Source organism: Bubalus kerabau, chromosome 8 (assembly GCF_029407905.1).
Source record: "Bubalus kerabau isolate K-KA32 ecotype Philippines breed swamp buffalo chromosome 8, PCC_UOA_SB_1v2, whole genome shotgun sequence".
Classification (NCBI taxonomy): domain Eukaryota; kingdom Metazoa; phylum Chordata; class Mammalia; order Artiodactyla; family Bovidae; genus Bubalus; species Bubalus kerabau.
In genome coordinates this window covers 85793223-85937401 of record NC_073631.1, presented here as the reverse complement: position 1 = coordinate 85937401, position 144179 = coordinate 85793223, and the positions used below count along the sequence as shown (strand labels likewise).

Here is a 144179-nt window from a genome sequence, read left to right as displayed (position 1 = left end):
GGCTTGACTTGTTTAATGCAGAACAGTTCTGGTTGTGGACTGACTGAATTCAAAAGAAAGTGGAAGAAGAGTACAATGGTTGACATTGTTACAGAAATCACTGTTTTCCTACACTTTCACTACGTGTAGTGAAACTCACTACTCAAACTTCGCCCCCCTCTCTTACTGGCACCCCACTCTGTCCCAGCCGAGAGCACAAACATATAACCATGCCCTGATTGGTTATATGAGGAAAATATCAGTTTGTCCAAGAGAAATATGGTACTAGCTTGAGGTTCAGGAAGTCCAAGTTTTCATTTTCCTCTTTTCTTACTCTTCATACTCCTGAATATTGAAGATGCTTCATTCCCAGCCATTTTCTCTGGATAATGATCAGATAAATGATTCAGTATAGCTAAGCTGTTCATTATTTTTTATGTTTGTGATTTTTGTTATTTTTTGATAACTTATTTACTTTCTGCATCAGGTCTTAGTTGCGACATGCAGGATCTCTGTTGCATTGTGTGGGGTCTTCCCTTGTGGCACAGGAACTTCTAGTTGTGGAACAGGGTCTTCAAAACATGCAGGTTTTGTTGCTCCAGAACACTAGCAGCCTGCATTCCAAGGCAGATTCTTAAACACTGACCACAGTGAGGTTCCCAAACTTTCCATGCTCTCCTAAATATTTCCCTTAACAGATGAATCCTAGGTGCCCTGTCTACTAAAGAGGAGGTTGAATAGACTCCAGCAGCTCCTAGGCGAGTTAAAAGAAGATGAAGCCTGACAGTTGCTTGTCTGAGGTGTGAAGATGGAAGACTGCTTTTAGAAAAAACTGTGGCTTTGGTGGGGAGGGGTGAGTGACAATTGAATATTAAAGGTGGGGGATGGGCGATGAGCTCAGGATTTCACTTTGTTCAGAGTAAAGAGAATTGGCATTGACAGCAGGAAGTGAGGCAGGGGTTGGTCTATCCTGTGTATCTGGGCTGTTTTTTGGCAGTGACAAGCAAAATTTCAGTGCAGTGTAAAGGAGGGCTGAACCAATGTGCTTCTCCAGACAGCGCAGCGGTACACGCCAGAATCACTTTCTTGAAGATTTGAGATTACAAATTTATACATCTTGTCTGTGCCTTCATAGCCGTGGTATTTCCCTGGACTGATTCCTGATTCCAGCACAACCTTTGAGTAGTAGACATCGTAATAGAGAAGGCGTCGGGGTGTTCCCTCCTGGAATTTGTACCAGTGGATATATTGAATGTTTTGTGTAGGAAGATCACAAGGGATTACAGCAGGGGACCCAGTTGCCCTGGTGATTGACATCCTGTCGCCTTCCATGTCGGAAGATCCCTGAGTGACTGCAATGGGAAAAGCAACAAAAAATCTTGAGGAAGAGGAAACAGTATTTCTTAGTATGACCCCCGCACACACACACCACACACACATATACACACCATTGCCAAAAAAATACAGAAAAATCCCAGGAGCATCCAGGCAACACACTCACCAAGAGCCAGGAACACCAGAAGCAGCACTGGGGCCCGCAGCATGGCTGGGACAATAGTGAGACTGGGGTTCCCAGCAGATGTGACGGGCAGGGGAGTTAGTGAGGATCTCTCTTAAAGACCACCAGGCTGAGCCCAGAAGGGGTGGGTGCTGGGGGAGGCCCACGGAGGATCCCCGCCTCTTCACACCAACCCCTTTCTTGAGGGCCCCCTGTGGCAGGCTGGGAGCAGCCACCTCCCCGACAGAAGAAGAGAAGCCTGAGCTCTGAAAGCTCAGAACTGCAAGCAGAGGGATCAGGTGAGGGGTGTATGGAAAAACACAGACAAAACTTGCCTGTTGCCTAGTGGAGTGAGCAGACCTGAATCAGGCTAAGTTCCCTGCAGTTCAAGGTTTCAGTATTAATGCTGCTGCCATGGTCTTCTCCAGTGATGAAACATCTATAGTCCTTCCCCGAGCTACCTTTCCTCTTATACCTATAAGCAAACTTTGAGACAACAAACAGCAAATCCAATAAGAACTGAACCTGCTTTATTAAAATTAAGTTTATAATGTTGGTCTGCATTTGACTCTCAGAGTCAGACACAACTGAAATGACTTAGCAGTAGCAGTAGTAGCAGTAAAGGGATATATGCGTGTGTGTCTGCGTTACAAATCATTTTGATAGTGTATGTTCATCCCTAAGTAAAAAGCCACCTCACATTGGGTTTCCACGTTTCTCAAAAAAACAAAAATAAATAAATCAAGGAGCTTTGCAATATTTGGAACAAACTTAAACTAAAAATATATATTTTGTTTATCTGAAATTCAGGGAAATGCAAATCAAAACAACGAGATTTCATCTCACTCCTGTCAGAATGGCTAATATCAACAAGGCTGGAAATAACAAGTGTTAAAGATGTGGAGAAAAGAGAAGCCTTGTGCACCGTTATTGGGAATGTAAACTGGTGTAGTCACTATGGAAACCAGTATGGAGCTTCCTCCACAAGTTAGAAATAGAACTACCACATGATCCAGCAATTTCACTTCTGAGAGTTTATCCATAGGAAAAAAAATACTAAGAGATACCAGCACCTCTATGTTCATTGTTTATAACAACCAAGACACAAAAACGACCTAAGTGCCCAAAACCAGATGGACAGATAAACTAGGTGTGGTATATATGTGTGTGTATATATATATACATATGGTATATATGTGTGTTGTATGTGTGTATATATATATATATATATATATAGAGAGAGAGAGAGAGAGAGAGAGAGATAACTACCATTTTGTGCTCTAATTATGTGGTGGATTTACAGCACTCTACTGGAGTGTTTTGCAGCTTCTTAGATGACAGATGTGGTCCAGTTACAGAAGATGGAATCCATGTGCATCCAGGTCAGATAATATTGTTCAGTCCCTTCCAAACATCAACAAAAATATTTCAGTCTCACAAACATGAGCATATAAACATACAGTCAATTATAAAAACAGTTCAATTCAGTTTAGTTGCTCAGTCGTGTCTGACTCTTTGCAACCCCATGAATCACAGCACGCCAGGCCTCCCTGTCCATCACCAACTCCCAGAGTTCACTCAGACTCACGTCCATCGAGTCAGTGATGCCATCCAGCCATCTCATCCTCTGTCGTCCCCTTCTCCTCCTGCCCCCAATCCCTCCCACCATCAGAGTCTTTTCCAATGAGTCAACTCTTCGCATGAGGTGGCCAAAGTACTGGAGTTTCAGCTTTAGCATCATTCCTTCCAAAGAAATCCCAGGGCTGATCTCCTTCAGAATGGACTGGTTGGATCTCCTTGCAGTCCAAGGGACTCTCAAGAGGCTTCTCCAACAACACAGTTCAAAAGCATCAATTCTTCGGCGCTCAGCTTTCTTCACAGTCCAACTCTCACATCCATACATGACCACTGGAAAACCATAGCCTTGACTAGATGGACCTTTGTTGGCAAAATAATGTCTCTGCTTTTCAATATGCTATCTAGGTTGGTCATAAATTTTCTTCCAAGGAGTAAACGTAAATCTGCTTAAATATTTAACCAAGAAGGGAAAGAGTAGATCTTACAATTTTACCTTATAAGAAAAAAATAATCTGTAACTATATACAGTGAAGGATATTGACTTAATGTGATGACCATTTCAATATATATAAAATATCAAATTTCTATCTTGTATAACTGAGAATAATATAATATTTTATTTTTAAAATATGTTTTTAAAAAAGAGAGAAAAGTAGTGGGTTGAATGGAATATCTGAGCAGCAGGCATAGGAGCAAGCAAGCCGGCAGAAGCAGCCAGTTGCAGCAAACAGGAGCCCTGCCCTGAATGCATGGTTCTCAAGACACTCTGGCCTCTTTTCCAAAACAGTGTTCAGACATAAAGCAAAAATGTGGGCATGTGAAGAGTATGATCCTGTTTTAAAACACTTTAAATTCTTGGGTGACTTCATCCTTGATCTCTTCAGTGTCTATCTCATGCCTCATGTTTGATACATAAACTGCTATTAAAATACAGAGTAAAATGTAGCTTTTTGCTTTTCACATTGCATCTCAAATTTTTTGGGGTTCTGTCTTTTTAAGCATGAAAAAAAACCATAATTGAGGGAATTCCAAAAGGGAGTGATTATATGTATACCTGTGGCTGATTCATGTTGAGGTTTAACAGAAAAGAGCAAAATTCTGTAAAGCAATTATCCTTCAATAAAAAATTAATTAATTAATTTTAAAAACGTAATTGAAAGTCAGCAGAAGGGAAAAAACTGAAGATGGTGTCTTCTTTTTGAAAGTTGAAATGAGGACACCCACTGCTGATATTAATGAATGGCTAGTAAAGAATTTATTGATTCACAGACATGGTATAATATCCACACATATATACATACACCTGACTGTGGCTGGTAAGATAATGTTAAGATCCATCCTATATTCAGTGTGACTGAGTGATCTCTTAATGAAAAGTTGGAGAAAAGTTTTGTGTTGTTTTCCTGATCAAAAAACCTCTTAGTAAATTCGAGTAGCATTTATTTGTAAGCAAAATCTCTTTCTGTTTTGATTTGCAGAAGGTAATTCTTATTTCATGTCTCAGATTTCTTTTTATGTTTTTCAACACCTTACATTTCTTCTCAGGTTTTTAATTCATGCACATGCACTATTTGTACTATTGTGAAAAGTAGTAATATTGAAATATCAAAATGATTAGTTTTGTTTTTCTTATTTTTTGCATTATCTATTTGGCCTGAAGGACTGGGATCACAACAAGAAGACATGATGGGTTTTGAATATATATAAAAGGTACCAGGCATTCTGTATTGTGTATCATGAAATAATAGTTTTCTTACAGATGTAGCCCCTAAGGTAGTCTGAGTACTCTTATTTTGAACCCACACTATGAAGTCATTTTCCCTTGTGTTTAGCTAGTTTGAATTCAAATGAACTCAATTATATTTTGAGTTGCCTTTGTAAAACAGAAATATTCAATGCAATGCTTCATGGGAAGGCAGCGTGTCTGTCAGTTTCCTTTCATTACGTACCATCATTCAAGTAATGAAGGAAATGGTCTGGTTGGCTGGAAACTGGTGATTTATGTGGATCTAATCAACTCCATCCACGCTTGGTCTAAGAATGGGCCACATGACAGAAATGCAGACAGAGGCTCCCTGGGAGGATGGGGTCTAGGCAGGGAGAGCTCCTTACATGGAGAACATGCCGAGTCTGGCCTTGGACTCAAACCTCAAGAACTCAGTAGTGTCAGCACAATGATTCGTCCTGAGTCAGGAGTGGACTCGTGTCCACAGCACCACCACAGATGGGGCCTGAGCTGGGCGTCAGGATGTGACTTTAACCTGAGAAGGGACTCCACTCCTGACACTAGGAGCGGAGTCCTCCTAGGAGGGCAAGGCTCCCTAGATGTTGACTCTCAGAGCAGAGACCAAGAGGAATGAAGGATGTGACTTGAATGCGCCCTGAGGTCAGAATGTGAGAGCTGAAGCCATGACCTCAGCAGTGGAGCCCTGCTTCCCTCTGAGACTGGACAGATGGAATCCAGGACATGGACTTCCATCCTGGGCCTGCTGGGTGGGGAGGGGGTGGGACACCTGCTCTTCATGCCTGTGTCTGAGCAGCCCTCTGTCATTCACCCGTTACATTGTCACCTGATGTTAGTGTCCCTAGTAAGCCTTGCTCAGATTGACTATGAAATCATTTTTTCCCTTTTAGAGAATTTACATGACTTAGTACATGACAGACTCAATTGCACAGGTCAGATCGGGCCTCCAAATCTCTGTTGTTGTGAGGAACCAAGCATGTCACATCTGTCCATGAAGCTTGGTTCAAAGATTGGGTCTTGTGTCACCTAGTCTACACAGAGAAAAATGAAACCAAGAAGTAGCAGCCTCAGAAAATCACAAATCATGGAAGATCCTAGGTGGCTCGTGGAAAGTCAGGGATGATCTTAGTGCTGCAAGGAGTCCTGTCTGCTCCTTTCTTCAGGGTCATGAGCATAGACAAATATGCAGATATGAACATCCTGAGCGTAAAGTTCCCAACTCATGTAGGAGCTCATCAGAGGAACTATACAAAGAAATAATGAGGAATTCGGGTCACACAGTCTAGAGTGTGTTTGATAACAATCACATGTGCTTGCAGAAGGATCTTTTCTTCCATTAGCTGTGACCCTTTGAAAATGAGCAAAGTTGGCTGTGGTTTAACTGTTCTCGTTTCCTTGCACAGTCCCAACCAGTAGAGGCCAGTTTGAGCATTTTCCATGAATCAACCACATTCAACAGAGCAGGTGAACAACGAAGCCTGAGAAAATGAAACCCGATCAACACATCAGCATATCAACCCCCCGCTGCTGCCACGCAGACTGTCACCCCCAGCCCCACTACCCTTCCCTCTCTGCCCCTCCCAGGCCAGGGCCGTCCAGGGCAAGTTGGGGCAGGAGGTTGCTGAGAAGTTGGAAACCACAGGAGACATGCCCAGCAGGGCCCTCACTGTGACATCAGCTGCATAAAACTTTCAGTGATTTGCACGTTTCCGTTTCTTGCCTTCTACACTTAAATACACTGTTTTTTTCACAGTGAATAAATAGTTCCAAATCTCTAAGACCAGGGCCACATATTTTGTCTAAAGAAGTCTGATAAAATTCCTAAGAACCAAGGATTTGATCTGGACTTCCCAAGTGGCTCAGCGGTAAAGAATCCATCTGCCAGTGCAGGAGACCCCAAGTTCCATCCTTGGGTTGGGAAGATCCCCTGGAGGAGAAAATAGCAACCCACTCCAATATTCTTGCCAGGATAATCCCATGGGCAGAGGAGCCTGGAGGGCTACAGTCCATAGGGTCCCAAAAGTGTCAGACACACCTCAGCGACTAAAGGGCAAGGAATTGAGTAGATTAGGTTTTATCTATTTTCACTTGTCCAATTAGCAAAATCCCACATTTCACAACACTCTCCCGACATTCATATACTTTGTGAATGGAGAAAAAAAAGTGAAGTGAAAGTTGGTTGCTAAGTCATGGCTGACTTTTTGCGACCCCATGGACTGCAGTCCAACAGACTCCTCTGTTCACGGGATTTCCCAGGCAAGAATACTGGAGTGGGTTGCCATATCCTTCTCCAGGAGATTTTCCCTACCCAGGGATTGAACCTGAGTCTCCTGCTTTGGCAGGCAGATTCTTTCCACTGAACTTTCACTTTTTTTCCCCATGAAAATGACAAATACACACAGTCTTCATGATATAAAACACTTATGATTTCAGCATTTTAAAAATAATAACAAAATGTGTAAGATAATGGTGTATTATGAGGGGAAATTTTTTATAAATTATTATATATTAACCTAGCTATTCAAGCATCTCTGTACATTTGCAGAAAAAGAGCTCTAGGTTGTGTAAGTACAGAGAAGTTCAAAACAATATATGCTGAATACTACCTTTGAGTACAAAGAGGGAAGTTAGAGTATGTATACATGCATATATATTCATACGTACACTCATATTTGCTATAAAAGATTGAGAGAAAGCAAAAGCATAATGTTAAAGGGGAAGAAAGGTAAATACAGTGGCTCAAGCAAGGTTAGTTGGTGTATTTTTTAGAGTTTTTTGATTGATTTTAGATCCATGCAAAGATATTATCCAAAATTTTTGATGGATACTGTAATGAAGATTGGTGAAAGGTTGTTGTTGAATCACTCGAAGACACCGGGATTCTTGGCCCCCGGAGGAGAAGAATTCAATCCGGGGCCAGAGACGAGGCTTGATCACTCAGAGCTTTTGTGTAATAAAGTTTTATTAAAGTATAAAGGAGATAGAGAAAGCTTCTGACATAGGCATCAGAAGGGGGCAGAAAGAGTACCCGCTTGCTAGTGTTAACAATGAGGTTATATAATCCAAAGAATGTCTGGAGGTTGTAAAGACCTCATCAGACCTACTCCCATAATTTACATTTTAAGATAACACTGTCCTCAGGCAAGATACATCCTTGTAAAGACCAGGTCCACTCCCATACTTAACATTTTAAGATAACAGAAGGTTGAATCCAAAGACTGTCCTTAGGCAGGATACATTATTATTATATAATCCTAAGGAATGTGGAGAAAGAAAAAAAGTTTGTCCTTTCTTCCTCCTTGAGAATTCCAGACCCCTTTCTCCTTGGGGACCCCTAGACTCCCTATTAACCTGCCTAGGAAATGACTCTCTCATTGGCTTCCCTGATAGCTCAGTTGGTAAAGAATCTGCCTACAATGCAGGAGAGCCTGTTCAATTTTTCGGTCAGGGAGATCCACTGGAGAAGGGATAGGCTACCCACTACAGTATTCTTGGCCTTCCCTTGTGGCTTAACTGGTAAAGAATCCATCTGCAATGCACGAGACCTGGGTTCGATCCCTGGGTTAGGAAGATTCCCTGGAGAAGGGAAAGGCTACCCACTCCAGTATTCTGGCCTGGAGAATTCCATGGACTGTATAATCCATGGGGTCACAAAGAGTCAGACACGACTGAGTGACTTTCACTTTCATAATGCAGAAATTATTTTTTCAATGACACTTCCTGATTGATGTTCCATTTCTAAGAATAATCTACATTTTTTAAAGATGCAAAGTAGTCTGTCACATGACATCATTTATTTTCAGTTTCTTGTTGCTGATTATGGTTCATGATGGGCGGCAGTAAATGGTACTACAACGAATGAACATCCAGGCACATAAATTTAGTATGTACCTTTTGTTTCCTTGTGAAATTGATAAGTGGATGGTAAGTCACTTTCAGAGTAAAGCACATTGTACTCTTGTATAATGAGTTCTCTGATGGCTCCTTGTGCCTGAGATCCAAGCTGGCAACCTTGGAAACATTTCAGTCACTTGATACCTCAACCTGGCTGCACGTTAGAGTTATTTAATATTGAAGGAGAGACAGGGATCAAGACCATTCCCATAGAAAAGAAATGCAAAAAAGCAAAATGGCTGTGTGGGGAGGCCTTACAAATAGCTGTGAAAAGAAGAGAAGCGAAAAGGAAAGGAGAAAAGGAAAGATATAAACATCTGAATGCAGAGTTCCAAAGAATAGCAAGGAGAGATAAGAAAGCCTTCTTCAACAATCAATGCAAAGAAATAGAGGAAAACAACAGAATGGGAAAGACTAGGGATCTCTTCAAGAAAATCAAAGATGCCAAAGGAACATTTTATGCAAAGATGAGCTCGATAAAGGACAGAAATGGTATGGACCTAACAGAAACAGAAGATATTAAGAAGAGATGGCAAGAATACACAGAAGAACTTCTGTGTATACCAAAAAGATCTTCACGACCCAGATAATCACGATGGTGTGATCACTGACCTAGAGCCAGACATCCTGGAATGTGAAGTCAAGTGGGCCTTTGAAAGCATCACTACGAACAAAGCTAGTGGGGGTGATGGAATTCTAGTGGAGCTATTTCAAATCCTGAAAGATGATGCTGTGAAAGTGCTGCACTCAATATGCCAGCAAATTTGGAAAACTCAGCAGTGACCCACTGGAAAAGGTCAGTTTTCATTCCAATCCCAAAGAAAGACAATAACAAAGAATGCTCAAACTACCACACAATTGCACTCATCTCAAATGCTAGTAAAGTAATGCTCAAAATTCTCCAAGCCAGGCTTTAGCAATACGTGAACCGTGAACTTCCTGATGTTCAAGCTGGTTTTAGAAAAGGCAGAGGAACCAGAGATCAAATTGCCAACATCCGCTGGATCATCGAAAAAGCAAGAGAGTTCCAGAAAAACATCTATTTCTGCTTGACTATGCCAAAGCCTTTGACTGTGTGGATCACAATAAACTGTGGAAAATTCTGAAAGAGATGGGAATACCAGACCCCCTGATCTGCTTCTTGAGAAATTTGTATGCAGATCAGGAAGCAACAGTTAGAACTGGACATGGAACAACAGGCTGGTTCCAAATAGGAAAAGGAGTACATCAAGGCTCTATATTGTCACCCTGCTTATTTAACTTATATGCAGAGTACATCATGAGAAACGCTGGACTGGAAGAAACACAAGCTGGAATCAAGATTGCCAGGAGAAATCTCAATCACCTCAGATATGCAGATGACACCACCCTTATGGCAGAAATTGAGGAGGAACTCAAAAGCCTCTTGATGAAAGTGAAACAGGAGAGTGAAAAAGTTGGCTTAAAGCTCAACATTCAGAAAACTAAGTGATGGCATCTGGTCCCATCGCTTCACGGGAAATAGATGGGGAAACAGTGGAAACAGTGTCAGACTTTATTTTTCTGGGCTCCAAAATCACTACAGATGGTGACTGCAGCCATGAAATTAAAAGACGCTTACTCCTTGGAAGGAAAGTTATGACCAACCTAGATAGCATATTCAAAAGCAGAGACATTACTTTGCCAACAAAGGTTCATCTGCTCAAGGCTATGGTTTTTCCTATGGTCATGTATGGATGTGAGAGTTGGACTGTGAAGAAGGCTGAGCGCCGAAGAACTGATGCTTTTGAACTGTGGTGTTGGAGAAGACTCTTGAGAGTACCCTTGACTGCAAAGAGATTCAATCAGTCCATTCTGAAGATCAGCCCTGGGATTTCTTTGGAAGGAATGATGCTAAAGCTGAAACTCCAGTAGTTTGGCCACCTCGTGCAAAGAGTTGACTCATTGGAAAAGACTGATGCTGGGAGGGATTGGGGGCAGGAGGAGAAGGGGACGACAGAGGATAAGATGGCTGGATGGCATCACTGACTCGATGGATATGATCTGAGTGAACTCCGGGAGATGGTGATGGACAGGGAGGCCTGGCGTGCTGCGATTCATAGGGTCACAAAGAGTCTGACACGAATGAGCGACTGATCTGATCTGATCTGATCTGAAGAGACTAACTGACTCCTTGAGTAGAGAAACTTCAAATAGAAAGAGAACAGGAGACATCCTTACTTAATAGTTATTTTTTAAGAAGTAGGAATGTGAGCAATTTTTACAGCTTTTTCAAATATATATTTTTAGAAAATTGAATGATGAGGAGATACTGACGGTGATAGGCAGGAAAGTGATTTGATCAGATCTGTGCTTTAGAAAGAAAAATAGCAGGAAGGTTGGTTTTCAGGGGAGCAATCCCGGGGAAGCAGACGCGTTTCAGAGATGGTCGCCATGAGCCACTGAGAGGCCTCTGAGGACCCAGGTCACTGTAGTGACAGTGGGGATGCATAGAAGGGCTGGTGCAATAAATATTAGCGGGTTTGTCAGAGCTTCTAAGGAATTCACGAGATAAATAAAATGACCATTAGCAAGGTTGAAAGTAAAGAAAAAGATGTTTTAACATCCTGGGACACCTGTGTGGTGAAGCTTCATGTCAAGGTTGTGGGGCAGCCACACACATCCTTGTCCTTCAGGAAAATTCCTACCCGTCTCACAGCAATCAGGGGCAAGTTAGGAGCTGGGTGTAAATATTCTATTTTTCCTGTGCCAACCCGATAGAGGATGATCAAAAATTCAGGCTGCTATTTTACAAATATTTGTCCCTTCAGTATAGAAAACTTAACTACAGAAGCTATTTACTGATCCTTCTTATTGGTTCAACCATGCAAAGTATGACATATATAGACCCTCTCACTTTTCAGCTACATATTGACTTAGATCTTCTGGCTCCACAAAGCATTCTCAATGGTCCATTAATTTCTGACTAGAGGAAATAAACAAATCATTAGTTTAATTTGATATTTCCTTTGAGGTACATAGTAAATATCACAGTGCATTTCCTATCATTATTTTCTAAATATATGAGCTGTTATATTTCTTTATCATGTTTTATCCAAAAGATGGTAATTCTTTCTGTTCCAACCATTTTCATCAGAGGATCAATTTCCTACCTGGATATATTTGCAAGAACACATGCTGCATCTCTGTGAATATACAGATCACCCTGACTCCACCACTTCTCTTCTTTATTCTTTCATTACTTCTTATTGGTTCTGGGTAGAGTGTAGGGAAAAGCATAAGTTTAAATGACATTTATACTTGGCTTCCAACTGTGTCTCTTCTGATATCAATGCCTTTGTGATCTTGGGTGCTACAGAGTTTCTCTAAATCCCAAGTTCACCATGCCTTAGTGGTTGGGGAGGATATGATAGTACCTAAGTCATAAAAATGAGGTCAAGTTCAGGTTTGGGAACTACTTGGTGCTCAGCCATTGCCAAGTATTCCCAGTAGCCACAGAGGAAGCACAGGGTAATGGGGCCATCTCAGCCAAGGCTGCAGTTTTGTCTTCAACTGTCTGGACTGCAAGTGGCTCCTGGGAGGAAGACTCCTGTCTGCTTCATCTGTATATTCTTTACATAGAGGCCAGGCCACAGATAACAGTTACAAGCACTAACAGTTATTGAACTCGTACTGTGTGACAAGCATGGGTCTAAGTTCTTTACATGGATTGACCCAATGAATTGTCCACAAACCCTCCAAGGTGGGAACACTTATTACAACCCTTTAATTGAGGGAGATATTGAATCTGAGACTGTTGAACAGGGTAACTGTGTGTCCTGTGTGGGGGCACCAGTGCATATTAGAAAAAAATGGGCATTTGATGTGGAAAGGGACATGCTTCATCACAATTTTTGAACTGCACACAATAAGTCCATAAGACTTTGTACAGATGCCTCCAAAAATCCTTGATTCACTTTTGAATTTTTTTTCAATATGGCGGCCACTTCCTCCATGAACCTCTCGTCTCCCAGCTCGGGCAAAATTACCTCCTTGCCATCATACACCCTAAACTTCAGGTTCTCACCACTAAAGGTTTTTCATTTATGAGCATCTCTCAGGCTGCTAACAGTGAGGTCTGGAGTGTGTCCAGAAGAATTCCAGTGAAGAACTCCAGTCAAACCAGCCTCTCATTTCAGTCCCCATGATTGAGCAGGAAATCATTTACCCTTTTCCATGACCTGTGAAGAATATTTCTGTCTTTCCCAAGAGGGTAGATGGGGCAGTGCAACCCCAAATGCAGTAATCAAAGGGCATCTTAGTGTTTCATCTTGATGATTTTCTGTTGCTCAAGAGATTTGTCATGTCTTTTTGCCTTGAAAAACAATTCCTAGAACTCAGAAGTCAGGAAAAATTCATTGCATAAAAAAATCCCTCTGCAGACAATTCTCTACATTTTCCCAATACACAAAATTTCAATGTAAAGTAGATCAGGGAAATAAATATGCAGAACAAAACCTACACAATATTAGAAAAATATAAATGACAAGAAGTTTACGCTTCAGTCTTTTTTAAAGTCATAAAATAGTTAAAACGCATGGTCCCTGATACAAGAGACCAAGTTAAAGTTGGTTTGTTTACTATCCAATTCCTTCTTCCCTGCAATTACAGAAATAAGAAGAACCTGAAACTTGACCTGTGGTTGTGGGATTCTCAAGCAAAAATATGATGACCTGGGAAAGCAGGAGTATCCAGGGTGCAACAAGACAGGAAGGTTTTGGGTTAGGAACAAGCCCATGAGTACCATTCAGGAATGCATTTCTGTGTCAGGCTGGGAACCTGTCCATTTCAGAGAGAAGTGTGTCACTTTATCTGTTACCACCAGGACAGCAGTCCTTAAAAACCAACTTGAATAGAATCAGCTATGGAGTTTATTGAAAAATGCACATTTTCAGCCTTCATTCCTATGTTTGTATTCATGGTGTTGGGTGCCACCTAGAATTAGCACTATTATCCCAACTCACGTGCTTCTGCTGCAAGTGGTCAACGGACCACAGTTTAAGAAACACTCCTCTGATAGAAATTTGGAGGATCCAACACACAGGAGATCACATACATGTGAATCTAACATTTCTGTTCGTGCTAAGTTGCTTCAGTTGTGTCCGACTCTTTGTGACCCAATGGATTGAAGCCCACCAAGCTTCTCTGTCCACGGGATTCTCCAGGCAAAAACACTGGAGTGAGTTGCCGTGCTCTCCTTCAGGGGATCTTCCCGACCCAGGGATGGAACCCAGGTCTCCTGAAGCTCCTTAATGACAGGTGAATTCTTTACCGCTGAGCCACCAGGAATTTCACGTCCTTAAATCTAGCCCAATAAGAAAGCCATACTCCTTTCATGTGTGACTTTTCAGCTGAAAGAGATACTATTCATTGTCTAATTGTTCACCCAAAGCATTCTTTACAATGAATTATTGAGAAAAAAATAATCTGATAAATCTCATTCCAGTTTGGGACTTGGCCATGTTAATGTAGAGGGTAGGGGTGGAAAGAACCCCTGGCTTGACTTGTTTAATGCAGAACAGTTCTGGTTGTGGGCTGAATTCAAAAGAAAGTGGAAGAAGAGTACAATGGTTGACATTGTTACAGAAATCACTGTTTTCCTACACTTTCACTATGTCAGCCATGCCCTGATTGGTTATATGAGGAAAATATCAGTTTGTCCAAGAGAAATATGATACTAGCTTGAGGTTCAGGAAGTCCAAGTTCTCATTTTCATCTTTTCTTACTCTTCATACTCCTGAATATTGAAGATGCTTCATTCCCAGCCATTTTCTCTGGATAATGATTAGATAAATGATTCAATATAGCTAAGCTTTTCATTATTTTTTATGTTTGTGATTTTTGTTATTTTTTGATAACTTATTTACTTTGTGCATCAGGTCTTAGTTGCAACATGCAGGATCTCTGTTGCATTGTGTGGGGTCTTCCCTTGTGGCACAGGAACTTCTAGTTGTGGAACAGGGTCTTAAAATATGCAGGTGTAATTGCTCCAGAACACAAGTACCCTGCATTCCAAGGCAGATTCTTAAACACTGAACCACAGTGAGGTTCCCAACCTTTCCATGCTCTCCTAAATATTTCCCTTAACAGATGAATCCTAGGTGCCCTGTCTACTAAAGAGGAGGTTGAATAGGCTCCAGCAGCTCCTAGGTGAGCTAAAAGAAGATGAAGCCTGACAGTTGCTTGTCTGAGGCATGAAGATGGAAGCCTGCTTTTAGAAAAAACTGTGGCTTTGGTGGGGAGGGGTGAGTGACAATTGAATATTAAAGGTGGGGGATGGGCGATGAGCTCAGGATTTCACTTTGTTCAGAGTAAAGAGAATTGGCATTGACAGCAGGAAGTGAGGCAGGGGTTGGTCTATCCTGTGTATCCGGGCTGTTTTTTGGCAGTGACAAGCAAAATTTCAGTGCAGTGTAAAGGAGGGCTGAACCAATGTGCTTCTCCCAGACAGCGCAGCGGTACACGCCAGAATCACTTTCTTGAAGATTTGAGATTACAAATGTATACATCTTGTCTGTGTCTTCATAGCCATGGTATTTCCCTGGACTGATTCCTGGTTCCAGCACAACCTTTGAGTAGTAGACATCGTAGTAGAGAAAGCGTCGGGGTACTGTTCCCTCCTGGAATTTGTACCAGTGGATATATTGCTTGTTTTGTGTAGGAAGATCACAAGGGATTTCAGCAGAGGACCCAGTTGCCCTGGTGATTGACATCCTGTCGCCTTCCATGTTGGAAGATACCTGAGTGACTGCAATGGGAAAAGCAACAAATCTTGAGGAAGAGGAAACAGCATTTCTTAGTATGACCCCCCACACACACACACCACACACATACACATATACACACCATTGCCAAAAAATACAGAAAAATCCCAGGAGCATCCAGGTAACACACTCACCAAGAGCCAGGAACACCAGAAGCAGCACTGGGGCCCGCAGCATGGCTGGGACAATAGTGAGACTGGGGTTCCCAGCAGATGCGATGGGCAGGGGAGTTAGCGAGGATCTCTCTTAAAGACCACCAGGCTGAGCCCAGAAGGGGTGGGTGCTGGGGGAGGCCCACGGAGGATCCCCGCCTCTTCACACCAACCCCTTTCTTGAGGGCCCCCTGTGGCAGGCTGGGAGCAGCCACCTCCCCGACAGAAGAAGAGAAGCCTGAGCTCTGAAAGCTCAGAACTGCAAGCAGAGGGATCAGGTGAGGGGTGTATGGAAAAACACGGACAAAACTTGCCTGTTGCCTAGTGGAGTGAGCAGACCTGAATCAGGCTAAGTTCCCTGCAGTTCAAGGTTTCAGTATTAATGCTGCTGCCATGGTCTTCTCCAGTGATGAAACATCTATAGTCCTTCCCCGAGCTACCTTTCCTCTTATACCTATAAGCAAACTTTGAGACAACAAACAGCAAATCCAATAAGAACTGAACCTGCTTTATTAAAATTAAGGTTATAATGTTGGTCTGCATTTGACTCTCAGAGTCAGACACAACTGAAATGACTTAGCAGTAGCAGTAGCAGCAGTAAAGGGATATATGCGTGTGTGTCTGCGTTACGAATCATTTTGATAGTGTATGTTCATCCCTAAGTAAAAAGCCACCTCACATTGGGTTTCCACGTTTCTCAAAAAAACAAAAATAAATAAATCAAGGAGCTTTGCAATATTTGGAACAAACTTAAACTAAAAATATATATTTTGTTTATCTGAAATTCAGGGAAATGCAAATCAAAACAACAATGAGATTTCACCTCACTCCTGTCAGAATGGCTAATATCAACAAGGCTGGAAATAACAAGTACACTGTTGGTGGGAATGTAAACTGGTGTAGTCACTATGGAAACCAGTATGGAGCTTCCTCCACAAGTTAGAAATAGAACTACCACATGATCCAGCAATTTCACTTCTGAGTGTTTATCCATAGGAAAAAAAATACTAAGAGATACCAGCACCTCTATGTTCATTGTTTATAACAACCAAGACACAAAAACGACCTAAGTGCCCTAAACCAGATGGACAGATAAACTAGGTGTGGTATGTGTATATATATATATATATATATATATATATATATATATATATGTTATATATGTGTGTTGTATGTATATATATATATATATATATAGAGAGAGAGAGAGAGAGAGAGAGATAACTACCATTTTGTGCCCTAATTATGTGGTGGATTTATAGCACTCTACTGGAGTGTTTTGGAGCTTCTTAGATGACAGATGTGGTCCAGCTACAGAAGATGGAATCCATGTGCATCCAGGTCAGATAATATTGTTCAGTCCCTTCCAAACATCAACGAAAATATTTCAGTCTCACAAATATGAGCATATAAACATACAGCCAATTATAAAAACAGGTAAAGAATCTGCCTACAATGCAGGAGAGCCTGTTCAATTACTCGGGCAGGAAGATCCACTGGAGAAGGGACAGGCTACCCACTACAGTATTCCTGGGCTTCCCTTGTGCCTTAGCTGGTAAAGAAATTACCTGCAATACATGAGACCTGGGTTCGATTCCTGGGTTAGGAAGATCCCCTGGAGAAGGGAAAGGCTACCCACTCCAGTATTCTGGCCTGGAGAATTCCATGGACTGTATAATCCATGGGGTCACAAAGAGTCAGACACGACTGAGTGACTTTCACTTTCATAATGCAGATTATTTTTTCAATGACACTTCCTGGTTGATGTTCCATTTCTAAAAATAATCTACATTTTTTAAAGACGCAAAGTAGTCTGTCACATGACATCATTTATTTTCAGTTTCTTATTGCTGATTATGGTTCACGACGGGCTGCAGTAAATGGTACTACAATGAATGAACATCCAGGCACATAAATTTAGTATGTACGTTTTGTTTCCTTGTGAAATTGATAAGTGGATGGTAAGTCACTTTCAGAGTAAAGCACATTGTACTCTTGTATAATGAGTTCAGTGATGGCTCCTTGTGCCTGAGATCTGAGCTGGCAACGCTGGAACTATTTCAGTCACTTGATGCCTCAACCTGGCTGCACGTTAGAGTTATTTAATATTGAAGGAGATTTTAAAAGTCTGATATCTGGGCTATGATGAACTCGGACTCTGGAAACTTTTTTTTCTTATATGATTAATTACTTTTTATTTATTTATCTATTTACTATTATTATCTATGTATTACTTCAGCTTCTCTGGTGATTCAATGGTTAAGAAGCCACCTGCCAATGCAGGAGACATGGGTTTGATCCCTGGGTTAGGAAGACCCCCTGGAGAAGGAAATGGCAACCCACTCCAGTATTTTTGCATGGAGAATCCCATGGACAGAGGACCCGCAGGTTACAGTCCATGTGGTTGCAAAGAGTCAAACATGACCTAGCAACTGAGCGTGCAGGCATGTATTATTTATTTATTTATCAATGTAATCATTTATTTACAGTTATAATAAGAAAGCCACTGATACAGTGAAAAAAGCAGCAGGATTTAAGTCAGGCAGATCTGGCCCATGTGGACTCTGCCACTGCTCTGTGCTTAACCTGGGGTATTTCCTAGCCTCTCTGGGACCTCCTTCTTATGAATGAATTAGAGATATGAGGCAACAAAATACAGGCACAGATTTTCTTTTCTTTTTAATCAGAGAAACTCTGCTCTAAATAATTATTACTTACAAAATGGTTGTAGTGAGCAGATAACTCCACCTCTTCCATCTTTAAACTGTGGACTATAACTGTACCTTCCTTCAAGGGCTCTTAGAGGATTAATGAAATTGCCTGGTGAAAGATAGTAACTGAATCCCTGTTTTAGGGATGTTAGATGTTAATCCACATTTTTAGATGTTTTATCTAACATGTTAATGTTAGATGTTAATGTTAGATTAACATCTAACATGTTAGATGTTAATCCAACATGTTAAATGTTTTATCCACATCTAACCTGTGTGTGAAGGAAATTAAATTAGAGATGATTCTTAGTGGTTCCATGTTTGTGTGGAACCTACTGATTCTACAGTAGAGCTACGAACAGTAGAAACTAGTTGCTGTTGAGGACTTGCATGGATCAAGCATCACTGACTCATCTATTCCACATGCCCCAGGAGACAGGCTCTGTAACTTCATTACACAGATGAGGGAATGATGGCACAAAGAGTTCAAATTGCTGCTGAGGCCACACGGATCCTAATACAGGTCCAGGGTTCACATGCAGGCCTTCAAAGGTCATAGTCTGCATGCTTTACCCTCCACCTGATGCTCTTTTGGTGATGGAGCAGTTCTCATGGGGTTAATGTGAGGATCAGGAGGCAGTGTTTGTGAGACTCCAGTACAATCTGAGCACAAACAGTGCAAAGAATGCTGGGTGTCACAGTATCACCATACAAATATCCCAAACCAATGAGTCTGGTGACTTTGAAAGAGAAGTCACCAGATGGCTACCTTCCTTTATCTGTGGCTCCTCTTGGAACCAATGCCCCAAAGAAAGACCATAATCACTCAGACATAGAAATGTGGTATTGACCATTATTACAACCATGCTGAATTTGATAGCTCAGTTGTCATGCTGTGTCTTATCTTGATTAGATTTTATGAAATTAAAATACACACAGACAAAAATGGACTTTTTATGTATTTTTATATTTTATGCCTATGATGAAAATTTAAGTTCAGAGTTCAAGCAACAAAGCTGGAGGCTCCAGGGTGTGGGGCAGAGAGGGGCAGGGTCATGGCCTGGGTGGCTGCGCTGAGGGAGGAGACGGGGAGCTGCCTGCTGTGTGTGCTCAGGAGGCCTGTGGATTCGGGGGTGGGAGGAGCTGCTGAGGTTGTGGGGACAGTGGTGGGAGGGGCTCCCCGGACCAGCCCTGGGCCCTGCCCCAAGTAATGGCAGAATTCCTTGTTACAGAGTCAAACTCTCTGTTTGCCCAGTGGCTTGAAAAATTGTTACCTAAAAACGACATAATAGATAAATACACCTATGAACTGAGACAGTCCAAACCCAGCAAGAAAGTAGAGAATTTTAGGGATAGATGATGAAGGAAAATTGACCCTTTTGTGGTCCCCTCTGTCATGAGCTCTTTCCATCACAGCAGATGCCTCTTCTAAACACACAGAGAAGGTGATGATGATGATGATGACATCATAGATGTCATCATTTTGATGATGACGAAATAGACCACACTCTTGAGGATGAGGAGGAAGTAGGTGTAATAGGCAGAGGTGTTCATGAGCTGTAGTTGCAGGGTAGCTAGGAGAAGTCATTTTGGTTAGTTTCAAGTGTTCTTTTGAGAGAATAGGATATATTAATGGAAGCAGTGGTCACAGCTATTTATTTCTAGTAACCTAGTGACACCTCTGCACCATCAAACCCCAAAGAAAACAAGTACAACCACCACGAACACTGTCACACCAGTACAACGCAGAACCCACTGGACAGTTCAAGTCAATCAACAGCCTCAGCTGAATTCACTAGATCCTCCCAAAATATTAAAAAGCAAGGTTATGTTTTTAATGAATGAGTCCAATAGAAAAAAGTATTTTTGATAAATAGCATTTAGCCTGTTTTTGCCCCTACCACATCTCTGAGTAATAATAATAGGTAATGATCATTAACCACTAATCACATGTCAAACACCTATTCTGTGAGCTTTGTATGTAAAATTCTACTCTTATATAAGTTTTAAAATAAATGATGAGATTATTAGTTTCAATCCCATCTTACCAGTAAACTGAACACAGAAATAATTTGCCCAATGCCTTATATTTAAAAAGTACCAGAAGCCACATTTCAATTGCAGCAACATGACTTTGAAGAACGCAGTCTTAGCTGCTCTGTAATCCTGCATCTCCATGTGCAATAAATACTCGAGACATCAGAGTTAAGTATAAATATGAAGTTAAACTGCTGATTTGGCATCTGAGCCATTATATACTGTGCATCAATGAGATTCCTAAGAAGAATACAAGCCATGGAAATCAGGTGGGGTTCACAGTCGTGTGGGCAGGGGCTTTTAGTAAAGAGGATACTGTAAATAATGGATCGAAGTCTTGATCCCAGGTTCCTGAAACTTCAGGAGCTCAAGCCTCACTCACCTGTTTTCCTTCGATCTCTAACATCACAGCTGTCACGTTATAGGAAAATTGCCCTTACTCTCCTCTGAAGTTTTGCAAGAAATATATGATGTCAAAAACTAACAACAATGATGATGGACCTGACTTGTCTACTCAATTAACTATAAAGCTGAGTTTCTTCCTGTGGAAATTTTCCTTTTCCACACTTTATTTCAATAGAGTCAGAACTCCAGAATCACTAGCATTTGGTATGGAAAGGATCTCAGAAGGTGACATGCTCTTAACTCACTGTCCTTGGTTAGGTCAGATGTTAGATGAATTCCGGGTCCCCTGATACTGGGAATGGAGGAGGGGTCAGCAGGACCAGAGCCAGAGCATCTAAATTCACTAAGAACCTTCATGTAGGGAGAAAGGGCCACCAACTAGTTCTGATTCTGTGCTAGCTAAATGGATTCCTTGTGGAAGACTTTCCACATATGTGATTTTATCTCTCTAATAACTGAGTTGGTGTGATTGTTCCCTATTGTTGTTCAGTCGCTAAGTCATGACCGACTCTTTGCAGCGCCATGGACTGCAGCATGCCAGGCTTCCCTGTCCCTCACTGTTTCTTGGAGTTTGCTCAAACTCATGTCATTGAGTTGGTGCTATCCAACCATCTCTTCCTCCATCACCCCCTTCTCCTCCTGCCCTCAATCTTTTCCAGCATCAGGGACTTTTCCAATGAGTTGACTATCCCAAAATGACAGAGTAGAAGGATGTACACTTTTCTCCTGAAATAACACTAAAATCACAACTAGCTGCTGAACAACCACAGACAGGAGGATGTTGGAATGCACAAAAAATATACCCCAGGTTCCAGGGACAAAGGAGACGCTGCAATGAGATGGTAGGAGGGGTGCAATCACGTTAAAATCAAATCCCATACCCCCTGGGTAGGTGACCCACAAACTGGAGAACAATACCATCAAAGAAGTTCTCACACTGTTGCGAAGGTTCTAGGCCCCACATCAGTCTTCCCAATCTGGGGATCTGACAAAGGGATTGAGAATCTCCAAGGAATCTGTTCCCTAATAGCAAAAGAGGAACATATTGCTCAGAAAACATAAGGAATTTACCCATTTTTCATATAGCTAATAAAGAAAAGAACTGGTGTTTAAATTTCAGTCTGTGATACTGAGAAGCCCATGCACTCACACCCTTCTCAGGGCCTGGGCTTTGGGATTCTTGCTCTATATCTATATCATAAAGGAGGAATAGAGAATCGAGTAAGTGTATAAACCATTTATTCATATGGCCTGGGTTGAATCCCCAGATCTAGCTGTGTGGCTTCGTTCAAGGGACTTAATTTTAATAGCTTGCTCCCTTCAATAAAGTGGGTGCAGGGGAAATATTATACCACCTCCTGGGAGTTTAATGAGGATTAAGCAGAAAATACATGCATGCAAGAGACAGCACAACACCTTGTGCATAAGAAGCTTTCAGTTAGTGTCAGATTTCATGTGTTAGCTACTAGCATTGAATACAGATGAAAAATATCTAGAAGCAAAGAGAAATCAGGTTTCCCTGGTCATTAGAAGCAAAGTCACACTCTTCTTAGATACACTCATAATTTAAAAGTAGACATTTAATTTCCAAACCCATGGGGTTTCAAAAGTATCTTGGATATTAATCTTTCATTTTGATATTAATTTCTCATTTAAATGCTTTCTTCTCTGGTGGCTCAGACGGTGAAAGTCTACCTGCAATGCAGGAGACCCGGGTTCGATCCCTGGGTCAGGAAGATCCCCTGGAGAAGGAAATGGCAACCCACTCCAGTATTCTTGCCTAGAAAATTCTATGGATGGAGGAGCTTGGTGGGCTACAGTCCATGGGGTCACAAAGAGTCGGACACGACTGAGTGACTTCACTTTATTTCTTTCTTTCAACTTTCTCTACAATCACCTTCTGTGTTTTTTCATTCTTTCAACTTTATTGAGGCTTTCGATGGCTTAATCAAAGATCTCTCTTGGTAAACATCATGTTGCCCTTGAAAATGAGGCTTCCCAAGTGGTGCTAGTGGTAAAGAATCCACCTGCCAATGCAGGAGACAAAAGAGACACGATTCAATCACTGGGTCAGGAAAATACCCTGGCAAAGGGCATGGCAACCCACTCCAGTGTTCTTGCCTGGAAAAGCCCATGGACAAAGGAAGCTGGTGAGTCCATAGGGTCACAAAGAGTTGAACACAACTTAGCTTGCACTAGAAAATATGTAGGCTGTTTTCAAATATCTTTTGATATTGATTTATAACATAATTCCACAGTGATAAGAGAACAGGCTGTATGATTTCAGTACAAAACTATGAAATTTTTGCACCTTGCTTTATGTCCCCAGACTTGTTGCAGTGTCTCCTGGTTTATAGTCTATGGGAACTTAAATAGAATTTGTATCCTGCTGCTGTTTGAAAATTATATAAATCTTAATTATGTTGAGTTGGTTCATAATGATTTTTCATATCTACTATATCGTCCTACTTTTCTATATATTCATTCTATTAATTTTTCAGAGTTTGGTATTGAAATTCCAACTAAAATCTTAATTTATCTACTTAAAAAATAACTGTAATATATAGTGGAACTATATGTAAGTTTTTTCTGTATTTTCCAAGTCTCCTGTTAATGTATTATTGTACTTTCATAATTTAAAAAATAAAAAAGAAAGAGAAAAACATTTTAAATAATTTTTAAAAAGAAACAAAGCCACACTAATGAATGAAGCCCATTGTTTAGATAATTCAGGGCCTATCACTATACCCTCTAATTTACAGTCCACTCATACCAAAACCAGCATTTACCATATTAAGATGGGTCCTAGGAAATGATTGGAGAAGGCAATGGCACCCCACTCCAATACTCTTGCCTGGAAAATCCTGTGGACGGAGGAGCCTGGTAGGCTGCAGTCCATGGGGTCGCTAAGAGTTGGACACGAATGGCAACCCATTCCAGTGTTTTTGCCTGGAGAATCCCAGGGATGGAGGAGCCTGGTCTACGGGGTCACACAGAGTCGGACACGACTGAGGTGACTTAGCAGCTGGAAATGATAGTATATTGAATTAAAATATCACCCAGTCTATTTCTGCAAATCCAGTCTGATTTTTATACCTTAAACCAAGAAAGTTCAAAACTTAAGTTTATCCTGAGGAAAAAAATGTGCTGTAGCCTGATATAAAGGCAAACATAGACAAAACGTACTGTTTTCATTGTTCAGACGTGCTTTTGTAGAGTGAACATCAGTGACTTCTGGAAGAAAGGAGACCAAGTATTAGTTTATTGTTCATACCTAGTTTTTGACACTGTGATATGAATGTATGTGTGTGTGTCTATATACACACTCATAATCTACATATTTTATCATGTATAATCTATGTATTTAAATATATATATATATATATAAAATATATACTTTGCCAATAAAGAGTCAGGAGAGACACTGATTAAAAATATCAGCCCCACAAATCCACTATAGTCTTTCCCACTATAGACCAGGGAAGTTAAAAAGATAATTTGATTAGGAGGGGGAAAAACTAGAGGATGAAACGAATGCATATATATTCAAAAATTTACCATTTTCCTGTGTTGGACAGCTTTTGTAGAATAAATATCAGTGCCTTCTAACAGAAATGAATCAAATATTATCAGTTAACCTTGCCTATTATTTTAGTCTGTCCATATGCCTGTACATACACATGTGTGTTTGTGTGCATATATCTGTACATATGTATGTATATTCTCCTGACAGAGAGACAAAAGAGGAGTCATTAAAAGTTTGATAATGATGAACCCCACAATTGCAGATAATTGGTCTTTTTTACTTTGCTCAGTTGCTCAGTCCTGTCTGACTCTTTGAGGCCCCATGGACTGTAGCCCGCCAGGCTCCTCTGTCTATGGAATTTTTCAGGCAAGAATACTGGGGTGGGTTGCCTTTTAAGCCACGAAAACTTCAAAAGGAAAAATAATCAGAAGGGAAAAATGACTGAAGCCTGACTTACAGGCAAACATATATAAAAACATATCCCTTTCATCCATCAAACCGCCATTTGGAAGTTCAGTAGTAATGACAATTGAAGTGACAACTACAAGAAATGAGAACAGTTATTAATAAACTCTTCATGCCTGTTATTTGACAGTGTGCACATGGGTTTATACATGTGTTATTGTAACACACACATATAAGTATATACTCTGCTGACAAAGAAACATTCATTAAAAATAGGAGCCCCATAATCCAAGAATAGTTGGTCTGATTCTGTGCAATTCAGTAGGTCAATTCAGCATCAAAATGAACTCATCTGATCCCAGAAACTAAAGTGGAATCTCATGTTTGAAGGGGTCTGGCTCAAGCAAATTTCCAATCCGGGAAAAATAAACAACCAGCCACACCTTTCCATATCACTCATATTCCCATTATCAGCTACTCTTGCACAAGATTCTACAGATGTGGTGTGGGTGGGAATAAAGAAAACAATATTGAGACTCTAACAGTCATTGAGTGATTATTACTGTGCCAGGCACTAATTTAAATACTTCACATGCAATATCTTGTCCCAGTGACACTGGAGTGAACTGTGTTTTGGAAGATTTCATGATATGAAACAGGAATAAGAATTAGAGGGTAACTTGCCGCGAGTCATACCAGAGATGGCAGAGCCAGAGTTCCAAGGATCACCGTGGGGCATTAAATGAGAAAAAACATATGGAAGGTACTTTGTAACAATTAGAAAGGAAATGGCAACCCACTCCAGAACTCTTGCCTGGAAAATCCCATGGATGGAGAAGCCTGTTGGCTACAGTCTATAGTAGGCTACAGTCTATAGGGCCTCAAAGAGTCAGACACGACTGAGCGACTTCACTTCACTTTGTAAAAATAATCCATAGAAATGCAAAAAATTAATCTATAGAGAGAAAACAGAATTCCACCATTGTGGACACTAAAACCATCTTCTCTTCTATATATATCAAGTATTCTTAGCAATGACAGTTTTATTACGGGGGCTTGGCATTTCAGTGGAATTTTTTAAAAGACAGAAAAACAGGTCAAATCACATTTATAATCCCCTGACTATAGAAAACCTGAGGCAAGAATTGTATTTATTTGCAATTTTTAAAAAGGCATAAATTCAGTTCAGTTCAGTTGCTCAGTCATGTCCGACTCTTTGCAACCCCATGAATTGCAGCATGCCAGGCCTCCCTGTCCATCACCAACTCCCGGAGTTCACCCAAACCCACATCCATCGAGTCAGTGATGCCATCCAGCCATCTCATCCTCTGTCATCCCTTTCTCCTCCTGACCCCAATCCCTCCCACCATCAGAGTCTTTTCCAATGAGTCAACTCTTCGCATGAGGTGGCCAAAGTACTGGAGTTTCAGCTTCAGCATCATTCCCTCCAAAGAACACCCAGGACTGATCTCCTTTAGAATGGACTGGTTGGATTTCCTTGCAGTCCATGGGACTCTCAAGAGTCTTCTCCAACACCACAGTTCAAAAGCATCAATTCTTCGGCATTCAGCTTTCTTCACAGTCCAATTCTCACATCCAAACATGACCACTAGAAAAACCATAGCCTTGACTAGACCGACCTTTGTTGGCAAAGTAATGTCTCAGCTTTTGAATATGCTATCTAGGTTGGTCATAACTTTCCTTCCAAGGAGTAGTTCAGTTCAGTTCAGTTCAGTCGTTCAGTCAAGTCCGACTCTTTGCGACCCCATGAATCACAGCACGCCAGGCCTCCCTGTCTATTACCAACTCCCGGAGTTCACTCAGACTCACGTCCATCGAGTCAGTGATGCCATCCAACCATCTCATCCTTTGTCGTCCCCTTCTCCTCCTGCCTACAATCCCTCCCAGCATTACAGTCTTTTCCAATGAGTCAACTCTTCACATGAGGTGGCCAAAGTACTGGAGTTTCAGCTTGAGCATCATTCCTTCCAAAGAAATCTCAGGGCTGATCTCCTTCAGAATGGACTGGTTGGATCTCCTTGCAGTCCAAGGGACTCTCAAGAGTCTTCTCCAACACCACTGTTCAAAAGCATCAATTCTTCGGCGCTCAGCTTTCTTCACAGTCCAACTCTCACATCCATACATGACCACTGGAAAAACCATAGCCTTGACTAGATGGACCTTTGTTGGCAAAGTAATGTCTCTGCTTTTGAATATGCTATCTAGGTTAGTCATAACTTTCCTTCCAAGGAGTAAGCGTCTTTTAATTTCATGGCTGCAGTCACCATCTGCAGTGATTTTTGTTTCCACTGTTTCCCCATCTATTTCCCGTGAAGTGATCAGACCAGATGCCATGATCTTTGTTTTCTGAACGTTGAGCTTTAAGCCCACTTTTTCACTCTCCACTTTCACTTTCATCAAGAGGCTTTTGAGTTCCTCTTCACTTTCTGCCTTAAGGGTGGTGTCCAAGGAGTAAGCATCTTTTAATTTCATGGCTGCAATCACCATCTGCAGTGATTTTAAAGGCATACATATGAGTAAAACATGTCTTGTATAGATAATGATTTGTTGGATAGAGGAAAGCAGAGTCACAGTAGTCAACTGGGTTCCTCCTTAGAAATTTGCTGCAGAATGAAGTTGACAGAAATACCCTTATTAACTTTGATGCCATGAGTAGCCTGTGGGAAATGTTTGTCTGGTCAATTAAGTGCTAAGTGTAACACATTATAACCCAAACCTTCTCTCCTTTATGATAACATCACCATGAAAGTTACTTGAATTCTTATTTTTTTCTGATCACTAGAAAACTTAGAATCTAAGGACAATTAAGTCCGTAGTTATATTAAACCCGCACTTTGTCTGTTTGCTTCCTCTTTATTTCTTAGCCACGGAAATAAAGATTCAGGGCTATTTTGTAATCTTAAAGAGTCTTATAAAAGGTACAAAAAAAACCACAATGAATATATGAATAAATACACCTGTGTTGTTTTTGAAAGCAAGCATTTCCACTGTCATTACTTCACTTACTCTTCATTGCAGTCCCAGAACAAAATGTTCAAAGCAAGTGGTTCAACCTAATTTGATCACTGGACAAACTAAAGATCAGAGAAACTTACTTCAAAAATATGGATGGCTCAGTGCAAAAGTCTCTGTACATTTTATTATATTTTGGGCATGCTTCCCACTGCTTAAAAAGGGTTTTTAACCAAAGAGAAAAAAGTTCAAACTGACCTTTGGGCAGTTGTGTTCATACTCAGGACTTTAACTGATTCAGAACTTTTGAGTGAGTACAGAAAAGCCATATACTCATTACTGTAGGGCATCCTCCTAGAAGAGTAATTCACCCCAGTGTGTTCATCCAGAAATCCCTCCAGGCCCAGCATGTGCTAGGGCTACACTGAGAGTTGTGGGAGGAATTTTCCATTAGCAAGAAATACATTCATTATATAGAATGTAAGTCTCTACACTTTAGCCTCACCCTAATTTTGTCTACAAAATTTTACCTTATGGTGGTATATAAAACACAAATCTTGAAAACATAAGACCATGGACCATGACAAAAGTACAGTAGTTGAGTTATTCCACTTTCTATTGAGCTGCAATCTGACTCTCTCATACAAACACCATTTTGTCAATAATACGCATTTATGGATCTTAGTTTGAGTAAGCAAGATTGAAATGAGATGACTTTGCTTGATAAGCAGAATATTCATAAAAGACACAATTATTCTTCCTTCCTGATCATGTAAGATCAACAACAGTGGCATTTGTCTTTGTGTGCTCATGCTGGCATGCTGCAGTCCATGGGGTCGCAAAGAGTCAGACACGACTGAGAGACTGAACAAGTAAGTATGCTATGAACTCTATAGGTGCTTCCTATATTGTAAAACAATATACATTGTTTTCTTTAAGCCATATAACAATCCTAAAAGGCATCATTATAAACTTAATGTTTTTGCTGATGAAATCAAGATGGGTAATATTTAAGCACATTTATCTCTTTCTTTATTGGTGAGTTGGTGATGGACAGGGAGGCCTGGCGTGCTGCAATTCATGGGGTAGCAAAGGGTCGGACACGACTGAGCGACTGAACTGAACTGATCTCTTTCTTAAGCTTCAAACCCTACACTTTTTCCATTCTGTAAGGAAATAGCTCAACATTTAAAAAAAGATTTATATTTGTTTGTCATTAATGCTTTACAGAAAATATGGGGTTTTACCTTTGAAAAAAATGTTCTGGAAGGCTGCCTTGGGTATATACACATACCTTCATTAACTGAAGGAAAAAAGATCTCCTGATATTTTCATCTTTTATTTTTCTCGTGTTTGATGATACATATGTGTTTCTTCTCCATGGATTTTTCAGTCAGGGTCAACCAGCTGAACTTCAGGTATGTGTCAGTGGTCTTCGTGGTGTTTCCCTGTTGGGATAGCAGAGCTCTGTTGCCATTTTTTTCTCTCCAATAAACTTTAATAACATGAGGGAAAAATTCTCCAGAAGACAAAGGTATGTTCCAGCACTATTGTGGTTGATTTCAGTAATTGAAGGAAGAAACATAGTGGGCTTGGGGGACATGTCTACATCAAGGTCTCTATCTGTAGGGGAAAATAAAGTAGTCATTAAAAAGAGTTGCTAGATAAATACAAACGTGGTGTGGATTGAAACAATCCAGCAAGAGGTAAAAGGAAGAAAAGTTGCCATTGAATTACAGGCTGGCTGTTCATCTGCAGTAGATGGTTAGTGGTCACTGCTGCTCTTATTTTCAATGGGAAGAGAAATTCAAGCCATCATGTAACTTGAAAAAAGTCCCAGCTATTAAGTAACAGAGGATAGATTACACGTTGGCCTTCATTCTTTCTCCACATGTTAAAGTGAGGTGTGACTTTTAAGTGCCCCATATCAAGGCTTCCAACATTCATGAACACATTTTTAAACAATCTCTTTTATTAGGAGAATCGGCATATATACACTACCAAGTGTAATATAGATAACTCGTGAGAAGCTGCTATTTGACACAGCGAGTCCAGTTTGGCGCTCTATGATTACCTAGAAGGGGGGTGAGGAGAGGGGAGGGAGGCTCAAGAGGGAGGTGATATGTGTATAATTATGGCAGAAACCAACATAACATTGTAAAGAAATTTTCCACCAATTATAAAATAAATTTTAAAAACTAGAAAAAAATATATTTAAAAAATCTCTTTTGGTCTATCATCGGGGAGCCTATTTCAGGGAGGATAGGTGGTATGGTCCTGGAGAAGAAAATGGCAACCTACTCCAGTATTCTTGCCGGGAAAATTCCATGGACAAAGGAGCCTCATAGGCTGCAGTCCATGGGGTCGCAGTCGGACACAATTGAGCAACTTCACTTTCACTTTCACTTTCAGGTGGTATGGTGGGAATGAGTATACAAAAGGAGACCAGGTACCTATGATGATCTCTCTACAGGACATACAAAAACATACATTTAAATCTCATTTTTCTCACCAAATGGGATAAAGCATGCTAAAGAGAGACAAGTAACTCAAATTCAATTTTTTGTGGGTGAGTGGACAGTCATGTCTCATCACCAATACCTTACCTGCCTGACCCTCTCTGCAGGGTCACCAAATGAATGACAGTAAATTTTATGATGCTTGTACTATTGATGCACCAAAGGCATGAACTGGCTTTATTTCAAGACTATTTCTTCCATTTTATAGAATAGATGTTGAAGTCAATGATCCCCTTTTTCTTCATTTTCCTTCCAAAGACTTAGCATCGAGGTCCTTTCTAATTTTATGGTAGGAAAAACATAGCTTACTGTAAAATTTGGTGTGTTCCCTTATCACACGAAAGTTAATTATAACTGTTATTCCACTACATTTTTCATCTTTTAAATTTTTTGCTTACTTTTTTTTAATAGAGATAGAGGAGATTGAAATCTTATCCTGTGCTTCCTGCTAGGTCATCACAGGCCTCTTTCCTTCTACTTCCCTGAGTGACTCTGATCTTCTAGTCTTATTTTTTGCCATGGTCTGTACCTATGTATTTTATCTTATGTCTTCTCAAATAGATTTTGGAAACTAGCATTTTAAATTTTAAACTAGCATTTAAACTAGCATTTTAAATAATAGTCTGTGCATTATAGCTTGTTTCCTTTTCTGCCCTGGGGGTTGATAATTTAGTAAGTTCTAACTCCAATATGGCAGGAGGAATCAGATAATACATTTGCAAATCTTAATTCTTTGATAAAGATACAAAATATACAGAATTTTTAAAAATTGTGCCTGTTTTAAAATCGTGTCCATATCGTTTCAATACTTACAGAAATGTAGAGAGAAATTGGCCGGGCTACCATGACACAGAGGTGACTCCCAGCAAATAACATACAGTATGAATGTGTCAGGAACTGAAGAACCGTCCCTTCTCTGCCTGGGCTGCTTAGCTTACGTCTGTTTCCGTCTTACATCAATTGGGAGTAGGGTTTCACCTTTTCTCACCATTTTGCCTGAATGTTTTAAATCTCCTTTCAAAAACTTTCATGTATAAAGTCAATTCTTTGACGAGAGTGTGATGCAGAGTTAATATGTCTCTACTTATCAATGAGGAATATTTATAGGAATAATATACTTGAGCATTTAATAAATGTATGTTCAATATGTTTTACAGGTATTTTTGTGATTTGTATGTGTTGAGGTGTAAGTATATAAAATGATTCTAAAGAAGCTTCATTCCAGAATCGATCCTCATTTAGGAGACCACATGAGTTGTTATGGACATTTTTTGCAGTATAATTATTTTACAACATTGTGTTAGTTTTTGCTGTGCAACACAGTAGCTGTGTGCCTGCTTGCTAAGTTGCTTCAGTCATGTCGGACTCTTTGCGACCCTATGGACAGTAGCCTGCCAGGCTCCTCTATTCATGGGTTTCTCCAGGCAAGAATACTGGAGAGGGTTGCCATGCCCTCCTCCCGGGGATCTTCCCAACCCAGGAATCAAAACCACCTTCCTACATTGGCAGGCAGGTTCTTTACACGAGGACCACCTGGGAAGCCCCATGTATAAATTTATCCTCTTCTTGAACCTCCCTCCCATCCCTCCATCCCACACACCTGTGTCATCACAAAGCTCCAGGCTGAGCAACCTGTGTTATACAGCAGCTTTCCGCTAGCCATCTATTAATGGCACCCCACTCCAGTACTCTTGCCTGGAAAATCCCATGGACAGAGGAGCCTGGTGGGCTGTAGTCCATGGGGTCGCGAAGAGTCAGACACGACTGAGCGACTTCACTTTCACTTTTCACTTTCCTGCATTGGAGAAGGAAATGGCAACCCACTCCAGTACTCTTGCCTGGAGAATCCCAGGGACGGCGGAGCCTGGTGGGGTCGCACAGAGTCAGACACGACTGAAGCGACTTAGCAGCAGCAGCAGCAGTGAATATACGTCCATAGTACTCTTTCAATCCCCATGGGTAGTGGATATATGTCCAACCCTCCCCATCCCCATGGGTCCACAAGTTGGTCCTCTACATCTGTGTCTCTATTCACACCCTACAAATAGGTTCATCTGTACCACTTTTCTGGATTTCATATATATGCATTAATATACAATACTTGTTTTTCTCTTTTTGACGTATTTCACAGACTATAGGTAACAGACTTTGAATTCTGAATGATGAGCTTGTAAGCTATTCATTGCTGAAAGACTGCTCCTTTTGACTTGAAAATTGACTGATATTTTCTAGGGCATTAAATGAATATCATATTGTGCTCAAAAGAGGTTTTTATTGGGTTTGGTATTTTCTGCAGTATTTGGCTGGGTATTTTCTACCTCCATCATGATTGGAAGCAGCCATGGGATATGAAATTAAGTACAATGAACTTTAGTACAAATGCTCCATTTCTTTTAAAGCTTCAATATTTCTGACAAATATGATGCAAAACAGAAAGAAAATTCAATGCAATGGTGTCATTCTGTTGAGATACACTAAGAATCCTATTTTGAATATTTAATAAGTCTATATTCAATATGACTTCTATAAACTTTTTAAGGGGAAGAGAAGTCATTTTAGTGCCATGATTAGAAGCAGAAGCATTGTTTTCACACATGAGTAGTAAAACAACTTATGAGCTAATTGAAAAACAGTGGTTCCTACTGTTAGGAACAGTTAATACTCAGAACATAAAAATATGACTTAAATATTTCTCATATGACTTAATTGTTCAGACCATGCACTTTAGAATAGACAAGTCTCTATTGGATCCTAAACTTTGTAATGTAACCTGTCATATAATTTTAAGCAAGTACCAGAACTTCTCTAAATCTATTTCCTTACCAACAAAGTGGGAATAAGAAGATTACTGTTGAAGAAAGAGATAAGGCACTGAAACCCCCTATCATGGTGTCTGGCCCTCAGAAAATAGTAGCTAATATTAAAATATTCAACAGGATGGTTTAGGAAGATTTCATCAAATGCTTTCATTAAACATAATAACTATTACACCAATTAGGAAGAGAAATAAGCTCGTCAATTCAAGAACTCCTGCCTCTGAGCTACACACCATAGAACATGGGTCCCAACCAAGCCAGAATCTAGAATGCTTTCCTAGAGTAGAAGCTGTTTGAGCATTAGGACTTGTTCTATCTGTGTCTTGTTTACCCTTTTATCTCAGCATCCAGCACAGAAAATGTCCTCAATAAGTATTTGCTGAGACAATAAGTAAATGAGGATGCACAACCATGCAGACCCTTTTCATGGACTTCGGAGCTGAGATGGCTCATTGAGCTCACAAATTCCATGAAACTGGTCCATATCCAGGCAATGTAGCCAGATACGTGACTGCAGGAATTTCAACTGATCTCAGGCTCTCTCCAAGAAGTTAAGTGGAGTTTATCAATATCTATAGTCCCTGGAGAATCCCAGGGACAGGGGAGCCTGGTGGGCTGCCGTCTCAGGGGTCGCACAGAGTCGGACACGACTGAAGTGACTTAACAGCAGCAGCATAGTCATTTACTATATGAATTTTTATGCACAGACTTTAAGGATGAGATGAAAACCAATAATATAAAGATTAAAGATTATTGTGAGATAGGAGCACTGTGCTTTATTTCAAACTCTAGAGGACAAATAATTAAGAAAAGTGTTTCTCACTTAATATACTGTCTATAAGAAAAGGAATTGAACCAATAACTTTTACCAACATAATGATATAGTATATTAAAGGTGTAAGAATATTGAAACATAAATGAAACAATAAAGCATACATGGTCCTCAAAATGTTTTACTATCTAATTTTAGTCTATTGTGTGTGTGTGTGTGTGTGTGTGTTTTAAAAGGAGAATTTTAGTCTACATCCAAGCAGAGAATATATTAGTTGCAAAGTAATTTAGTTTCCCTACACAATGTCCAGTAGCTGCAGAATTGCTATTCTTATGTTGAGGCCAAGAATGTGACAGTCAGATAAAAGGAATATTAATTTTTAAAAATCTGCCAGTCTTTTATAACCAAGGTAAAAGTAGAAAAAAAGTTACTGACAAGGGGGAGCTACTATGAGCTCAATCACTTTTCCAAATATTTTCTTCATTCCTGGACTGTCACACTGATTAAAGCTCCTACAAAAATCTTAGCCTTCTCCTAAGCTTCAGGCCGTGACAGCAGTTTGTCCTGGCAATTTGATCTCGTGGATTGTTTTGGAAGTCCTTGAACATAGGTTAGGGTTAGGGTTACAGCATTTGATGTTTTACAAGTTTTCCTCACCTAAATGGACACAAATGTTTGTTTTCCTTGGAGGAGAAATCATTGAAAATACTGATAATAGATGAAGGAATTAAAAAGAGAAAAAGAAGAGTTTGGCACCAACTGGTTAGCCACCTACTTTTCTACATTTCCAGGAAAAAGATTCAAAGAATTAAAACTTTTTTTTTTAAATTTCCAGATGTTCAACTCTGTTGAAACTGCTCAGAAAATGCATCAGATAAAGTCTCTTCTGTTCTCACAATGACCAGGGCCAGTCTGTTAGCAATTTGGGAATGTATTTCTGAAAGGAGGAATCTCTTCAGTAACTGAAAATGCAAATATACCATCACAAGTGTATTTGTGAAACGTGAGCAAAGTTCTCCATTAATCGGGCAACAAGATTCTTTATCATGCCAACACAAGGTGAGAAAACAAGTCCTGGGATAACTTATTTTTCCTAGGATAAAGAAAGAAATTTGCAGAATTCTTTCTCCTTTGAAATAATAAATTCTTTATTTAAACTAAAACTTGAAAGTAATATCCATTTCTCTGATATGTTGAAGGTAGTCTCTTGGAGCCTGTAGTGTAATCTTAAACCATTCATCCTCAATCATGGGAAAAAGAAGTTGCCAGAAGCAGCTGAGTGCTCCATTGAGCACAGATGAGCTGACCCTCTGCCAGGCCCCAGAGAGGACAGGCCCTGACTATTCCCATAGAATCCCATAGGTGGATCTCGCTAGATCCACCTGCTCCCATCTTTAGTCCAGGAGGCAGTCATTGCTTCTGCCCTGAGGATGAAAGTAAGATGAGGACACGGTGGGCAACTGCTCATTCACAGCAGCCCACATCGCTCAACATCATAGAAGAGGAAGAGAGACCTGAGTGGATATTTTGTTGAAAACATTTTTTTGGTAATTAAAAATTATTAGTGCTTTCAGTTGTCAAATACTCTTTGCACCTATGTAGATTTTTTTTTAATTTAAATTTGTTTATTTTAATTGGAGGCTAATTACTTTACAATATTGTATTGGTTTTGCCATACATCAGCATGAATCCTCCACGGGTGTACACGTGTTCCCCATCCTGAACCCCGCTCCCATCTAGATTTGAATGATACCTAGTTGGTACCTCTCTGATACCTTGTGATCTGTTTTTTCTTATTCTAACACCATGAATTGAATTGTCAGGAGCTTTAGGAGTTGTATACATTTCAAAATTTACAAAAGTTTTGAATAATAAAATGCAAAATATAAGTATGGAGTTATAAAATCATTTATTTAATCATTTATTAACTTTTAAGGAAATACAAGAACTATAAGAAGAAGAGTATTAGATTTTAGTAAAGGGCATTAAAATTAAACCTGAATAAATGAAGACATATCATAGTTGTAAAAGAAAAACTGAAAATCATAAAGATGCTAATCTTTCTAAATTCATGTATATGCTTATAATTCCAATCAGAATTAAGAAAATATTTTGTTTTTGTTCTATGTTACAAGCATTGGGGAGTAAGCTATTTAAGTTATATAAATATGAAATAATTAAAAAATTATTTTTTAAGAATAATAATGAATAGATATTTGGCATAGCAGAACTCATCTGCTATTGCAAATAATATGATAATGGTATAGGAATATTGAGACATAAATGAAACAGAAATCTTCTAGCCAATACTCCAAGTATATACTGAAATAAAACTACTATAAAAGCATGTTTAAATGTTGGAGAAATGATAGATTATTTTAAAACTAGATTTGAACCGTTGGTTATTTGTTGCAAAAACAAAAATAGCTTTCTATCAAACACCATAAGTTAGATTTATATTTTAAAGCATCTAGAGGTGTGAGCTAGAAAGAACAAGTGGAAACTAATTGGGTCCTTGGGCAGAGAAACTTGGAACAGAAAGATGAAAAGAGAACAGGAGACGTACTTAATTTTTAAGAAAGAAGAATGTAGACAATCTTTCCTTTCCACAGCATTTCCAAATCGGTATTTTTTTTTTTTAAAGAATTCATTACGAGAAGATACTGAAGATTGTAGAGAGGAGAGTGACATGATCAGCTCTGAGCTTTACGAAGATAAAGTGCAGGATGGTGAGTTGGTCAAGGGCGCAATCCCAGGGAAGCAGACATGTTTCAGAGATGGTCGTCATAAGCCACTGAGGGGTGTCTGAGGACCCAGGTTACTGCAGTGACAGTGAGGTTGGTACAATAAATATTAACATGTTTGTCAGAATTTCTAAGGTATTCACATGGGGAAATTCAAATTATTAACAATGCTGAAAGTAAAAAGATGTTTTAATATCCCAATACACACTCTGTGTGGTGGAGCTTCATGGTCAAGGTTGTAGGGAGCCATCTTATCCAAGTCCTTCAGGAAGATTTCAATCACTTCACAGCAAACCAGGGTAAAGAGGGAGCTGGGTGCAAATATTCTATTTTTTTCTGTGCCAAGGAGATACAGGAAGTTTGAAACGTTGAGATGTTCTTCTCCAAAGACCTATTCTTTCAGTATAGAAAACGATTCCAGAAGCTGTTATACTGATCCCTCTTACTGGTTCAACCATGCCAAGTGTGACAAAAGTAGACCCTCTCATTTTCTTATTTAGTGAAGTGAAAGTTGCTTAGTTGTATCCGACTTTTTGTGACCCCCATGGACTGCAGTCCATGGGATTCTCCAGGCCAGCCTTTCCCTTTCTTTCCCTTCTTTGGGGGATCTTCCCAACCCAGGGATTTAACCCAAGTCTCCCACATTGCAGGCAGATTCTTTACCAGCTGATCCACCAGGGAAGCCCTTTCTTATTCAGCTACATATTAATTTAAATCTTCTAGCTCCACTAAGACTTCTGACACCTCCTTGGTGCTCAGCCCTTGCCGAATACTTTTGGCAGCAGAGAGGAAGCAAAGAGTAATGGGCCTATCTCAGCCAAGGCTGTGGTTTTGTCTTTCAACCATCTGGACTCCAAGTGGCTCCTGGGAGGAAAGCTCATTGTGGAGGACTCTTGTCTGTCTCACTAATACTCTCTTTACTCAGGCCTGAGGCCACAGATAACATTGACAAGCACTAATGGTTATTAGTGTGTGACAGGCACAGGTCTAAGTTCTCTATATGTATTGACCCAATTATTCTTCCAGCAATCCTACAACGTGGGAACATTCATTACATCCTTTCAATTAATGAAGAGACTGAAGTTGAGAACATTGAACAAGGTTGCTATATGTCTTGTGTGGGTACCTACATATATTAGAAAAAAAGGGTGTCATAGGTGGAAAGGGACATGCTCCAACACAGTTTTTGAACTGAGCACAGTAAGTCAATTAACACTCTGTACAGCTGCTTCCGAAAATCCCTGATTCACTTTTGAATTTTTTCAATGTGGTGGCCACCTCCTCCATGAACTTGTCCTCTCCCAGCTCAGGCACAATGACCTCTTAGTCACACCATACACCCTAATGCTCAGGTTCTTATCACATTTCTAAGCAGCTCTCAGGCTGTTACCAGTGAGGTCAGGAGTGTGTCCAAAAGAATTTCAGTGAAGAATTCCAGAAAAGAAAGTGATCAAACCAACCTATCAATTCAGTGCCCATGACTGAGCTGGAAGTCCTCTGCTCTCTTTTCCTGCCACCTATGGAGAATATTTCTGTACTTCCCAGCAGGGTGAAATGGAGCAGTGCAGCACCAAACATGATCATCAAGAGGCATGTCTTTGTGTTCCATCCTGATACTTTTCTTTGGCTCGATAGAGTTGTTATGCCTATTTTTTCTCATAAAAAATTCTTAGAACTCAGATGTCAGGAAAAATTTGTTGTATAAAATATTCTCTGCGGAGAGTTCTCTACATTACCCCCATACCCAAAATTTGAATTCAAAGCAGATCAAAAAAATAAATGTGCAGAACAGAACCTAAACAACATTGGAAAAATATAAATGACAGTAAGTTTATGCTTCAGGCTTTCTGAAGTTGCAAAATAGTTAAAATACATGGTCCCTGGCCCAGAGAAGCAAGTTCAAATTGGTTCCTTTACTATCCAATCCCTTCTTCTTTGCAGTCACAGAAGTGAGAAGGGCCTGAAACCTTGACTGGTGGTTGTGGGATTCTCATGGAGAAGTGTGGTGACCAGGGAGAGCAGCAGCATCCAGGGTGCAACAGAACAGGAGGGATTTGGGGTTGGGGATAAGCCCATAAGCAATATTCTAGAATGCTTTCCTGTGTCAGGCTGGGAATCAGCCCATTTCAGAGGGAGACATGCCACTTTATCTGTTACTGCTAGCACAGCAGTTCTTATAAATCAACTTGAATAAGAATCAGCTATGGAGCTTAAGAATCCTCCTGCAATGCGGGAGACTGGGTTGGATCCCTGGGTTGAGAAGATCCCCTGGAGAAGGGAAAGGCTACCCACTCCAGTATTCTGACCTGGAGCATTCCATGGACTGTATAGTCCATGGGGTCGCAAAGAGTCAGACATGACTGAGCACTTTACTTTCACGTGGAGCTTATTGAAGCTTCATTTCCAGCTGTCAGTCAAGGATTTGTGTTCATGGTGTTGAATTCCACCCAGAACGTGCACTTTTACTCAAATCCAGATATTTCTGATGCAGGTGGTCCACGGACCACAGTTTAAGAAACACTGTCCTGATAGAAATTTGAAGGATCCAGTATAAAAGAGACATATACATATGAATCTGGCATTTCTGTACTTCAGTATTAATTTATGTTCTTAAACCTAACCCAATAAGAAAGCCTCACCCTTTTCTTAATTGAACTTTCAGTTGAAATAGATACCACTCATTGTCTGGTTGTTGACCCAAATTGTTTTTTCAAATGAATTATTAAGAAAAATATAATCTGATAAGTCTCATTCCAGTTTAGAATTTGGTCATATCAAAGTTGGAGACTGGGTGGAAAGACTCTCTGGCTTTGCTTGTTTAAAACAGAACAGTTCTGGCTGTGGGTTGAACAGAAGCTGTAAGTAGAATACAACGGTTAGCCCAACTACGGCAATCACTTTTTGCCTACACTTTCCCTGTGTCGGCCATGCCCTGGTTGGTGATGTAAGGAAAATATCAGTTTGTTCAAAATATAAGTCAGATACTAGCTTGAGGTTCAGAAAGTCCAAGTTTTCATTTATCTTTTCTCATTCTTCATAATCCTGAATAATGAAAGTGCTTCATTCCCTGTCATCTGCTTTGGATAATGATTAGATAAATGATTCAGTATAGCTAATCATTTCATTCTATTCTCCTAAATATCTCCAGGAACAGATCAATCCTAGGTGCCCTGTCTGTCCTAAAGAGAAGGTGAAATAGACTCCACTAGCTCCTGTTACTGCTGCTGCTGCTGCTAAGTCGCTTCAGTCGTGTCCGACTCTTAGCGACCCCATAGATGGCAGCCCACCGGGCTCCTCCGACCATGGATTTTCCAGGCAAGAGTACTGGAGTGTGGTGCCATTGCCTTCTCCGCCACTAGCTCCTAGGGGAGCTAAAAGAATATGTTGCCTGGCAGCTGCTTGCCTGAGGCCTAAAGGTGGGGATCTAGTTTTAGAAAAAATGTGGCTTCTGAGAGGAGGGGTGAGTAGTAATTGAATATAAATGTTGGGGAATGGGCATTGAACTCAGGATTTCTCTTCCTTCAGAGTAAAGAGAATTGGGGGCAGTAAGTGAGGCAAGGGTTGGTCTATACTGTATACCACGGCTGTGCTTGGCCATGACAAGCAAAATTTCCAGTGCAGTGTAAAGGAAGTCTAAACCAACGTGCTTCTCCCAGGCAGCACAGTAGTACATTCCAGAATCACTTTCTTGCAGGTTTAAGATTGCAAAAGTATAGCTCTTCTCTTTATAAACTTTGTACTTCCCTTCACTGACTCCTGATTCCAACACAACCTTTGAGTAGGAGATGTCGTAGTAAAGAAGGCGTCGGGGAGCTGTGCCCTCCTGGTACTTGTACCAGTGGATATATTTGAGGGTTTGGGTAATAAGATCACAAATGATTTCAACAGACGACCCAGACCCAGTTGCCTTAGTGATTGACATCTTCTCCCCTTCCGTGTTGGAAGACACCTGCGTGACTGAAATTGGAAAAGCAACAAAAAATAATGAGGAAGAGGAAACATCATTTCTTAGTATGACCACCCTGCCCCGCAACACACATACACCATTGCCACAAAGCACAGAACAATCCCCCCAACATCCAGGCAACACACTTACCAGGAGCCAGGAAAACCAGAAGCAGCGCTGGGACCCGCATCATGCCTGGGACAGTGAGCTAGACTAGATTCCCAGTATAAGTGACAGGCAGGTCAGTCAGCGAATATCTCTCTTAAAGACCACCAGGCCGAGCCCAGAGTAGGTGGGGGCTGGTTGAGACCCGGGGAGGAGCCCCACCTCTCTGTACCAACGCCTTTCTGGAGGGCCCCCCTGTGGCAAGCTGAGAGCAGCCACCTCCCCCACAGGAGAAGAGAAGCCTGAGTACTGAGAGCTCAGAACTGCAAGCAGAGGGATCAGATGGAGGGGCAGGCAGAGAAATGTGGACAAGTTTGCCTGTGGCCTAGTGGAGTGAGCAGAGCTGAACTGGGCTAAGTTCCCATCAGTTCAGTGTTTCAGTGTTAGTATTGATGCCATGGTCTTGTCCGGTGATTAAACGAATTTATATTCTTTCCCTGAACTATCATTCTTTTTACACCTGTAAGCAAACTCTGAGGCAACAACTCGCAAGCCTAATAAGAATTGAATCTGCCTTATTATAAAAATTAAGATCAGTTACGTTGGTCTACATTTGACTCTCCTTAAAAGTAAATGGATGGGTGTTTGTGTGCATGTCTTATAAATCAATTTGATGGAGGATTTATGTTCATTCTCAAGTAAAAGGCTGCCTCATATAGAGTTTCCAGATTTCATTTTAAAAAAAGGAGCTTTGCAGTATTTTGAACAAACTGAAACTAAAAAAAAAAAACAGTTTTCATTTATTTGAAATTCAGGGAAATTAAAGCATCAATGAGGTATCACCTCATCCCTGTCAGAATGGCTATTATAAGCAAGGCTGGAAATAACAAGTGTTGAAGATGCGGAGAAAGAGAACCCTTGTGCACTGTTGGTGGGAATGTAAACTGGTGTAGTGCTATGGAAAACAGCATGGAGCTTCCTCCGTAAGTTAGAAGTGGAAGTACCACCTGATCCAGCAATTCCACTTCTGAGTGTTTATCCGTGGAAAACAAGAACACTAAAATATATCTAAATGCCTATGTTCATTGTTTATAACAGCCAAGACTTAGAAACAAGTTGAGTACCCATAGATGGATGAATAAAGTTGCTGTGGTGTATATATATATAATTACCAATATGTGGCCCCTTATTTCCTGACTGCTTTACAGCTCTATCTCTTGACTTGCTCTTTTTCTCTCTCTACTGTTGTGTTTCTCTTCTCCCCCACTGTACTGCTCTTCATATCCCTCTGTCCACATCTTTGTCCACAGATCTTTCCCTTTCTTATTGCAACCCCACCATGGCTCCTTCTCTGTCTTTTTGGTTTTTTCCAGATCTGACTTCTTTGCTTTCCCTCTTTCTTTTTATCTCTCCTCTGTTTTACAATTTCCTTCCTCATGTCTATTTCTGTCACTTTCTCTCCCTCTACTTGTCTGTCTCTAACACCTATCTTTCCTTTTCTATCTCTCCATTTATGATTCTTAGGGATTTTACTTCTCTGTCTCTGCCTCTGTTTTCCATTTCCTCCCATGGTCACCGTAACAATTTTAATTTCTCTGTTGATCCAACATCTGCAATATCCCAGGATTGACATCTGTTAATTTACCTTTCCATATTAAGATGCTGAGATTTTCTGAGTCTCCTGTAAGTTGAGTAATTGGGGATTGTATCCTGCACATTTTGGATATTAGGTTATGGGCTCTAGGAAGTATTTTTAAATACAATGGCAAGTGCTGAGTTTTTCTGTTAGCTGAGAATTGACCTAGTTATGGAATGTGAGTTCCTACCCGCTCTTGAAGGGCAGGTCCAAATACTGCAGTTTTTGAAGACTTTGCAGTGCTATTCACACTGCATTGTGTGTACCACTGAGAGTAGTTTCAAAGTAAAATGTATAGAATATGGTTGTGATATTATAACCATACCTTTCATACAGTAGATTTTTATAAACATTTTTCTTAGAGGTATAAATTTGTGAATATTGAAAATACCTCAGAGTCCCAATAACCTAAATAATGATGACTTAATTCATTTTGTTGACTGAACCAGAATGTCTCTGTGTCAGACATTAACTACAAACCCTAACTTCTGCAGGCAGCAAGGGTAGCAGTCCTGGGAGGACGGTACTGTCCTTGTCTCCATTTACACGGAGACGGATGAGACTGAGGATGAGTGATTGGTCCAGGGTCCCACAGTTGACAGGAGCAGAGCCAGGACTCAGGTTCCCCATCTGGTACCAGGATCTGCTCTGGTCCTGAGCAGCATGGATGTTTCTGGAGTGTACAGGAGCTTCTGAGATGACAGACACGGTTCAGTCACAGCAGATGGGCTCCATGTGCCTCCAGGTCGGAGCACATTGTTCAGTTCCTTCAAATCGTCAAAGGAAACCTTTTATTCTCACAAGTTTGAGCAAATAAATATACAGTTAATTATAAAAGCAGTAACTCTGCTTAAATATTTAACCAAAAAAGGAACGAGTAGATCTTAAAACCTCGTCTTGGAAGAAAAAAAAAATCTGTAACTATATACAGTGAGGAATGTTGACTTAGTATGGTGACCATTTCAGCATATATACAAATATCAAATCACTATGTTGCATGACAGAGACTAATGTAACGTTTTATATCAATTATATCTCCACTGAAAAATAATAAAAAATTTTTTGAAAGAAGGGAAAAGCAGTGGACTGAATGCAGTAGCTGGGCAGCTGGCATAGGAGCAAGTGAACTAGAAGAGGCAGCCAGAGTCACAGCAAACAGAAGCCCTGCCCTGCATCTGTGGTTCTCAACACATTTCAACCTCTCATTTCCACAACAGTGTTCAGACATAAAGCAAAAATGTGGGCATATAAAAAGTAGATCCTCTTATAAAATGTTTTAAAACAAATTCTTGGGTGGCCTCAACCACGGTCTATGCAGTGTCTATGTCACAGTTAATGTTTGGTATATGAACTTTGCTACAAAAATACAGGGTAAAAAACAGATTTTTGCCTTTTCATGTTACATTTCAAGTATATTTTGTGTTCTGTCCTTTTCTGCATGAAAAAAAAAACTTTCATTGAAAGTAATCAGAAGAGAAAAAAATCTTGAAGATGGAGTTTCCTTTTTGAAAGTTGAAATGAGGACACCCACTGCTGATGTTAGTGAATGGCTAGTAAAGAGTTAATTAACTGTAATTACCTCACAAACATGGTACCATATCCACATAAGTACCATATCCACATACATTTAATCACCTGCCTGTGGCTAGTAAGATCCTGTCATGGTCCACCCTATATTCAGAGAGACTGAGTTTGATCTGCTAAAGTTGGAGAAAAGACTTGTATTGTGTTCCTAATCAAAAGATCTCTTAATGTTTGAGTAGCATTTCTTTGTAAGTAAAATCTCTTTTCATTTTGGTTTGCAGAATGGAATTTTTTGTTTCACATCTCAGATTTCTTTGGTATTTTTTTTTTTTTTAAATTTTAATTTATTAATTAATTTGACTGTGCCAGGTCTAAGTTGTGGCGTGCGGGCTCTTCAGTCTTAGTTGCAGCATGTGGGATCTAGTTCCCTGACCAGGAATCGAACCCAGGTCCCCTGCATTGGGAGCTCAGAGTCTTACCCACTGGACTACCAGGGAAGTCCCCCTCTTTGGTATTTTTTAACACCTTACATTTCTCTTCTGTTATTTAGCTCATGAATATTCACTATTTGTACAACTGTAAAAAATAATAGAACTAAACATATCAAAATGATTAGTTTTGTTTTTCTTATTTTGCATTGCATATTTGGCCTAAAGTCTTGGAATCACAACAAGAAGACATGATGGATGGTGAATACCTATAAAAAGTACCAGACATTTTGTATTATGTATCATGAAATAATAGCTTTCTTATAAATGTATTCCCTAAAACAGTCTGAGTACTCTTATTTTGAACCCACTCTATGAAATCATTTTCCCTTGTGTTTAGCTAATTTGAATTCAAATGAACTCAGTTATATTGTGAGTTGTTTTTGTAAAACAGAAATATTCAATGCAATGCTTCATGGGAAGGCAGTGTGTCTGTCAATTTCCTTTCATTATTCACCATCATTCAAGTAAAATCCAACTGTATGATGAAAATGGTCTGGCTTGGGTAGAAACTGGTCATTTATGCAGACCTAAGCAACTCCATCCATGCTTGGTCTAAGAATGGGCCACAGGACAGAAGTGAGACGGAGGCTCTCTGGGAGGCTGGAGTCTAAGTAGGAGGAGCTCCTTACATGGAGAAAATGGGGGAGGGCAAGCGCCAGGGTCTGGCCTTGGACTAAAACCTCAGGAATTCAGTGGTGTCATCACAATAACGTCCTGTGTCAGGAGTGGACCCACATCTACAGCACGACCACAGATGGGGCCTGAGCTGGACGTCAGGGGTGACTTTAACCTGAGAAGGGACTCCACCCCTGACACTGGCTGTACCAGTTAGATGTGGCCAGTCCTCCTAGGAGGGCAAGGCCCCCCAGATGTTGGCTCTCAGAGCAGAGACCAAGAAGAATGAAGGATGTGACTTGAATGTGCCCTGAGGTTAGAACGTGAGAGCTGAAGCCATGACCTCAGCAGTGGAGCCCAGCTTTGCTCTGAGACTGGATGGATGAAATCCAGGGCATGGACCCTCATCCTGGGCCTGCTGGGTGGAGAGGGGGTGGGACACCTGCTCTTCAAGCTCATGTGTCTGTGAAGCCCTCTGCTATTCACCCATCACGTTGTTATCTGATGTTAGTGCCCCAGTAAGCCTTGTTCAAGTTAACTTGTAGTCATTGTCCCTTTTGGGGAATTTACATGACTTAGTATATGACACTCAACTGCACATGTGAGAGAGCAAGGCCTTGGAACCTCTGCTTCTATGAGGAAAAAAGCACTTCGCATCTGTCCATGCAGCTTGGTTCAGGTATCAGGTCTTGTGTCACCCTGCTTACACTGAGAAAACGAAACCAAGAAGTAACAGCCTCAGTAAGTCACAGATCCTGGAAGAGCACAGGTGGTTGGTGGAAAGTCAGGGATGATTTTAGGGCTGCAAAGAAGCCCTGTCTGCTCCTTTCTTCAGGGTCCAGAACATGGCAGAGGAGCAGCATCTGAAAATCCTATGTGTAAGTTTCCCAACTTATATAGGAGCTGATAAGAGGAACTTTGTATGTGTATAATGGGGAAGCTGGACCCATAGCCTACTGTGTTTTGATAACAATCACATGCGAGTGTAGAGGGATATTTTCTTCCATTAGCTGTGACCCTTTGAAAGTGAGCAAAGTTGGCTGGGGTTTAACTGTTATCATTTCTTTGTGACACCCCAGCTACCCCTTGCACAGCCTCAACCAGTAGGGGCCAGTTTGAGCATTTTCCAAGAATCAACCACATTAAACAGGGAGTGTAAACACAAGAAGCCTGAGAAAATGAAACTCCATCAGCATATCAGTCCCCTCCAGCTGCCATTCAGGCTGTCACTCCCACCCCCACTGCCCTCCCCTATCTGCACCTCCCAGGCCAGGGCAGCACAGGGCAAGTTGGGGCAGGAGGTTGCTGAGACCTTGGAAACCACTGGAGACTGCCCAGCAGGGCCCTGGCTGTAAAATCAGCTGCATAAAACTTTCAGTGATTTGCAAGTTTCCCTCTTGCCTGTTACACTTAATATACTGTTTTTTCACAATGAAGAAATAGTTCCAGATCTCTAAGACCAGGGCCACATATTTTGTCTAGAGAGGTCTAATCAAATTCATAACAACCAAGGAATTGATCTAAATTAGATTTCATCCATCTTGTATCTGACTGGTCTTTTGTGTTTTGCAATGGGAACCTCTACGTGGTTTTCCACGGATTTATTTCACACTGAAGCTGATTGAATGCAAAGAAACAATGTGATGGCTCCTTGATGCCTGAAATCCGAGCTGGCAGCAATGGGACTGTCACCTGCTGGCTCAACCTGGCTGCACATTAGAATTACTGAAGGAGCGTTTTTAAAGTCTAATGCCCGGCTTGTGATGAAGTCTGGACCTCAGTGACTTTTCTTTGTTATGCATTTATTTACTTAGCAATCTGTTTCTCTAATCATTTATTTACAGTTATAATAAGAGGGCCACTAATATATTGGAAAAAAAAATGCAGCCTGTTTTAAGTCAGGCCGACCTGGCCCATGTGGAACCCAGCACTGCTCTGTGTTTAAATTTGAGCATATTTTTTAGTCTCTCTGGGACCTCATTTTATTGTGAGTGAACTAGACACACTAGGAATCATGAGATTACTTGGTGAATAATAGAAACTGAGTCTCTGTCCCATCCACATCTGTCCCATCTGTGAGGAATGAGGTTAGAGATGGTTTTCAGGGCTTTTGTGTACATATGGAATCTACTGATTTTACAGCAGAGCTATGACAGTAGAAGCTAATGTTGTTCAGGACTTTCACGGATTAAGCATCATTAGCTCATCTATTCCTCATACTCCAGGAAGCAGGGCACTGTAACTTCATTACATAGTTGAAGATTCAATGGCATAGAGCGTTCCAATACTGCCTGAGGTCATGCAGATGCTAATACAGACTCAGGGTTCAAATCCTGGTCCTCAGGGGTCAAAATCTACGTGCTTCACCCTCCACTTGACACGCCTCTGGTGTTGGTGCAGTTTTCATGGGGTTACTGTGAGAATCAGGAGTCGATGCTTTGTGAGACACTGGTACCATCTGAGCACATGCAGGGCAAGTCATGCTGGGTGTCACACTGTCACCATAGGAACGTCTCAAGCCAATGAGTCCAAATCTGGCCACTTTGAAACAGAAGAACCCTGGCATCTTAGTTTGGCTGTGGCAACCCGCTCCAGTATTCTTGTCTGGAAAATCCCATGGACAGAAGAGCCTGGGGGGCTACAGTCCATAGGGTCATAAAGAGTCAGACATGACTGAGCTCACACACACATACACATACACACACACACACACACACACACCCAACTGGAGCCAGTGGCCCCAAAGAAAACACCATAATCATGTTAGACGTAGAAATGTATTAATGACCATTATTACAACCAATGCTGAATTTGATAGCTCAATTGTCATTCTGTTTCTAACCTTCATGATATTTCATGAAATTAAAGTACTCAAAGACAAATGTGAGCTTTTGATATGTTTAATTTTTTTGTGCCTATTATGAAAATCAAGGTGCAGAATTTAAGTACCAAAGCTGGCAGCTCCAGGGTGTATGGCAGTGAAGGTCCCAGCCATGGTCTGTGTGGAAGAGCTGAAGGAGAAGACAGGGAGCTGGCCACTGCATACGCTCAGGAGATGCAAGGACTCAAGGGCTGGAGGAGCTGATGAGGTTGTGGGGATAGTGGTGGGAGAGGTTCCCCTAGACCAGCCCTGGACCCTGCCCCTGATTAATGGCAGAATTCCTTGATACAGAGTCAAACTGTCTGCCCAAAGATTTGAAAACCTCTTACAAAATAAAGATATAATAGAAAAATATTACATGAATAGAAATAACCCAAATGCAGAAAGGAAGCCAGGCTAGATCCTCAGCAGATACTTTTTGAGACAATAGATGATGAACGCACATTGAGCCCTTTGGGGCCCCTCTGTCACGAGCTCTTCCCATTGTTGCTGACACCTGTTCTCTTGCACATGCAGAAGGCAATCATGACAAAGTAGACTGCACTCTTGAGAAGGAGGAGGAGGTAAGTGTAATGCAGAGGTGTTCATGAGCTGCAGCTGCAGGGTATCCAGGAGAAGTCCTTTGATTAGTTACCTGTTCTTTTGAAAGTTCAGGAAATAGAGATAGGAGAAGGTCACAATTAGTTATTGCTGATGACCTACTATAAAGTGACACCCTAGCACCACCAATCCCCAAGGTAAACAAGAACCACCACCAGAACTACCCAAAATCCAACTCAAAATTCAACTGAATCAACAACTGCCAAATTCACTTAGAACCTTCTCAAATATTAGCAAATAATCTGTGTTTTTAATGAATGAGTCCAGAGGGGAAAAAAAATTCTGAAAGATTTTAGTATCTTCTTTGCCCTCACCATGTCTTCTAATAATAATAACACCTAATCTTTATTTAACCACGATCCAAATACCAGGCACTAATTCTGAGAACTTTGCAAGCAAAGCTCTAATCTAACTTCATTATACAATAATCTGAGATTGTTATTTTCATTCCCATTTTACAAATCAACTGAGGATGGACTAATTTGTCTGATGTCACACATTTAGAAAATACCACAAACCATATTTCATTCCCAGCAACCTAACTGGGAAGTAAAGAACACGTTCTTAACTGCTCTGTAACCCTGCATCTCTGTGTGCAACAAATACTTCAGACATGAAAAGGTTTAGCATAAATATCAAGTTGAATCGCTGATTTAGAAGCATGTGAGCCATTACATATTATGCACCAATGAGATTCCTACGAAGGGTAAAACCCATGAAATCTGCTGGCCTTCACAGTGGAATGGAGTGGACGTTATTAAAGAGAACATTGTATAAAATGGAAGAAAGTGGTTAACCCAAACTCTCAGACTCTTTAGGAGCTCATGCCTCATTCACCTCTCTGTCTTGAATGTCTCTCATCGTGGCTATGATGTTATAGAACAATGGTACTTATTCTTCTTTGAAATTTTGCCGGAAATACATGATGTCAAGAAATAATTAACATTAATGATGATGGTTCTGCCTTGGTTACTAAATGAACCACAAGGCTGAGTGTGTTCCTGAGGAAATTTCCCTTTTCCATACTTCATCTTCACAGAGTCAGAACTCCAGAATCACTAGCATTTGGCATGGAAAGACTATCAGGGTCTCACCTGCTCATAACTTACTCCCCTTGGTCAGGTAAGGTGTTATCTGAGTTTCAGGCCCCCTGATATAGGGAGTGAAGGAGGGATCAGACGGCCAGAGCCAGAGCTTCTATTTCACCTCAGAACCTTCATGTAAGAGAAGGGACCACTGACTAATACTGATTCTGTGCCAGCTAAATAGATAACTGGTGGGAGACATTCCATATGTGTGATCTTATCTCTGTAATAACTGAGTTGATTGTAATTACTCCCAAATGGTCATGAGGACAACATAATGAATTTTTGAATTTTCATATAGCTAATAAATAAGAACTGGGGTTTAAAGTTTAATCTGTGATACTCAGAAGCCCATGCACTTACACTCCTGCCCATGAGGCTGTCTTGTCTTAGCACCTTGGTTTGGTATTCTTGTTCTATGTCTGTATTCTAGAGGAGAGATAGAAAATTAACTATGTGAACCATTGATTTGGGTAGTCTGGGTTGAATCGCCAGATAGAGCTGTGTGGCTTCATTTGACGGAACTTAATTTTAACAACTTACAAAAACACATCTATAAAGTAGGGGCAGGGAGAAATATTGTAACACCGCAAGGCGAGTAATGAGGATTAAATAGAAAATGTATGCAAGATGCAGCAGAATATCTTCCACATAAGAAGATTTCAATAAGGGTCAGTTCATGTAATAGCTACTAGCACAACCAAAATTCTAGAAGCTAACAGGTACCATGCTTCCCTGGTCATTAGAAACAAAAGCCACACTAACTTATGAAGTCCACTGTTTAAATTCAGAACCTATAACTACACTTTCTAATTTAGAGTCATCTCACACCAAAACCAGCATTTAATGTGTCAAGATGACTCCTAGGAAATGATAATGTTGTTGTTGTTGTTGTTGTTTTTTAGTCTTTAAGTCATGTCCAACTCTTTCAGATCCCTTTCAGATCCTACCAGGCTTCTCTGTCCATGGAATTCTCAAGGCAAGAATACTGGAGTGGGTCACCATTTCCTTCTCCAGGGGATCTTCCTAAGCCAAGGATGGAACCCACATCTCCTGCATTGGTTGGTGGATTCTTTACCATCTGAGTCACCAAGGAAGCCCCACATAGTGAACAGCATAGTGCTATTCCTGTCATTATTTACACAAATACTTGGGCTGTTTCATTACTTAATCATGCTTTATCCAATAAATAGAAATTCTCTGTGTTTCAAACATTTTGTTCTATATCATGGAACAAAAATAAAATCTTTTCTTAATTCTGATAGGAATTATAGTCAATTTACATACATGAATTTAGGAAAGATCAGCATCTTTATGATATTGATCTTTTCTTTCCTGAATATGTTATGTCTCCCCATTTGTTCAACTCCAATTTTATGCAAAATTTAAATTCAAAGTGGATCAAAGAAATAAATGTGCAGAACAAAGCCTATACAACATTGGAAAAATATAAATGACAAGAAGTTTTTATTTCAATATTTTTTTAAGCTCCAAAATAGTGCATGGTCCCTGGTACTGAGGCCAAGTTAAAGTCAGTGCATTTACTATCCAATTCCTTCTTGCCTGCAGTCACAGGAGTGAGAAGGACCAGAAACTTTGACCTGTGGGATTCTCATGGGGAAATGTAATGACCTGGGAGAGCAGCAGCACCCAGGATGCAACAAGAAAGGAAGGACTTCTGGGTTGGGGATAAGCCATGAACACTGTTCTAGAATCCACTCCTGTTTGAGGCCAGGAACTGGTCCATTTCAGAGGGAGACATGTCACTTTATCTGTTACTGCTAGCACAGCAGTTCATATAAATTGATATAAATCAATTTGAGTAAGGATAAGCTATGGAACTTTTTGAAAAATGCACATTTTCAGGCTTCAAGATTTGTGTTCCCTATATTGGGTGCCATCCACAATGGGGACTTTTATTCCAACCCAATGCTTCTGATGCAGGTGTGGTCCATGGACCACACGTTAAGAAACGCTGTTCTGGTAGAAATCTGGAGGATACTATACACAAAAGGGGCTTCCCTGGTGACTCAGTGGTGAAGAATCTGCCTGCAATGCAGAAGATGCAGGAGACCCGGGTTCAATCCGTGGGTTGGAAAGATCCCCTAGAGGAGGGCATGCAACCCACTCCAGTATTCTTGCCTGGAGAATCCAATGCACAGTACAGACTATCCCTGGCAGGCTACAGTCCATAGGATCTCACAGAATCAGACACAACTGAAGCAACTTAGCCCACAAGAGACCACATACATATGAATATGGCATTTCTGTACTTCAGTATTAATTTTATGTCCTTAAACCTAGCCCAAAAAGAAAGTCACACCCTCTCTTACAAGACTTTTCAGTTGATATAGATACCACTCATTGTCTAATTGCTCACCAGAAATGTTCTTTAACTTGAATTATTGAAAAAAAAAAGTTTCTAAGTCTCATTCTAGTTTGGGACTTGGTCATGTCAATATTGGGGGTAGGAGTGAAAAGAACCTCTGGCTTTACTCGTTTAATACAGAACAGTTCTGGCTGCAGAGTGAACTTCAGCAGGTTTAAGTAGATTACTATGATTGGCATAACTATACCAATTCCCCTTTTCCTATATTCCATGTCCTGGTTAGTTATATGAGAAAAATATCAATTTGTCCAAAAGATAGGTCAGATACCAGGTTGGGCTTCAGGAATCCAAGTTTTGACTCTATCTTTGCTCATATTTCATAATCCTGATAATAATGATGCTTCATTCCTAACCATCTTCGCTGGTAAGTGATTGGATAAATGATTCAAAAAATAACCTTTCATTTTGTTCTCCTAAATATTCCTCTTAATATATCAATCTGAGGTGCCCTGTCTGTCCTCAAGAGAAGGTTGAATAGACTCCACCAGCTCCTAGGGAAGTTAAAAGAATGTGCTGCCTACCAGCTGCTTGTCTGAGGCCTTAAGATGGAGACCCGCTTTTAGGAAAAATCTTTGACCATAACAAACAATGGCTGTTGAGGGGAGGTGGGAGGTGGCAGTGACTGGGGCTGGGCGTTGAGCTCAGGATTTCTCTTCATTCAGAGTAAAAAGAATTGGGGGCAGGAAGTGAGACAGGGGCTGGTCTATCCTGTGTATCAGGGCTGTTTTGACAGCCACAAGCAAAATTTCCAGTGCAGTGTAAAGGAAGTCTAAACCAATGTGCTTCTCCCAGACAGCACAGTAGTAGGTGCCAGAATCACTTTCTTGCAAGTTGGAGACTACAAACGTGCAGCTCTTCCCTGTGCCTTTGTAAACGTGGTATTTCCCTGCACTGATTCCTGAGTCCAGCACAACCTTTGAGTAGTAGACATCGTAGTAGAGAAGGCGTCGGGGTACAGCTCCCTCCTGGAATTTGTACCAGTGGATATAGTTTCCTGTAAGGTCACACTCGATTACAACAGATGACCCAGTCGCCCTCATGACTGACAACTTGTCCTCTTCCATGTTGGAAGATACCTGTGTGACTGCAATGGGGACAGCAACAAAAAATCATGAGAAAGAGGAAACACCATTTCTTAGTATGACCCTCCCCCTCACCATTGCCAAAAAGTACAGAAAAATCCCCAGAGCATCCAGGCAACACACTTACCAGGAGCCAGGAAAACCAGAAGCAGTGCTGGGACCCACAGCATGCCTGGGACAGTGAGCTAGACCGAGTTTCCCAGAAGATGTGACAGGCAGAGGAGTCAGCCAGGATCTCTCTTAAAGCCCACCAGGCTGAGCCCAGAAGGGGTGGGTGCTGGGTGAGACCTGGGGAGGAGCCCTGCCTCTGCACCAACCCCTTTCTGGAGGGCAGGCTGGGAGCAGCCGCCTCCCCCACAGGAGAAGAGAAGCCTGAGCTCTGAGAGCTCAGAACTGCAAGCAGAGGGATCAGATGGAGGGGCAGGCAGAGAAACGTGGACAAGCTTGCCTGTGGCCTAGTGGAGTGAGCAGACCTGAATCAGGCTAAGTTCCCTGCGGCTCAGTATTTCAGTGTTCATGATGCTGCCATAGTCTTTCTCTCAAGGAACCACCTTTCTATCATTTCCCTGCTCTACCTTCCTTTTTACATCTGTAGGTAAACTTGAGACAACCACCCGCAAATCCAATAAGCATTCACCCCTCTTTTATTACAAGAAATTGATACCAGGTGTGTTGATCTACATTTAACTCTCTTCAAAGTTAAATGTGTATGTGTGTGTGCTTACAAATCAATTAAATAAGAGAAATTTTTTCATCATCAAGTAAAAGCCCTTCACCTAGGGTTGCTAGATTTAGTGGAGAAAAATGTCTTACATAGAACTATGTAACATTCGGATATACTTACACTAAAAAATCATGATGTTTATCTGAAATTTAGGAAAATGGATATCAAAATAATGAGATGTCATCTCACCGCTGTCAGAATGGCTGTTATCAACAAGACTTGAACTAACAAGTGTGGGTGAGAATAAGGAGAAAATAGAACCCTTGTGCACTCTTGGTGGAAATGTATATTGGCACAGTCACTGTCAAAATTGTAGGAAGTGTCCTTGAAAATTGAAAATGCAACTACCATGTGATCCAGCAATTCTACTTGTGGGTATTGATCTGAAAAAAAAAAAAACAAATTAAAACACTAACTTGAAAAGGTGTCTGTACTCCCGTGTTCATTGCTGCTTTATTTACAACAGTCTAAACTTGGAAAAACCTAAGTGTCCATCAGCAAACAGATGAATGGGTAAAGAAGCTGTAGTATATGTATGCGATGGAATACTCCTCAGACACTCGCAACAATATGGGTGGAATTTAAGAGCATTGTGCTGAGTGAAAAAGTAAGACAGAGAAAGACAAATATCATAAATCTCTCTTACATGTGGAGAAACAGAGAGAACAGATCAGTGGTTACCAGAGGCAAGTGGCAGGAGATGGGAGACACACTCGAGTGGTTTGTTTGTTTACATAAATTGTGTTTTAAAAGAAAGAAATCATTCAAAATAGGCAAAATAAAAAAAAAAAAAAAGAGTAAAGAACATGAATAGTTCCTGCATATACAGTCAGTTCAGTTCAGTCGCTCATTCGTGTCCTACTCTTTGCAACCCCATGAATTGCAGCACACCGGGCCTCTCTGTCCATCACCAACTGCCGGAGCTCACTCAAAACTCACATCCATCGAGTTGGTGATGCCATCCAGCCATCTCATACTCTGTCGTCCCCTTCTACTCTTGCCTCCAGTCCCTCCCAGCATCAGAGTCTTTTCCAATGAGTCAACTCTTCGCATGAGGTGGCCAAAGTACTGGAGTTTCAGCTTTAGCATCAGTCTTTCCAAAGAACACCCAGGGCTGATCTCCTTCAGAATGGACTGGTTGGATCTCCTTGCAGTCCAAGGGACTCTCAAGAGTCTTCTCCAACACCACAGCTCAAAGCACCAATTCTACGGTGCTCAGCTTTCTTCACAGTCCAACTCTCACATCCATACATGACCACTGGAAAAACCATAGCCTGACTAGATGGACCTTTGTTGGCAAAGTAATGTCTCTGCTTTTGAATATGCTATCTAGGTTGGTCATAACTTTCCTTTCAAGGAGTAAGCGTCTTTTAATTTCATGGCCGCAATCACCACAAGGAACAATAAACCTATTGAAAGGTGTTCAGATACACTGTGCTTCCACTATGAGGCATACATCTAACAGAAATGTTTGTTCATGTCACCAGGACTCAAGGACAAGCATGCTTGTGGTGACATTATTAAAAATTTTCCCCTTTGATTTACTTGGACTCATAGATGGATAGGAGAAGGCAATGGCACCCCACTCCAGTACTCTTGCCTGGAAAAGCCCATGGATGGGGGAGCCTGGTAGGCTGCAGTCCATGGGGTAAGAGTCGGACACGACTGAGCGACTTCACTTTCACTTTTCACTTTCATGCTTTGGAGAAGGAAATGGCAACCCACTCCAGTGTTCTTGCCTGGAGAATCCCAGGGACAGGGGAGTCTGATGGGCTGCCGTCTATGGGGTCGCACAGAGTCGAACACAACTGAAGCAACTTAGCAGCAGCAACAGCAATAGATGGATAAGTAGGAGATTAGACAAGGATAGGGAAACCATAGTGGAACTGAAATGATGTGCACACAGATTTTCACCCACTACTTTTGTAAAAATACTGGGATATATGTTTTTGCCCGGAGAATCCCAAGGACGGGGGAGCCTGGAGGGCTGCCGTCTATGGGGTTGCACAGAGTCGGACACGACTAAAGCGAAGCAAAAGCAGCAGCAGAAAGGGACAGTGAACTCCTACCTGCCTTTGATGGGCAGTTTGAGTCAGTACAGTGCTGTTCACACTGCACTGTGTGTGTCACCCAGTCTAGGCCCTGAAAAGCAAGTGTTGGTCACTCAGTCGGGTCCGACTCTTTGCCACCCCATGGACTGTATGTAGCCTGCCAGGCTCCTCTGTCTATGGGATTTTCCAGGCAAGAATACTGGAGTGGATTGCTGTTCTCTTCTCCAGGGGACTCTTCGTGACCCAGGGCTCAAACCCAGATCTCCTGCATTGCAGGCAGATTCTTTACCATCTAAGCCTCCAGGGAAGCTGAGTATAGGCCCTAGGTGGTTGTTTACACTTCATATCAATTTGCGAAGCCTGTTTTTCCTCACATTTATGCCTCTGCATATGGGCGGGGGTGGGGGGGGCAGGGGAAGGGGTGATCCTAGTTGTCAAACACCAATTATATCAGATTTTTTTTCTTAATCTCCTCTCTGCAATCTCTATACCATTTTCCAACTCACAGGAACTGTCCCTCTGGTTCTTGGACCAGATAAGTGGACTTTAGTATATTTGCTCTGCTGTGCATTTCTGCAACTGTGGCTGCCTTCTGTGCCAAGAAGAGAGATGACAGAGAGAGAACAAAAGCCACTGGGATTCTCCATGTGCTCTTGGGACCACAGGTTGTTGTGTGAGAGAGAAGGTCCCTTCCCTCAGGGTTTAGCCTCCATGACACCAGGATGTGGGTGTGGGGTGGGGGTGTGCGTGTGGGGGCTGAGGGGTGGGTAAGAATGAGAAAGGACAAAAGAAACACAAGCAAAAACAGACAAGCAGGCCTCTCGGCCCATTGAGTGCCCCCTTCCTTCTGTCTGAACCTGATGCACATACAGGCTTCAGGCTCTTTTTGAGTCCAGGCCAGGGAAGACCTGCAGTGAAAAAAAAAAATAAGGGAAACTCACCATTTGTTCAATAACACTCACTTTATGATTTCCTTTTCCTATCTGCTTGCTACCATTTATTTTACAGAGTCCTCAGACTCAGGAGTTATAATTGCGATCAATGAGAGAGAGGGGACTATGTGTGGTCACAGTTATATATCCAGAATTGGAACTCACTCCTTGCCATGTGAATGTCAGCCCCTCAAATGGGAGGTGCCAGTCTTCTCATTAGTTATGGAGCTCTAGTTCCAAATCTAGACCTTGCCAACTAAAGCATGTTGCTCACTAACTGGCTCTACTAGGATTGGGTCATTAACCCATTAACCACTGCAGCTACTGATGTTTAACACACCACGAAAAAACTGCAGGATGAACACCAGGATTGAGGTAATCTGTGCTTAGGGAAGCTGGCAAATCAAGACTTTGGATAGTTAGATATTATCAGGAAAACTTTTATGAATGCAAAATTTTTCACCTTCCCATGCTTAGAAATGAACTAAAATTATTAACTAAGATCTGACTCTCATGGCTAGCAGCAACCTTCTACCCAGATGTGTATTTGGTTGCATGTACTCCTTCATTAATATCATATATACACTGACATCCCCCCTTACTTCTTTTTTTAAAATGAATTTTTTATGCAATATAGTTGATTTACAATGTTATGCTTATTTCTGCTGTACAGCAAAGAGAGCAGTCATGTACAGATAAGAGAGCTTGACCATAAAAAAGGCCGAGTGCTGAAGAATTGATGCCTTTGAACTGTGGTGTTGGAGAAGACTCTTGAGAGTCCCCTGGACTGCAAGGAAACAAAACCAGTCAATCCTAAAGGAAATCAACCCCGAATATTCATCGAAAGACTGATGCTGAAGCTGAAGCTCCAATACTTTGGCCACCTGATGTGAAGAGCTGACTCATTGGAAAAGACCCTGATGCTGGGCAAGATTGAAGGCAGGAGGAGAAGGAGATGACAGAGATGGTTGGATGGCATCACTGACTCAATGGACTTGAGTTTGAGTAAACTCCAGTTATTGGAGATCGACAGGGAGGTCTGGTGCGCTGCAGTCCACAGGGGTCGAAAAGAGTCAGATACAACTGAGAACCTTCATGTAGGAGAAGGGGCCACTGACTAGAACTGATTCTGTGCTGGCTAAATGGATACCCGGTGGGAGACATTCCATATGTGTGATCTTATCACTGTAATAACTGAGTTGGATGTAATTACTCCCAGTTAGTCAATGAGGACAACATAATGAATTTTTGCATTTTCATATAGCTAATAAATAAAAGAACTGGGGTTTAAAGTTTAATCTGTGATACTCAGAAGCCCATGCATTTACATTCCTGCCCATGAGGCTGTCTTGTCTTAGGGCCTTGGCTTTGGTATTCTTGCTCTATGTCTGTATTCTAGGGGAGGGATAGAGAATTAATTATGTGAACCATTGATTCAGGTAGTCTGGGTTGAATCCCCAGATTAGAGCTATGTGGCTTCATTTGAAGGAACTTAATTTTAACAACTTACAAAACATATCTGTAAAGTAGGGGCAGGAGAAATAGTGTAACACCGCAAAGTGAGTAATGAGGATTAAATAGAAAATGCATGCAAGGTACAGCAGAATATCTTCCACATAACACACTTTCTGTAAGGGTCAGTTCATGTATTAGCTACTAGCACAACCGAAATTCTAGAAGCAAAAAGGTATCATGTTTCCCTGGTCATTAGAAACAAACAGCTAAGTCACTTCAGTCGTGTCCGACTCTGTGCGACCCCATAGACTGGAGCCCACCAGGCTCCCCCGTCCCTGGGATTCTCCAGGCAAGAACACTCGAGTGGGTTGCCATTTCCTTCTCCAATGCATGAAAGTGAAAAGTGATAGTGAAGTCACTCAGTCGTGTCCGACCCTCAGCGACCCCATGGACTGCAGCCCACCAGGCTCCTCTGTCCACGGGATTTTCCAGGCAGGAGCACTGGAGTGGGGTGCTGTTACCTTCTTCGTCACAAAACCTAGCCAGGCCTAATACCATGGCCCCAGCCCTTGCCCTTGGCAATGGTTCACGCCCTGAAGAGTGGCTTCTCGCTGGAAACTAACAAATCCACCTCTGATCATTTTGTCTCTCAATGAATTTTTGCAATGGGACATCGAAACAAAAGCCACACTAAATTGTGAAATCCACTGCTTGAATTCGGAAACTATAACTACACTTTCTAATTTATAGTCATCTCACACCAAAACCACCATTTATTGTGTCAAGATGACTCCTAGGAAATGATAATGTTGCTATTATTTAGTCATTAAGTCATGTCCAACTTTTCAGATCCCATGGACTGTAGCCTATGAGGCTACTCTGTCCATCGAATTCTCCAGGCAAGAATACTGGAGTGGGTCACCATTTCTTTCTCCAGGGGATCTTCCTGACCCAAGGATCGAACCCACATCTCCTGCATTGGTAGGTGGATTCTTTACAATCTGAGTCACCAAGGAAGCCTCACATAGTGAATAAGACAGTGCTATTCCTGTCATTATTTATACAAATACTTGAGTTTTTTCATTACTTAATCATGCTTTATCCAATTAATAGAAATTCTCTATGTTTCAAACATTTTGTTCTATATCATAGAACAAAAATAAAATCTTTTCTTAATTCTGATAGGAATTATAGTCAATTTACATACATGAATTTAGGAAAGATCAGCTTCTTTATTATATTGATCTTTTCCTTCATGAATATGTTAAGTCTCTCCATTTGTGCAGGTCCAATTTTATGTAAAATTTAAACTCAAAGTGGATCTAAGAAATAAATGTGCAGAACAAAGCCTATAAAACATTGGAAAAATATAAATAACAAGAGGTTTTTGTTTCAATCTTTTTTAAAGCTCCAAAATAGTGCATGGTCGCTGGTACTGAGGCCCAAATTAAAGTCAGTGCATTTACTATCCAATTCCTTCTTGCCTGCAGTCACAGGAGTGAGAAGGACCAGAAACTTTGACTTGTGGTTGTGGGATTCTCATGGAGAAATGTGATGACCTGAGAGAACAGCAGCACCCAGGATGCAACAAGAAAGGAAGGACTTCTGGGCTGGGGATAAGCCCATGAACACTGTTCTAGAATCTACTTATGTTTGAGGCCAGGAATTGGTCCATTTCAGAGGGAGACATGTCACTTTATCTGATACTGCTTGCACAGCAGTTGATATAAATTGATATAAATCAACTTGAGTAAGAATAAGCTATGGAACTTATTGGAAAATGCATTTTCATGCTTCATTCCAAGATTTGTGTTCCCTATATTGGGTGCCATCCGTAACGGAGACTTTTATTGCAACCCAATGCTTCTGACTCAGGTATGGTCCATGGACCACACGTTAAGAAACACTGTTCTGGTAGAAATTTGGAGGATACTATACCCAAGAGATTAGAGAAGAAAATGGCAGCCCACTCCAGTATTCTTGCCTGGAGAATCCCAGGGACGGGGGAGCCTGGTGGGCTGCCGTCTATGGGGTCCCACAGAGTCGGACACGACTGAAGCGACTTAGCAGCAGCAACAGCAGCATACACAAGAGGGGTTCCCCTGGTGACTCAGTGGTGAAGAATCTGCCTGCAATGCAGAAGATGCAGGAGACCCGGGTTCGATCCCTGGGTTGGAAAGACCCCTTAGAGGAGGGCATGGCCACCCCCTTCAGTATTCTTGCCTGGAAAATCCATGGACAGTACAGCCTATCCGTGGTAGGCTACAGTCCATAGGATCTCACAGAGTCAGGCAAACTGAAGCGACTTAGCCCACATGCATACACAAGAGGCCACATACACAAGAAACCACATACATATAAACATAGCATTTCTGTACTCAAGTATTCATTTTATGTCCTTAAACCTAGCCCAATAAGAAAGTCATTTCTTATATGACTTTTCAGTTGATACAGATACCATTCATTGTTTAATTGTTCCCCCAAATGTTCTTTAACTTGAATTATTGAAAAAAAATCTAAGTCTCATTCCAGTTTGGGACTTGGTCATGTCAATATCGGGGGTTGGAGTGAAAAGAACTTCTGGCCTTACTTGTTTAATACAGAACAGTTCTGGCTGGGGGCTGAACTTCAGCAGAAAGTGTAAGTAGAATACTATGATTGGCATAGCTACATCAATCCCCCTTTTCCTACATTTCATGCCCTCATTGTTTATATAAGAAAAATCTCAATTTGGCCAAAAGATAGATCAGATACCAGCTTGGGCTTCAGGAATCCAAGTTTTCACCTTATCTTTTCTCATATTTCATAATCGTGAATAATGAAGATGCTTCATTCCTAGCCATCTTCTCTGGAAAATGATCAGATAAATGATTCAATATAACTAACCTTTCAATTTGTTCTCCTAAATATTCCCCTTAATAGATCAATACAAGGTGCTCTGTCTGTCCTCAAGAGATGGATGAATGGACTCCACCAGCTCCTAGGGAAGTTAAAAGAATATGCTGCCTACCAGCTGCTTGCCTGAGGCCTTAAGATAGAGACCTGCTTTTAGGAAAAATCTTTGTTAGCTAAACAACAAACAACAGCTGCTGAAGGGAGGTGGGAGGTGGCAGTGACTGGGGCTGGGCGTTGAGCTCAGGATTTCTCTTCATTCAGAGTAAAAAGAATTGGGGGCAGGAAGTGAGACAGGGGTTGGTCTATCCTGTGTATCAGGGCTGTTTTGGTAGCCACAAGCAAAATTTCCAGTGCAGTGTAAAGGAAGTCTAAACCAATGTGCTTCTCCCAGACAGCGCAGTAGTAGGTGCCAGAATCACTTTCTTGCAAGTTGGAGACTACAAACGTGTAGCTCTTCCCTGTGCCTTTGTAAACGTGGTATTTCCCTTCACTGATTCCTGAGTCCAACACAACCTTTGAGTAGTAGACATCGTAGTAGAGAAGGCGTCGGGGTACAGCTCCCTCCTGGAATTTGTACCAGTGGATATAGCTTCCTGTAAGATCACACTCGATTACAACAGATGACCCAGTCGCCCTCATGACTGACAACTTGTCCTCTTCCATGTTGGAAGATACCTGTGTGACTGCAATGGGGAAAGCAACAAAAAATCATGAGGAAGAGGAAACACCATTTCTTAGTATGACCCTCCCCCTCACCATTGCCAAAAAGTACAGAAAAATCCCAGAGCATCCAGGCAACACACTTACAAGGAGCCAGGAAAACCAGAAGCAGTGCTGGGACCCACAGCATGCCTGGGACAGTGAGCTAGACCGAGTTTCCCAGAAGATGTGACAGGCAGAGGAGTCAGCGAGAATCTCTCTTAAAGCCCACCAGGCTGAGCCCAGAAGGGGTGGGTGCTGGGTGAGGCCTGGGGAGGAGCCCTGCCTCTTTGCACCAACCCCTTTTTGGAGGGCAGGCTGGGAGCAGCCGCCTCCCCCACAGGAGAAGAGAAGCCTGAGCTCTGAGAGCTCAGAACTGCAAGCAGAGGGATCAGATGGAGGGGCAGGCAGAGAAACGTGGACAAGCTTGCCTGTGGCCTAGTGGAGTGAGCAGACCTGAATCAGTCTAAGTTCCCTACGGCTCAGTATTTCAGTGTTCATGATGCTGCCATAGTCTTTCTCTCAAGGAACCACCTTTCTATCATTTCCCTGCACTACCTTCTGTTTACATCTGTAGGTAAACTTGAGGCAACCACCCGCAAATCCAATAAGCATTCACCCCTCTTTCATTACAAGAAATTGATACCAGGTGTGTTGATCTACATTTAACTCTCTTCAAAGTTAAATGTGTATGTGTGTGTGCTTACAAATCAATTAAATAAGAGAAATTTTTTCATCATCAAGTAAAAGCCCTTCACCTAGGGTTGCTAGATTTAGTGGAGAAAAATGTCTTACATAGAACTATGTAACATTCGGATATCCTTAACTAAAAAAACATGATGTTTATCTGAAATCTAGGAAAATGGATATCAAACTAATAATGAGATGTCATCTCAGCACTGTCAGAATGGCTGTTATCAACAAGACTTGAACTAACAAGTGTGGGTGAGAATAAGGAGAAAATAGAACCCTTGTGCACTCTTGGTGGAAATGTATATTGGCACAGTCACTGTCAAAATTGTAGGAAGTGTCCTTGAAAATTGAAAATGCAACTGCCATGTGATCCAGAAATTCTACTGTGGGTATTGATCTGAAAACAAAACAAAACAAACACTGACTTGAAAAGGTATCTGTACTCCCATGTTCATTGCTGCTTTGTTTACAACAGTCAAAACTTGGAAACAACCTAAGTGTTCATCAGCAAACAGATGAATGGGTAAAGAAGCTGGAGTATATGTATGCGATGGAATACTCCTCAGACACTCGCAACAATATGGGTGGAACTTAAGAGCATTATGCTGAGTGAAAAAGTAAGACAGAGAAAGACAAATATCATAAATCTCTCTTACATGTGGAGAAACAGAGAACAGATCAGTGGTTAGGAGAGGCAAGTGGCAGGACATGGGAGACACACTCGAGTGGTTTGTTTGTTTAAATAAACTGAGTTTTAAAAGAAAGAAATCATTCAAAATAGGCAAAATGAAAAAAAAAAAAAAGAGTAAAGAACATGAATAGTTCCTGCATATAGTCAGTTCATTCAGTCGCTCAGTCATGTCTGACTCTTTGCAACCCCATGAATTGCAGCATGCCAGGCGTCCCTGTCCATCACCAACTGCAGGAGTTCACTCAAACTCACATCCATCGAGTCAGTGATGCCACCCAGCCATCTCATCCTCTGTCATCCCCTTCTCCTCCTGCCCCCAATCCCTCCCAGCATCAGAGTCTTTTCCAGTGAGTCAACTCTTCGCATGAGGTAGCCAAAGCATTGGTGTTTCAGCTTTAGCATCAGTCCTTCCAAAGAACATCCAGGGATGATCTCCTTCAGAATGGACTGGTTGTATCTGCTTGCAGTCCAAGGGACTCTCAAGAGTCTTCTCCAACACCACAGTTTAAAAGCATCAATTCTTTGGCGCTCAGCTTCCTTCACAGTCCAATTCTCACATCCATGCATGACCACTGGAAAAACCATAGCCTTAATTAGACGGACCTTTGTTGGCAATGTAATGTCTCTGCTTTTGAATATGCTATCTAGGTTGGTCATAACTTTCCTTCCAAGGAGTAAGTGTCTTTTAATTTCATGGCCGCAGTCACCACAAGGAACGATAAACCTATTGAAAGGTGTTCAGATACACTGTGCTTCCACTATGAGGCATACATCTAACAGAAATGTTTGTTCGTGTCACCAGGACTCAAGGACAAGCATGCTTGTGGTGACATTATTAAAATTTTCCACTTTGATTTACTTGGACTCATAGATGGATAGGAGAAGGCAATGGCACCCCACTCCAGTACTCTTGCCTGGAAAAGCCCATGGATGGAGGAGCCTGGTAGGCTGCAGTCCATGGGGTAAGAGTCGGACACGACTGAGCGACTTCACTTTCACTTTTCACTTTCATGCATTGGAGAAGGAAATGGCAACCCACTCCAGTGTTCTTGCCTGGAGAATCCCAGGGACAGGGGAGACTGATGGGCTGCCGTCTATGGGGTCGCACAGAGTCGAACACAACTGAAGCAACTTAGCAGCAGCAACAGCAATAGATGGATAAGTAGGAGATTAGACAAGGATAGGGAAACCATAGTGGAACTGAAATGATGTGCACACAGATTTTCACCCACTACTTTTGTAAAAATACTGGGATATATGTTTTTGCCCGGAGAATCCCAAGGACGGGGGAGCCTGGAGGGCTGCCGTCTATGGGGTTGCACAGAGTCGGACACAACTAAAGCGAAGCAAAAGCAGCAGCAGAAAGGGACAGTAAACTCCTACCTGCCTTTGATGGGCAGTTTGAGTCAGTACCGTGCTGTTCACACTGCACTGTGTGTGTCACCCAAAGACCAGTCTAGGCCCCGAAAAGGAAGTGTTGGTCACTCAGTCGTGTCCGACTCTTTGCCACCCCATGGACTGTATGTAGCCTGCCAGGCTCCTCTGTCTATGGGATTTTCCAGACAAGAATACTGGAGTGGATTGCTGTTCTCTTCTCCAGGGGACCCTTCGTGACCCAGGGCTCAAACCCAGATCTCCTGCATTGCAGGCAGATTCTTTATCATCTGAGCCTCCAGGGAAGCTGAGTATAGGCCCTAGGTGGTTGTTTACACTTCATATCAATTTGCGAAGCCTGTTTTTCCTCACATTTATGCCTCTGCATATGGGCGGGGGGCAGGGGAAGGGGTAATCCTACTTGTCAAACACCAATTATATCAGATTTTTTTCTTAATCTCCTCTCTGCAATCTCTATACCATTTTCCAACTCACAGGAACTGTCCCTCTGGTTCTTGGACCAGATAAGTGGACTTTAGTATATTTGCTCTGCTGTGCATTTCTGCAACCCCGGCTGCCTTCTGTGCTAAGAAGGGAGACGACAGAGAGAGAACAACAGCCACTGGGATTCTCCATGTGCTCTTGGAACCACAGGTTGTTGTGTGAGAGAGAAGGTCCCTTCCCTCAGGGTTTAGCCTCCATGACACCAGGATGTGGGTGTGGGGTGGGGGTGGGGATGTGGGGGGGTGAGGGGTGGGTAAGAATGAGAAAGGACAAAAGAAACACAAGCAAAAACAGACAAGCAGGGCTCCTGGCCCATTGAGTGCCCCCTTCCTTCTGTCTGCACCTGATGCCCATACAGGCTTCAGGCTCTTTTTGAGTCCAGGCCAGGGAAGACCTGCAGTGAAAAAAAAAATTAAGGGAAACTCACCATTTGTTCATTAACACTCACTTTATGATTTCCTTTTCCTATCTGCTTGCTACCATTTATTTTACAGAGTCCTCAGACTCAGGAGTTATAATTGCGATCAATGAGAGAGAGGGGACCAAGTGTGCTCACAGTAGTATTTCCAGAATTGGAACTCACTCCTTGCCATGTGAATGTCAGCCCCTCAAATGAGAGGTGCCAGTCTCCTCATTAGTTATGGAGCTCTAGTTCCAAATCCAGACCTTGCCAACTAAAGCATGTTGCTCACTAACTGGCTCTACTAGGATTGGGTCATTAACCCATTAACCACTGCAGCTACTGATGTTTAACACACCACGAAAAAACTGCAGGATGAACACCAGGATTGAGGTAATCTGTGCTTAGGGAAGCTGGCAAATCAAGACTTTGGGTAGTTAGATATTATCAGGAAAAAATTCATGAATGCAAAATTTTTCACCTTCCCATGCTTAGAAATGAACTAAAATTATTAACTAAGATCTGACTCTCATGGCTAGCAGCAACCTTCTACCCAGATGTGTACTTGGTTGCATGTACTCCTTCATTAATATCATATATACACTGACATCCCCCCTTACTTCTTTTTTTAAAATGAATTTTTTATGCAGTATAGTTGATTTACAATGTTATGCTTATTTCTGCTGTACAGCAAAGAGAGCAGTCATGTACAGATAAGAGAGCTTGACCATAAAAAAGGCCGAGTGCTGAAGAATTGATGCCTTTGAACTGTGGTGTTGGAGAAGACTCTTGAAAGTCCCTTGGACTGCAAGGTGACAAAACCAATCAATCCTAAAAGAAATCAACCCCGAATATTCATCGAAAGACTGATGCTGAAGCTGAAGCTCCAATACTTTGGCCACATGATGTGAAGAGCTGACTCATTGGAAAAGACCCTGATGCTGGGCAAGATTGAAGGCAGGAGGAGAAGGAGATGACAGAGATGGTTGGATGGCATCACTGACTCAATGGACTTGAGTTTGAGTAAACTCCAGTTATTGGAGATGGACAGGGAGGTCTGGCGCGCTGCAGTCCACGGGGGTTGAAAAGAGTCAGATACAACTGAGAACCTTCATGTAGGAGAAGGGGCCACTGACTAGAACTGATTCTGTGCTGGCTAAATGGATACCCGGTGGGAGACATTCCATATGTGTGATCTTATCACTGTAATAACTGAGTTGGATGTAATTACTCCCAGTTGGTCAATGAGGACAACATAATGATTTTTGCATTTTCATATAGCTAATAAATAAAAGAACTGGGGTTTAAAGTTTAATCTGTGATACTTAGAAGCCCATACATTTACATTCCTGCCCATGAAGCTGTCTTGTCTTAGGGCCTTGGCTTTGGTATTCTTGCTCTATGTCTCTATCCTAGGGGAGGGATAGAGATTTAATTATGTGAACCATTGATTCAGGTAGTCTGGGTTGAATCCCTAGATTAGAGCTGTGTGGCTTCATTTGAAGGAACTTAATTTTAACAATTTACAAAAATATATCTGTAAAGTAGGGGCAGGGAGAAATATTGTAACACCTCAAGGCGAATAATGAGGATTAAATAGAAAATGCATGCAAGGTACAGCAGAATATCTTCTATATAACACACTTTCTGTAAGGGTCAGTTCCTGTAATAGCTACTAGCACAACCAAAATTCTAGAAGCTAACAGATACCATGTTTCCCTGGTCATTAGAAAAAAAAGCCACACTAAATTATGAAATCCACTGTTTGAATTCGGAAACTATATCTACACTTTCTAATTTAGAGTCATCTCACACCAAAACCACCATTTATTGTGTCAAGATGACTCCTAGGAAATGATAATGTTGTTGTTATAAGTCATGTCCAACTTTTCAGATCCCATGGACTACAGCCTATGAGGCTACTCTGTCCATGGAATTCTCCAGGCAAGAATACTGGAGTGGGTCACCATTTCTTTCTCCAGGGGATCTTCCTGACCCAAGGATCGAACCCACATTTCCTGCATTGGTAGGTGGATTCTTTACCATCTGAGACACCAAGGAAGCCTCACATAGTGAATAAGACAGTGCTATTCCTGTCATTATTTACACAAATACTTGGGCTGTTTCATTACTTAATCATGCTTTATCCAATTAGTAGAAATTCTCTATGTTTCAAACATTTTGTTCTATATCATGGAACAAAAATAAAATCTTTTCTTAATTCTGATAGGAATTAGAGTTAATTTATATACATGAATTTAGGAAAGATCAGCTTCTTTATGATATTGATCTTTTCCTTCATGAATATGTTATGTCTCTCCATTTGTGCAGGTCCAATTTTACGCAAAATTTAGACTCAAAGTGTATCAAAGAAATAAATGTGCAGAACAAAGCCTATACAACATTGGAAAAATATAAATGACAAGAAGTTTTTGTTTCAATCTTTTTTAAAGCTCCAAAATAGTGCATGGTCCCTGGTACTGAGGCCCAAGTTAAAGTCAGTGCATTTACTAACCAATTCCTTCTTGCCTGCAGTCACAGGAGTGAGAAGAACCAGAAACTTTGACCTGTGGTTGTGGGATTCTCATGGAGAAATGTGATGACCTGAGAGAGCAGCAGCACCCAGGATGCAATAAGAAAGGAAGGACTTCTGGGCTGGGGATAAGCCCATGAACACTGTTCTAGAATCCACTCCTGTTTGAGGCCAGGAACTGGTCCATTTCAGAGGGAGACATGTCACTTTATCTGATACTGCTAGCATAGCAGTTGATTAAATTGATATAAATCAACTTGAATAAGAATAAGCTATGGAACTTATTAGAAAATGCACATTTTCAGGCTTTATTCCAAGATTTGTGTTCCCTATATTGGGTGCCATCCAGAATGGGAACTTTTATTCCAACCCAATGCTTCTGACTCAGGTATGGTCCATGGACCACACATTAAGAAACACTGTTCTGGTAGAAATTTGGAGGATACTATACACAAGAGATTGGAGAAGGAAATAGCAGCCCACTCCAGGATTCTTGCCTGGAGAATCCCAGGGACGGGGGAGCCTGGTGGGCTGCCGTCTATGGGGTCCCACAGAGTCGGACACGACTTAAGCGACTTAGCAGCAGCAGCAGCAGCATACACAAGAGGGGCTCCCCTGGTGACTCAGTGGTGAAGAATCTGCCTGCAATGCAGAAGATGCAGGAGACCCGGGTTCGATCCCTGGGTTGGAAAGACCCCCTAGAGGAGGGCATGGTGACCCCCTTCAGTATTCTTGCCTGGAGAATCCCATGGACAGTACAGCCTATCCCTGGCAGGCTACAGTCCATAGGATCTCACAGAGTCAGGCACAACTGAAGCGACTTAGCCCACACACATACACAAGAGGCCACATACACAAGAAACCACATACATATAAATATAGCATTTCTGTACTTAAGTATTAATTTTATGTCCTTAAATCTAGCCCAATAAGAAAGTGATTTCTTATATGATTTTTCTGTTGATATAGATACCACTCATTGTCTAACTGTTCACCCAATATGTTCTTTAACTTGAATTATTGAAAAAAAATCTAAGTCTCACAGTTTGGGACTTGGTCTTGTCAATATCGTGGGTGGGAGTGAAAAGAACCTCTGGCTTTATTTGCTTAATACAGAACAGTTCTGGCTGTGGGCTGAACTTCAGCAGAAGGTGTAAGTAGAATACTATGATTAGCATAGCTACATCAATCCCCCTTTTCCTACATTTCATGCCCTCGTTGTTTATATAAGAAAAATCTCAATTTGGCCAAAAGATAGATCAGATACCAGCTTGGGCTTCAGGAATCCAAGTTTTCACCTTATCTTTTCTCATATTTCATAATCGTGAATAATGAAGATGCATCATTCCTAGCCATCTTCTCTGGAAAATGATCAGATAAATGATTCAATATAACTAACCTTTCAATTTGTTCTCCTAAATATTCCCCTTAATAGATCAATACAAGGTTCTCTGTCTGTCCTCAAGAGATGGTTGAATGGACTCCACCAGCTCCTAGGGGGTTAAAAGAATATGATGCCTACCAGCTGCTTGCCTGAGGCCTTAAGATAGAGACCTGCTTTTAGGAAAAATCTTTGTTGGCTAAACAACAAACAACAGCTGCTGAGGGGAGGTGGGAGGTGGCAGTGACTGGGGCTGGGCATTGAGCTCAGGATTTCTCTTCATTCAGAGTAAAAAGAATTGGGGGCAGGAAGTGAGACAGGGGTTGGTCTATCCTGTGTATCAGGGCTGTTTTGACAGCCACAAGCAAAATTTCCAGTGCAGTGTAAAGGAAGTCTAAACCAATGTGCTTCTCCCAGACAGCACAGTAGTAGGTGCCAGAATCACTTTCTTGCAAGTTGGAGATTACAAACGTGTAGCTCTTCCCTGTGCCTTTGTAAACATGGTATTTCCCTTCACTGGTTCCTGAGCCCGACACAACCTTTGAGTTGGAGACATCGTAGTAGAGAAGGCGTCGGGGTACAGCTCCCTCCTGGAATTTGTACCAGTGGATATAGCTTCCTGTAAGGTCACACTCAATTACAACAGACGACCCAGTCGCCCTCATGACTGACAACTTGTCCTCTTCCATGTTGGAAGATACCTGTGTGACTGCAATGGGGAAAGCAACAAAAAATCATGAGGAAGAGGAAACACCATTTCTTAGTATGACCCTCCCCCTCACCATTGCCAAAAAGTACAGAAAAATCCCCAGAGCATCCAGGCAACACACTTACCAGGAGCCAGGAAAACCAGAAGCAGTGCTGGGACCCACAGCATGCCTGGGACAGTGAGCTAGACCGAGTTTCCCAGAAGATGTGACAGGCAGAGGAGTCAGCCAGGATCTCTCTTAAAGCCCACCAGGCTGAGCCCAGAAGGGGTGGGTGCTGGGTGAGGCCTGGGGAGGAGCCCTGCCTCTGCACCAACCCCTTTCTGGAGGGCAGGCTGGGAGCAGCCGCCTCCCCCACAGGAGAAAAGAAGCCTGAGCTCTGAGAGCTCAGAACTGCAAGCAGAGGGATCAGATAGGGGGTGCACAGTGAAACATGGACAAAGCTTGCCTGTTGCCTGGTGGAGTGAGCAGACCTGAATCAGGCTAAGTTCCCTACGGCTCAGTATTTCAGTGTTCATGATGCTGCCATAGTCTTTCTCTCAAGGAACCACCTTTCTATCATTTCCCTGCTCTACCTTCCTTTTTACATCTGTAGGTAAACTTGAGACAACCACCCGCAAATCCAATAAGCATTCACCCCTCTTTTATTACAAGAAATTGATACCAGGCGTATTGATCTACATTTAACTCTCCTCAAAGTTAAATGTGTATGTGTGTGTGCTTACAAATCAATTAAATAAGAGAAATTTTTTTTCATCAAGTAAAAGCCCTTCACCTAGAAGTTGCTAGATTTAGTGGAGAAAAATGTCTTACGTAGTACTATGTAACATTCAGATATACTCACACTAAAAAAACATGATGTTTATCTGAAATCCAGGAAAATGGATATCAAAACAACAATGAGATGTCATCTCAGCACTGTCAGAATGGCTGTTATCAACAAGACTTGAACTAACAAGTGTGGGTGAGAATAAGGAGAAAATAGAACCCTTGTGCACTCTTGGTGGAAATGTATATTGGCACAGTCACTATCAAAACAGTATGAAGGGTCCTTGAAAAATTGAAAATGCAACTACCATGTGACCCAGCAATTCTACTTGTGGGTATTGATCTGAAAAATAAAAACACAAACTTGAAAAGGTATCTGTACTCCCGTGTTCATTGCTGCTTTATTTACAACAGTCTAAACTTGGAAAAACCTAAGTGTCCATCAGTATACAGATGAATGGGTAAAGAAGCTGTAGTATATGTATGCAATGGAATACTCCTCAGATATCTGCAACGATATGGGTGGAACTTAAGAGCATTATGCTGAGTGAAAAACTAAGACAGAGAAAGACAAATATCATAAATCTCTCTTACATGTGGAGAAACAGAGAACAGATCAGTGGTTACCAGAGGCAAGTGGCAGGAGATGGGAGAAACACTCAAATGGTTTGTTTAAATAAATTGAGTTTTAAAAGAAAGAAATCATTCAAAATAGGCAAAATGAAAAAAAAAAAAAAAAAGTAAAGAACATGCATGGTTCCTGCATATACAGTCAGTTCAATTCAGTCGCTCAGTCATGTCCTACTCTTTGCAACCCCATGAATTGTAGCATGCCAGGCCTCCCTGTCCATCACCAACTGCAGGAGTTCACTCAAACTCACATCCATCAATTTGGTGATGCCATCCAGCCATCTCATCCTCTGTCATCCCCTTCTGCTTCTGCCCTCAATTCCTCCCAGCATCAGAGTCTTTTCCAATGAGTCAACTCTTCGCATGAGGTGGCCAAAGTACTGGAGTTTCACCTTTAGCATGAGTCCTTCCAAAGAACACCCAGGGCTGATATCCTTTAGAATGGACTGATTGGATCTCTTTGGTGTCCAAGGGTCTCTCAAGAGTCTTCTCCAACACCACAACACCACAGCTCAAAAGCATCAATTCTTTGGTGCTCAGCTTTCTTCACAGTCCAACTCTCACATCCATACATGACCACTGGAAAAACCATAGCCTTGACTAGATGGACCTTTGTTGGCAAAGTAATGTCTCTGCTTTTGAATATGCTATCTAGGTTGGTCATAACTTTCCTTCCAAGGAGTAAACATCTTTTAATTTCATGGCCGCAATCACCACAAGGAACGATAAACCTATTGAAAAGTGTTCAGATACACTGTGCTTCCACTATGAGGCATACATCTAACAGAAATGTTTGTTCATGTCACCAGGACTCAAGGACAAGCATGCTTGTGGTGACATTATTAAAAATTTTCCCCTTTGATTTACTTGGACTCATAGATGGATAGGAGAAGGCAATGGCACCCCACTCCAGTACTCTTGCCTGGAAAAGCCCATGGATGGGGGAGCCTGGTAGGCTGCAGCCCATGGGGTAAGAGTCGGACACGACTGAGCGACTTCATTTTCACTTTTCACTTTCATGCTTTGGAGAAGGAAATGGCAATCCACTGCAGTGTTCTTGCCTGGAGAATCCCAGGGACAGGGGAGTCTGATGGGCTGCCATCTATGGGGTCGCACAGAGTGGAACACAACTGAAGCAACTTAGCAGCAGCAACAGCAATAGATGGATAAGTAGGAGATTAGACAAGGATAGGGAAACCATAGTGGAACTGAAATGATGTGCACACAGATTTTCACCCACTACTTTTGTAAAAATACTGGGATATATGTTTAAAATATGTATAATAAAATGTTTTGGCCACTCTCTCTCAGATGATTCATTTTCTAGGCTCATGACAGACAGCTGGGGAGTGAGGAAGGGACAGGACTAAAGCTGGTCTTCCCTGTGCCACCAGGACCAAAGGTGCAGGGGACAGGAACTAATCTGAGAGCAGAGTGTTTCAGGCTTTTGTATATGAAGCAAGTGCGAGTGCCCTGGAGTTCTAGAAAATCCTTTCGGGAACAGAAGTTTCACGGTTTAAAAATAAAAAAGGAGAGAAACTTCCCTGGCAGTCTAGTGGTTGAGGCTCCATGCTTCCACTGCAGGGCGCCAGTCAGATCCCTGGTCTAGGAACTAAGATCCTACATGTCAAGCTACATGGCCAAAAATAAGTAAATAAATTAAAAAAAAAAAATACGGAAAAAATTTCCGTTAGTCTAGAGTGGAAAGAAAATTCTTCAAACACACACAAAAAAATAGTAAGAGAAAAAACCAGAATGTGAAAGAACTATCAATTATGATGTTGAAAAAATTACAATATATTAGCACTAGAATATATTCATTAGACACAATGTACCCAAAGAAAGAGAGAGATAGGGGTGCAGGGTGAAAACTTGGAAGAAAAAAAGAAAGAAAGGAAAAGAGAAATAAGAAAACACAGCTCTCTTAAGCATTTTTCAGCTGTCTCTTGCACTGGCTCTCGCTCTCTTTCTCTGCTCTTCTGTTTCCCTATCTCTTCATGGCTTTCTCCACCACTTGTCTGGACTGCTCTCTGTCTCTCCATCTCTGTGTCCACAGATCTTCCATATTTACTATCACTGCCCACCCCTCTAAGTCTTTCTCTGCCTTTCTTTCCAGCTCTGTCCCCTTCCCCTTCTCTGTTTCTCTTCATCTCTCTTCTGTCTTTCTCTCTCCTTATCTCTATTTCTCTATCTCTCTGCCTGCCTACTCTACCACCTGTCTTTCCTTTTCTAATTCTCCATTTATATCTCTCTCATCTGTGTGACTTTCTATCTCTATGTCCGTCTCTCCATTTTCTTCCACGGGCATAAAAAAATCCTGTGATACGTCAGGATTGGCCTCTGTTTACTGGCTTTTCCACAGTGTGACGTCGAGATCTTCCTGGTTCTTCATATGTTGGGGAATTGTGGATTGTGTTATGCACATTTCAATACAATGCTATGGCTCTAGATAGTGCTTAAATACTATGGAGAAAGCTGATTTTTTGGGGGGGAGGGGAGGCTGTGGTTTTTGTGCTGTTGTTAACAGAGAATTAATTGACCCGAAAGCAATGGCACCCCACTCCAGTACTTTTGCCTAGAAAATCCCATGGACCGAGGAGCCTGGTAGGCTGCTGTCCATAGGGTCGCTAGAGTTGGACACGACTGAGCGACTTCACTTTCACTTTTCACTTTCATGCATTGGAGAAGGAAATGGCAACCCACTCCAGTGTTCTTGCCTGGAGAATCCCAAGGACGGGGGAGCCTGGAGGGCTGCCGTCTATGGGGTTGCACAGAGTCGGACACGACTAAAGCGAAGCAAAAGCAGCAGCAGAAAGGGACAGTGAACTCCTACCTGCCTTTGATGGGCAGTTTGAGTCAGTACAGTGCTGTTCACACTGCACTGTGTGTGTCACCCAGTCTAGGCCCTGAAAAGCAAGTGTTGGTCACTCAGTCGGGTCCGAGTCTTTGCCACCCCATGGACTGTATGTAGCCTGCCAGGCTCCTCTGTCTATGGGATTTTCCAGGCAAGAATACTGGAGTGGATTGCTGTTCTCTTCTCCAGGGGACTCTTCGTGACCCAGGGCTCAAACCCAGATCTCCTGCATTGCAGGCAGATTCTTTACCATCTAAGCCTCCAGGGAAGCTAAATATAGGCCCTAGGTGGTTGTTTACACTTCATATCAATTTGCGAAGCCTGTTTTTCCTCACATTTATGCCTCTGCATATGGGCGGGGGGGGAGGAGGGGGGCAGGGGAAGGGGTGATCCTACTTGTCAAACACCAATTATATCAGATTTTTTTTCTTAATCTCCTCTCTGCAATCTCTATACCATTTTCCAACTCACAGGAACTGTCCCTCTGGTTCTTGGACCAGATAAGTGGACTTTAGTATATTTGCTCTGCTGTGCATTTCTGCAACTGTGGCTGCCTTCTGTGCCAAGAAGAGAGATGACAGAGAGAGAACAAAAGCCACTGGGATTCTCCATGTGCTCTTGGGACCACAGGTTGTTGTGTGAGAGAGAAGGTCCCTTCCCTCAGGGTTTAGCCTCCATGACACCAGGATGTGGGTGTGGGGTGGGGGTGTGGGTGTGGGGGCTGAGGGGTGGGTAAGAATGAGAAAGGACAAAAGAAACACAAGCAAAAACAGACAAGCAGGCCTCTCGGCCCATTGAGTGCCCCCTTCCTTCTGTCTGAACCTGATGCACATACAGGCTTCAGGCTCTTTTTGAGTCCAGGCCAGGGAAGACCTGCAGTGAAAAAAAAAAAATAAGGGAAACTCACCATTTGTTCAATAACACTCACTTTATGATTTCCTTTTCCTATCTGCTTGCTACCATTTATTTTACAGAGTCCTCAGACTCAGGAGTTATAATTGCGATCAATGAGAGATAGGGGACTATGTGTGGTCACAGTTATATATCCAGAATTGGAACTCACTCCTTGCCATGTGAATGTCAGCCCCTCAAATGGGAGGTGCCAGTCTTCTCATTAGTTATGGAGCTCTAGTTCCAAATCTAGACCTTGCCAACTAAAGCATGTTGCTCACTAACTGGCTCTACTAGGATTGGGTCATTAACCCATTAACCACTGCAGCTACTGATGTTTAACACACCACGAAAAAACTGCAGGATGAACACCAGGATTGAGGTAATCTGTGCTTAGGGAAGCTGGCAAATCAAGACTTTGGATAGTTAGATAGTATCAGGAAAACTTTTATGAATGCAAAATTTTTCACCTTCCCATGCTTAGAAATGAACTAAAATTATTAACTAAGATCTGACTCTCATGGCTAGTAGCAACCTTCTACCCAGATGTGTACTTGGTTGCATGTACTCCTTCATTAATATCATATATACACTGACATCCCCCCTTACTTCTTTTTTTAAAATGAATTTTTTATGCAGTATAGTTGATTTACAATGTTATGCTTATTTCTGCTGTACAGCAAAGAGAGCAGTCATGTACAGATAAGAGAGCTTGACCATAAAAAAGGCCGAGTGCTGAAGAATTGATGCCTTTGAACTGTGGTGTTGGAGAAGACTCTTGAGAGTCCCTTGGACTGCAAGGAAACAAAACCAGTCAATCCTAAAGGAAATCAACCCCGAATATTCATCGAAAGACTGATGCTGAAGCTGAAGCTCCAATACTTTGGCCACATGATGTGAAGAGCTGACTCATTGGAAAAGACCCTGATGCTGGGCAAGATTGAAGGCAGGAGGAGAAGGAGATGACAGAGATGGTTGGATGGCATCACTGACTCAATGGACTTGAGTTTGAGTAAACTCCAGTTATTGGAGATGGACAGGGAGGTCTGGAGCGCTGCAGTCCACAGGGGTCGAAAAGAGTCAGATACAACTGAGAACCTTCATGTAGGAGAAGGGGCCACTGACTAGAACTGATTCTGTGCTGGCTAAATGGATACCGGGTGGGAGACATTCCATATATGTGATCTTATCACTGTAATAACTGAGTTGGATGTAATTACTCCCAGTTGGTCAATGAGGACAACATAATGAATTTTTGCATTTTCATATAGCTAATAAATAAAAGAACTGGGGTTTAAAGTTTAATCTGTGATACTCAGAAGCCCATGCATTTACATTCCTGCCCATGAGGCTGTCTTGTCTTAGGGCCTTGGCTTTGGTATTCTTGCTCTATGTCTGTATTCTAGGGGAGGGATAGAGAATTAATTATGTGAACCATTGATTCAGGTAGTCTGGGTTGAATCCCCAGATTAGAGCTATGTGGCTTCATTTGAAGGAACTTAATTTTAACAACTTACAAAACATATCTGTAAAGTAGGGGCAGGAGAAATAGTGTAACACCGCAAAGTGAGTAATGAGGATTAAATAGAAAATGCATGCAAGGTACAGCAGAATATCTTCCACATAACACACTTTCTGTAAGGGTCAGTTCATGTATTAGCTACTAGCACAACCGAAATTCTAGAAGCAAAAAGGTATCATGTTTCCCTGGTCATTAGAAACAAACAGCTAAGTCACTTCAGTCGTGTCCGACTCTGTGCGACCCCATAGACTGGAGCCCACCAGGCTCCCCCGTCCCTGGGATTCTCCAGGCAAGAACACTCGAGTGGGTTGCCATTTCCTTCTCCAATGCATGAAAGTGAAAAGTGATAGTGAAGTCACTCAGTCGTGTCCGACCCTCAGCGACCCCATGGACTGCAGCCCACCAGGCTCCTCTGTCCACGGGATTTTCCAGGCAGGAGCACTGGAGTGGGGTGCTGTTACCTTCTTCGTCACAAAACCTAGCCAGGCCTAATACCATGGCCCCAGCCCTTGCCCTTGGCAATGGTTCACGCCCTGAAGAGTGGCTTCTCGCTGGAAACTAACAAATCCACCTCTGATCATTTTGTCTCTCAATGAATTTTTGCAATGGGACATCGAAACAAAAGCCACACTAAATTGTGAAATCCACTGCTTGAATTCGGAAACTATAACTACACTTTCTAATTTATAGTCATCTCACACCAAAACCACCATTTATTGTGTCAAGATGACTCCTAGGAAATGATAATGTTGCTATTATTTAGTCATTAAGTCATGTCCAACTTTTCAGATCCCATGGACTGTAGCCTATGAGGCTACTCTGTCCATGGAATTCTCCAGGCAAGAATACTGGAGTGGGTCACCATTTCTTTCTCCAGGGGATCTTCCTGACCCAAGGATCGAACCCACATCTCCTGCATTGGTAGGTGGATTCTTTACCATCTGAGCCACCAAGGAAGCCTCACATAGTGAATAAGACAGTGCTATTCCTGTCATTATTTATACAAATACTTGAGTTTTTTCATTACTTAATCATGCTTTATCCAATTAATAGAAATTCTCTATGTTTCAAACATTTTGTTCTATATCATAGAACAAAAATAAAATCTTTTCTTAATTCTGATAGGAATTATAGTCAATTTACATACATGAATTTAGGAAAGATCAGCTTCTTTATTATATTGATCTTTTCCTTCATGAATATGTTAAGTCTCTCCATTTGTGCAGGTCCAATTTTATGTAAAATTTAAACTCAAAGTGGATCTAAGAAATAAATGTGCAGAACAAAGCCTATAAAACATTGGAAAAATATAAATAACAAGAGGTTTTTGTTTCAATCTTTTTTAAAGCTCCAAAATAGTGCATGGTCGCTGGTACTGAGGCCCAAATTAAAGTCAGTGCATTTACTATCCAATTCCTTCTTGCCTGCAGTCACAGGAGTGAGAAGGACCAGAAACTTTGACTTGTGGTTGTGGGATTCTCATGGAGAAATGTGATGACCTGAGAGAACAGCAGCACCCAGGATGCAACAAGAAAGGAAGGACTTCTGGGCTGGGGATAAGCCCATGAACACTGTTCTAGAATCTACTTATGTTTGAGGCCAGGAATTGGTCCATTTCAGAGGGAGACATGTCACTTTATCTGATACTGCTTGCACAGCAGTTGATATAAATTGATATAAATCAACTTGAGTAAGAATAAGCTATGGAACTTATTGGAAAATGCATTTTCATGCTTCATTCCAAGATTTGTGTTCCCTATATTGGGTGCCATCCGTAATGGAGACTTTTATTGCAACCCAATGCTTCTGACTCAGGTATGGTCCATGGACCACACGTTAAGAAACACTGTTCTGGTAGAAATTTGGAGGATACTATACCCAAGAGATTAGAGAAGAAAATGGCAGCCCACTCCAGTATTCTTGCCTGGAGAATCCCAGGGACGGGGGAGCCTGGTGGGCTGCCGTCTATGGGGTCCCACAGAGTCGGACACGACTGAAGCGACTTAGCAGCAGCAACAGCAGCATACACAAGAGGGGTTCCCCTGGTGACTCAGTGGTGAAGAATCTGCCTGCAATGCAGAAGATGCAGGAGACCCGGGTTCGATCCCTGGGTTGGAAAGACCCCTTAGAGGAGGGCATGGCCACCCCCTTCAGTATTCTTGCCTGGAAAATCCATGGACAGTACAGCCTATCCGTGGTAGGCTACAGTCCATAGGATCTCACAGAGTCAGGCAAACTGAAGCGACTTAGCCCACATGCATACACAAGAGGCCACATACACAAGAAACCACATACATATAAACATAGCATTTCTGTACTCAAGTATTCATTTTATGTCCTTAAACCTAGCCCAATAAGAAAGTCATTTCTTATATGACTTTTCAGTTGATACAGATACCATTCATTGTTTAATTGTTCCCCCAAATGTTCTTTAACTTGAATTATTGAAAAAAAATCTAAGTCTCATTCCAGTTTGGGACTTGGTCATGTCAATATCGGGGGTTGGAGTGAAAAGAACTTCTGGCCTTACTTGTTTAATACAGAACAGTTCTGGCTGGGGGCTGAACTTCAGCAGAAAGTGTAAGTAGAATACTATGATTGGCATAGCTACATCAATCCCCCTTTTCCTACATTTCATGCCCTCATTGTTTATATAAGAAAAATCTCAATTTGGCCAAAAGATAGATCAGATACCAGCTTGGGCTTCAGGAATCCAAGTTTTCACCTTATCTTTTCTCATATTTCATAATCGTGAATAATGAAGATGCTTCATTCCTAGCCATCTTCTCTGGAAAATGATCAGATAAATGATTCAATATAACTAACCTTTCAATTTGTTCTCCTAAATATTCCCCTTAATAGATCAATACAAGGTGCTCTGTCTGTCCTCAAGAGATGGATGAATGGACTCCACCAGCTCCTAGGGAAGTTAAAAGAATATGCTGCCTACCAGCTGCTTGCCTGAGGCCTTAAGATAGAGACCTGCTTTTAGGAAAAATCTTTGTTAGCTAAACAACAAACAACAGCTGCTGAAGGGAGGTGGGAGGTGGCAGTGACTGGGGCTGGGCGTTGAGCTCAGGATTTCTCTTCATTCAGAGTAAAAAGAATTGGGGGCAGGAAGTGAGACAGGGGTTGGTCTATCCTGTGTATCAGGGCTGTTTTGGTAGCCACAAGCAAAATTTCCAGTGCAGTGTAAAGGAAGTCTAAACCAATGTGCTTCTCCCAGACAGCGCAGTAGTAGGTGCCAGAATCACTTTCTTGCAAGTTGGAGACTACAAACGTGTAGCTCTTCCCTGTGCCTTTGTAAACGTGGTATTTCCCTTCACTGATTCCTGAGTCCAACACAACCTTTGAGTAGTAGACATCGTAGTAGAGAAGGCGTCGGGGTACAGCTCCCTCCTGGAATTTGTACCAGTGGATATAGCTTCCTGTAAGATCACACTCGATTACAACAGATGACCCAGTCGCCCTCATGACTGACAACTTGTCCTCTTCCATGTTGGAAGATACCTGTGTGACTGCAATGGGGAAAGCAACAAAAAATCATGAGGAAGAGGAAACACCATTTCTTAGTATGACCCTCCCCCTCACCATTGCCAAAAAGTACAGAAAAATCCCAGAGCATCCAGGCAACACACTTACAAGGAGCCAGGAAAACCAGAAGCAGTGCTGGGACCCACAGCATGCCTGGGACAGTGAGCTAGACCGAGTTTCCCAGAAGATGTGACAGGCAGAGGAGTCAGCGAGAATCTCTCTTAAAGCCCACCAGGCTGAGCCCAGAAGGGGTGGGTGCTGGGTGAGGCCTGGGGAGGAGCCCTGCCTCTTTGCACCAACCCCTTTTTGGAGGGCAGGCTGGGAGCAGCCGCCTCCCCCACAGGAGAAGAGAAGCCTGAGCTCTGAGAGCTCAGAACTGCAAGCAGAGGGATCAGATGGAGGGGCAGGCAGAGAAACGTGGACAAGCTTGCCTGTGGCCTAGTGGAGTGAGCAGACCTGAATCAGTCTAAGTTCCCTACGGCTCAGTATTTCAGTGTTCATGATGCTGCCATAGTCTTTCTCTCAAGGAACCACCTTTCTATCATTTCCCTGCACTACCTTCTGTTTACATCTGTAGGTAAACTTTGAGGCAACCACCCGCAAATCCAATAAGCATTCACCCCTCTTTTATTACAAGAAATTGATACCAGGTGTGTTGATCTACATTTAACTCTCTTCAAAGTTAAATGTGTATGTGTGTGTGCTTACAAATCAATTAAATAAGAGAAATTTTTTCATCATCAAGTAAAAGCCCTTCACCTAGGGTTGCTAGATTTAGTGGAGAAAAATGTCTTACATAGAACTATGTAACATTCGGATATCCTTAACTAAAAAAACATGATGTTTATCTGAAATCTAGGAAAATGGATATCAAACTAATAATGAGATGTCATCTCAGCACTGTCAGAATGGCTGTTATCAACAAGACTTGAACTAACAAGTGTGGGTGAGAATAAGGAGAAAATAGAACCCTTGTGCACTCTTGGTGGAAATGTATATTGGCACAGTCACTGTCAAAATTGTAGGAAGTGTCCTTGAAAATTGAAAATGCAACTGCCATGTGATCCAGAAATTCTACTGTGGGTATTGATCTGAAAACAAAACAAAACAAACACTGACTTGAAAAGGTATCTGTACTCCCATGTTCATTGCTGCTTTGTTTACAACAGTCAAAACTTGGAAACAACCTAAGTGTTCATCAGCAAACAGATGAATGGGTAAAGAAGCTGGAGTATATGTATGCGATGGAATACTCCTCAGACACTCGCAACAATATGGGTGGAACTTAAGAGCATTATGCTGAGTGAAAAAGTAAGACAGAGAAAGACAAATATCATAAATCTCTCTTACATGTGGAGAAACAGAGAACAGATCAGTGGTTAGGAGAGGCAAGTGGCAGGACATGGGAGACACACTCGAGTGGTTTGTTTGTTTAAATAAACTGAGTTTTAAAAGAAAGAAATCATTCAAAATAGGCAAAATGAAAAAAAAAAAAAAAGAGTAAAGAACATGAATAGTTCCTGCATAAAGTCAGTTCATTCAGTCGCTCAGTCATGTCTGACTCTTTGCAACCCCATGAATTGCAGCATGCCAGGCGTCCCTGTCCATCACCAACTGCAGGAGTTCACTCAAACTCACATCCATCGAGTCAGTGATGCCACCCAGCCATCTCATCCTCTGTCATCCCCTTCTCCTCCTGCCCCCAATCCCTCCCAGCATCAGAGTCTTTTCCAGTGAGTCAACTCTTCGCATGAGGTAGCCAAAGCATTGGTGTTTCAGCTTTAGCATCAGTCCTTCCAAAGAACATCCAGGGATGATCTCCTTCAGAATGGACTGGTTGTATCTGCTTGCAGTCCAAGGGACTCTCAAGAGTCTTCTCCAACACCACAGTTTAAAAGCATCAATTCTTTGGCGCTCAGCTTCCTTCACAGTCCAATTCTCACATCCATGCATGACCACTGGAAAAACCATAGCCTTAATTAGACGGACCTTTGTTGGCAATGTAATGTCTCTGCTTTTGAATATGCTATCTAGGTTGGTCATAACTTTCCTTCCAAGGAGTAAGTGTCTTTTAATTTCATGGCCGCAGTCACCACAAGGAACGATAAACCTATTGAAAGGTGTTCAGATACACTGTGCTTCCACTATGAGGCATACATCTAACAGAAATGTTTGTTCGTGTCACCAGGACTCAAGGACAAGCATGCTTGTGGTGACATTATTAAAATTTTCCACTTTGATTTACTTGGACTCATAGATGGATAGGAGAAGGCAATGGCACCCCACTCCAGTACTCTTGCCTGGAAAAGCCCATGGATGGAGGAGCCTGGTAGGCTGCAGTCCATGGGGTAAGAGTCGGACACGACTGAGCGACTTCACTTTCACTTTTCACTTTCATGCTTTGGAGAAGGAAATGGCAACCCACTCCAGTGTTCTTGCCTGGAGAATCCCAGGGACAGGGGAGACTGATGGGCTGCCGTCTATGGGGTCGCACAGAGTCGAACACAACTGAAGCAACTTAGCAGCAGCAACAGCAATAGATGGATAAGTAGGAGATTAGACAAGGATAGGGAAACCATAGTGGAACTGAAATGATGTGCACACAGATTTTCACCCACTACTTTTGTAAAAATACTGGGATATATGTTTTTGCCCGGAGAATCCCAAGGACGGGGGAGCCTGGAGGGCTGCCGTCTATGGGGTTGCACAGAGTCGGACACGACTAAAGCGAAGCAAAAGCAGCAGCAGAAAGGGACAGTAAACTCCTACCTGCCTTTGATGGGCAGTTTGAGTCAGTACCGTGCTGTTCACACTGCACTGTGTGTGTCACCCAAAGACCAGTCTAGGCCCCGAAAAGGAAGTGTTGGTCACTCAGTCGTGTCCGACTCTTTGCCACCCCATGGACTGTATGTAGCCTGCCAGGCTCCTCTGTCTATGGGATTTTCCAGACAAGAATACTGGAGTGGATTGCTGTTCTCTTCTCCAGGGGACCCTTCGTGACCCAGGGCTCAAACCCAGATCTCCTGCATTGCAGGCAGATTCTTTATCATCTGAGCCTCCAGGGAAGCTGAGTATAGGCCCTAGGTGGTTGTTTACACTTCATATCAATTTGCGAAGCCTGTTTTTCCTCACATTTATGCCTCTGCATATGGGCGGGGGGCAGGGGAAGGGGTAATCCTACTTGTCAAACACCAATTATATCAGATTTTTTTCTTAATCTCCTCTCTGCAATCTCTATACCATTTTCCAACTCACAGGAACTGTCCCTCTGGTTCTTGGACCAGATAAGTGGACTTTAGTATATTTGCTCTGCTGTGCATTTCTGCAACCCCGGCTGCCTTCTGTGCTAAGAAGGGAGACGACAGAGAGAGAACAACAGCCACTGGGATTCTCCATGTGCTCTTGGAACCACAGGTTGTTGTGTGAGAGAGAAGGTCCCTTCCCTCAGGGTTTAGCCTCCATGACACCAGGATGTGGGTGTGGGGTGGGGGTGGGGATGTGGGGGGGTGAGGGGTGGGTAAGAATGAGAAAGGACAAAAGAAACACAAGCAAAAACAGACAAGCAGGGCTCCTGGCCCATTGAGTGCCCCCTTCCTTCTGTCTGCACCTGATGCCCATACAGGCTTCAGGCTCTTTTTGAGTCCAGGCCAGGGAAGACCTGCAGTGAAAAAAAAAATTAAGGGAAACTCACCATTTGTTCAATAACACTCACTTTATGATTTCTTTTTCCTATCTGCTTGCTACCCTTTATTTTACAGAGTCCTCAGATTCAGGAGTTATAATTGCGATCAATGAGAGAGAGGGGACCAAGTGTGCTCACAGTAGTATTTCCAGAATTGGAACTCACTCCTTGCCATGTGAATGTCAGCCCCTCAAATGAGAGGTGCCAGTCTCCTCATTAGTTATGGAGCTCTAGTTCCAAATCCAGACCTTGCCAACTAAAGCATGTTGCTCACTAACTGGCTCTACTAGGATTGGGTCATTAACCCATTAACCACTGCAGCTACTGATGTTTAACACACCACGAAAAAACTGCAGGATGAACACCAGGATTGAGGTAATCTGTGCTTAGGGAAGCTGGCAAATCAAGACTTTGGGTAGTTAGATATTATCAGGAAAAAATTCATGAATGCAAAATTTTTCACCTTCCCATGCTTAGAAATGAACTAAAATTATTAACTAAGATCTGACTCTCATGGCTAGCAGCAACCTTCTACCCAGATGTGTACTTGGTTGCATGTACTCCTTCATTAATATCATATATACACTGACATCCCCCCTTACTTCTTTTTTTAAAATGAATTTTTTATGCAGTATAGTTGATTTACAATGTTATGCTTATTTCTGCTGTACAGCAAAGAGAGCAGTCATGTACAGATAAGAGAGCTTGACCATAAAAAAGGCCGAGTGCTGAAGAATTGATGCCTTTGAACTGTGGTGTTGGAGAAGACTCTTGAAAGTCCCTTGGACTGCAAGGTGACAAAACCAATCAATCCTAAAAGAAATCAACCCCGAATATTCATCGAAAGACTGATGCTGAAGCTGAAGCTCCAATACTTTGGCCACATGATGTGAAGAGCTGACTCATTGGAAAAGACCCTGATGCTGGGCAAGATTGAAGGCAGGAGGAGAAGGAGATGACAGAGATGGTTGGATGGCATCACTGACTCAATGGACTTGAGTTTGAGTAAACTCCAGTTATTGGAGATCGACAGGGAGGTCTGGCGCGCTGCAGTCCACAGGGGTTCAAAAGTGTCAGATACAACTGAGAACCTTCATGTAGGAGAAGGGGCCACTGACTAGAACTGATTCTGTGCTGGCTAAATGGATACCGGGTGGGAGACATTCCATATGTGTGATCTTATCACTGTAATAACTGAGTTGGATGTAATTACTCCCAGTTGGTCAATGAGGACAACATAATGATTTTTGCATTTTCATATAGCTAATAAATAAAAGAACTGGGGTTTAAAGTTTAATCTGTGATACTTAGAAGCCCATACATTTACATTCCTGCCCATGAGGCTGTCTTGTCTTAGGGCCTTGGCTTTGGTATTCTTGCTCTATGTCTCTATCCTAGGGGAGGGATAGAGTTTTAATTATGTGAACCATTGATTCAGGTAGTCTGGGTTGAATCCCTAGATTAGAGCTGTGTGGCTTCATTTGAAGGAACTTAATTTTAACAATTTACAAAAATATATCTGTAAAGTAGGGGCAGGGAGAAATATTGTAACACCTCAAGGCGAGTAATGAGGATTAAATAGAAAATGCATGCAAGATACAGCAGAATATCTTCTATATAACACACTTTCTGTAAGGGTCAGTTCCTGTAATAGCTACTAGCACAACCAAAATTCTAGAAGCTAACAGATACCATGTTTCCCTGGTCATTAGAAAAAAAAGCCACACTAAATTATGAAATCCACTGTTTGAATTGGAAACTATATCTACACTTTCTAATTTAGAGTCATCTCACACCAAAACCACCATTTATTGTGTCAAGATGACTCCTAGGAAATGATAATGTTGTTGTTATAAGTCATGTCCAACTTTTCAGATCCCATGGACTATAGCCTATGAGGCTACTCTGTCCATGGAATTCTCCAGGCAAGAATACTGGAGTGGGTCACCATTTCTTTCTCCAGGGGATCTTCCTGACCCAAGGATTGAACCCACATTTCCTGCATTGGTAGGTGGATTCTTTACCATCTGAGACACCAAGGAAGCCTCACATAGTGAATAAGACAGTGCTATTCCTGTCATTATTTACACAAATACTTGGGCTGTTTCATTACTTAATCATGCTTTATCCAATTAATAGAAATTCTCTATGTTTCAAACATTTTGTTCTATATCATAGAACAAAAATAAAATCTTTTCTTAATTCTGATAGGAATTATAATTAATTTATATACATGAATTTAGGAAAGATCAGCTTCTTTATGATACTGATCTTTTCCTTCATGAATATGTTATGTCTCTCCATTTGTGCAACTCCAATTTTATGCAAAATTTAAACTCAAAGTGTATCAAAGAAATAAATGTGCAGAACAAAGCCTATACAACATTGGAAAAATATAAATGACAAGAAGTTTTTGTTTCAATCTTTTTTAAAGCTCCAAAATAGTGCATGGTCCCTGGTACTGAGGCCCAAGTTAAAGTCAGTGCATTTACTAACCAATTCCTTCTTGCCTGCAGTCACAGGAGTGAGAAGAACCAGAAACTTTGACCTGTGGTTGTGGGATTCTCATGGAGAAATGTGATGACCTGAGAGAGCAGCAGCACCCAGGATGCAATAAGAAAGGAAGGACTTCTGGGCTGGGGATAAGCCCATGAACACTGTTCTAGAATCCACTCCTGTTTGAGGCCAGGAACTGGTCCATTTCAGAGGGAGACATGTCACTTTATCTGATACTGCTAGCATAGCAGTTGATTAAATTGATATAAATCAACTCGAATAAGAATAAGCTATGGAACTTATTAGAAAATGCACATTTTCAGGCTTTATTCCAAGATTTGTGTTCCCTATATTGGGTGCCATCCAGAATGGGAACTTTTATTCCAACCCAATGCTTCTGACTCAGGTATGGTCCATGGACCACACATTAAGAAACACTGTTCTGGTAGAAATTTGGAGGATACTATACACAAGAGATTGGAGAAGGAAATAGCAGCCCACTCCAGGATTCTTGCCTGGAGAATCCCAGGGACGGGGGAGCCTGGTGGGCTGCCGTCTATGGGGTCCCACAGAGTCGGACACGACTGAAGCGACTTAGCAGCAGCAGCAGCAGCATACACAAGCGGGGCTCCCCTGGTGACTCAGTGGTGAAGAATCTGCCTGCAATGCAGAAGATGCAGGACACCTGGGTTCCATCCCTGGGTTGGAAAGACCCCCTAGAGGAGGGCATGGTGACCCCCTTCAGTATTCTTGCCTGGAGAATCCCATGGACAGTACAGCCTATCCCTGGCAGGCTACAGTCCATAGGATCTCACAGAGTCAGGCACAACTGAAGCGACTTAGCCCACACGCATACACAAGAGGCCACATACACAAGAAACCACATACATATAAATATAGCATTTCTGTACTTAAGTATTAATTTTATGTCCTTAAATCTAGCCCAATAAGAAAGTGATTTCTTATATGATTTTTCTGTTGATATAGATACCACTCATTGTCTAACTGTTCACCCAATATGTTCTTTAACTTGAATTATTGAAAAAAAATCTAAGTCTCACAGTTTGGGACTTGGTCTTGTCAATATCGTGGGTGGGAGTGAAAAGAACCTCTGGCTTTATTTGCTTAATACAGAACAGTTCTGGCTGTGGGCTGAACTTCAGCAGAAGGTGTAAGTAGAATACTATGATTAGCATAGCTACATCAATCCCCCTTTTCCTACATTTCATGCCCTCGTTGTTTATATAAGAAAAATCTCAATTTGGCCAAAAGATAGATCAGATACCAGCTTGGGCTTCAGGAATCCAAGTTTTCACTCTATCTTTTCTCATATTTCATAATCGTGAATAATGAAGATGCTTCATTCCTAGCCATCTTCTCTGGAAAATGATCAGACAAATGATTCAATATAACTAACCTTTCAATTTGTTCTCCTAAATATTCCCCTTAATAGATCAATACAAGGTTCTCTGTCTGTCCTCAAGAGATGGTTGAATGGACTCCACCAGCTCCTAGGGGGTTAAAAGAATATGATGCCTACCAGCTGCTTGCCTGAGGCCTTAAGATGGAGACCTGCTTTTAGGAAAAATCTTTGTTGGCTAAACAACAAACAACAGCTGCTGAGGGGAGGTGGGAGGTGGCAGTGACTGGGGCTGGGCGTTGAGCTCAGGATTTCTCTTCATTCAGAGTAAAAAGAATTGGGGGCAGGAAGTGAGACAGGGGTTGGTCTATCCTGTGTATCAGGGCTGTTTTGACAGCCACAAGCAAAATTTCCAGTGCAGTGTAAAGGAAGTCTAAACCAATGTGCTTCTCCCAGACAGCACAGTAGTAGGTGCCAGAATCACTTTCTTGCAAGTTGGAGACTACAAACGTGTAGCTCTTCCCTGTGCCTTTGTAAACATGGTATTTCCCTTCACTGATTCCTGAGCCCAACACAACCTTTGAGTTGGAGACATCGTAGTAGAGAAGGCGTCGGGGTACAGCTCCCTCCTGGAATTTGTACCAGTGGATATAGCTTCCTGTAAGGTCACAGTCGATTACAACAGATGACCCAGTCGCCCTCATGACTGACAACTTGTCCTCTTCCATGTTTGAAGATACCTGTGTGACTGCAATGGGGACAGCAACAAAAAATCATGAGGAAGAGGAAACACCATTTCTTAGTATGACCCTCCCCCTCACCATTGCCAAAAAGTACAGAAAAATCCCCAGAGCATCCAGGCAACACACTTACCAGGAGCCAGGAAAACCAGAAGCAGTGCTGGGACCCACAGCATGCCTGGGACAGTGAGCTAGACCGAGTTTCCCAGAAGATGTGACAGGCAGAGGAGTCAGCCAGGATCTCTCTTAAAGCCCACCAGGCTGAGCCCAGAAGGGGTGGGTGCTGGGTGAGGCCTGGGGAGGAGCCCTGCCTCTTTGCACCAACCCCTTTCTGGAGGGCAGGCTGGGAGCAGCCGCCTCCCCCACAGGAGAAGAGAAGCCTGAGCTCTGAGAGCTCAGAACTGCAAGCAGAGGGATCAGATAGGGGGTGCACAGTGAAACATGGACAAAGCTTGCCTGTTGCCTGGTGGAGTGAGCAGACCTGAATCAGGCTAAGTTCCCTGCGGCTCAGTATTTCAGTGTTCATGATGCTGCCATAGTCTTTCTCTCAAGGAACCACCTTTCTATCATTTCCCTGCACTACCTTCTGTTTACATCTGTAGGTAAACTTGAGGCAACCACCCGCAAATCCAATAAGCATTCACCCCTCTTTTATTACAAGAAATTGATACCAGGTGTATTGATCTACATTTAACTCTCCTCAAAGTTAAATATGTATGTGTGTGTGCTTACAAATCAATTAAATAAGAGAAATTTTTTTTCATCAAGTAAAAGCCCTTCACCTAGGGATGCTAGATTTAGTGGAGAAAAATGTCTTACGTAGTACTATGTAACATTCAGATATACTCACACTAAAAAAACATGATGTTTATCTGAAATCCAGGAAAATGGATATCAAAACAACAATGAGATGTCATCTCAGCACTGTCAGAATGGCTGTTATCAACAAGACTTGAACTAACAAGTGTGGGTGAGAATAAGGAGAAAATAGAACCCTTGTGCACTCTTGGTGGAAATGTATATTGGCACAGTCACTATCAAAACAGTATGAAGGGTCCTTGAAAAATTGAAAATGCAACTACCATGTGACCCAGCAATTCTACTTGTGGGTATTGATCTGAAAAATAAAAACACAAACTTGAAAAGGTATCTGTACTCCCGTGTTCATTGCTGCTTTATTTACAACAGTCTAAACTTGGAAAAACCTAAGTGTCCATCAGTATACAGATGAATGGGTAAAGAAGCTGTAGTATATGTATGCAATGGAATACTCCTCAGATATCTGCAACGATATGGTGGGACTTAAGAGCATTATGCTGAGTTAAAAACTAAGACAGAGAAAGACAAATATCAAATTTCTCTTACATGTGGAGAAACAGAGAACAGATCAGTGGTTACCAGAGGCAAGTGGCAGGAGATGGGAGAAACACTCAAATGGTTTGTTTAAATAAATTGAGTTTTAAAAGAAAGAAATCATTCAAAATAGGCAAAATAAAAAAAAAAACAAAAGAGTAAAGAACATGCATGGTTCCTGCATATACAGTCAGTTCAATTCAGTAGCTCAGTCGTGTCCGACTCTTTGCAACCCCATGAATTATAGCACGCCAGGCCTCCTGTCCATCACCAACTGCAGGAGTTCACTCAAACTCACATCCATCGATTTGGTGATGCCATCCAGCCATCTCATCCTCTGTCATTCCCTTCTGCTTCTGCCCCCAATTCCTCCCAGCATCAGAGTCTTTTCCAATGAGTCAACTCTTCGCATGAGGTCGCCAAAGTACTGGAGTTTCACTTTCAGCATGAGTCCTTCCAAAGAACACCCAGGGCTGATATCCTTTAGAATGGACTGATTGGATCTCTTTGGTGTCCAAGGGACTCTCAAGAGTCTTCTCCAACACCACAACACCACAGCTCAAAAGCATCAATTCTTCGGTGCTCAGCTTTCTTCACAGTCCAACTCTCACATCCATACATGACCACTGGAAAAACCATAGCCTGACTAGATGGACCTTTGTTGGCAAAGTAATGTCTCTGCTTTTGAATATGCTATCTAGGTTGGTCATAACTTTCCTTCCAAGGAGTAAACATCTTTTAATTTCATGGCCGCAATCACCACAAGGAACGATAAACCTATTGAAAAGTGTTCAGATACACTGTGCTTCCACTATGAGGCATACATCTAACAGAAATGGTTGTTCATGTCACCAGGACTCAAGGACAAGCATGCTTGTGGTGACATTATTAAATTTTCCCCTTTGATTTACTTGGACTCATAGATGGATAGGAGAAGGCAATGGCACCCCACTCCAGTACTCTTGCCTGGAAAAGCCCATGGATGGAGGAGCCTGGTAGGCTGCAGTCCATGGGGTAAGAGTCGGACACGACTGAGCGACTTCACTTTCACTTTTCACTTTCATGCATTGGAGAAGGAAATGGCAACCCACTGCAGTGTTCTTGCCTGGAGAATCCCAGGGACAGGGGAGCCTGGTGGGCTGCCGTCTATAGGGTCGCACAGAGTCGAACACAACTGAAGCAACTTAGCAGCAGCAACAGCAATAGATGGATAAGTAGGAGATTAGACAAGGATAGGGAAACCATAGTGGAACTGAAATGATGTGCATACAGATTTTCACCCACTACTTTTGTAAAAATACTGGGATATATGTTTAAAATATGTATAATAAAATGTTTTGGCCACTCTCTCTCAGATAATTCATTTTCTAGGCTCATGACAGACAGCTGGGGAGTGAGGAAGGGACTAAAGCTGGTCTTCCCTGTGCCACCAGGACCAAAGGTGCAGGGGACAGGAACTAATCTGAGAGCAGAGTGTTTCAGGCTTTTGTATATGAAGCAAGTGCGAGTGCCCTGGAGTTCTAGAAAATCCTTTCGGGAACAGAAGTTTCACGGTTTAAAAATAAAAAAGGAGAGAAACTTCCCTGGCAGTCTAGTGGTTGAGGCTCCATGCTTCCACTGCAGGGCGCCAGTCAGATCCCTGGTCTAGGAACTAAGATCCTACATGTCAAGCTACATGGCCAAAAATAAGTAAATAAATTCAAAAAAAAAAAAATACGGAAAAAATTTCCGTTAGTCTAGAGTGGAAAGAAAATTCTTCAAACACACACAAAAAAATAGTAAGAGAAAAAACCAGAATGTGAAAGAACTATCAATTATGATGTTGAAAAAATTACAATATATTGGCACTAGAATATATTCATTAGACACAATGTACCCAAAGAAAGAGAGAGATAGGGGTGCAGGGTGAGAACTTGGAAGAAAAAAAGAAAGAAAGGAAAAGAGAAATAAGAAAACACAGCTCTCTTAAGCATTTTTCAGCTCTGTCTCTTGCACTGGCTCTCGCTCTCTTTCTCTACTCTTCTGTCTCCCTATCTCTTCATGGCTTTCTCCACCACTTGTCTGGACTGCTCTCTGTCTCTCCATCTCTGTGTCCACAGATCTTCCATATTTACTATCACTGCCCACCCCTCTAAGTCTTTCTCTGCCTTTCTTTCCAGCTCTGTCCCCTTCCCCTTCTCTGTTTCTCTTCATCTCTCTTCTGTCTTACTCTCTCTCTCCTTATCTCTATTTCTCTATCTCTCTGCCTGCCTACTCTACCACCTGTCTTTCCTTTTCTAATTCTCCATTTATATCTCTCTCATCTGTGTGACTTTCTATCTCTATGTCCGTCTCTCCATTTTCTTCCACGGGCATAAAAAAATCCTGTGATACGTCAGGATTGGCCTCTGTTTACTGGCTTTTCCACAGTGTGACGTTGAGATCTTCCTGGTTCTTCATATGTTGGGGAATTGTGGATTGTGTTATGCACATTTCAATACAATGCTATGGCTCTAGATAGTGCTTAAATACTATGGAGAAAGCTGATTTTTTGGGGGGGAGGGGAGGCTGTGGTTTTTGTGCTGTTGTTAACAGAGAATTAATTGACCCGAAAGCAATGACACCCCACTCCAGTACTTTTGCCTAGAAAATCCCATGGACCGAGGAGCCTGGTAGGCTGCTGTCCATAGGGTCGCTAGAGTTGGACACGACTGAGCGACTTCACTTTCACTTTTCACTTTCATGCATTGGAGAAGGAAATGGCAACCCACTCCAGTGTTCTTGCCTGGAGAATCCCAAGGACGGGGGAGCCTGGAGGGCTGCCGTCTATGGGGTTGCACAGAGTCGGACACGACTAAAGCGAAGCAAAAGCAGCAGCAGAAAGGGACAGTGAACTCCTACCTGCCTTTGATGGGCAGTTTGAGTCAGTACCGTGCTGTTCACACTGCACTGTGTGTGTCACCCAGTCTAGGCCCTGAAAAGCAAGTGTTGGTCACTCAGTCGGGTCCGACTCTTTGCCACCCCATGGACTGTATGTAGCCTGCCAGGCTCCTCTGTCTATGGGATTTTCCAGGCAAGAATACTGGAGTGGATTGCTGTTCTCTTCTCCAGGGGACTCTTCGTGACCCAGGGCTCAAACCCAGATCTCCTGCATTGCAGGCAGATTCTTTACCATCTAAGCCTCCAGGGAAGCTGAGTATAGGCCCTAGGTGGTTGTTTACACTTCATATCAATTTGCGAAGCCTGTTTTTCCTCACATTTATGCCTCTGCATATGGGCGGGGGTGGGGGGGCAGGGGAAGGGGTGATCCTAGTTGTCAAACACCAATTATATCAGATTTTTTTTCTTAATCTCCTCTCTGCAATCTCTATACCATATTCCAACTCACAGGAATTGTCCCTCTGGTTCTTGGACCAGATAAGTGGACTTTAGTATATTTGCTCTGCTGTGCATTTCTGCAACTGTGGCTGCCTTCTGTGCCAAGAAGAGAGACGACAGAGAGAGAACAAAAGCCACTGGGATTCTCCATGTGCTCTTGGGACCACAGGTTGTTGTGTGAGAGAGAAGGTCCCTTCCCTCAGGGTTTAGCCTCCATGACACCAGGATGTGGGTGTGGGGTGGGGGTGTGCGTGTGGGGGCTGAGGGGTGGGAAAGAATGAGAAAGGACAAAAGAAACACAAGTGAAAACAGACAAGCAGGGCTCCTGGCCCATTGAGTGCCCCCTTCCTTCTGTCTGCACCTGATGCACATACAGGCTTCAGGTTCTTTTTGAGTCCAGGCCAGGGAAGACCTGCAGTGAAAAAAAAAATAAGGGAAACTCACCATTTGTTCAATAACACTCACTTTATGATTTCCTTTTCCTAACTGCTTGCTACCCTTTATTTTACAGAGTCCTCAGATTCAGGAGTTATAATTGCGATCAATGAGAGAGAGGGGACCAAGTGTGCTCACAGTGATATTTCCAGAATTGGAACTCACTCCTTGCTATGTGAGTGTCAGCCCCTCAAACGAGAGGTGCCAGTCTCCTCATTAGTTATGGAGCTCTAGTTCCAAATCCAGACCTTGCCAACTAAAGCATGTTTCTCACTAACTGGCTCTACTAGGATTGGGTCATTAACCTGTTAACCACTGCAGCTACTGATGTTTAACACACCACGAAAAAACTGCAGGATGAACACCAGGATTGAGGTAATCTGTGCTTAGGGAAGCTGGCAAATCAAGACTTTGGATAGTTAGATATTATCAGGAAAACTTTTATGAATGCAAAATTTTTCACCTTCCCATGCCTAGAAATGAACTAAAATTATTAACTAAGATCTGACTCTTATGGCTAGCAGCAACCTACTACTCAGATGTGTGCTTGATTGCTTGTACTCCTTCATTAATATCATATATACACTGACCTCCTCCCTTACTTCTTTTTTAAAAATGAATTTTTATTGCAGTATAGTTGATTTACAATGTTATGTTTATTTCTGCTGTACAGCAAAGAGAGCAGTCATGTACAGATATGAGAGCTTGACCATAAAAAAGGCCAAGTGCTGAAGAATTGATGCCTTTGAACTGTGGTGTTGGAGAAGACTCTTGAGAGTCCCTTGGACTGCAAGGAGACAAAATCAGTCAATCCTAAAGGAAATCAACCCCGAATATTCATTGGAAAGACTGATGCTGAAGCTGAAGCTCCAATACTTTGGCCACCTGATGTGAAGAGCTGACTCATTGGAAAAGACCCTGATGCTGGGCAAGATTGAAGGCAGGAGGTGAAGGAGATGACAGAGATGGTTGGATGGCATCACTGACTCAATGGACTTGAGTTTGAGTAAACTCCAGTTATTGGAGATCGACAGGGAGGTCTGGTGTGCTGCAGTCCATGGGGGTCAAAAAGAGTCAGATACAACTGAGTGACTGAACAACCACAACAAAAGAGTTCTAATGCACTCCTGATGACTCTCTTGGACCCCCACACTGTCATGAGAACACGTCCAGCTAGTTAGCTGGAGGATGAAGTCCCACCTGAAACAGAGCTGATTCATTTCAGCCCAGGTCACCTTGACCAGGTCATAAGATGGTAGCTGATGGGTTAGCTTGGGCCTGGCTGGTCAACAGCTAAATCTGATCCAGATCAGCAGAATAGCCTAGCTGACCTGTGGGCTTGTGAGAATTAATTATTGTTTTAAGCTACTGTGTGTTTGGGATGTTTGTTATACCATTTTATTAGGCAGTTAGATAGATGATAGGTAGATAAATAATTGACAAATAAATAGACATAGATATAGATAGGTAGAAAGACAATATATATAAATAGAAAAGAAATACATCATTTTAATTTATTATATGAAATATATTCATATACTGAATAAACGTGTAACTATGTAAATATAGTTTGTAACAATATGCATATAAATATGCATACCTCTAATTTTCTTTCTCCCTTTCTTTCTCTCTCACAATATTCCCCTCTATCTCTGTATATCCATCTCAACATGTATATCACACTCTGTGTAGCAACATATATTCTTCTGTCTCTTTAGTTCTGTCATTGTGTCTCTGCTTCCATTTCTGATTCTCTTACTGTGTATTTCCCTCTCTCTCCATCTCTGTCTTTGGTGTTTACCTCTCCCTCTCACTGTATTTATATGAAAATCTCTTTATACTCTTCTCTCTCAATATTAATATTCCCTCCTCCTCTCCGTGTTTCCATCTCATTATCCCTTTGTTTCTATCCCTCTCTCTGTCTTTTTACTTACCTCTCTTTTATTATCTCTCTCTCCTTTCATTAGAGATCTATAATCTGTGTGTACATTTCTCTCCTCACTAACTCTTTTTATCTCTGTGTCACTGTCTCCCTCATTTGCTATTTTCCTCTCATGCCCACTCTGCCCTTCATCCCTCTTTCCCGAACTTCCTAATACTAATTTCTATTGCTATCAGTATCTTTAAATAGCTTCCTTTCCCTTTATTACATTTAATCTCCCTCTGCCATCCCTGCCATTCTATTTTATCATCTTTGCTGGGCTCTGTTGGCTTGTGGGATGTAGCCCAGGGCACCTGGTCGGCTTGCTTTGATGGAAGAATGAATTCAAGCTTACAAGCGTAAATGTGCTTCTTTGGCTTCTCCTGACGATTTTGCCTGTCACATATGAAGACACCAGAATTATGTGGTCATGTTAGGAGAGTTGCCAAATCGTTGCTTCCTTGAGGAGAATGTTACAGCATCCAGACTATGACTTACATTTCTATTTCAGCTGCAGATACCTGGCAGTTATATGGGAAATAGTATATAAAGAAATATTAGAATTTTATCATTACCTCTAAATGAGTGTCTTTCTTTCTGTATAGTTTGATGACCATTTTACATATGAAACAGGGGATTGGGGAGGTTAAGTAACTTACTTGAGGTTGCCTAGGGAATGAAGAATTTGAACCAAGTCAGCTAGTCTCCAGAGCCTGTGCCCTAAGTAAATTGCTGGGTTGTTTGTGATTCGGTGATCAATTTCTGTCCTCTTTGGAATGTTGGATCGATGCATAATGTGATATTGTTTTACTCCCTGTGAGTGATAGTCACTCAGGGTGTCCAACTCTTTGCAACTCCACGGACTGTAGCCCACCAGGCTCCTCTGTCTATAGAATTCTCCAGGCAAGAATATTGGAGTGGGTAGCCATCTTCCCAACCCAGGGACTGAACCTAGGTCTCCAGCATTGTGTGCAGATTTTTTTAACATCTGAGCCACCAGGGAAGCTACCTTGATTCTATTTAGATACTTTTGCTAACTTGTAGCACCCTCTCCTGGCCATTTTGAATGTGTTTGGAGGTAAGAAAGTAAGTTTTCTTTCACTTTGAATATCCAGTTGACACAAATATTTGTTGAAAAGACCACATTTTCCTCATTAAATTGATTTAGCACATTTGTAAATAACAAAACAAACAAAAAAACAGTTGACCATAAAGATGTTTGTTTCTGGACCCTTAGTTCTCTTGCAGTGACCAGTGTACAAGAAAAACACTTGGAAAGACATACTCCATCCTAGATGGAAAGGCCCCTAACAGGTACTTTCGCTCATCTGCAACAAAACTAAAGGAAACTGATTCTTGGATTTATATTTCCCACTGAAAAATGACCCCTGCACCAGACTAGTCTGTAGTGCATGCGTGCTAAGTTGCTTCAGTGGTGTCTGATTCTGTGAGGGAACTGTAACTCAAGATCACCTTAAAGTGATGCTCAGATGGGGAAGGCACATCTGGACCAGGATGAGAAGAATTGGAACTAGACAGTTGTCCTAAGATGCCAAACCCAACCCATGTTTTCTTAATTGCTTGGACTTCTGCACAGAATCAAGTGTTTCTCCATTTGAGAAGGAGCCTGTGTAGATATCAATCCAGTTATTGGGCTTGTGGTTAATTACCTATTTCCAGTCCTTTCGTTAACTTTGATGTGTTTCACCCCTCCAAGACACTGATTGAATTTCACTTAGGAAATTTATTTAAAAGAAGGAAGTCTTAGTCCTATTCAGGCCACTATTGATATTACAAGATAGGATGCCCTCACTTGGCTGATCAATAATACATACTCTAACCGTGACCATAAATATGAATATTCTTGAAAGGTTTCTCAAGCTCAACTAGAACAAAGAGCTGAGTCAGTCAAAAACCATTAACCTTGGGACTTCCCTGGCAGGCCAGTGGTTAGGACTCCATACTTCCATTGCAGGGGTCTCAAGTACAATCCCTGGTTGGGAAACTAAGATCCTGTACACCTTTTGGTACAAGAGAAAAATAAAATCTTCCCACTTTATTAGGGGGACACTTTCCACAATCATGAGATGGATTTATATGGTTAACACCAGGCTATGGTCTTTTAAGCAGAAAAGCTCCCTTATGTCAGGAGTTTTTCTAATAACGCTAGGCAATTGGGCTTTATACCCTGAGAACAATGCCAGTATATCATTACCCTTAGAGACAGCAACACAAGACAGACTGGATCAGAGGACTGGGGATATAGTGAGCTGCTCCTAATAGAGTTTAACGAAGTTGAGGAACCAATTAATGGCCTTGGTTTCTTCCAGGATGTATCATAAGATGTACCCTAGGTTTCCTGTGGACTCAAGATCACCTTCAGGCCAAATTAGATATGGCCCCAGCAAATTTACCATTGGTATAAGCCTAATGGCTCAAATGATCTGTAATTCAGTGGTATGACCATTTGCTGCTGCTGCTGCTTCTAAGTCACTTCAGTCGTGTCCGACTCTGTGCGACCCCATAGACGGCAGCCCACCAGGCTTCCCCATCCCTGGGACTCTCCAGGCAAGAACACTGGAATGGGTTGCCATTTCCTTCTCCAATGCATGAAAATGAAAAGTGAAGGTGAAGTCGCTCAGTAGTGTCCGACCCTCAGCGACCCCATGGACTGCAGCCTTCCAGGCTCCTCCATCCATGGGATTTTCCAGGCAAGAGTACTGGAGTGGGATGCCATTGCCTTCTCTGGTATGACCATTTAGCAGATGTTTTTGTGCCTTCACAGGATCCAAAGATATAACTGGCCATATCAAAGCTTTAACAAATTCATGCAGCAGTCTATAAATAATAGTAATCAGACAGGCTATTAACCTACTGAATTCTGAGTTCTCTACGATGAGAAAAGTCATATTACAAAACTGAGTGGTCCTCAGTATCCTTACAGCATCTCAGGAGGCATCTGTGCCATAATTCAAACTGAAGAGTGCTTTTTTCACACCAGATGAATCCTCTATGACAACACATTTAATGACCCATGTGAAAAATCAGATTTCTTCTTTAAGTGATCCACTCCCCAGTCTTCATGATCCCTTAAAACACTGGTTTGGAGCTAAAAGCTCTTGGCTTAAATATTTGGCTAACTTTATTAACACAACTACCTATATTACTTGTATGGTACCTTTTTTACAAGATTGCTGCCTGACAAACATGTGGCTGAGCCACTGATAAAAATAATGATGACTATGAGTTTTGAAAGGATTGAATAAATATACAGTTCTTTATGAGATCAATAATTGTAATAGTGTAACTCGGGTACGAGAAGAGGCAATAAGAGGGAGGCTTTTCCTGGACCATAACAGATTAGTAAGACAGGTGATATAGAGGCTTTGAAAGTGAAAGTGAAAGTGAAGTCGCTCAGTCCTGTCCGACTCTTTGCGACCCCATGGACGGTAGCCTACCAGGCTCCGCCATCCATGGGATTTTCCAGGCAAGAATACTGGAGTGGGCTGCCATTTTCTTCTCCAGCAGACCTTTCCAACCCAGGGACCAAACCCGGGGCTCCTGCATTGCAGACAGACGCTTTATTGTCTGAGCCACCAGGGCAGAGGCTTTAGGCTACTGTTAATAGGGCCCATTCCAGTAATAGCACATTGATTGGACTATCAATGAAATCCTGGCTTGACCTAGAAATGAACATTCTTAGCACCCTTGGCCAAAATGATCATGAAATACCTTCCGATCCTTTGTGCAATTTATGACCATGAGGGGGCACTGCCAACTGAAGAATGTCATTCACCTTTTGTCTCTACTAGTATTGAGTCAATAGCAACTGTAGTCCCTGACTTTTAACACACCCTGAAGAGTCCAGGGTGGAGATCAAGATGGAGAACACGTGTATACCCGTGGCGGATTCATGTTGATGTATGGCAAAACCAATACAACATTGTAAAGTAATTAGCCTCCAATTAACATAAATAAATCTATATTAAAAATAAATAAGAATGAGGTACTCTCTGCTCTGAGAAAGCTGGCAGACAGACTTTAAAATAGTTAAATATTTTCAGGAAAAAATCTTGAGCTGAAATTCTTGTATCACCAAATATTTAATAAAGCATTAAAGCCAATAACTAAGATTTGATTCTCGTGACTAGCAGTAACCTTCTACCCAAATGTGTCCTTGATTGCATGTACCCTTTCACCAAAATTATATATATATACTGACTTCCCTGGTGGATCAGATGGTAAAGAATCTGCCTGCAATGCAGGAGACACAGGTTTGATCCATGGGTCAGGAAGATCCCCTGGAAAAGGAAATAGCAACCCACTCCAGTATTATTGTCTGGAGAATTCCATGGACAGAGAAACCTCATGGGTTACAGTCAACGGGGTCACAAAGAGTCGAACATGACTGAGTGACTAACACGTCCACATTTTTCACTCCCCCCAACCCTTACCGCTTTAGAACAGTTTCTCAGAGCTACTGAGAATCAGTGTCCCAGGCTGTGGTTCTCAGTAAGACACTGAGTGAACTCAACTCACAGTTCCTATCTTGTGTGGGCTTTTTTTTTTTCAGTTGACAACCGTAAGAGGCCTTAATGCACTTCTGCTGGGTTTCCTGGTTGCCCGTCATTGTCATGAGAACAAGTCAGTGCGTGACTTGAATGTGCCCTAGGGTCAGACTATGAGAGCTAAAGCCTTGTTCTCAGTCATAGAGCTGCTTCCTTCTGGGACTGGATGGATGGAGTCTAGGACCTGGACCCTCATCCTGGACCTGCTGGGGGATAGGTGGACACCTGCTTTTCATGTTGACTTTGCTGAGCAGCCCTTTGCTCATTCACTCATCACACTGTCATCTGACTTACTGTCCTCTAGTAAGCCTTTCTCAGGTTGACTCTGAAGTCATTTTCACTTATGTGACTCCATATATGACACTTCATTGCACAAGTGAAGCCAGGGCCTCCTTATTACTGTTCTTTGAGGAACAAAGCAAACTGCTGTTGCCCATACCTGCAGTCTGTCCCTATTACTGGGTTCAGGAATCAGGTGTGTCACCCCATCTACACTGGGAAAATGAGACCAAGAAGTACCAGCCTCAGTAAGTCACAGATCATGGAAGAGCCCAGGTGGTTGGCGGAACGTCAGGGATGATCTCGCTTTTTCCTCCAGAACAGGGTCCTGAGCATGGATGGAGGCAAATGCTGGTTGTAAGTTTCTCAACTCACAGAAGAGTTGATTGGAGGAACTTTGTCTGTAAAAACTGGGGAACCTGGACCCACAGCCCAGAGTATGTTTGATAATAATCACATGCCTGTGTAGAGGACTTTTCTTGCATTAGCTGTGACCCTTTGAAAGTGAGCAAAGTTGGCTGTGGTTTAACTGTTCTCATTTCCTTGTGACACCCCAGCTACCCCTTGCACAGCTTCAACCAGTAGAGGCCAGTTTGACTTTGAGCATTTTCCACGAATCAACCACATTTGACAGAGCACGTAAACATAAAAACCCTGAGAAAATGAAACCCCATCAGCCACATCAGCGCCCTCCTGCTGTCAATCAGGCCATCACCCCATCCCCACAGCCCTCCCCTCTCTGTACCTCCCAGGCCAAGGCAGCCCAGGGCAGCCCAGGACAAGTTGGGGCAGGAAGTTGCTGAGAAGTTGGAAACCACAGGAAACACTGTCCACAGGGCCCTAGCTATGGAATCAGCTGCAAAAACTCAGTGATTTACAAGTTTGCCTTCTTGCCTTCTGTACTTTCTCAATGCAGAAATAGTTCCAAATCTATAAGAGGAGGGTCACATATTTGGGCTGAAGAAGCTTAATCAAATTCATGCAAATCAAGGAGTTGATCTAAGTTAGATTTCATCTTTCTTATATCTGGTTGCTCTTATTTTTTTTTTTTCCCAAAGGGAATTTCTACTTCCTTTCTCAAAGAACCTGCTTAGCAGATACTAAAGCTGATGAAAAGCAAACAAAAAAAGAAATTTCCAATTTTAAATGATACATTGGCTTACATCTGACACGTAAAAGGTTTTACTTTAAAAGGTGTCGCTAGAGAAAATAGAAAAATATGTGATCTTTTTTCCACCCATATATCATGCATCACACATTTTATGTCTGTGCCTATAGAAATACAAGGCATACAATTAAATGAACATCATACTTGTTAGTATTATTACTCTATAGAAAAAGTGATCAAAGGACATGAATAAATATTGCACAGAAAAATAAATATAGTTTTTGCCTATATGAAAAGACTTCAGTCCTTGCGTGTCAAAGAAAAGCAAATTTAAACTACAATGATATGTTATTTTTCACCAGGATGAGCAAAATCCTGACCTTTGATATCACTCTCCAGACAGTCACCTACTTTGTGGTGCAAATGCAGACCTGGCCCGTGTGTATCCCGGCAGTACTCCCTGCTTAACCTTGGATGTCTTTCCCAGTCTCTCTGGGACCTAGTCTTTCCATCAGTGAAATGATTATACTTGAAGCAAACAAACTGCCTACAGAATTCTTGATGCTTACTAAGTAGTAATTACACAATGCCATTCAAACAACAACAAAAAAAAAAAAAAAAAAAGAGAGAGAGAGAGAGAGAGCAAAAAAATAAAATTAGCCTAACAGAACATACAGAGATCATACGCTTAGACAAGTTTTCATGGCTAACAGAAATGTGGAATTTCTAGCTTTTTGACTAAATTAGCTCATCTTGGTGTAGTCCCTCTGGTTATCTCTTATTACTCATGATTTCTAGTTGACAGTTATATAGGACTTTGCTTTTTGGGGAAATCAAGTATTACTTAACTGTCGCCTACTTGATTGACAGAAAGTTTGCAAAGCATCAAGTCAAAGAGAGAAAGAATTCTAAAACAGTAGAGAATGCATAATGGGAAAACTTTGAGAATTATTTTCTGAAGTTTCGCTTTTTATTGTTGAGAAGGTATGGACCACTCTAGCTCTATAAAATTTATTGGGCCTTGAGTGTTTTGATATGGAATTACGCAAATGTTTGCCTAACTTTTCTATTGCTCACCTGTGGATGTAGCCTGTTGCTTTAATATTTATTTTATTGAACCAAGTCTCTTGAACTTTAGTTGCAGAAATCCTATTAGTAGATGGGAGGTTGGTATTTAACCTCTTCTCAACCTAGGAGCAAGAGAGGAAATATAGACAGGGGAAGAGGCAGTTGTCTTCATCACCTCTTAGCCTGATAACAAAATTTCCCTGTTTTAATTGAAAGTAAAAGTAATTTGTTTCTATTTTAACAGCAACTACTGTAGAAGGAAAGAACAGAGCTCCAGTAACCAAACTGCTGGTGTTTAAATCCCAGTTCTGTTTCCTATTAGTTTCCCCAATTATAGAAAAGATCAAAATGCATATCTCATAGGTTTCTCATGAGAATTTAATAACAGGTACCTAAACCAGCCCCAGAAAGCACTATTCCAGCATTTGCTATTACTGCTTTATTAAGAATTTAGTCATTAAATTTATAAATTGCTCTGGAAATTTGAAATTATTTAGCTTGAATGCTCTCTTCAAAAAATGGATAAACTAGGCAACATGACATGGTCAAGGAGACGTGACACAGCTGGTTAAAATAGACCAAGTAGCCAAGGTGCTAACTGTGGGGTGTGAGGTGGAAACTCTGGTCCAGCGTTCCTCCCCCCATACCATGTGGCAGTCATGCTGTAGTGAAAAGGGACTGGACCAAAAGGATGTACACCTTCCTCCCACCTCAGAAATGCACCTGGATACACAAGAGGCTTCCGCAGGGAGATTCTGAGGACCATTGAGTCTAAGGGCAGAGCTGGGGTGTCAGGATGCTCAGAGTACCATCCACTGTCCTCCTCTGCCCAAGACTCTCAGTCTAATTGTTACACTCCCCTCAAAAAGCAGTTACTAATCTAGATACACTCCCAGAGTAAGGCAGGATTTCCATAGTGTTGATAACAAGGTGAGTAGCTATGGTGATTCCAGAGAATATACGTGAAGAGAAGGCAGACGCACCCACAAGTCCTTAAGAAAATTCTCACTGACTCCTTGAAGAATCTCTTTAGTAAAGAAGCAGTGTGTGTCTTGTTTTCTTTTGATTTGCTTCATTTTGTTTTCCCAGTTGAAAGTGAGTGCTGGGGAAGCTAAAACATACAAGGTAACAAAATATAGGATCTGAAAACAAAGAGACCTGGCTTTAAATGAGTATTACTAACAAAGTAGTGGTAAAGAGCAGATAACTTTATTTCTCTTATCTGTAAAGTGTGGACTATAACTATACCTTCCTTCAAGGGCTCTTAAAGGATTAATGGGATGACCTGGTGAATAACAGAAAAGGAGTCCCTCTTCCATCCACATCCAACTTGTCTGCAGGGAAATGAGATTAGAGATGATTCGTGATGATCCTGTGTGTGTGTAGAATCTATCAATACCATTTCTACAGTAGAGCTGCCAACACTAGATGCTAATGTTGTTGAGGACTTGCATGAACCCAACATCATTAAGTCATGTTCTTCATGCTCATGGAGACAGGGCTCTGTAACTTCATTACCCAGAAGAGGAAATGAAGGTGCAGAGTTCAAATCACTTCCTGATGCCAATAGAGACTCAGGCTTCAAACCCAGACCCTCAGGGTGGGGGGGGGGGTGGTGGTGGTCAGAGTCTGTACGCTTCACCCTCCACCCAATGCCCCTCCGGTGCTGGAGCAATTCTCATGGGGTTAATGTGAGGATCAGGAGGCAGTGCTTGTGAGACATTAGTACAATCTGAACATGCACAGTTCAAGGCATGATGGGTGTTACTCTGTCATCATCAGAACATCCCAAACCAATGAGTCTGAATCTGGTGACTTTGAAAGAGGAGACCAGTACTTTCATTCGGCTAGGGGTCCTCTTGGGGCCAGTGCCCCAAAGGAAGCACCATAACCACCATCTCAGGGAAAGACTTAGAAATGTGTTGTTGATCATTATTACAACCAGCGCTAAATTTAATAGCTCAGTCGTCATGCTGTTTCTGAGCTTGGTTAGATTTCATGAAATTAAAGTACACACAGACAAAAGTTGCTATTGGTTTCTCTTTTTAATTATTATGCCTATTATTAAAACAGAAAGTACAGAATTCAAGTAGCTAAGCTGGCAGTCCCAGAATGTGTGGCAGGGAGGGTCAGGGCGATGGTCTGTGGGGAGGCGCTGAGGGAAGAGATGGGGAGCTGCCCATTGTGTGCAGGTACAAGGACTTGGAGGCTGGAAGAGCTGACGAGGTTGTAGGGACAGGGTGGGGAGAGGCTCCCCTGGACCAGCCCTGGGCATTTTCCCTGAATAATGGCAGAATTCCTTGTTACAGAGGAAAACTGTTTGCCCAGTGGTTTAAAAAACCAGTACACAATAATAGAAAAATGTACCCAGTATGTAGATGATGAAGGAGAGTTGACCATTTTAGGGCACCGTCTATCAGAAAATCTTCCCATCGCTGAAGATGCCTGTTCTCCAAAACACACAGAAGGCGATGATGGAGAAGTAGATCATGCTCTTGAGGATGAGGAGGAGGTATGTATAATAGGCAGAGGTGTTCGCAAACTGCAGCTGCAGGGTATCTAAGAGAAGTCCTTTGATTAGTTAGGCCTCGTCTTTCAAAAGGATAAAAAAAAGTGATGGGGAAATATGTCATAGTTAGAAAAGTCTGATCCATTATATGTTGTGCATCAGTGAGATTCCTCTAAGGGGTACAAACCAGGGAAATCTGTTGGTGTTTACGGTGGAGGGTGGGGGGTGGCTAGTAAAGAGAACATTGTACAAAATGGAATAAACTGTTTAATCCAAACTCTCTGAAACTTTAGGAGCTCATGCTTCAGTCACCTGTATTTTCTTTAACATCTCTCATTGTGGCTAAGATGTCATAGAATAATTGTACTTATTCTCTTCTGAAATCTTGCAAGATATATAAGATGCCAAGAAAAAATAACAATGATGATGTGTCGGACTTGCCTCCTCAATAGATCACCAGGTCTCTTCCTATGAAAATCTCCCTTTTCCACACTTCATCTCATAGACTCAGAACTCCAGAATCACTAACACTTGGTGTGGAAAGGATCTCAGGAAGCTATATGTTCATAACTCACTGCCCTCAGTCAGGTCAGGCATTAGCTGAGTTCCTGGCCCCCTGATACTGGGAATGAAGGAGGGATGAGCAGAGCCAGAACTTCTAAATTCACCTAGAACCTTCATGTAGAGAGAAGGGACCACCCACTAGTACTGATTTCTGTGCTAGCTAAATGGATACCTTATGTGGGGCATTCCACATATGTGACCTTATCTCCCAATTAACTGAGTTGAGTGCAATCATACCCTATTGTCAGTTAAGGAAACTACTGTTCAGAAGATATAAGTAATTTACCCATATTCATGCAATAACAAAACAACTGGTGTTAAAGTCCATCTGTGATACTCAGAAGCCCATGCACTTATACACATACCGCCCCCTGCCCTGCACCCTGCAGTGGGTCCATTCTATCTCAAGACCTTGGCTTTGGGATTCTTGCTCTATACCTGTATCTTAGAGGCAGAATAGAGAACTGAGTAAGTGTGTGAGCCATTGATTCAGATGTGCTGGGCTGAATTCTGAGATTGAGCCTTGTAACTTCGTACAAGGGACTTTATTACTTTCAGCCCTTTGCCCTCATCTGTAAAGCAAGGAGAAAATACTGTACCACCTCAGGGGAGTGTTAGGAGGAGAAAACATAATATTTAGGCAAGACATGGCAGAGCACCTTGTATATATAAAGCTCTCAGTAGGTGTCAGTTCATGTATTAGCTACTAGCAATCACCAAAGACAAAAAAAAACCCTACAAGAAACTTGATATCACATTTCTCCAGTTATTTGAAACACAAGCCACACAAACAAAGGAAATCCACTGTTTAAATAATTCAGAGTCTATCACTGCACCCTCTAATTCAGAGTTATCTCACATCAAAACCAGCATTTACAGTGTTAAGATGACTCCTAGGAAATGATGATAGATTTACTTAAAAAATCACTCAGTTCATTTCTGCAATATCCAGACATTCTTGTTTTTCCACCTTAAACCAAAGAAGTTCAATAGTTAAATTTTTCCAGAGGAAAAAAATGTGGTAGCATGACATAAAGGTAAACATAGACAAAAACTTACCACTTTCTTTTTTCGTGCAGGCATGTGTAGCGACCTCTACAAAATAAAAGCAAGTATTAGTGAGTTGTTTATATCCATTATTTGACAGTGTGTGTCTCTGTGTGGTAGATAGACAGACAAGCTGATAGAATCTGCCAAGAGAGGAGAAAATCATTAAGAATAAAAGAGCCCTACAAATTTAAGAACAGATGGTCTGATTTGACGTAATTCAGTAGACCTAACTCATATGTGGTTTTCTGTATGTGACAATGTTGAAGTTCATGAAGGGGACATTTTTCTTCTCCTTTGTTACAATCAGAAGGTAATATTAATATCTAAGGACATCTTCCCTGGTGGCTCAGACAGTAACGAATCTGCTTGCAATGCAGGAGACTTGGTTTTAAACCCTGGGTTGGGAAGATCCCCTGGAGAAGGAAATGGCAACACATGTCAGTATTCTTGGCAACACACTCCAGTATCCTGGAGAATTCAATGGACAAAGGAACCTGGTGGGCTACCACCCATGGGGTCCCAAAGAGTCAGACGTGACTGAAAGACTAACACTTTCACTTTCAAGACCATCTTATTTTCCTTCTGTATTCATAGCTTCTAACACAGTGTCTGCCCCAAAGTAAGTGTTTAAGAAATACTGTCAAAAAGACAAATCATCAGAAAAAGTAACTGTTCTACAGTCTTAAGCACCCACTGCTTACGTGAAGGGATGCTCCCAAAAGGAATGCATCCAATCCTAGAATCCACAACAGAATCTCACATTTGAAGGAGTTTGGCTTAGGTAAATTTCACACCTAGTCAAAAAAAAACAAAAAACAGCCAAACCTTTCCAAGTCACACATACTCCAGTACTCCCAACTCACATACACGATTTTCTATAGTCATGGAATTTATGGATATCAGGATAACAATATAATGCCTGGAAGATTCCCTGGGTAAGAGAATGGCTACCTACTCCATTATTCTTGCCTGGGAAATCCCATGGACAGAGCAGCCTGGTGGGTTACAGTCAGCGTGGTCACAAAGAGTCAGACACGACTGAACGGCTAACTAACTAACTAATAACTAGTGAGTGATTATTACTGTGCCATTTAATGAAATACTTCACATGCATTATCTCCTTTAACTCCCCAATGACACTGTGATAAGTTATATTAGGGAGGGATTCCATGTCACAAAAGGAGATCAAAGGTTAGAGGCTAAGTCATATCAGTGATGACAGTACAGTCAAATGTTGGTTGTGGGGGATTAAATGAGATAAACCATGTGAAAGGTACTTGTAAAAATATTCCATCGAAATACAGAGAAATTAATCTCTAAAGAGACCACAAAATTTCACCATGTTAGTCACTCAGTGATGGACATTAAAAACACCTTCTTTTCCAGAGTTCTTAATCACTCTTAAGAAATGAAATATTTATCACAGGAGATCAGCATTTCAGTGCAATTCTTTCCAGGGTGGTGAGAGAGACCAAATCACATTACTTGTTCTTGACAATATAAAACTTGACGTGAGAGTTGTATTTATCTAAAGTGAAAAAAGGCAAATATTCATACAAAGACAAAATTAATTTAAAACATAATAAACTGTTGGATGGAGGGAAGCAGAGACACAGAGGTTGTTCGGGTTTATCATTTTTATCCTAGGTGTGTTTTTGTCCACATGATGTGGTTCTGGTGTGCTGTTTTACACCCTTGAGATCTTTTTTTGCTTCACTCTAAAAAATGCATTTGGGATATAGTGTCCCCATTTTTCAGAAGTTCACTTTTTACCACTTTGCTCTTACAAAAGAGCTACATAAGTACCTGTTTTTGCAGAGGAATCTGAAGAGGATTTTCAGTTTTATGAAAAAAGGCTAGAAGTAAAAGTAGCATTTAGTGTTTGTTTTGCAGCCAGCCATGATAGAGGCAGTGGGCACCCCCAGCAGCAAGGACAGCTTTGCCAAGGACCTGCACTCAGCATCTAAGCAGTACATTGCCATAGCTCTGAACTGTGTCCGTAAGCATCTGTGCTTTACTTTCTTTCTTTTATGCATATAGTTTTATTTATTTATTTTGGCCAGACTGAGTCTTTGTTACTGTGTGGGCTACTCTCTAGTTGCAATGAGCAGGATTCTCTTGTGGAGTGAAGGCTCTAGAGCACAGGCTCAGTAGTTGTGGCGCTTGGGTTTAGTTACTCCGTGACATGTGGGACCTTCCCAGACCAGGGACTGAACCCATGTCTCCCACATTGGTAGGCAGATTCCTTACCACTGAGCCACCAGGGAAGCCCTGTGCCTTATTTTTTATTTACTTTTTGTGCATTTGCTAGCTAAATGTGTCTTCAGATGATTGCTTCTTCACTTTATGCCTTTCTGCTTAGGACAGATTTCACAGGAACAGTCTACTTTTGGGTAGAAGCTAAACCTGTATAGCTGCTGCTGCTGCTGCTTCTGCTGCTGCTAAGTCACATCAGTCGTGTCCGACTCTGTGCGACCCCATAGACGGCAGCCCACCAGGCTCCCCCGTCCCTGGGATTCTCCAGGCAAGAACACTGGAGTGAGTTGCCATTTCCTTCTCCAGTGCATGAAAGTGAAAAGTGAAAGTGAAGTCGCCCAGTTGTGTCCGACTCTTCGTGACCCCATGGACTGCAGCCCATCAGGCTCCTCTGTCCATGGGATTTTCCAGGCAAGAGTACTGGAACCTGTATAGACGTTGGGGTAAATCCCAAGAATGAAAATGCTAGTACACTCATGTTAGATGTTAAAATATACTTAAGAACTGGCTTTAATAAGTCTTTAAAAACTCTTTCTTTTCCTTACAGTGAATTTATTATAATATTAATAAAGATCACTTATTACCATGCATTGATTGAGCTAAAAACAATAATGTAAAATTTTTTCCTCATAAAATCATGTGCATATCCTAGGTTCTCTTTCTCAGTCATCGTTGGTCAAAAACTTGGATCAGATTTGTTTTTATGTGCTTTCAAGATCACGTCATTGATTTGTGCTTCATATTTATTTTTATTTTTTATTAATACAACAAAAACAACAACAAACAGGAACTTCTAAGAAACAATGTTAGGAATTTAGTGTAGAATGACTTTGATAAAATGCCCTTATTAGCTATGTTGCTCTGAGAAGCCCATGGGAGGCATTTATTTCAGAAATTAAGTGCCAAGTAAGATATATTATGAACTGGAACATTTCTCCTTTATGGTCATTACCTGGAACTTATTATTCCTATTTTCCCCTGAATATTGGGAAAATCAAAATCTAATAGGGCACTTAAGCCTAAGGTTATAGTAAACTTGCTTTGTATATTTGCTTCCCCTCTGTTTCTTAGGTGTAGAAACAGAAATCTGGGGTTGTTTCTGTAATCATACTCTAGTTAGTTTTAGAAAAGGATATAAATAAATACAAAGAATATATGAATAAATACAACAGTATTATGTTTTGGAAAGCAAGCATTTTCTCGGATGTTACTTCCTTTGCTCTTCATTAGGGCCCCAGGACAAATCCAAGGCAACTGCTCAAATGTAGTTTGATCACTGGACAAACTAAGGCTCTGAAAAGGTAGACTTACTTCAGAAATTCGGACTGCTACACCAAAATCTCTGCGCAGTTTTTTTTTTTTTTTTATGCTTGGCTCCCACTGCTTAAAAAAGCTTCCTAACCACAGAGAGAAGTACAAAATGATTCCTTCTTATGGGCACTCTGGGGCCTTCGGTCTGTTAGGCAAATACTGAGGACATTAAGTTCCAAGTCCAGGGAGTTACAGGACCACTTACAGGGCCAAGGCACATCCAGCCCTCTGCCTGCATTGTGCAGACACGTCCAGCATCTGCATCAAAGGGACTCCTTTGGGACATTATGCCCAAATCACAAGTAACTCTGAGTGATTAGGGAACGAGTGTATTCTCTTTTGGAGAAGGAAATGGCAACCCACTCCAATATTCTTGCCTAGAAAATTCCATGGACAGAAGAGCCTGGTGGGCTGCTGTCCATAGGGTTGCACAGAGTCGGACACGACTGAAGCGACTTAGCAGCAGCAGCAGCATATTCTCTTTACATACATTGTGGCTCACATGGTAAAGAATCTGCCTTCAATGCAGGATTGATCCCTGGGTTGGGAAGATCCCCTAGAGAAGGGAATGACTACCCACTCCAGTATTCTTGCCTGGAGAATTCCATGGACAGAGGAGCCTGGAGGGCTTCAGTCCATGGGATCACTAAGTCAGACATGACTGAGTGATATTCTCTTTACTGTAGTGCATCTTTCTGGGAAAGTAATTCGCCCAAATGTGTTCATTCACACATCGCTCCAGGATTGGCACATGCTAGGGCTGCAATGAAAGTTTGTGAGAGGCATTTTCCAATGTGATACATTCATTATGTAGAATGGGAGTAAGTCTGTACACTTTAGCCTCACTCCATCTTTAATTGGGCTTCCCTGGTGGTTCAGATGGTAAAGAATCTGTCTGCAATGCAGGAGACCTGGGTTCAATCCCTGAATCAGGAAGATCCCCTATGGCAACCCACTCCAGTATTCTTGCCTGGAGAATACCATGGACAGGGGAGCCTTGTGGGCTATAGTCCATGGAGTCGCAAAGATTCGGACACAACTGAGAAACTAATACACACTTTAATTACAAAATTTTAGCTTAAGGTAGTAGGTAAAACACAAATCTCAAAAACCCAAGACCATAATAAGCCTGCAGCAGTAATTATTCTACTTTTTGTTGAGCTACAATCTGAATTCCTCATAAAAATGCCATTTTGTCATTTAATGGCTCATTATTTCTGGGTTATATCTTGAGTAAAGCAAGACTGAAGTAAGAGTGACTTTACTTGATGAGTAGAACTTTTCTGAAAGGTATATAGTTGTTCTTATTTCTGATCAAGTAAGATCATCAAAAATGGAATATCTTTCAGTGTGTTTATTACATGCTAATTGATAGTTACTTTGACGTGTATTGTTTCATTTAATCTACACAACAACACTAAAATATATCATTGTGACCTTTATATTTTAGATGATCAAACTGATTTGAGAAAGGTTTAGTAAATTTTTTTTCTTTTTTATGTTTCAAAGTGAAAGTGAAAGTCACTAAGTCATGTCTGACTCTTTGTGACCCCATGGACTATTCAGTCCATGGAATTCTCCAGGCCACAATACTGGAGTGGGTAGCCATCCCCTTCTCCAAGGGATCTTTCCAACCCAGGGATTGAACCCAGGTCTCCCACATTGCAGGCAGATTCTTTACCAGCTGAGCCAGCCAATACAATTTTGTAGGATATTTAGGCTATCATTAAAGGTAACAACATTAAAGATGATTTATATTTGTTTTCATTAATGCTTGATTGAAAAGGTAGGGTATTTCCTTTGGGAAAAAAAGTATTCTTGGAGGTTATGTTTCTTTATAATCTCATACCTTTTTTAACTGGAGAAAAAAGAATCTCTTGATCACGTCCTCCTTTGTTATTCTCGTGTTTGACGATACATACATGTTCTTTATCCATTGCCTTTTTAGTCAAGGTTAGCCAGCTGAATTTCATGTATGTGTCATTAGTCTTGATGATATTTCCCTGATAAGATTCCAGAATTTTATTGACATTCTTTTCTTTCCATTGTATCTTAATAGCATCAGGGAAAAAATTCTGAAGAAGGCAAAGATGTGTTCCAGCCCCATGGAGTTTTACTTCCTCAACTGAAGGAAAAAATATAGTGGGCTTGGGAGATAAGTCTCCATCAAGCCTTCTATCTGTGGGGGGAAATGGAAGAGAATTGAAAAGAATTATTAGAGACACATACATGTCATGAAGTTTGGAACAACTTGGCTTAGAGTGAAAAGAAGAAAAGCTGCCAGTGAATTAACTCTCATCATGGCTTTTCATCCACAGTAGATGTTTTATTTCAATGGGAAGCAATGTTCAAAAAGTTATATCACTTGCCCAAAGTCACAGTTTTTCAGAAGCAGAGGCTCGCCCACATCTTGGCTTTGGTTCCTTTTCCAAGTGCTAAGTTGGACTGTGACTTAAAAATGCCCTGTATCAATGCTTGTGACATTCATAAACAAATTAATTTTATTAAATCTCTTTTGTTCTATCATAGTGGAGACTATTTTAAAAGGGATGGGAGTAGGTGATGGGTCTAGGGGAGGAGATGAGGTAACTTTGATGATTTCTCTATAGGTAAGAATCTTTAGTTGCTTCTAAATGACTTCCATTTCCTATACCAGGTTTTGTAACTTACAGTCTTTTTGGCCAATTAATACATTCTTACATTCTGCAAATATGTTGAATCTTATTCTTCATTTAACTTATTCTGGGATATATCATACTTATTCTGATTCCTAAATAAATAAATGTCAGGAGAGGTTATCATTTTAAAACAATATACATTCACTTGTATTCATGGGAATCTATGTCCACATGTACTTAACAATCTAAGTTGAACTTTTAGCTTCAAATGTGGGTCCTATGCTCAGTTTTGAAGTGAAGGTCTTGCTAATTGATAACTTTATACAACTTCTCAAGGTCACATCAGAACCACTCTAGACTTTTGAGTGGGGCAATATTAAAGTTTCACCTCTAAATTATTTACAGTGCCTTGAATTTAGAAGCAAAACAATGATATTTTCAGTATTTCTATTAAAATAAATTATTTTCAGAAATGTTTTTATATTTATCTTGCCAAGTAATGCAGTTATAGAATTTTGTTTTGCTTTAGAAAATGTTCATCAAGAACACATTTTATTTTGGAATTTCATTCAAAGTTGAAGCATAACTAAGAACACACCATATTTTGACTTTCAGTGTCTCCCCTCAAATTTAAATCTACTTTGGGCTGCTAAACTGTTTATGAACTAAAATATTTCTTTGTTTACAACTGCTGAATAAAGTGTATATAGAATTAGTCACATTAAAAGTTATGGCTCCCGAGTTTTCTTGCAGACATAAAGTCAAGGTATGTAAAAAAACATCACAGTTTCCAAAAGGTGTCACTTGGATGCTGGAATGTTCTTGATTATATGCTTACTGTTAATATAATAATTGAAATTATAAGGCTTAGAACATTTTCCAATTTGATCTTCAACTGAACATGAATGCTTTGCTGATATTATCTTTTGGCTAACTTGCATTTAGTTGAATAATCCAAGGGGCAATTTCTTAAGAAAAGAAGCACTGGATTTCTCCTTTGAGAAGAAATGGAAAATATTCTTGATAATTTCTGCCTGTGTAACAAAGGTCTTGATTTCTATACTAAATCAGTAAGCAAGCAATCTTAATTTTTTACTCATGCTGTAAATACAATTAGCTCACAATGTGCTTAATTTTATGCATTTCAGTTTTAGCACAAATAATATTTGATTGATTGTAATAAGACACTAAATATTTCTCCATCTGTATATGTAATTTGTTGATCTTGATTTATGTGTTAATTTTTTCTTGTCATATTTTTAATCAGATAAATAATTACAATTCATTTATATTTAAATAAGAATTTCAAATTTATGACATTTCTAACAACATTTATTTGACTTTATACCATGACCATTCTCCATAAAAATTTAATTTTTTTTTCTGATAACTATAAGCATGAAGCCCCAATTTATGGGCTATAAACTGAGGCAATAAATTTTGGTGTAGATAATATGATATCAATTAAGAAATGATTAAGATTTAATTTCTTATATGTGCACAAAGTGTTCATAGTCTACATTTATGAACAAAAATAAAAAATGAACACATTTTAATTTCATTTTTCTTGTTAAGTGAAAACAATATCCCCTAAAGAGAAAAGGGATACATCTAAATTCAATCTTTTGTGTGAGTGGACGGTAAGATAATTCTTCATTTAGGCAATTAGAAATACAACTGTATTTGCTGGAGAACATCTGTTCTGTCAATGCTATAGGCTGCAAATAGCTCCATCCTGGATACAATTCTCTTTGAATAGGTTGTAGTTACACTACCCAGCATCCATGATAAGTAAGTCAATGTACAAAGTACTATATTCACACTATCTCATTCAATTCCAATAAAACCCCTGCTGGATACATATTGTTATCTCATTTATGGATTAGAAAACTGAAGTCAGAGTATCATCTCCAAGTTCATATAAGCAGTAAGTGATGGATCTAGAGCTCCAGCTCAGCCAAAGCTTACACTCCTTAAAAACATCCTTTCATCATCAGAAAAGGAAATGTGTCAACTCACAAAACTTACCTGCAATAATAAACTTTGGCCTTGGGCCAAACACCTTCATAATTACATAGATATTAGTACTTCGTACAAGTCCACACGGACACAAAGCTAATTCCTATCACAATACGTACACAGTGCTGTCTGTGCTATCCTTTGCAGATTCGTTTAAAAATCCATTCTAAGATTTCTACATCTAAACATCATCAAAGCCCTGTTTTCTCTAAACATTCCTATTACTGCAATTTAATTTTTTCTTCTCTTCTCTAGAAACTTGAAAAACTTGCATTCCTCTGATACCTACCTGTGACTACAAGTTTTGTCCCATCGCCGAAGATTTTTACATAATAACTCCACAGTGATTCAACCCATACCAAAAACTGTAGACTAATTTAGCATCTCTGATTTCTTCAAATCCTAATGTAACTATGAGAGTCTGCTATTCAAGTGCATGTTTAGAGTCTGAACAAAACTTTTAATGAAATGTATGGGCAAAAGGCATTATTTCTCAACTGTTTTTGTATTGACATAATTTTTAACTCTAGGTGTAATTCAAATAAGAAATTAAATATTACACTTGAATATTTGACTTTGGTATGTATCCCTATAAGCTTGTATGTTCAAGTTGCAAAAAACTCATATTTAAGAAAATACACATTTTTATTTCCAAACATTTCTACTGCAAAATGAGAGAGCACCTTATATTCTAATATTTGAAATTACGCTTATTACATTTAGCCACTTTTAGAAGCAGTTAATGATTAGCCATAGAAACTTAGAATTTTTAAGTACTACTTGTTCTAAACTGACCTAAGACAAGATGGTAATTAATACATTTATCTGTACTCCTGATTGCATAAAAAATTCCAAAGAGCAATATTTTGAATTCTAGAGAAGAAATTGACTTTTTAATCACCTACCATGTCCCAACATTTATGATAGGTAATTTTCATTTTTAATTTCATTTTATCCTCAGAACATCAACTTGAGATGGTTGTTACATGGAATAAATCAGTGGAAATATATTAAACTGTTAACAGCAATGTGTCTATATAAAAATTTAATTTTTTCTTTGTTTCTGTATTTTTCAATTTTTCCCCATTATGAGCATGTATTGTCTTTGTAATTTTTTAAAGCAATAACCAATGAATTAAAATGTATTTGCTAAAGGATCATCATACATAAGTGACAGATTCAGAATCAAAGTCTATGTTTTTCCCTCACTACACGTTACCATAAATAATTTTCCAGGACCCTCATGAGTTATAACTGGTTCACCTTCATTTAACTGGATCGTTATAATTTACATTGAATAGAGTCAGTTGTAAAAAGCAGACGAGAATGTTGCTTTCCAATTTACAAACTCACTTGTTCTTATGATCACAACTACTAAAGAAATCAAAATACATAATTTTTTTCACTTTTCAATGCTTTATCAACTTTGCGAAAAAATTTTAAAAGCTTTCATTTCCATGGATCTCGTAGGATAAGAATGTCCTCAAGAGATGTTCCCCATCATCCAGGCAAAATTTCATCTTTAAGGCAAATGAGGAGGGAACAAATTTACTGGATTGAATTTAAGGGGAAAAAAATCCCTCTTAAGACATTCTTGAATATGGTCGCAAAGTTAAATATCTTGAAACTTGGTATTAATCATTCTCTGACTAAATAAGTTGAACAATATTAGTCCAAATTTTCCTTTGGTTGTTTTCAGAATTAAATTAAAAATTATCTAAGAGCTTTGAAATTTTCCAAGACTAAATGAATGTAATGTATCCATCACTGAGGAACTCACACTTGGTCTAACTGGCTAACTCTTGTCAGTATCCTCTCTACTAGGTCAGGAAAAGACCAGACTCCAAGGACCTGGTTAGAGTCACTGACCTCTCCAGTCATTCCCTGTGCCTAATTCGTTACCAAACAGGGAATAAATCCAAGAATTCTGAGCCAGCTGCTGCTGCTGCTGCTAAGTCACTTCAGTCATGTCCGACTCTGTGTGACCCCACAGACGGCAGCCCAGCAGGCTCCCCCGTCCCTGGGATTCTCCAGGCAAGAACACTGGAGTGGGTTGCCATTTCCTTCTCCAATGCATGAAAGTGAAAAGTGAAAATGAAGTCGTTCAGTCATGTCCCACTGTTCACGACCCCATGTATTGCAGCCTACCAGGCTCCTCCATCCATAGGATTTTCCAGGCAAGAGTACTGGAGTGGCCTTCTCCAGTACTTGCCTTCTCCATCTGAGCCAGCACCAACCCTCAAGCCTGCAGTGCCTGTATTGCCTACCTCCTATCCCTACCTTAGTACAGAATTTAAAGAAACTTCGCCTGTAACAGTAAGTTGTGTTCCGGAACCAAACACTTTGATGCTCTGGCCAACTGTTTGTGCCACCTAAAAAGCCTTTATAGAAGTCTCCCTCTGTGCCTGCTCTCAAATTGTGCCCATATCTTTTCAATATTTGTAGAAATATATAAAAATTGAACCTGATAACATTAAATAAAAATGGAACTCAAGCAAAAGCACATTAGGTACAAATGATCAAGAACTGAAAAACTGAACCCACTCTTACTGGGCAGCTTGGGCTTGTGTGGTCCCATCTCAGCTCACATACATTGGAGAGTATGATTTCATCTTTTCTCACCATTTTGCCTAAATCTTCTAAATATCCTCCCTTTAAAGTGTTTTCATGCATAAAATCAGTTCATGCTTAGAGTATACAGTGTTTCTTTAATTTCCAAATTTGAGCAATAATAGGAATAATATTTTTGAGTATTTTATAGATGTACATTTGTTACATTTTATAGGTATTTTGTGATCTATATGTTTTAAGAGGAAAATATCTGGGTTAATTCTAAAGTAACTTCTTTCCAGAATCTAATTCTCATCTAGTAGACAAAATGAGTTGTTACAGACTATGAATTTTTAATGATGATCTCTTAAGCTATTCCTTTGCTGAAAGACTTCTCCCCTCTGCCTAAAAATAATCTTGTGGTTTCAAGAGCATTGAAATAAAATCCTCCACAGCTCGTCAGAGAATTTTATTCAGCCTTGTATTTCTCCAGATTTTGGTATCACATTTTCTGCACTATTAAAAAATTTTTATTTTATTTTGGAGTATAGTTGATTAACAATGTTGTGTTAGTTTCAAGTGTACTTCCAAGTGATTCTGTTATACATATACATGTATTTATTCTTTTCCAAGTTCTTTTCTCCTATAAGTTGTTGCAGAATACTGTGCTATACAGTAGGTACTTGTTGGTTACCTGTTTTAAATATAATAGTTTGTATTTGATATTTTTCATTCCCATAATGACTGGAAAGGCAGCTCTAAGTTATGCAATTTAGCAAATTTGATGCCATACAAAAAGAAATTTGAGTTGAATGGTGTCAAAATGACTTATTCTATTAAGATGATCTGAAAATCAAATTTTGAGTATTTAATAGATGTATATTTAATATGACTTACATGATCTTTTCTGGGAGGAAAAAGATAATTTCATTTCCTGATTAGAAGCAGAAGCATTGTTTTAATACACAAGTAATAATACAAATTATGAATTATTACTAATTAGTAGTCAATTACAGAATCCTTTTAAAAGGTCAGAATACAAAAGATTAAATATTCAGAATATAAAAACAGGATGCGATGCTTCTCACATCACTTAATGATCCAGACCATGCACTTAGGAATAGACTATCAGATTCCAAACTTCACCACAGTAACTAGTCATGTACTTTATTTAGGCAAGTACATGAACTTCTCTCAAGCTGTTTCCTTATTTATGAAATGGGAATATAAGAATTTCTGTTGAGGAAAGAGATAAGGCCCTAAGACTACTTATCATGGTGTCTGGCCTTCAGTAAATAGTAGCTGATATTATTATTCTCTTTAAAAAGATGGTATGCAGCCATTTCATTAAAATCTTCCAACAAAGTACGTGGATTTTATATTGCTTAGCTGTGTCCAATATGGATTTTATATGCAATAACCATTTTATCCATTAAGAAAGGAAACAAGCTCATCAGTTCAAGACTTCTTGCCTCTCTGGCAGCCACAGGCCGTAGAACATTGAGCTCAATCATGTTGGAATCTATAATGATTTTCTGCTAATCAAGAAACTCTTTGAGTGTTGAAACTTGTTCTGTCTTGTGTCTTGTTCACCTTTTTATCACCAGCATCCAACACAGAAACTGTCCTCAATAAATGTTTGCTGAGAGAATAAGCAAATAAGGATGTCCAACCATGCAGACTCTTTTCATCGACTTTGGAGCTGAGATGGCTCATTGAGCTCACAAATTCCATGAAACTGGTCCATATGCAGGCAATGTAACAAGAGATGTGACTGCATAAGTTTCAACTGATCTCAGCCTCGCTCTAAGAAATTAGAGTAATAAGTGGAGTAATAAGAAGTGGGATTTATCTATCATCATTTACTATAATTTTTTTCCACTGCTGTTAAGGATGAGCTGAAAACCAAAAATGTCATTTTTTCAAGTTATTGGGAGAGAGAAATACTGTGTTTACTACAGAGAAGAGATAAATTAGAAAAGTATTTCTCACTTAAAAGTCCATTTATTAGAAAAGAATTTTGAACCAGTAACTTATACCAACAGATTACAGACATAGTCCTCAAAATACTTTAATTTCTACCCTGAGTCTATTCTTTGTTGGATAAAAAGTTGAATTTCTAAAAGTAGAATTCCAACTTCTTACAAGCAAGGAAATGAATAAGTCATTTACAAGACAGTTTTGTTTCCATGTACAATGACCAGTAGTTGCAAAACTCCTGTTCATATGCTGAGGCCAAGAATGTGGCAGTCAAATAAGGCGAATCCTAAATTGCTTTTTTCTAAAAAGCAACCATTTTCACTATTAAGTTGAAATAGGAAAAAGTTACTTACCAGGAGGTATTACTACGAGCTTAGTTCCTTCACCAAATACCTTGATCCAGGTTGAATTGTCACAATGATTGGAGCTTCTACAAAAATCTCAGCCCTCTCTTTGCTTCAACATGTGATTAGAAGTTCAAAACACTTTGTGGCGGCAATTTGATCTTCTGACTTTTGAAAGTCCTTGAACATAGGTTTCATGGCATGCAATATGTATAGATTTACCTCAAATCAATCAACCCTAATGTCTTTCGTTTTCCTCTGAGTCATAAACATTAAAAAGCACTGATAGATAATGGAAAGGTTAAAAACAGAAAAAGAAGAGTTTGGCATCAACCAACTGCTTTTCTAAATTTCCAGGAAAAGTATTTAGAGAGTTAGGGCTTTCTTTTTATTCTCAGGTGTTCGGTTTTGTTGAAACTGTTCAGAGATTTTATCAAAGAACCTCTCTTCTGTTCTCACTAACCCCAGGGCTGCTTCATTAGTGATTCAGGAATTTTTTTTTTTTTTTTTTTTTTTGAGACAAAGCTCATTTATTTCTTGTGAGGATGGGGAGGACAACCACATGGAGGTGCCAGAAGCTGGTGTCCACCAGGCCCTCACTGCCAGGTAGCCTCTCTGGAAGGGCTGTCAGCTCAGAGGCCCTGGATGCCCTACACGCCAATCATAAAAAGGTCATGACTGTCCCCTTCTTGCCAATCTGCCAGCGCTCCAAGGGGAAAAAGCGGATAATTATCCGGTCCTTGGCCAGGTCCAGCTCCTTGGTGAGGAACTCGAAGAAGCGTGCGCTGTGGCCACGGTTCTCCTCGGCGGTCCCCACCACACCAATGGAGGAGACGAGCAGCTGGGCGCTGGGCTCCGCCGAGCCGTTTACCACCATGGCCAGGCCAGACCGCACCATCACGTTCACGCGGTCCTCAGGCTTGCTCAGGATGGCAGCAGTGGCCGCGCAGAGCCGCTTCTCCAGCCCCGCGGGCACGCCGCTGGCGAGCAAGCTCGTGTCCAGCTCAAGGAACGGCATGTTTAGCGGGAAGGGTGCAAATGGTCGCTGGGGAGAAAAAAGGGGGAATGTATTTCTGAAAGGCGGAAACACTTAGGTAACTGAAAATGCAAATATACCAACATTAATACAGTGGGCAATGTGAACAAAGTTTTTCTTTTTTCATAAAACCACTTTCACTATTGGATCACATGATGTTTACAAAAGCAATGTCAAATGAGAAAATTTACTTAAACCTTAAAAACTAAATCTAGTTCTCTGCATAAATTGAAAGAAGTCTTGGGATGCTGCTCTGTAATGTTATGTCACTTACCTTGGATTGTGGGAAAATAAATTGCCAGAAGCAGCTGAGTGCTCCTCTGAACACAGATGAGTTGTACATCTTCAGGATTCAGACAGAACAGGTCCTGAGCACCCCCATGTCCACCTGAGATCCACCCGATCCTGGTCTAATCCCCTGTGAGCAATCAGTGCCTCTGTCCTGAAGGTGAATGTAAGAGGAGATCATGGTGGGCAACTGTCCATTCATAGCAGCTCACGGATCCCAACACAATGGGAGAGGATGAGAGACCTGGATGAAAATCATGTTTAGAAAGGGTTTTTAACTGAAAATTCCAAGGCATTATTACTTGGAGCTGTCAAATACCTTTTCCATCTATTGTAGGTAAGAATGATACCTGCCCACTCAGTTCCTTTCTGATCCTTTTCTTCTGTTTTCTCTTATTCCAAGAAAATGAGCAGAATTATAAAGTATTTTAGGAGGTGTCTGTATTTCAAGATCCACGAAGGTAGTAAAATACAAAACAGTAAATAGAGTTATAAAATCCCTTATTAAATTAGAAGAACTATATGAAGAGTATTATATCTTAATGAAAAAAGTAAAAGTATTAGTTGCTTAGTCATGTCCGACTCTTTGTGACTCCATGGACTGTAGCCCACCAGGGTGCTCTGTCCATAGAATTCTCCAGGCAAGAATACTGAAGTGGGTTGGTTAGTCATTCCCTTCTCCAGGGCATCTTCCTGACCCAGGAATTGAACCTGGGTCTCCCACATTGCAGGCAGATTCTTTACCATATGAGCCATCAAGGAAGCACAATATCTTACCAAAGAGCATAAAATAAAACCTGAACAGAGAAACATGTCATATTTGTAAAGGAGAAACTCAAGACCATAAAGAAGCTAATCTTTCCTAAAAGCATGTATATAAGTTGACTGCAATTCCAATCAGAATTACAGTAACATTTTATTTTTTGGTCTTTGCTATGAAGTATGGAGGTGGACTAGATTTCAAATTCTAGTGGGAAGAATAAATACAAGATAATTGAAAAATATTTTAAAAACAATGGTGAAAGGGATTGCATTGAATCTATAAATTGCTTTGGGTAGTATACTCATATTCACTATATTGATTCTTCCAATCCATGAACATGGTATATTTCTCCTCTATTAGTGTCCTCTTTGATTTCTTTCACCAGTGTTTTATAGTTTTCTATATATAGGTCTTTAGTTTCTTTAGGTAGATATATTCCTAAGTATTTTATTCTTTCCATTGCAATGGTGAATGGAATTGTTTCCTTAATTTCTCTTTCTGTTTTCTCATTATTAGTGTATAGGAATGCAAGGGATTTCTGGGTGTTGATTTTATATCCTGCAACTTTACTATAGTCATTGATTAGTTCTAGTAATTTTCTGGTGGAGTCTTTAGGGTTTTGTATGTAGAGGATCATGTCATCTGCAAATAGTGAGAGTTTTACTTCTTCTTTTCCAACTTGGATTCCTTTTATTTCTTTTTCTGCTCTGATTGCTGTGGCCAAAACTTCCAAAACTATGTTGAATAGTAATGGTGAAAGTGGGCACCCTTGTCTTGTTCTTGACTTTAGAGGAAATGCTTTCAATTTTTCACTATTGAGTATAATGTTTGCTGTGGGTTTGTCATATATAGCTTTTATTATGTTGAGGTATGTTCCTTCTATTCTTGCTTTCTGGAGAGTTTTTATCATAAATGGACGTTGAATTTTGCCAAAGGCTTTCTCTGCATCTATTGAGATAATCATATGGTTTTTATTTTTCAATTTGTTAATGTGGTGCTACCAACGGTATTCTTCACAGAGCTAGAACAAATAATTTCACAATTTGTATGGAAATACAAAAAACCTCGAATAGCCAAAGCGATCTTGAGAAAGAAGAATGGAACTGGAGGAATCAACCTGCCTGACTTCAGGCTCTACTACAAAGCCACAGTTATCAAGACAGAATGGTACTGGCACAAAGACAGAAATATAGATCAATGGAACAAAATAGAAAGCCCAGAGATAAATCCACGCACGTATGGACACCTTATCTTTGACAAAAGAGGCAAGAATATACAATGGATTAAAGACAATCTCTTTAACAAGTGGTACTGGGAAATCTGGTCAACCACTTGTAAAAGAATGAAATTAGAACACTTTCTAACACCATACACAAAAATAAACTCAAAATGGATTAAAGATCTAAACGTAAGACCAGAAACTATAAAACTCCTAGAGGAGAACATAGGCAAAACACTCTCTGACATACATCACAGCAAGATCCTCTATGAACCACCTCCCAGAATATTGGAAATAAAAGCAAAAATAAACAAATGGGACCTAATTAACCTTAAAAGCTTCTGCACATCAAAGGAAACTATTAGCAAGGTGAAAAGACAGCCTTCAGAATGGGAGAAAATAATAGCAAATGAAGCAACTGACAAACAACTAATCTCAAAAATATACAAGCAACTCCTACAGCTCAACTCCCGAAAAATAAATGACCCAATCAAAAAATGGGCCAAAGAACTAAATAGACATTTCTCCAAAGAAGACATACAGATGGCTAACAAACACATGAAAAGATGCTCAACATCACTCATTATCAGAGAAATGCAAATCAAAACCACTATGAGGTACCATTTCACACTAGTCAGAATGGCTGCGATCCAAAAGTCTACAAGTAATAAATGCTGGAGAGGGTGTGGAGAAAAAGGAACCCTCTTACCCTGTTGGTGGGAATGCAAACTAGTACAGCCACTATGGAGAACAGTGTGGAGATTCCTTAAAAAACTGGGAATAGAACTGCCTTATGATCCAGCAATCCCACTGCTGGGCACACACACTGAGGAAACCAGAAGGGAAAGAGACACGAGTACCCCAATGTTCATCGCAGCACTGTTTATAATAGCCAGGACATGGAAGCAACCTAGATGTCCATCAGCAGATGAATGGATAAGAAAGCTGTGGTACATATACACAATGGAGTATTACTCAGCCATTAAAAAGAATACATTTGAATCAGTTCTAATGAGGTGGATGAAACTGGAGCCTATTATACAGAGTGAAGTAAGCCAGAAAGAAAAACACCAATACAGTATACTAACGCATATATATGGAATTTAGAAAGATGGTAACAATAACCCTGTGTACGAGACAGCAAAAGAGACACTGATGTATAGAACAGTCTTTTGGACTCTGTGGGAGAGGGAGAGGGTGGGAAGATTTGGGAGAATGGCATTGAAACATGTAAAATATCATGTATGAAACGAGTTGCCAGTCCAGGTTCGATGCACGATACTGGATGCTTGGGGCTAGTGTACTGGGACGACCCAGAGGGATGGTATGGGGAGGGAGGAGGGAGGAGGGTTCAGGATGGGGAACACAGGTATACCTGTGGCGGATTCATTTTGATGTTTGGCAAAACTAATACAATTATGTAAAGTTTAAAAATAAAATAAAAGTAAAAAAATTTAAAAATAATAAAAAAAAACAATGGTGAAGAGACATTGCACATAGTAGATTTTATCACTTATTACAAAGCTACTAACTAAAATATAATATTTTATTTTTCAATAATAAAGTAATATATTATTTTAAAACCAATTTTGGGCTATTGACTACTATGTTGGGAAAAACAAAAATAGCTCTCTACATCATACCATAAATAGGGTTCCAAGTAGATCAATATCAATACTGAAATGAAAAAGACTCTAGAGATGTGAGCTAGAAAGAAGCAGGAGACTAATTGCGTCTGTTGTGTGGGAAGCTTGAAAAGGGAAGAGGCGTAGGACACACCTTTACATAATACTTATGTTTCAGAAGGAGGAACTTGGAGAATATTCACTTTTTACAGTATTTTTCAAATAAACACTTTTTTGAAAGAATAAATGGTGGTGACTTAGTGAAGACTTTAGTGACATGATCAGATATGTGTTTTAGGAACATAATGTAAGAGCAGAAAGATGGGTGGGTCAGTGGACCAATCCTGAGGAAGCAGACATGTTTCAGAGACAATTGCCATGAGCTACTGAGAGGTGTCTGTGGACCCAGTTGTTGGGGGCCAGAGTGAGGCACTCCGCCCGTGGCAAAGGTCATGAGGAAGGAGGCTCAACATACGCCAAGGCAGGACCGGGCCTCAGGAGTCCCCCTGGAAATCCTCAAGCATCTACCCCCATAACCTGAGCCTGCCTGCTTTACTACTTTGTGCTCCCACCTACACCTCTGACTTTACGGGGGGCTGTCCCCCACCACCTCTTTCGGAGAAGGAGTTAACCTAGAGCTCCAATTAATAAAAACTCCTGGGCATGACAAGAGTGTTTTAACCTACAAACTCCTCTGAAGGCTCTCTGGCCTGCCTGACAGGCTTGTCCGGCCACATGTGATTGCTCACAGCCTCCCAACTGTGAGAGGCACGAGATGCTTTAAACCTTCTAAAAACAGGTTCCTTAGAAAAGTTAGAAAACTATTAGTATAAGTATAATGGGCTGATTAGAAATTGTATTGGTGAAGGGTTTTTCATTTGTTGAGCCAATGTTTGTTGCTAAGTCTCCATATCCCCTGCCCTTACACACATTAATGAATATATAGAAGAAATAAGTATTAACCTTTGATATTAATCACATTAGACCTTAGGCTAAGTAAATTCTTTCCTTAACTAAAACCCACTACACCCTCACCCTATAGGAATGTAACTTTATTTGGGTGGCGTCTGTTTTAAGAATAATCACCCCTGGAGAAATAAGTGTCCTGGTTGACTGACCGCTGTCACAAGGAGAGGGTCATAAATTGTCAGCAGGCCCCCTGGCCAGAAGATGATGTAACACCCCTAAGACCTCTGTATACATTTTATATGAAGCACCTGACTTTGATAAAAGTCAGGACTGCTGACCCCACGTGACTTTTGCATAACATCTCAGTGTATAAAAGTAGACCATGGAAAATAAAGAATTGGGATCAGTTCCTCGAAAGACTGGTCTCCCCATGTCTCTCTCTCTCTCAAATTCTGGCTGAGTCTCCATCTGGAGCGCGGAATCCAACATGCTTACTAATTATGCCTGGGTTTCTAAGATCCGACCGGGGAGGCCTCAGTGTCTCCTCTCCTTTGGGAGAACGGAAGGATGCCTGCGGCCTATGTAAGTGGTGCAAACTTCTTGTCTTGAAGTTTTATTGGTCTCCCGCGTAAACCAAGCTACTCAGCCTCTTTTCTCCACTGAATTTTCCTACTGAGCTATCCTCATTCTATTACTCTTTATATCTCTAATTAATATCTAACTGAAGCTATTGTATCCTGATCCTCGCCGACGCCGTCCCCGCTTCGAACTCCCTGGATCAGCCGGGGCTGGACCCCGGCACCCAGTCACTGTAGTGACAGTGGGGATGGACAGAAGGGCTGGTGCAATAAATATTAACAGGTTCATCAGGTTTCTAAGAAGTTCAAATGGGAGAAATCAAATTAACGTTAAGGAGGTTGAAAGTGAAGGAAAAGATGTTTTAAAATCAGAAAGATAAAGCTCCAATTCTAACCCCACCACTCCTGGTGACATGTCCTTGGGTACATCTCAGAGTGTCAGTTTCCTCATCTTTAAAAGGGAGGTGTTACTATCTATTTCTCAGTACTTTTGTAAAGTTCACATGAGATAATGTGTCTAGAAGACGTGAGGCAAAATTCAGGAACAGAGAATTCACTTTAGCAAAGAATAGAAAAATCTTAGCACTGCGTACAAAAATCAATAATTTTGCTTTTAACCCTGCTTCATGTAACACACGCACACATACACACAACTCACCACATTCTGAGGTGACCAACTAAGGCAACTAAAATCCTACTTTAGTATGAGCAATGAATAGAGAAATATATAAATAACAAACAAGTCAAGTAAAGTACTAGTTTCAAAACGACCCCTTGAGGGTTTGCATCGTTTTTTCAAGTATGATTGATGATTTCATAGTTGACCAAATTTATCAAACTTGGCAGATCACCAAAAGTTATGAATATCATATTACGATCATTGCTAGGATTAAGTGGTTATTTCTGTCCTGGGCTTACTGATTACCCTGCACATGTCAGCTGGAAAATAAGAGTTTCTACAGTTGCACTAAGTCATAAAGAGAGAGAAATAGCAGTTCTCTGCCTAGCATCTGAGAATTTGGGTTTGGGGCTTTGTCTTGACAGCCAATTCTATTCTCAGACAGTACATGAGAGGTTCAGCCTTGGTTTGTGGTTTCCTTTCTACCAGAAGAATCCAACTTCCCAGGGTCTCCTGCCTCCTCCTTTCAGATCTCATTCCATGGGAAACACCTAAAGAAATGTCAGGTTCCTCCATTGCTTTTTTCTCAAGACCAAAGAAAGCCAAAGATGTGGCAGGTCAAGAAAACACCATTTGTTTTTTACAAAATATTCTTGTATGGTATTAAAGGACACAGAAACATATGCTCTTTACTGACATGGGAAAGTTTGAGGAAAAAACAATGCAAATTGTGCAGACTGGGGTGAAGGAATGGACTGGAATCAATTTTATTCTGGCAACTTATCAGAAATCCAAGAAGAGAGGTATTTAACTGTATTGTAAGGGTACAGATTTTGTTGTTATTGCTCTTCTTTATGTGATTTTCAAGTCTGGCTAATAAGAAATGCAAAAGGCAGATCAGGGCTACCAAACTTGGAACCAACTGCATAACCATCAAGTTAGAATGAATCCCAGGTTTCAGACCGAAGAGCAGGAAATTTAGGACTTGGTTGGGTAAGTCCTTCTGTAAGTGATGTTTACAAATCTATTCACTAGGAAAGCAATCTCCACATTTGATGTGTATGCCAGGAAAACTATTCTAATCATTGAGAATTTCAGAACAGATGGGAAGCTACAGAAATGAAGGGGAGTAAGTAGCCATATGGAGAAGGCAATGGCAACCCACTCCAGTACTCTTGCCTGGAAAATCCCATGGATGGAGGAGCCTGGTAGGCTGCAGTCCATGGAGTTGCACAGAGTCAGACACGACTGAAGCAACTTAGCAGCAGCAGCAGCAGCAGAAGCAACAAGTAGCCATAGGGAAATAGAAGAGAGGTAGACAGAGCAGGGAGTTCTGACTTTTACCCTTTCTCAAGAGTATGGCAATCACATAATTTACCTACAAATCAGACCTGGGTCCTGGGGACATCACATATGAAGACAAGCCATTCTTGTCACAGCTTCCTTTGAGAGAAATGCAATTGTACTAAAAGGAGTTCAATGCTAAACACAAGACAGGCAAGAAAAGGCAATGCACTGAGAGTCTGAAAAGCAGATGTGCCCTACCTCTGTGGTTAACTGGTTTTGCAAAAGCCACTCGTAATCTCTGAGCCTCAGCTTTCTTATCTGAAGTGTGGGCGTTGGACTAAATTTGTCCTGAAGGCCCTTCCTGTTCCAAAAACTACGAACCCATGATTAAGAGCCTGTTGTGGTTGCTCGAGTGGTGGTGGGGGCAGGGGCTAGCAATAAAGTTTTCTTCCATGTTCCTTCTGACTCTGTAATACCGTGAGATCCCAGCAGGCAGAGTAGTAGGTGGCTTCATCAGACTTGACAACATTATTGATTATCAGGTAAAAGATTCCATTCTTTTTGTTATCTATCTCCAAGCGGGAATTAGGTTTGTCCAGCTTATAACTGTTAGCTGAGCCATAAAGGATTCGTTTCAGGGGCTCCCCTTCTTTCTCTTGATACCAGTGCACAATGGCATTCTCCAGGGAACCCCTGACAGCTTGCAACTTATGTGCACTGTTCTGTCTGGTCTTCGGGTAGAGGAGAGTTGATGCTGAGAAATTTTCATTTTGATGTCTCCATCTGAAAAGCAAGGGAGGTAATCAGAAGCTGACTTAAAAAGGCTGACACAAAAACAATGGAAAGAAAGGAGAGAGGATAGAAGTCAACCTACAAACCCAAGCCAAAGACATAAGGAAAATCCACATGGTTGGCATTGCCAGTAATTGGTAAGAATACGGTGTGAATTAGGACATGCAGTGGCAGCCCGTGTTCTGTGGAGGCAGGGATGTGGGAGGAAGCTTTGCTTTTGAACCAATGAAAGTCTTTCTCAGATCTGTCGCAGTGTTATTTTTAATCATCTTATTAGTATAAAAGAGCTTTCAGACTCCCAACAACCTCATCAAAAAACACTTATGTTATAATAATGTACTGTTGGGACTTCCCTGGACGTCCAGTGGTTAAGACTCCAGGCTCCCAATGCAGGCCCCCGAGTTCAGCTCCTGGTCAGGGAACTAGATCCTGCATACCACAACTAAGACCTGATGCAGCCAAATAATTTTTTTTTTTAATATGGTAACTTAATGTTATTAACACCTTGGAAGCAATTCTCTTCCATTTTTCCTTGATGTGTTGCTTCAGATACACTTATCCTTGGGCTCCTTTCCATTCTCTGAGTTATAGATTTTTTTCACCATATTTTGTAAGAGTGTGAGTAATGAGGTATGGCTATCATAAGAATTAGAAAGATATTATCCTTACTATAGATAGTAACACATGACTATGAATATGCAGGAGGTTGTATATTATATAGATCATTCATTTGGAGAAAGTTCACGAAGTTGGGTAAATGCCAGCAATTATTGTAGTTATTGCTTAGGATACTGTGATGTTACCATATGCCATTTCTTCATTCTGCTGTGAATGAAGAAAAGTGTTGCAGGAAACAAAATCCCCTTGTTTTGTTACCTTTCAATTTTTTCCTATTTACAATTCTTAGTTTTTCAGCATTAAATCTATGCTTTACTGTGGTTTGGAGGACAATGTAAGATGTGATTTTTTAGTCCTGAGTTCCTATTTTCGCTGTGATGACTCTGAATTGATTTAGTCTAGGCAGGTTAGGAGACTGTGATTTGTTGAACACTGTGCTGAAACATTCCTGTGTGAACCTCATTCAGTCTTCAGCAACCTATGTGGTTGTTAGCACCATGCCCTCTGAAAATTGGGAAAACATGGACCTAGAGATTTCCACACAGAGTGAGGTAAATCAGACGCAGAAAGACAAATATCATTTGATATTGCCTGTGTGTGAAATCTTAAAAAAAGAGGTATAAAGGAACCTAGTTACAAATCAGAAGTAGAGTCAAGGGATGTAGAAAACAAACTTATGGTTACTAGGGGATAAGAAGGGAAGGAATAAATTGGGAGATTTGGATTGACATACACACAGTACTATACATAAAATAGATAACTAATAAAAATTGACTGTCTAGCACAGGGAAATATCCTCAACACTCTGTAATGGCCTATATGGGAAAAGAATCTTTAAAAAAAGAGTGGATATATGTATATGTGTAACTGATTCACTTTACTGTACAGCAGAAACATAACTAAGTAAATCAACTGTACCCCAAACAAAAATCTAAAATAAATAAATAGACTAAAAATAAAATGAGAAAACAGAAATAAATGATTCAGTAACTTGCCTAGGTCACCCTGTCAGAGAATGGCTGAGCAGGACTTAGAAATCCAGTCCTATGTCACTAAAAAGACCTTGTCTTTTCCGCCACTCATTTATTCATTCTTTCTTTCTTTCCAAGCCGACACATCACGTTGAGCACTGGTTTATGGCTTCCTTCCCAAGAGGCCCCCATACATGATGAAGCTGTGACCATGTGGGGTAATTTAAAAAGCCAGCCTATGACCAAGAGTTTAGGATGGAGGATAAAGTGATCTAACCGAAAAAAAGCCTCACGGATCAGGTCCTGGACTAGTTGCTCAGACACTGCTCAGGGCGCATGTGCAGGAAAAGAGCCTTTTATAGGAGGCAGAAAGCGGGGGCAGCGGGGGAGGCGGCGGTGGGGGTCGAGGGGGTAGGGTGCTTTTGCCCAGACTCATTGGTGTGAGGGTGGTTTTCGTTCAGACAGCGGATCTCTTCTGCAACATGTTGGCCTGAGGGCGGTTTTTGTTCAATGACAGCGGATATCTTATGCAACGTGTGTTCCACCCAGCAGGCGCAATAGTAGTGCCCCGCATCCTCTTCAGTAGCCTGGTGTATCCTGAGGCTCACCAGTGAGTTACTCGGCGATTTCCTTGCTTCATATCTTTCCTCACTAATCCCTTGTTCGTGAACAACATTCTCATTGGAGGAAATATACAGAACTCGTTTTAGAGGCTGCTCTGGTTTCTGTCGGTACCAGTGCATGTATACATTCTTCTTTAACTTATCTATTTTTATTTTGCATTCAAGAAATGCCGTATTTCCTTTTTTCTTGGTAATTGATGTTATGCGTTGTGTTATTGGAATATCTCCACTTGTGTCTGAAAGAAAAAACAGGAAAAATTAATGAAAACTTGATGTTCATTAAGGTAGTCTACATGTATTCTCTACTCATGAAAAGCCTGGGGACTGATGTTTACATTTTCTTCCCGAAGAACTCAAGATATGGGTGGAATTTTTCAGCCTAGCTCGAAAGACCGTGTGACCAGCGTCCACCTGAAAGGGGTGATGTGACTGTCCATGATCAATCCCCTTCCTTGGGTAAAGCCACTCACATGTCCAGAGGGAGGCCACCACCAAGACCTGGGGCAGGAGCAGCATGCTGCCGGCTCTTGTCAGGCCATGTGATTGAATAATGGGAAGATTGCAGAGCAAACGGGCAGGCTGATTTAGTAGGAGGAAGTGATGTTCAGAACCCACAGCTAGGATCCAGGCCACAGGGACAGGGGCTGGTGGTAATTCTCAAACATCCTGTGGAAATAGGTCTGCTATTTCATCAGCAGATTTCTTTCAATCAGCCTGTGATTTTCACCAACCAGTGACATTAATATAAAGAAACAATTATATGGTTAAGGGACTAAGGTCCTTTATTGATCTAACAGAGGGGAAGAGAAATACGAGGGAGAAGAGGCCAAAGTCCACACTTGACAGGCTCATGGAAACTTGAAACATCTTTGATGGTCACTGTACTGCATCAGGCAATCACAGATGTAGGGACAGCTTACTAGTAGTGTATGACCCTGCTCTATACTTTCTATAACCCAGCTGAAAAGAAGATTTATTTCAGATTCTTATTTTTGAATATGACCATTAAATGGGATCCTTAGAGATGCTGTGTCCTTGGAGTGCCTCAATATGCCTTAAAAGCAAAAACCATTGTTATTTTCTATTATAAAATGAGTGCAACCTCAGTATGGACCATAAAGAAACACAAACGGAAGAGAAGACAATGGCTTTTTGTCCCATCGCATAGAGACAACTAGGAGGTAACAGTGCATTCTCTTACAAATTAATGTCACTCAAACTCATGTCCATCGTGTCAGTGATGCCATCCAACCATCTCATCCTCTGTCATCCCCTTCTCCTCACACCTTCAATCTTTCCCAGCATCAGGGTCTTTTCAAATGAGTCAGTTTTTCACATCAGGTGGCCAAAGTATGGAGTTTCAGCTTCAGCATCAGTCCTTCCAATGAATATTCAGGATTGATTTCCTTTAGGACAGACTGATCTCTTTGCAGTCGAAGGGACTCTCAAGAGTGTTCTTCAACACCACAGTTCAAATGCATTAATTCTTCAGTGCTCAGCTTTCTTTATTGTCTCTCACATCCATACATGACTACTGGAAAGACCATAGCTTTGACTAGATGGCCCTTTGTTGGCAAAGTAATGTCTCTGCTTTTAATATGCTGTCAAGGTTGGTCATAACTTTTCTCCCAAGGATTAAGCATCTTTTAATTTCATGGCTGCATTAGCCAGATTTTTTAGAGCATCCACTTTGAGGATACAAATAAATGGTCCTCCCCTCCTCTGCTGGCACTCCTTTGAAGATGAGTTTTCCTTTCCAGACACCAAGGTTAAGCTGAGTCACCATGCACATGCTAATCTGTCTCTTTGAAATCTTGAAGAAGAGCACCCTTGTCATGTTTGATGTCTGTTCTTTGTTCTGAGAGAAATAAAAATGTCATTGAGGCATCCCAAATGGTGCTGGGTGCCATTGTGAATGTGGTTTCAGATATGTTCCTGCATTACTGAGAACTTGAATTTTCTGAAGGGTATCAAACTCAGGGACATCACCAGTCTTTTTAAAAACTGTTATCTGCTAGTGGCTGCCAGCTGCGACCTTATGGTCTCGGGGGTCACCTCTTATATCTTGCTGGCTCCAGTCTTACTCATTAACACAAAAACTGTGGCTTATAAATCTGTGTCACCTGGGCTGTTGCCTTCAGTTTAACTCAAGTAAAAAATTGTTTGTATTCTTGTTAAAGATTGCTTATGGATTATTTGCATCAGCAGGCTGTTGTGTCCCTTTACTAAAGGCTACAGCTCCCATCAGGTGACCTCTCAATACCAACACCCTCCCGGTCACGTAGCAGTTACATGTCCCTTCAGGTCTAAAGGGAGAGTGGCTTCGTGCTGCCCTGGCAAAGCTGAAGGGTGGGGGCAGAAACTAGATGGCACGCAAAACTGAAAATATTTCCTTCACAGAAAATGTCTGACAACTCCTATTTTGGAACAATTAAAAAGAACGTTTACATTCATTTATTATACTTGTAGTGCATATCATGTGTTTCTGTAAATTCAAATTTTGACCTATAATGTATGTTTTATGCCTAAATAGCTTACTTTAACATCTCTCATAGAACAGGTTGGCTGGCAATGGATTTCCTCAATTTTGTTTTGTCTGAGAATTCTTCATTTCTCCTGTACTTCTGAAGTATATTTTTGCTGAGATGTCCATTTTCTCTTCCATCACTTTCAAGATTTTATTCCATTGTCTTTTTGAGACTTCCCTGGTGGTCCAGTGCTTAAGACTTATGCTCCCAATGCAGGGAGCCCGGGTTTGATCCCTTGTCAGGGAACTAGATCCTACATACCACAACTAGATCCTAAGACCCAGCGCAGCCAAATAAATAAATATTTTAATAGATTTTTAATTCATCGTTTTCTTATTTGCATGCTTAATGAAGTGAATCCACTATTTTTTTCCCATCCAGCTGCAGGCCTCCACCCCCATTCATTTAACTGTTGACCACAAAGGAAATCACATCTCCATGCTTCTGTTTCATCAGTTACAAAATGTGACTCATGACAGCACCAATGTCAATGGATTATCTCAAACATGAGAACAATTTACCTAATTAGAACAGTGTCAGAAAGAGTAGCAACTGAATGCATAGCCAATGTGAGGCTTTGCAGGTTCACTGCAGAATCCTGGGGAAAAGGATGCTGACTGGAGTGTCTACCTTGTTCTGGGATCATCTAATGGCTCTGGGGGGTCAGAGCCCTGTGCAAAAGGAACTGTGATGGTCAGGCTGTAATACAAACCCTGAGTGCACAGTCAACAGTCACCCCATTCATGGAAGAAAGGGAAAGAGCCTCATCTCGCTTTCACCCAGTCTGCAGGGAATAACCAGACTCTGAACTTCTTCAGGATGGCCTGAAAGAGTTGAAGGGACATGGGATTTAGGGTCTAAAAAGTCATTTTATTCTGCTACATCTTAAATTACTAGTATTGATATGGAAAACATGAACATTACATTGCATCCGTGTTGTGATGCTGATGTAAGATGCAATAAATATCAATATTTCTGGCACAGGGTGATTTCCTCTTTGAGACTGAGCCATGTAACTTGCAAATAACCTCTGGATAGTTAAAAAAAAATCATACAAGACTCACTTTCCTTAGTGGGAGACTTAGGCAGGGCTCCCAGCTGTGCAACCCCTGTGGCTGCCTGTGTTGAGGATGTGGTGAGCACAGATCTGGTGATGGTTCTTGTGTGTGTTATCCAAGAAACTCCCACACTGTGGGCAAGGAACCAGCCGGCACAGTAGTATGTGGCCTCATCTTCTTTCTCTAAGAAACTTATTTTCAAGGTAGAAGTGGAAGAGGGATTATCTTTTTTGGCCTCAAGCTTGTTTTTCTTCCCTCCTAAGTCCTTTAGCACAGGGACTGTTAAAACATATAGTAGCTGTTCTAAACCCTGATCTAGTTTTTGCCGGTACCAGTGGATGTAATCTTTTCTAAAGTCCTTAGAGAACACCTTGCAAGACATAATTACACTCTTTTCTCTTGTTCCAGTAAGTGATACTTCAGGTTGCTCCAAAGTTAATTGCCCAAGGCCAACTGCAAGCAAAGAAGAGAAATTCCCATAAACAAAAGACATGTGAAGAGGCAACAAGAAAGACCTTCTTCAGTCTCTCCTGTAGACTTAAATGACTGAGACAGCAACTCACAAGACCAGAGGGTGGAGAAGAGGACCACTTCCAGGAGTGCCATCTCGTCACCAGATTGACTCCCAGGGAGGAGGTAAAAAAGGCAAGGTCTGTTGGAAGGAAGTCTCAGGCCAGTGGCAGGGGAATGGGCCTGGATCTTGTGTCCCAGAGGAAGAGGTGGATCTGGTGGTATGGTTGTCTGGGGTTCTTCATAATCTGCAACAGATATGAGCAGCTGTGGTTTCACGGGGGTTTCCTGCCCCTAAGTCCTGAGCAGATGGTTTAAGAGAAGGATGATGATCTGGACAGACAACCCAGAGATGAATGCGTATACTTGAGGGTGGGGCTACTCTCATAGCTGCTCAGCTCATCTCCCTGAAATTTCATACCATAGTAATGTTGCTGCAGAAATAGGAAGACATCCCTGCTGTGTTCTTTCCCTATGTCTGTCTTTCTGTAAATGGTTGGTGATCCAGGACTTGTGTATACAACCTGACCTTTATTTTTCTGTAACGCTACAGAAAACCATCAGACGTTAGAACATCTTCTTGACATGATTTAATATATTACAGACACAAGCACTGGAATATTTTTGAGTTTTTTTCTAATTAATTGAGATGTCACCATGCAAATTACCATCCAGAGAAATCACACTTTGTTTACAATCTGGGTGCCTTCAAAAAGGGACTACATTGCAATTCCTTGTGGATCTTTGAGACAGAGCAGTCTGTGGAAATCAGCTTCTACTCAACCTGGACCTGAGAACAGTTTCATGAGCATTATGTCACACGCAGGAGTATTTTAAAAGCAATGTTCTGTTGAATATGCAGTGATAACCTTTAAAATTAATATGGCACCTAATATGTATTGAGGACTTCCTAGTCATCAGGCATGGTTCTAAACATTCTCATATTATTGTATTCACTCTTCTTCACTATGCTGGGAGGTAGCTGTTATGAATATCTCCATTTGACAAAGGACAACAGTGGCAAACAAACTCATTTAAAGACATGGAGCTGGTGAATGTGGGGACTCCTGTGAGCAACCGTTATGTATTCAAGGAAATGGGTAAAATAAGACATAAAGAGGACAAAAAAGCACAGATCATTTACTTTGAAAATTTCTCTGCATTTTTATGGCTAGAGATCGGATTGATGGGTATTATTTATACATTTAGGTGGAATTGGCATTTTTAGCTCTATATTCTCGTTTGGTTATGATTGTAAGCAGCACAGCTTTTTACATGTAATGCTATTTATGTATTTATTGTTGGCTGTGCTGTGTCTTCATTGCTGCTCGGGCTTTTCTCTAGTTGCTGAGAGCAGGGCTACTCTCTAGTTGTGGCGTGCAGACTTCTTGTGGTGGCTTCTTTTGTCGCAGACCACGGGCTCTGGGGAGCATGGGCTTCAGTAGTTGTGGCTCTCAGGCGCTAGAGCACAAGCTCAGTATTTGTGGCACACGGGCTTAGTTGCTCCATGGCATGTGGGATCTTCCCAGATCAGCAAAGGAACCCTGCATTGGCAGGTGGATTCTTTACCACCTAGGCACCAGGGAAGCCCCAGCAACATAGTTTTAAATAATCTATGTGATATTATTTTAATCATTAATAGTTATTTTTAACGACTAAAGGAAATTAAACAATTTCCAATACCACTTACCCCATCTGCCATGGGCTGAATTATTTAAGCTTCTTTTGCCTCAGTTTCCACAGGTGCACTTTGCCTGCATACATATCTTTTTTTTTTTTTAATTTCCTAACTTTAAATTTATTTATTTATATTTTTGGCCACACTGACTCTGTAGTTGTTCCACAGCATGTGGAATCTCAGATGCCTGACCAAGAATCAACCCCTTGTCCCCTGCATTGGAAGGTGGATTCTTAACTACTGAAAACTTTGTTTTCAATGGCTGCATAGTTTTCTATCGTTTGAACACAATGTAAATCTTTCCCTGTTATTCACCTTTTATCCTGACATGTAAGAAGCTGCTGGAGAATTCTCCTCTAAGATCTGATACAGAGGGCCCTACTATGGACATCCCATTACTGCTTTATGGGGTGCTTTTAATTACTCAATGAGCCATCATGTGAAGAAGGGAGCAGAAGTAAGTTGACAAGCTTGTCTTCGAGTTCCTGTCTCAAAAGGGCTTATGTTCTCAGCCCATTTGTTTCTCTCAGGTCTGGGTCTCTACCTTAGCTTGTGTTCAAAGTTTAGGTAAACAACAGTGCCCTATTTAGTTTCAAGAAATCAACTGCAGCCTGCACTGAGTGTATCCAATCGATAGAAATTAACTGGACAGGCAATCTCAAAAGATTACCTATATCAGAGGTAGAAGGAGAAAGGCTGACAGTCTGATTCTATGTCAGTCTTTCCTGTGAGTCCCCCCTTTTTTTCTTTCAAAGACCTCCCTGAATTAGAAATGGAACTGGAGTCTTAAGTAGAGGGGGTCATGGGGATGACTATGTTGCCATGACCTTTGAAATTATCAAATTAATAAGGGAATACTCATGGCATAGATACAAAGTGATATCCACAGGGTGCCTGGTATGTGCTGTATAAGAAGTGTGGATTGCAAAGTAGTTCTCCTTTGTTTCACAATGATTTGAAAGGTGGCATCACAAAACAATAGAATTTTTATTGTTTTCAAATACTTTGGAAAATAAATTGATAACTTACTGGCATTTCATGTATTCTTTGAAGACTGCTAATGATTCAAATGCTGCTCACAAGATTCAGCATAAAATAGTAAATTGTGCCAGTGAGTGTTCCACAAAGGTGAGTTTTGTTTTCTCCATGGAGGTAGGAATGACTCATGGCACTTCTTTTTATCCCCTTAGAATGAGGAGGACAGACTCCAGAGCTACATACCCTGGATCCAACCCTATTCTGCCAAGTACCAGCTGTGTGACTTGAACAAGTTCCTGAGACACATAGGGTCTCATTTTCCTAATGAGTCAATGGGCTTTATACTAATAACAGAAGTCTCACGGGTTGTTATGAGAGGTAAGGGGCTTCTGCACCAAAAGAAACCACCACAAGAAGTCTGCACGCCAGAATTAGAGAGTAGCCCCTTCATCTACCCCAGTATCCTAGTTCACTTAAAGAATTGCAATTCTTAAACATTTCAGTGTGATCTCATAGTCCAGATCATCAACATGGACATCTTGTCTTAGGCTAATCCTTACAGCTAAATTCTCTACACTTTCATTTTAGTTGTGAAACAGACTAATTACACTTACACTTAACAGCATTTCATCTTAAGTATATGTTGTAATAATGGCACATGGTAATACCCTCTTTCAACCTGAAGCTTGCCCACATACAGAAGTCTCTGGATGGGGAGATGATGAATGGTAGCACAGCCTGTGTGCCCTCAGACAAGATTTCAATTCATAGAAATACAGCGTCAAAAAAAAAAAAAAAGCTTTGGAAGCACAGCTTTTGGGGTCCTCTGGAAGGTCATGTGCAAGCGTGATCCAAGATGACTTCCTAGAAAGCTCAGGAAGTGCTGCACATGAGGTGAGGCTGAGGCAGGGAGCCCAGGTGGGGAACTGGTGTGTGGTTGCTGCTGGTGGGAAGGATGTGGGTGGGCACAGACCCAGGGAGGGGATCTTGTGCGGGTTATCTCCACAGTTCTACTACCGTGAGCTCCAGCCAGCACAGTAGTAAATGCCCACATCTTTTTCTACAAAATGTACCGTAAGGGTCGAAGTGAACATTCGAGCATCTTTTCTTGCCTCAATTTTGTTCTTCCCATCTACTTGTTTTCGAGCTGCAGTTGTGGTTGAGGTCACATAAACCAGATGCTCCAAAGCCTGATTCAATTTAACTCGGTACCAGTGAACGGCCTCTGACCCAAAATTTGTGCTCTCTATCTTGCAATGTATGTCAATACTTTTCTTTGCTTCTGTGGAAAGGGAGATCTGGGCCTGCTCCACTTTTGATAACCCATGTCCAACTGTAAATAAAAGAAGAGAATTTCTAATGAACCTCTGATAATGTAAAAAATATCCAAGAATTTCTTTGCCCATTCTTCTAAAGTGAAATGGTCAGGGAGTGACTCACAAGCCCAGAAGGAGAAAAATGTGAATGCTTCCAATGGTGACATCCTGTCTGCTGGGCTGTGTGCTCAAAGAGAAGGCAGGAAGGTGGGGACCCGGTGGCTAGATGCCTCAAATCATGGAAGGGCGTGGCCTGAACCAAGAAGGGGAAGGAAGTGGATGGTCTAGCAGGTCCCTGGGCTCATTAGACCTGAGTCTCCTGTTTCCTCTGGTTTTTCCACTGGCCCTGCCGATCTCAAAAATGAAGCTAGTGGTCACTGGAAGGTTATTTGGCATGAATGTGAAGGAGCCATGGAGGAATCTTGATTTCTGTAGAATGAAAATGATTTCTATTTGCCCAGGAGGTAGTTTATGAACACTTTTTCTTAGCATAGTATTTTCAAATATTGCATATTTAATAAACATTGACTTTTATGGTAGCAAATATTTAACGAGCATTTTCTATTTGTTAGGCTATTTTTCTAAATGTTTTTCATCTTACAGCCATCCCATGATATTGATATTGATGTTGGTAGTTCTGATTTAATAGATCAGGAAAATAGGGTTTTTCTCAGGAAAAACGTGGAGTGACATGACTCAACAAAAGTCACCCAGCTCTTAAGTGGGATATGCTGGGAAAGATGCTTATTGAGGAGATTCAGACAAATAGGATAAAGGTGAAAATAAAAATGCCTGTGATCATACTACCAAGACTAACAAGTCTTATCATACAGTGTCTTAATTTCTAGATTTCTTCCTTGCAAATACATGGATGTCAATACAATATCATGGATTATAAATATATTTATAAGCCACTCTATGTCTTTTGATTGGTTCATTTATTCTATTTACATTTAAAGTAATTATAGAGGGAACTTCCCTGGTCATCCAGTGGCTAAGACTCCTCATTTCCAATGCAGGGAGCCTGGGTTTGATCCCTAGATAGAGAACTAGATCCCACATCCTGCAACTAAGACCCAGCACAGCCAAATAAATACAGAGTAAAATAAACAAAGTAATTATTGATATGTATGTATTTATTGCCTTTTCATTAATTGTTTTGTGGAGTTTTCCAAAGGTTCGTTTTTGATCTTTGCTTCTCCTTTTGCTGTCTTCCTTGTCATTTAATTATTGTCTTTAGTGTTAAGTTTCTTTCTCTTTTGTGTGTGTCTATTATAGATGTTTGGTTTGTGGCTACCATGAGGTTTATATGTAGAAATCTATATAGAGGATATTTTAAGCTGCTTATCTCTTCAGCTCAAACGCATTTAAACAACCTTTCCTTTTTACTCCACACCCTCATGTTTACTGTTTTTTTAACCTGTTTTGTGTCTTTTTCTTTTTCATTTCCTTAATTGCTTATTGTGGATATAGATGATTTTACTACTTTCATCTTTTAACCTTCCTAACAGCTTTATATGTGCTTGATTTACCACTTTTACTGTATATTTGCATTTATCAATGAGATTCTTCCTTTCTCATGCATATTTCTAGTTGTGGACTTTTCTTTGCTACTTAGAGAAGTTCCTGTATCATCTCTTGTAAAGCTGGTTTGGTGGGGATGAATTATTTTATCATTTTCTTGTCTCTAAAACTTTTGATATCTCCATCATATCTGAAGGAAAGCTTTCCTGGTGAGAGTATTCCTGGTTGTTAGGTTTTCCCCTTTCATTATTTAAATATGTACTCTCTTCTTGGCTGCAGATTTTCTCCTGAGAAGTCAGCTGAGAGCCTTATGTGTCCAGACACTAATAAGCTAGAGGCAGGTTTCCACAGTGACACTTGCCAGGACCGGTGTCCCTGTGGTAGAGCTAGTTTTCCAAAATGGCTGCTGCCAGAATCTATGCCCTGTGGGTGAGCCCCAGTTGCCTCCTGCCTCTCCGGGAAGCTCACCAACATCAGCAGGTGAATCTCACCCAGGCTCCTTTCATATTAGTGTGCTGCCCTGTGAGATTTTGTGTGCAACCTGTGTGAATGGAGTGTCAGTATCCCACAGACATCTGACTCTCCCAAAAGTAAGCCTTGCCTGCCTTCAAAGCCAAATGTTATGGGGTCTGGTCATTCTAGTACAGGAGCCCCAGGCTGGGGTGCCCTATGTGAGACTTAGTACCTGTGTTTCTTGGGGAGAAACTCTGTGACTGTTGTTTTCCTCCTGTTTGTGGGTCACTTATCCTGGGACTTCCCTGGTGGCTCAGATGGTAAAGCATCTGCCTATAATGCGGGAGACCTGGGTTCAATTCCTGGGTCGGGAAGATCCCCTGGAGAAGGAAATGGCAATCCACTCCAGCACTCTTGCCTGGAAAATCCCATGGATGGAGAAGCCTGATAGGCTATAGTCCATGGGGTCGCAAAGAGTCGGACACAACTGAGCGACTTCACTTCACTTCACTTCACTTATCCTGGCTTATGAGTCTTGTTTATACTGTTCCTTAGCCCCTTCTACCCATCTTGTTGTAGTTCCTTCTTTGTATCTTTATTTGTAGAAGATCTTTTTTGCTAGTCTTTGGGTCTTTCTCATCAGCAGTTTCTCTGTAAACAGGTGTAATATAGGTGTGCCCATGGGAGGAGATGAGCTCAGGTTCTTCTTAGTCTGCCATCTTCTTTGATCATTCTTTTCATCCAGACTCATTTTGTCTTTCCTTTGGGCCAAGAAACTTCATAGAGTCAGTTTATTTAAAACTCTCTTTCTTAAATTGGTATGAAAGTGAAATTGTTAGTCATTCAGTTGTTTCTGACTCTTTGCTTTCCCCAGGACTGTAGCCTGCCAGGCTCCTCTGTCCATGGAATTCTGTAGGCAAGAATATTGGAGTAGGTAACCATTCCATTCTCCAAGTGGTCTTCCTGATCCAGGGATAGAACCTGAGTCTCCTGCAGTACAGGCAGATTCTTTACAATATGAGCCACCAGGGAAACCCAAATTGGTAGAGATGATCTTATTTACAAAGCATAAATAGAGACACAAAAGTAAAGAACAAATGCATGGCCATCTAGGGGGAAAGGGAGATGAATTTGGAGATTGAGATTGACACATACACTATTGAGACTATGTATAAAACAGATAAATAATGAGAACCCTATTTAGCAGAGGAAACTCAATGCTCTATGGTGGCCGAAAAGGGGAAGGAAATCCAAAAAAGAGGATATATATGGATAGGTATGTTTGATTCACTTTGCTGTACAGCCAAAACTAGCACAACATTGTTAATCAACTATACTAAAATAAAAATTTTAAAACATATATAGGAGCCTGTGGTGGTGGTTTAGTCACTTAGTCATGTCTGACATTTTGTGACCTCATGGACCTTGGCCCACCAGGCTCCTCTGTCAATGCGATTTTTCCAGGCAAGAATACTGGAGAGGGTTGTCACTCCCTTCTCCAGGGGAATCTTTCTGACCCAGGTATTGAACCCCTGTCTCAATGCATTTCAGACAGTCTCCTGCCTGGCTGGCAGATTCTTTACTGACTGAGCCACCAGGGAAAGCTATAGGGGATGGGTAGATTATTTTTGACTGTAATAAGCAACAGTCTCTTCACTAAAAAACTGTCATGGTGATAAGCAGTATAGGTCAGGATGTAAATCAAAATATAAGAACACCAGAAATGGGAGAGGAAAGGCTGAAGGCTCATATATCCATATTCTTACAAGAAACCTGCTACAGATACTACTATTAGAAATGGAAAATAAGAAATTTGTATTGTTTTACATTGAAAAGCCAATAGATAATTTATTGAGATTTTACTTATTCTGAGAAGATACCTACTATTCCAATCCTGGGCACATGCTTTAGCACCTAATAGTAACATGAGTCAGTTAGTGTTCTGTGATGCTCAGTACAACCTTGTTTGTGGCACTGGGAACAATGGATCCATCCTTTCATTGTCCTTCAATTTGTTATTGCTGTTTAGTCGCTAAATCTTGTGCAATTTATGACCCCATGGACTATAGCCCACCAGACTTTTCTGTCTATGGGATTTCCCAGGCAAGAATATTAGAGTGAGTTGCCATTCCCTTCTCCAGGGAATTTTCCTGACACGGATCAAAACTGAGTCTCCTGCTTGGCAAGCAGATTCTTTACCACTGAGCCACCAGGGAAGCCTGGTCCTTCAGTTAAGAAGTGTTTTCATGTATTAATCAAGAGGAGCTAGATTACCTGGGTCCCTTTCCTGCTCTGTCGACTAACCATGGACCAGCTGTGTGGTTTGAATGAGTGATTGAACCACCCGGTACTTTACGTGCCTCATGAGTCAAATATATTTCATGATAAGAGAAAACATCTTACAGATAATGCAGTTTAAAGGAGCTAATATACACAAGGCATTGAGAACACTTATAGGGAATTCATTCAGAGACACCAATGTTAGTTCTTCTGGTCGTGGCAGGCATTCTCTCTTCTTTTCTGCGGGAGGAGGGGGGGGGCACACTTTAACCCTTTAGGTTCTCACTCTGGTCCTCGGATTTTCTTTTGTTCCATTTTCGTGGGCTTTTCCTCTCTTTGTCTTTTAGCCAGTGCCATCTTGGACTCCTTTTTCTTAGTCTAACTACCTAACAACCCTATGATGGATCCTCGTTCCCCAACCAGGGATCAAAACTGTGGCCCTTCAGTGGAAGCATGGAGTCCTAACCACAGGACCAACAGGGAAGTCCCACTTTATCTTTTTTTCACAAGTGGAATCTGAGTAACCAAGGATGATGAACTCATCTAAGCACCCCAGTGACACAGAGTTCTATTCTGATGATATCATGCTGGCAGAATCCTTTTACCAATACCTCTCAAAAAGAGGGCACTTGTTTCATCCCTAATTTATCCTTATGTTATCCTAATTTATCCTAATGTTCACTTAAAGAATTGCAATCCTTAAACTTTTCAGTGTGATCTCACAGTCCAGTTCAAAGCATGGATTTCTTTTCTTTGGTGATTGTTAGGATTAAATTTTCTAGGTGTTTATTTCTTTATTTGTAGAATGAACCAATAATAGTTGTACAGCAG

General features: G+C 41.1%; 2 protein-coding genes, 1 pseudogene and 5 gene segments (V, D, J or C); all 8 read right to left on the bottom strand.

Annotated features, from left to right (window-relative positions):
• Positions 1–990: 990 nt before the first annotated feature.
• On the bottom strand, positions 991–1523 carry LOC129658354 (T cell receptor gamma variable 8-like). The segment is given in 2 exon segments: positions 991–1331; positions 1481–1523. Coding segments are annotated over 2 exon segments (384 nt in total).
• A 4728-nt stretch (positions 1524–6251) lies between these two features.
• LOC129658353 (T cell receptor gamma variable 8-like) lies at positions 6252–15652 on the bottom strand. The segment is given in 3 exon segments: positions 6252–6277; positions 15142–15459; positions 15610–15652. Coding segments are annotated over 3 exon segments (387 nt in total).
• Positions 15653–19766: 4114 nt separating this feature from the next.
• Positions 19767–40674, bottom strand: LOC129658352 (T cell receptor gamma constant 2-like; annotated as a pseudogene).
• An 11774-nt stretch (positions 40675–52448) lies between these two features.
• Positions 52449–53159, bottom strand: LOC129658351 (T cell receptor gamma variable 8-like). The segment is given in 2 exon segments: positions 52449–52891; positions 53017–53159. Coding segments are annotated over 2 exon segments (486 nt in total).
• An 8027-nt stretch (positions 53160–61186) lies between these two features.
• On the bottom strand, positions 61187–61991 carry LOC129658350 (T cell receptor gamma variable 8-like). The segment is given in 2 exon segments: positions 61187–61629; positions 61754–61991. Coding segments are annotated over 2 exon segments (486 nt in total).
• A 17677-nt stretch (positions 61992–79668) lies between these two features.
• On the bottom strand, positions 79669–90174 carry LOC129658349 (T cell receptor gamma variable 8-like). The segment is given in 2 exon segments: positions 79669–80111; positions 90057–90174. Coding segments are annotated over 2 exon segments (489 nt in total).
• A 14346-nt stretch (positions 90175–104520) lies between these two features.
• LOC129658348 (immunoglobulin kappa light chain-like) lies at positions 104521–131539 on the bottom strand. The gene is made up of 7 exons (XM_055589377.1): positions 131359–131539; positions 130946–131259; positions 127413–127417; positions 115111–115157; positions 112034–112363; positions 106627–106662; positions 104521–105053 (listed from the first exon to the last, which is right to left on the bottom strand). The coding sequence occupies exons 1-7, from the start codon at positions 131537–131539 to the stop codon at positions 104911–104913; spliced, it is 1056 nt and encodes a 351-aa protein (XP_055445352.1). The 3' UTR covers positions 104521–104910.
• On the bottom strand, positions 120252–120725 carry LOC129658607 (D-dopachrome decarboxylase-like). Its single transcript, XM_055589506.1, has one exon. It carries the CDS (start codon positions 120711–120713, stop codon positions 120357–120359), a length of 357 nt encoding a protein of 118 aa, XP_055445481.1. The 5' UTR covers positions 120714–120725; the 3' UTR covers positions 120252–120356.
• Positions 131540–144179: the final 12640 nt, after the last annotated feature.

Bases quoted from the DNA above. Each gene is read 5' to 3' on its own strand.
- LOC129658348 (XM_055589377.1), bottom strand. From the start codon at position 131,539: ATGCTGCTCCTGCCCCAGGTCTTGGTGGTGGCCTCCCTCTGGACATGT. The intron at 131,260-131,358 runs GTAAACATCAGT...TTTTTCTTTCAG, and splicing joins GAGTTCTTCGGGAAGAAAAT to ACACAAGTGGAGATATTCCA. The intron at 106,663-112,033 runs GTATGAGATTAT...TTTATTTTGTAG, and splicing joins TTTTTCTCCAGTTAAAAAAG to AGGTCGCTACACATGCCTGC.
- LOC129658607 (XM_055589506.1), bottom strand. From the start codon at position 120,713: ATGCCGTTCCTTGAGCTGGACACGAGCTTGCTCGCCAGCGGCGTGCCC.